The sequence below is a fragment of the Hypomesus nipponensis genome, chromosome 6 (assembly GCF_054491055.1).
Source record: "Hypomesus nipponensis isolate SF chromosome 6, ASM5449105v1, whole genome shotgun sequence".
Lineage (NCBI taxonomy): Eukaryota > Metazoa > Chordata > Actinopteri > Osmeriformes > Osmeridae > Hypomesus > Hypomesus nipponensis.
The window spans coordinates 12503327-12627513 of NC_140366.1; the positions used below are offsets into that span (position 1 = coordinate 12503327).

The following is a 124187-nucleotide window of genomic DNA, read 5'->3' on the forward strand; positions in this document are numbered from 1 at the left end:
TTGTTCAGCAGGACTGGTAAAAACGACACACCACATATCGCATGTCCTCCCATTTGTTTCTATCATGACACTGCATCGAGAGGATTTGTATAACTTCACACTAAAACTAGGAGAGAACCAAGGGTAGAGCTTGAACTATGTGGGATGGGTGGATGTGTAGTGGGCATCAACCCCTCCCCCACTGCTCTGACCCAGGGGGATGGTTCTGTTTGGTACAGTCCTTAGTTCTGCACAGGATCAGCTGCTACCATCCAGTAGCCTGTCTCTAGTTAAGTAGTTAACCTCGAGCTGAACAACACTCAGCAAAAGGACTGAGAACAGGAGGAGAAACATGCTTCTTACAGGCTCTCCAAAATGAATTTGTCAGTAAGAAAACTCAAACCCCCAGTGTTTATTTGTGTTCCTGTTTTTAAGCCTTTCTTCTTTCCTGCCTTTCTTTCCCCTTTCTCTTGGCAAGCCTTTTTCACATGTGCATTAAAATGACAGGTTACCATAAATAGGCGAGATAATTTGGAGCTTGCAGACAAAATAAACCCCAGAGTAAGAGACGCCAGCCACCTCAAGACCAAGAGAACATCGCTGTGTAGAGAGGTGTGTGTGTGTGTGGCTATACATTCATACCGTTCAAATTATAAGGACTTTCTCATTGGATTGAAACAACAGATTGACATTGTATGTCTACACCAATCAGAGGGTCAAGATCCGCTTACTAGCCCCGCCCACACATTTCCCCTGTCTCTCCAACAGTTTGATCCAAAGAAGCTTCCCTGAACAAGATAAGAACAGCACACATCCCAGCCTGTAACAAACTCCAACTGGTCAGGTTAGAAATCTGAAACGTGGGAACCACTGGTCATCATTGGAAAATACTGGCACTGCCAGGTCTGTGTGGTGGGATGTTAACCCCCATGTCGAGTTCACTCAGGGTCATATCAGCATCATTAAAGAACTATAAAACTGCTCTGGATAAACATGTTGGGCCAGTGAGGGACCCTAAACCCTGCAGAGAGTTACCAAATATTAGATCATTTATCTTGTGAGAAACAAAGAGTTTTTGACAAATTCCTTCTGGCATGGATTACTGGATGGATTGACGGTTGAATACACACACACACACGCACACACACACACACACACACAATAGGAACAGGTTCTATTGAGGGCCAGACATCTGAACAGCACAGACCTCAATGAGACCTTTAATTGGTTTAAGCTGCTGTGTCAAATCCTATTGCTTTACAATCAAAGTAAACACACACATAGAGATAAGTTAAATCCTGGTTGTCTGTGCCAAAATGCCAGAAACACACACACACACACACACACTCACAGGAGGGATTAAACCCCTGTCCTCTGTGCCAGGTGCTAACAGTTTTAAGTGTAAGCCTGTAATGTCAGTCCTGAACGCACCCTGCCACCCTGACCATCTGCTGGAGGCTGAGAGAGAAAGGATGAACAGAGATAGGTGAATGTGAGGCTTTGAACTTCAGCAACACACACAAACACACATAGCTTTCCAGTGAGCAGTGTCGGTCTTGGAGGGGGAACTGGATCACACATGGCCGTGTCTGATGTGTGTGTGTGTGTGTGTGAGGTCTACATAGGACAGTGTTTTGTGACTTCTTTGTTAGCCTCACTGGAGAGGCCCTGGAGAGGCCCTGGGGAGGCCCTGGGGAGGCCCTGGGTGAGGCCCTGGGGAGGCCCTGGGCCTCACTCCTCCCAGACCCCAGGTGCCCATGGCCCGTAAGTATGGGGCCCCTCTGTAGAACACTGGCCATGCTTGTCACTGGCCACATTGAATCTCAGTGATTTACCTAGACACTTCCCAGCACTAAACACGATAGGCCTGCAGACAACCTAATCTTTGTGTGTGTCTGTATGTGTGTGAGTCCCAACTCTGTTAACTACAGTACACACAGTTCTATGCTCAAACCCTGTTAGCTAGCAAGTTACACAAACAGTTCTGTATACAGTAACACAAACATTCACACACAAACAATGCCATCAGCCTGTTGGTAACATTACATGTTGAAATAAAAGACACTAAGTTTAAGGTACCGTGGGTCCATGACTGACTGTACGGTTAGTGACAACAACTGTCAACAAACTTGAACTGTCTCCTTTATGTAGACATTTTACACAAGAAAGCCTCCTGTCCCAGGTACTACCCCCGTCCTAGCATAGATGCTTCTCCCAGGTATTAAGATATGATATCCAAGATGTCTCACCCTGTAATGACCTCTGATCTGTCAGTGTTGAGTTTACACGGCCACGACAAACTGGGAGCCATCGCTGTGATGGGAGATGAAGCAAAGACACCCCCCCGTTTTACCCAGCATGCCTGAACTGACACACATTCACACACACACACACACACACTCACAGACACGCAATAGTTTATACATTAAAGAGTGTACATTTTACAGGTGGAAGCACACCTCCCTTCCCAACCCTCCACTTGCTCTACAGGATAAGTGTTTATGTAATAGTGAAGGTATGTATTAAAGCATTCTCAAGGTAACCATCTGAGGCATGAAATCGGGGGGCCAACTTTCCCTCTCCCTCACCAACCGTGTCATTTAGCCAAACATGTTTTTACTGTAGATCCTTCTTAAGTGTCATAAGTGGTAGTTGGTACAGAGCAGAAAACACACTTTCCAGAGTACATCCATACACACATGCGCGTGCACACACACATTTTACACACAAAAAAAAAAAAACACACACACACACACACACAGAGCTAAATATCACTATAAAAGCCCAAACCATGCTTCACACAGTCAGGAGAGTCCTCTCACCACTCCTGTGACCTCAGAGGTGCAGCTCTCAGCCCTTGCCTGGAGCCATAAACACACACCCAAACATCATGTGTGTGAATGTACACTCACAAAAAATCAAATACACATACAAACAGGCATACACACACACCTATTGAACATATATAGCATCATTTAACACATACACACTCAAGCATGTACACTGACAATAGGCTGTGTATCAAGAGTGTGTGTGTGTGTGTGTGTGTGTGTGCGCGCGTGCGTGCGTATGTATATAGAGTTCAGGTCAAGGTTTTCTATGTGGACTATCTGAATATAGGCCTTGAGGTGACAAGATCAATTCATCATCAATCTGGATCCAATTGTTGGATCACTGACCTGTCACAGCTAAAACATCTTCATCACTGAACTACACCCCAGAGGACTCTGAAAGCCATCTGTGGTGCAAGTGAACATTCTTTTAAAGCTGTGGTCAGCTCCAGCTGTCTGTGTGTACTGTGGCTTCATGACAAGGCTGGTCGTGGTTTTCAAACCTTTTTCAGTCATGTCCCACTTTAAAATCGGACGCCATTCAAGCCACCTCTCCAGTTGGAATCCAGTCCTCTTCAAATTGCAAAACATTGGTCAGGATGTTGCATATATTCAGGATATTGCTATCCACCAGCGTGTGTCTCCCATATTGCCAAAACAGAGTGTTTCTCATCCAGGGTGTTTCTCATCCAGGGTGTTTCTCATCCAGGGTGTAGATACAGCTCTGGTCAGCCCACTAGAAGAGAACTGATTTCTGAGTCATCAATATGTTTACTTTATGTTGGAGTGAATTAAAGAACATTAAGCCTCCACTATGTACCTGAGATTCTGCAACCACGACAGGAAACAGAACACCTCCAAACAAATGCTGCAAGGACAAACACACGTCTGAACCATTACCGGAATACATTCTGTACTTAAGCTTTGTGTTCTCCGATGAACAATGATTTGCCCTGACTAGTTGGGACAACATAAACACTTCAGCTATTTACACAAGAGTCATGTCTCCCGGGCACATTCCTCACCACAGCAACCAAAAATCATTTAGGCTCCTAAAGGAAGTGCTGGGATTTTTGTCCTGGATGAGGAGGAGGAGGGGGAGGAGGAGGAGGGGGAGGAGGAGGAGGAGGAGGGGGAGGATCTGCCTGAGGCGCTGCTTCACTTGTACACAACAATCCCAAAATATCAATGTGCGGTTTGGAACAGGTCCATGCCTGCCCCCCTCCAGTTCCAGAGTCTGGGACATGAAAGTAAGGGCTGGACATCCACACTCACTCGTTCATACACATCCACACTTCAGGAAACATATGAGGATGCCTTTCAGTTCACTGTCCTTCAACAAAAATATCGACACACGTGTGGGACACATGACAACGTGTCTGTTTAGTGAACTACAACAGGAAGCATCAGCAGATGTCCTCTAATCAAGGGCTCAGGCTGACATACACACAGAAATCGACCATCATGTCCCAACTGGATGGACCCAACGGCCACTGCATCTTTCCAAAAGGATCCTTGCTTTCTACCTGGTGAGACCAAAGCACCAGGCCGGACCGAGCCCAGCGTGACTGGAACATTGCTTTGCATAATGGGAAAGGCCAGGTTTTGAATGTGGTTCTCCAGTCCCAGGCCCTGGTTTGCATGTTGTAGGAAGGCCAGTCAGAGAGGGGGAGGTTCTCCACGAGACAGTGTGGGAGAGACTGCCTGATTGTGATGCAGGCAGGACATTTTCACTGCAGAGTCTCAATATGCTACAATACTATTTCTCTTACTTTTATTTAGAAGAAAAAAAAAACGATTTAGTACGTCCCAATACATAGCATGTTTAATACAGTATTTTGAAAATACCAGGATAAAGTAACATTTTGCAGTATGCAAGCAGGATGCTTTTCAGTCTTATCCGACCCACAACTTTGTGCAGTGGTAGAGGCTCAACTGCTGAGACGGTAAAATAGTGTTATGTTTGTTGTATGCACACTGCATGCAACAGTGTGTACCGTGTAAGGGCAGCTGCAGTATCGACTCAAAGTAGAAAGGAAAAGTCTGAGTTTCGGACACAGCCAGCGTCTTGCTGTTGGCCCAGATCACTTCCTCTTCGGTAAGCAGGAGAGGTCAAGCAGCTGGACCGGAAAACACCCCGATCAGTCTGACAGGGCTCCAGAAGGAAGGTGTCGGAGGCTTTTCTGAGCTGCAAGGACAAAATGATATGACAGCCATCCATCCTCTCACTAAGAACACATACATCCGCTTCCACACAGACACACACCATTCCCAAAACCCAGCATATCAGCAAACGTTCACATTGTGTTGCTGCCTCAAAGTGACAACCCTGCTGCATCCTCCTTGTTCTTCCTCTCCTTCCCCTTTAATGCCACTCTCCTCACCCCTCATCCATCTCTCTCCTCACCCCTCATCCATCTCTCTCCTCACCCCTCATCCATCTCTCTCCTCACCCCTCATCCATCTCTCTCCTCACCCCTCATCCATCTCTCTCCTCACCCCTCATCCATCTCTCTCCTCACCCCTCATCCATCTCTCTCCTCACCCCTCATCTATCCCTCTCCTCAGCCCTCCACATCCTCTCCTCTGCTGCCTAACTGTCTTGACCTGTCCTCTCCTCCCCTCTCTCCTCTCCTTCATGCCCCAGCTCCCAAACGCAACCTCACAGCAGGCAGGGTCTCCAGTAGCAGGTGAAAGGTCAGGACCCACACACAAGGAGCCCCTCCTCCTGCTGTCCCAGCCTCGGCTTCCACAGGAGCTTAAACCAGCCTCCAAGGGACACTGACATAGGGGGTGAGGGGGTTATCCAATCTTTCAGCAAACTCATTACTACTATTAGTGGCGCCAAAACACACTACAGACTGCCCCACAGGCCCACATACACAATGCACAGCGATCCAGATCGAAACCAAACAGGTTTGATCCTGACTGAACCAGACAGTCGCTGACTTACCACTGGAACATTTATGAGAAGAAATACCACAGAGAAATCCTCAAAAGTGGGTCCCTAATTCATGTTTTGCATCTCCCTTAGCAGGACATCCTACTCCCCCCCCCCTTTGCCATGTAGTTACTCTGTAGCTACATCCAGCAATAACAAGACCCCCCCCTTCCCCCCCCCCCCCCCGCCACACACTCCTCCCACCCAAAGGAAGACATCCCAGCCATGCGCTGCATGTCCTCTATGAAGAAGTGGACTCACAGCTGGATCTCTTCCACTTACAGCAGGTTTGAACTCCACACAATCTTGGAACTGGGACATGTGTGCACATTGGCAGTATGTGCAGTGCATCCCTGCTTCTCTTTGGTGTGCCTCCTTCTTGACAACCACAGACAAAAATGTTCAATTTCAGTCACTTGCCTTCATTATGGGGCTACTTTTGTTACTTTTACTACTACACCTCAGCCTGAGGGGATCCAGTAGCTGGGGCTGTACAGTATGTTACCCACCTCCTCCAGACACAACACACCCTTCCACCTCAGTCACAAATCACAGAAGGTGTAGACTCCCTGACAGCCCTGGCTATTCAAACCAAACCAGCTCCATAACCTCGTTAAAGACCAGTAAATCCCTGGTCTTTAACAAGACTAACTTCTACTGGGAGAGTAATGAGGCATACAGCCTTCACTCCCTGTCCCAGGTCCTGTCTCTAACCCTGGTCCCTTCTCTCCCTGTCTTCTTTGTGTTCCATTTCCCTAGCAGCAGGGTGTAGAGTGTGGGTGTGTTTGTGTGGTGGTGGTGGTGGTGGTGGGGGGGGGTACCGAGGACATGTTTTCTCGGGTTATGTTCTCTGGAGATTTAGACGCCAGTGGAAACACTTGCCATACACCTGGACTGGTGACCCAAGATTGCCATCCCTTGCTCATCTCCTCCTCTCTCCTCATCCTTTTTTATACTCTCCCTTCTTATTTTTGTTCAACATGCTGTTGTAACAATGACTGCTTGCTCAAAAAGTAAAAATAATATTACAAAGCTCATAAATATTAACTGACAGTTCATGTAAAATATAATCAATCTGTACAAAACAAAATCTTTGAGCACTTTCATTATGTAAGCTCCGTCTGGTTATGTAAGCCTGTATCAGACCAGTCAATCTCTGGGTGTTGACTGATCCCAAACATGTTCACTAAGTAGACCATAACTCATCCAACACCGGGGCCTCAAGTTCTCATGACTCCTGTCTCATGACAGGATTTGTCTTTCAATGTTCCTTGCCAAAGGTTACTTAGCCTCCCCTCTCTTGCACAATTATTTTTGTCACAACTCTCCTCCAATCATACAGAAATCATGTCCCTCATGGAAGTGTGATTTCTCGTAGCCTGCAGTAGTGTGTACATGTTCATGATCCGATTTTAAAAAGTATGGGCCGCTACTGCACGTGGGTAGGTTGTTGAATCCATATGCAGCGCTCAGAAGGCAAACTCATGATAACCGGCTTTAAGGGGCACGTGCAACAAGAACGCTCATTGACATTGTCAATTATCATTGCATTAGTCTCTGTTATTGTTGCAAATAGGTTGATGAGACAATGTAATATTAAACACTTACTTGCACTTTTCTTTGACGCTTTTGGTGAACATAATTGCCCCAATCGTCTCAGCCCCACCGACGCAGAGCGCATTGACTTTGGGGAATAATTCTTCATTGAAACAGCCGCTACCAGATAATTTATCTTTCTTCAACGACTCGATGATTTAAAAATAAAGATAATTTGTGCCAGTGGCTACTTTCTTTAATTGTCCAAAAACAGGTATTAAGGTTGATGTCAGCTTAATCCAAACATTCGTGATATTGAATGTCAAACTCAACACGCATGTGTGTTAGACCAATTATCGCAGGTACTATAACCTGTCACGCGTCTGCCAGTGAGTTGGGGCGAGGCGGTCAGTGCTCTGCTGTTCAGCTGATTGGTTTACATACCCTACACCTCTGCTGTGTAAAGTTGCACAAATAAGATGTTTAAGTGAGTTTTTTAAGTTCGTATATCATATCAAATTGAGATATTAAAAGATATTTTGTGTTTCCTGATTTTAACACAGCTCTGCATGGAAAAAACTTGGTCTGCTGAAAAAAACTTGATAACATATTTAGGTCTAAACAGTGACATAATTTCCCACTGATTAGACCCATTACACTTAGTGATTAATCACCTACTAAGTCCAATAACATCTTTTGAAGACACTTGTAATCCAGGTACACAAGTTTGAAGAGAAAAGCTAGAGCATTACACAATGCTTATCTCCTCTTGTTCCCTTGTGTGCTGTTTGTTTTTCAGGCGTGGACAACAGGTAGGATACGCACTGTGGATCAATAATGGGATGACAACAATGCTGCCCTACAACAGATCAAACACATTTTATTTTGGTTTTGCCTCGTCATGATAGACTATACCGTACCATGCACTATAGCCAATGTCCGCTAAAATCATATTGTGATTGGATGTCTTTGAATTGGAAAACCGAGACTAGACACAATCACACAGTTGACACACACATACATACGCCTGCAAAATGTGTCTCAAGTGAATCTCAAATGAACAGATAGGAATAATATACAAACACTGTGAACAAAGAAGACGGAAGGCTGTGGAGTTGGAGTGGGGATATTTTTTTATCACCTTGATTTATAGTAATGACCCTGAGACTGCAGGAAGCAGGGGCTTGTGGGTAAATCACACCGGAGCTGGTTTGGACAGAGATGGTGGGTGATTGGCCCCGAGGGAACAAGCCTTGCCCCAGAACCCTTTCTCCTCGCTGGATCATTTTTCCTGGCGCAGGATGACTTCATCGTCAACTGAGACACAGAGGAACCTAAGTTGTCAACAGCCTCTGTGAGGATGTATCCCCCAGGTAGCAGGCTAACAGACAGACAATCGCTGCCAGGCCAACGACAAGCAATGCTATCCTACAAGAGATGGTAGTGTGGGGCTTCCCGTTCAGCCAGAAAGCAGCTTAGGTAAATGTCTATTGAGACCGTTATAAAGGGAGTGGCTGTCCGTGATGGCAGGTTACATAAAACTGGGTGGTGTAGTGTAGCAGAGAGAATCTACTGTGTGTGAGCTGCTAATGTTTATACAAAGTGATTAATTTATTCCTAAATAGTAGTGTTTTGAGAGAATCCTTGTCAGTCCACATAATTTGTAGCTATCCACCATTGTAGATCCTTTATACTTTCAGTCTAGCTGTCATAGCCAAAAGGCCTTCCATTAGCTAGCAAAACACAAACTAACGGAACCTATAAATAGATCCTTACGTATATGTATGTAAATGTACGTTAAAAATCATTGTTATTCGATCTTAGCAGTGGACCAACTGGTCCAGCAAAATAGGTTAACTATTGTGAAAACACCGCCCTGGTTGCTGGCAGTTGTTTCCTCATGAAACTGTAATCTGATGACATCATTTTCATTAAGCTGAAATTGCCTTCTATTTCATCTGTTTGCTTGAGTGTACTTTTCAAACATAGCTCAATTTGAGCATTATCTAACCATGAGGAAATGAAGCACTGGGTGATGACTCGGGCTGAGGTAGGCTGCTCGATGATGGCTTCCTTGAGTTAAGACAAGCACTTCCTCTGTTTGTCAATGTCTACACCCCTTTTCATGTGCACTGCATTCCTATTCTGAGAATTGTTTGTCTTGCTTTGTCATAACAGTTTATTTCATCCACCATGTCCTTAAATAGACAATGCTGATGTGTTTACCAAATAAAAACAATGTAAAGCATACAGTTACTGTTTTACAGGTTTCCAACCTTGACAGGTGATTAGCAATCCATGGACAATGATTTAGCAAATGTATCAAAGACCACTCTTTACAAGCAATATTCTACACCTTTCATTCCACTGTGTAACAATCCCCATCACCTCAAGAACGTTCTGTAGCCTATTTTACAAAAGTACAGAACACTGTGGCCTGAAATTGGAGGTGCAGCACGCTCTGTGTGTTAAATAGTGTTAAATAAGAGACCAGGTTTGGAGGGAGACCAATGAGGAAGCTTCAAATCAACCTTGTGTCCTCATCACTCTTTATGGAAGTGGAACGAGCTGTCACACAGGTGAAACCTAAGAGCGTCTGTGAAAGTAAAAAACAAAATATAATTAGGAAGAGAAAGAGAACATTTAGTATGTGTTAGAGATAACTAATGTAGGCCTACAAGTATCATTACATAATGTGCACTGGTGCGCAGTCAACACAACTATCCATGGTTGTCTGAGAGATTTGATTTGTTTAAAGATTCTAACGTCACCTAATTGTAAATATGCTCTGCCGTTGCAAGGATGGTATTGTGGTGAGCGTGCTTGTGAAACAACTTAGCAGTTTTTCTGGATGCTTTACCAGAAAACAGTCATTAAGGCTTGGTGGGTAATTGAGGCTTGGGCTGACAAACAGAAACAGAACAGGGTTTACGTTGGCTTGTAGTGTGAGAGTGTGGGGTGTCAGTGGTGTGTCTGATCATTGCTAATGAGGCCATTACAGTTACCCAGATGACGCACCGTCTGAATAGACGGAGGGATGAAGAAAGGAAGATTTATGGGTGAAGTGAAGTGTGACAGTGTTGTGATGAGCTAAACATGCAAACCCTGGAGGGTTTACTTCACATAACGATTACTGACTGAGACTGTCTCCCCATAACTGACTTCTGTAAGTGTGTGAGTGTGTACGCATGTGTGTATATGCACTGAAAACAGAGTGACTGGTGGTTTCTATGTGTGTATGTGTGTCTGTTTACTGGTGCAATTGTGGTTATGCGAAGCAGTGGGAGGTCAGCTGGTTAGCAGGCTAATCATGGGTAGCATGCTGTGGACCCAGGGCAGAGCCAGACCTCTGGCTGAATGGAGTCATGCTGGGAGATAAATCACGTCAGATGATCTTTTATGTCAAAGGGCAGAGGAGCAGATGAGGAGACTGCGAGTTGGCCCCGTGAATAATTCGATTGATGAATGCAGATAAACAGGTCAGCCACACAAACCTTATCCAATACTTTTGCCTTGATATTGTCTTGCATTGGAAAAATACAGAAACTAAAGGCTATCGTACACACACAACTAAGTGTCACCATTAGCTGAGACACACTGGGAACATGTCGCTTTAAAAGTGATCCGTTCTCTGAGAGGAAGAGAGAGGGAGAAACGAAGAGAGAGAAAACCATTGTAAGTTCTGTGTCTGAGACAGAGAACTGTTGGAGGCCGGCAGGGATTAATGGACATTAGCATATGAACTCTGATAGAGAGCAGGAAACGCCACAGGAAATGCCTCGGAGGGTTTGTTATGCCATCTCTGATGGCCAGCCCAAAACTCCCCTCTGATTGGATGGGAACAAAAATACTCAAAACACAACTCATTTAGAAAGCCTTTGGAAACTATTTACATTGAAGTTAAATTAACTACTTTGTAACTACATAACAATACCTAGTAAAAACATTGTAGTTACATAGGACCTGCTTTATAGTTAGTGGATGTTAACATTGATGAACACAATCTTCAACTGTCCCTTTACAGCATCCACTTACCCCTTACACCCCGCTAACACTTGAAACCATTTAAGTACATAGCAATTCCTTTGTACCTACACTGTTTTTAGTACAATGTTATGGTATGTTTAGTAGTACTATATGGCTATGTTGTTACATGGTCGTTAATGTTATCTAGATATTTTGTGTTGCCAAGCCTTTCAAAATAGAAGAAAAGGATCACAATAAAAAAGACTGTAGACAAAACAAATCTGTCTTTAGCTACTTCAGAACTGTTTATCCAGCACTTATCTTGGTGTTGTATACTCTTTTGCCCCCTGCTACTTTACTGCTGCTGTGTGTGACCAGCAGGGCCCCAGCCCAGCCCATCCCAGTTGCCCACCCCATGTGTGTGTTTCATACCCAGCCAAGCACAGCGAGTAGCTCTTATCAGATCACACACAGGAAGCAGCTACCTCACCCTTTCAGCTGCAACAGTATGCCCAAACACAGCTCCTTAAAATGCTGTCCAGCCAGGTTTTTTTTTATTATTGTTGTATCAGCAAATAGCTAAAAATGTCAGTTTTCTTCAGTTCAATGGTTGTGAAAGTGTGGTTAGTTTACCTGTCGGTCATAAAAGCAGCTGGTTTCATTGCTGGAAGGTGAACACTGTCACCTGTGTTCATGGTGATGTGGTGAAGATGGACACACATAAACACACATTCTATTCTTTGTTCTTATTGTTTCTTGTTCTTTTTGTTTTTAAGATTGTATTTTATGGCATTCGTTATGCTTTATTGGATAGCTTGTAAGCAAAGTGTAACAGGAAAGGCAGGGAAAGAGAGAGGAAAAGACAGTCAGAACAGGGCCAAGGCCAGGTTCGTGCTCAGGCCGCTGTGGTAATTACCCAACATGGCACATGCACTCATCCGGTGAGCGACCGAGGCGCCCCCTATTTGTTGTTCTTTTAATGTTACACCTAACAATCACTCATATGTGTTCTTTTAATTTTACACCAAACAATCACTTGTATGTGTTCTTTTAATGTTACACTTACAATCACTCCTATGTTCTCCTCCTACAAGGAAGTTTCAATCAACAACCACGAAGCCTGCAAAAAATGCACATTCTTAAGGAGAACATAGAGGAACATGAAAACGAATGAATCTGGTGCTGAAGAAGGTGTCAGAGAAGTGTCATATTACATACAACGATGGTGAACTGTGTGCTGTGTGAAAAGGTCAAAAGAACACAGACACACCTGAGGGGAACACCTCAGTAATTTGGATTATCTATCAAGACCCAGGAAGACAGAATGTTAGATAATGAAGAGACAGGTTGTTTTCTCCTCTTTACAAATCATTGTTGTTGCCTGGGGATATCCAATACATTCATGTTTATCTCCTACCCCACCTCCTTCCTGAAACATGCTGATACAATAATTCAGTGGTTTTCACATCTGTAAGTCAGTTCCCTGTTTTGAAAATTGAAAAATGTTTCAGCTTCCTAGCTCAATTATAATGGTATTCTTTATCTATAGACATATGGTCATTCAGCACATTGTCTTTCTGCTGTCAGAAGTATCCTTGGTAATCTTCAGGATGTTTGTGATGCCCTTCTCTGATTGGCTCGCTACATCAAATAAGGCCAATGAAAATCAGGCCATGAAGCCGGTATAAAAACAGCTGTTAGTCAGATGTCTTATTCAGAGATGCCTTGTCTCACACTCACAGACCTCAACCTCCCTTCAGCACACCCTCACATCTGAACCAGCTCACTCCAGCTCAGAGACCCACAAGCTGGTTCCCCTGGTGATAGAACCAGCTAGAACATTCTAAAATGAGATTCTGTGTCAGCGTCACCAGGCTAGCTCCCTCTCCCCCACATCCTTTTATAGACAACGGGCAGATGGAAGTAGGCTGGCGCTGTGTTAAAGTTAGCGACGCAATTAGTTCACACACTAATTAGCTGGTAGAGAAGTAGAGGTGGACCAGATTTCCCCGGTGTCACATAAAATGAAATAAAACAAGAGCAAGCGACAGCTACAGCTGGAGAAGCACGAAAATAAAAGTCTAAAACATAGAATCTGTGAGGTAAAGATAACGTAGCTAATTTGAGGAGAGGGATATTGGTGTCACCTGACTGGAACCTGTCCTTTTGGATTTTTTGCAAAAATAATTTTGGAGGGTGAAGACATGTAGCAAAGCCAATTTCCAGGGCTAAATTCAACTGTAGCAATACCCAGTCCCAGTTCTAGACCTACAGTCCAACTGAAAAAAAACAACACTATTTGACACAACACAAAACATTCAGACAAAAGGGAGGTTTTAAAAACTTCCGAACTATTTCTCAGAACCTACTGTGTGAGCACACAGAGCAGTTGGTGACTCCAAGATCATCGTCTTCATTCTGATTTGAGATGAGTTTCTTTCTCATTCCTCCTCCCTCGTCTGAGTTCAATGTGGTTTCACTTTGGGGCCCCGAGGTCCTTCAGAGGCCATGCTCCCATGTGTGCACAGTGTAGCTAGCACCGCCACTCAGGCAGAGCACCTCCCTGGGTAACAAGAGGAAAAAGTACAGGTCCGATGAATGTTCCTCAATCTGTGTATGTGTGTGTCTGTGTGTGCTTGTGTGTCTGTTTGTGTGTGTGTCAGTGTGTGTGTGTGTGCATGTTTGTCTGTGTGTGTGTGTGTGTGTGTGTGTGTATGTGTGTGCGTGCATGTTGAGGTGAAACCACAAGCCCAAGAATGTGTGGAAAGGAAAATACAACAATTCCAGCTCTGTTGGGGGAGTGCAGGTCTGGCAGACATCCCCCTTCAGGTGCAACCTGGACCCAACAAAGGATCGGTCTGGAGGAGAGATCCATGTCACACGGATCGTTTATCATGGCCAGGACCTAACATTTCACTGGACAGACTCGCTTGGAAACCTTGGACATACAGATCAGTCACATGACTCAGGACACCGGAAGGTCAGTCTGTTGCATTCCTCCCAGAAGTGCTTCAAGACAGATCATACCATGGAACAGAATAGCTGTAAGATGCTGGAGTTTTTCCTTAATTATTAAAAAACTTTCATGAAAGTCTTTTATTTTGGAAAAGAGTTTTCCCAGCCTCGCTGATAGGAAAACCTCCTGGCCCTACATCTACCATCAGAGGCTGTTGCTGCATCATTCACTTTTACATTACATTTACATTTAGTCATCTAGCAGACACTCTTATCCAGAGCGACTTACAGCAAGTACAGGGACAGTCCCCCAGAGGCAAGTAGGGTGAAGTACCTTGCCCAAGGACACAACGTCATTGGCACGGCCGGATCGAACCAGCAACCTTTGGATTACTAGCCCCGCACATGACTCACATGACTCTGTAACTGTCACCTAACACAACCTGTGAATCACACCATTATCCCAGAACTCCCAGACTCTTCTCAGGCGTATCAAGTCACGTTTACCCCTAAAAGCCACCAGAGCTACTTTCCTTCTTGATAGATCAGCATCCCCTCCCCCCCCCCCCACACACACACACAGACTACTACATTATTATTACTTCCAGGATTCATCTGAAACACTAACACAGAGGAGAACATTTCCTGGCATCCAATCAAAGCACAAAAGTGCCTCGTCCAACAGCTGTACTTCTCCAGTATTCCCCTGGAGTGCTGGGGCGGTGTTCCTGCCTGTTTACCAGAAACAGGGGTGCGTCCAGGAACAGATCAAGCGTATAGCCTACTGATCTTGACTGACCCGGACAGAGGTCTATGTTGTTGATGTTTGGATGTCGTTGTTGTTGTTTCCTGTGATGTGGCTGGATCAGGGAGCTACGGATGAGACAACAGTAGCAGTCTAGAAGACACCAATTGTACATATATTTAGCGTAGTAGTTATTAAAAGTGTATGTAGTCAAAAACAAAACAAGGGTCAATGAACAGTCAATATATTTCCATGTAAAGTGTTTTTCCATAGTTAGATTCATGTAAGTTAGGGTAGATAATTAACACAGATAGACAGACAGACAGACAGACAGACAGACAGACAGACAGACAGACAGACAGACAGACAGACAGACAGACAGACAGACAGACAGACAGACAGACAGACAGACAGACAGACAGACAGACAGACAGACAGACAGACAGACAGACAGACAGACAGAGACAGACAGACAGACAGATGGACAGACAGACAGATTGATAGATAGATAGACAGATAGATATATTACATTCCCTGACCACCCCTGTCACCCCAGTCTCGCACTAGTGCTGCTGCAACAGGACTCCATCTTGAACTCTTCTTTGATCACACCCACAGCACCAGATGGAGACATATAAATCACTGACCAAAAGTGCGCTAGAAAAGCCCATAAAAGGGCAGTGGGCCGGGGGGAGACAGCTAGGCGAGTCCCTGGTCTCCCCTTAAGGCCCAGAGGGCCTAGGCCAAACAGAGTCTCTGCCCCATAACTCTTCCATTCTTTTGTAGCAGAACTCTATCTAATGTTCTCATTTTGCAGGGAGTAAATCACTCTGGGGAAACTCTCCCTCAACGTCTGTGGCAGACACACACACACACACACACTCACACACTTGCCCCCACCCAGACTAAACAGATGTCAGAACAGGGAGTGCAAAAGAGAGTGAGAAAGTGTGTGGACACACACTGTTAGATTCACAGTTACACGCACAGACAAACACCCACACTATTACACCCACACAGCCTCACCCACAGTTACACTTGTCCTATATGGGAAGCTTCATCCTTTGCCCTGAATAGCCCAGTCCTCCTCCCTTGAACCAGCACTGTAAATATGAGCATGCAACCATCTGAGTTGATATGTTTAACCCCGGGACCGTCATTGCTAGTGTTCAGCAGTGGTCATGGTCTACAGGACTGTTGTCCTGACCGTGTTTCAGTTAAGCTCCTGTGAGTGAATTTATTTTGTGAGGCACCTCTGACACTCATCTGGACCATAACAATACCCCCTTTCTCCTACTCGCCTCACGCTTGGCTTGGCACTCTCAATACAACCCAGAGCAACATAATCCATACCACTGAACCCCTGCTAGGCTCACACACACACACACAACCCCATGAACACATCAAATGAGCACACACACACACTTTAACAATCACAGTAACACACACATGTCTACAAGTGTAGACATGTGTATGCACTTATATAGTCACACACACCAAACCATGCGAAACATCTGCAACACTCCCAAACAGCACATGCACAAAGCACAACCCCACTCCAGTCACAACAGATGTCCTCCCAGCATTGGAAATCACAACACTGCACCCATGTGGTAATCTGGAAAGTTCCTTTCCACGTTCAATGTCATGAAATCATGAAGAACAACATTCAGCACAAAATGCTCACGCACTTTACACTGTTAACACTTCTTCAGGTCTTGCACTAAGTTTAACATGACATCTACCCAGACATCAGTAGAACGTCTAATGGAAGTTAGTGTACCAGTTAGTCAATGAGGCCAGTCGCCATTTTGGGTGAGACTGTGAGCGTTAGCTATGGCTGTACCGGTAGGTTGGGTTGTTTGAGAACTGGGCTCACGTGAGGTCAATTAGACGACAGAAAAGAGTCTCAACATGCTTGAACACCAGGGGTAACAATGCTTTATATAGCAGTCATTCTCGGCATGTTTCGCTGTGTGTGAGTGTGTGTGTGTCAAGCTGCCAGACTGTTGTGGGCTGTATAAAGTGTGAACAGTAGCCATTTGTCTATGGAATGCCTGAGCTTGGTTGTGTTTGTAGAGAAAACGCTCTGCTGCCCAGCAACAGCACAGGCATCAGTCTGCCTCCATCTCCTCTGCCTCCATCTCCTCTGCCTCCATCTCCTCTGCCTCCATCTCCTCTGCCTCCATCTCCTCTGCCTCCATCTCCTCTGCCTCCATCTCCTCTGCCTCCATCTCCTCTGCCTCCATCTCCTCTGCCTCCATCTCCTCTGCTTCTCCTTGTCCCAACAAATAAACACAGCAAACCTACAGAAGACTCTTTGAAAGTTTTTGAAACGGTTTCTAGAGAAAAACACCCAAACTAATCTCTTCTGATTGTGTTTCTACTGTTTCTACTCGCTAATGAACCAGTGCAAGTCTCGAGTTGAATAAAGAATGGAACCTTATAAACTTTATACATAACATGGTCTATCTCTGCCATCGTTTCCCTCATTGTTCTATGTCTGTCTGGAGCCAGAGGCCCCTTTACTTTGACATGTCTGTCTGCTGTGTCTCGGCTGTCCGTCTGCTGTCTGTCTGATGCTGGGCAAGCGTGTACCGGGTGCACGTTTAGCGTGTAAGCATGTTAGCATGTTTGGCTGACAGAGGCATGACGTGCTGACAGTAAGCTGACAGGAAGCCCAGAGACTGATGAACAAGTGGGAACAGAGAGCGAGGGGGGTAGAGAGAGAGACAGAGACAAGAGAAACACAGAGACAGAGAGAAGTATGGCAGAGAAAGAGAGAGAAGGTAGAGAGGGAGAGAAAGAGACAGACGGGGGAAGGAGACTTAGAAAGATAAGAGAAATAATTTGCAAACAATGTGTATGTGTGTGGTATGTTCCTTTGGGTTTACTTTGTACAATGCAGGCATGTGGTCTGTGTTTGCGTGTTGCTCTGTGTATGTCCTACACAGTGTGTGTTAGAGATGACAACATAATTGCCACCCCTACCCCTCCCAGTATGTCTCCTAGTGTTGCCTTACCTCTTCTCCCCTCCCCTTCTCTCTTCCCCTCCCCTCCACTTCTCACCTCACCTCACCTCACCTCACCTAATCTCTCCTCTGCCCTCCTCCTCTCCTCTCCCATCCTCTCTTCTCCCCTCATCCCACCATCTTTTCATGTTCTCTTCTCTCCTCCCTTCTCTTCTCTCCCCCCTCTTCTACTATCCTTTACTCTCCACCTCCCCCCAACCCACCCTATGCAGTCTCCTGAGCAAGATCAAACACATTTTTGGCAGTGTTTGGGTCCAAACAGACTTGAAGGAGACGGAGGTGTGTGATGATGCATGTGATGGTTTGGATTGTCTCTCAGTGTCACTACTCTGGTCTGAGGCCTCAAGGCCCCAAACCCCACCATGTCACCTCTACTTGGATTAGCAGCAACCACAGGATCATATTATCTCAATCTGACCCGGTTGCCTGAACTCAGATTGTTAACATGCATAACTGAGTGATGAGGGGAAACTCTGAGGCTGTGTGACCATCGTCATGTCAACATAGGATATACACCCTCATAACCACGGGTGGCCAGAACCAAAGTCAACAGAAATAGTGTACCAGTACCGACTAAATATGCTGTATATTGAGTATACAAAATAAGTATCCTAAAAGTATACAAATATAAGTATAATATATGAATACCAAATGCATACTGCACTATGAATACTACACAGACAGGGACTATGCTACAAACCATGACTATATAACACACACAAACACTATATACTACACACACAGATCATACAAGATCCCAAAAACGCTGCCCACTTATGAGCATGTCATTATGAGCACACTCAACCCACTTATTACAGTAGCAAAAGTAGTGAGCTGATGCAAGGATGAAGCTAGCAGACACACATTTCACGCATAAACCATGAAACTACTGCCATCTACTAGTAATAGAAGGTACTGTGATGTAGAACAGATGATAGCAATTTCTGCCAATAGAGGGCAGTATAACCTTTCTGTTGGTGAGTCATAGAACGAAGCTACCCCTGGTTTCATCAAACATCATTGTTGAATACATATCTCTTCACACTCAAATGTGTGTTTTTACTACTTTATATGAAATACATTTGCTATTTTGATGCGCAGTGAATGTTGACACATCGCCAGGGAGATCAATAAAGTGATATTCTTCTGAACTCATGCAGGCAGATGCATGTTTCTGACACGTGACAGACAGTTTTTTTGCTGATCAGAAACTTGCTTCAAGCCCCTTTAGAGGCCTTTGTGACATGGTAAACATGGTAAGGGTTAGGATTGATCAATTTATTGATTGCTTGATTGTTGTAGCTATACTGTAAGATTTACTGAGACAGGACAAAATAAGACAACATGCAACAGAAAATGACATATTACAACACACATACACACATACACACGCACACACACAGAGACAAAGAACTTGAATAAGTGTCTTCTCAAGCTGATGGCAAGATCATGGGCACATCCATCAGTCTGTGTCACTGGGGGTCAGATGTTCTTGCCCTTAAGAGATGCCCCCCACCTCCCTGCTCCCCTGGCAGCCCCGGCCCCCTGGGATGAGACCCCCGCTCTGGGGGCACTGAAGTGGCCCCTTCTCTGCCATCCACATCACTCTGCCACAGGGGACACAAGTCAGCCAGCAAAGGTTTCTGACATATGATCCAGCATATGTTATGTCACCAACAGCTGACCTGTCATAAGACTATTGTGGCAGGGGTGGGACATGGGGGGGGGGGGTAACTTTCAATGGTCTTTTAGAAAGAAAGAGAACAAGAGCGAAAGAGAGAGAGAGAGAGAGAGAGAGAGAGAGAGAGAGAGAGAGAGAGAGAGAGAGAGAGAGAGAGAAATAAAGAGAGTTGAGGGGGAGGGTTTTGCATTAAGATGCTGAGATTACAAACTGAATGACTGCTGTAAGAGAGTGATTCTATAATCCATCATAATTCCATAAAACCATGGATTGACAGACTTTGACCCCTCTTGCAGGTGTAAACTAAAGCTCCTTCACTTTGCTGCACATGCTCTGTGTTTGCTTGCATTTGTGTGTGTGTTCGTGCGTGCCTCCCAGACCTGTATGTTTACTCCCTCACCAACAAAGCATCATATTGATGGTGAAGGCATTGAGAGGTGGCTTAGCTTTCCTTCACCTTCAGCCAGGTCATTAATTGACAGCTTAAAGGGTTAGAGTTTTTGCACAACAACTTAAGTCCTAACTAACAGTTTCTTAATATTACCGTGAAGAAGAAAACATTGGCTACTTCATAACATGGGAGGCCGCAGAATACCTGAATACAGGAATAGGGCTGCATGGTGGTGAAGGGCTCAGGATTGGAAAGTATTAGGCCACAACCTTGTAGAAAGTACTGCAACACACACACAAAATAGCCACAGATTTCATCATTTCTTGACAAATTGAATAAAGAAAAAGTAAAATGGCAGAAAAAGGAAGGCAAGGTTTATGATGAAATGTTTAGGATAATATCTATTCCCTACAGATTTTTATGAACCAATAAAGGCTGCCGTTACTGATGAGATATCTCGTTAACTGCTGTTTACCTTTTGCAGGGCCTTTAAAAGTGATACGCATGACATACCTTGATGAATACTATGCTAAATCACTCTGACCATGACACAGAAGACGAAGGGACATGGTTGCCACACTGCACATTGTAGAGTTGACGAGTGTATATTGCAGTGCGCCCAATTCCACTTCCAACTCGGTCCTCCTTTTATCCTCTTACCCCCTAGATCCTTTGTTGTGTCTTTACCAGCTTTAGAGGTGAGTTACCCAACATTTCACACATTACGAAAGTACGTAGAGGCTTATAAGAGTGAAAAATAAGCCTCAAGTCTGTCTTGAGGCTATTGTTCTTTTCTCTTCAAGGTCATGGCTCAGTTTTACAGCTGTTATTCTACCTTTTTACTCAGTTAAAATAAAAGTAAGCAGTGTCAGAAACAATCTGTAATCCAAAGTGACCCAAAGAACTGACGTATTTACCGTTCAAACACGAAGACCACAATCTTACACAAGTTACTGGTTGAATAAAGGTTAGACAACCCAACGCATTAATTAAAGCTTGAGAGGGGAGAGTATAAATCAGTTTCAGGAATCGTATTTTCTATTCAAATAAAAGGTCACTTACTGTGAAATTATTAGAACAGTAAATTCCTCCGAAAGCTCCTTGAAGGTATTAGATCTGTTATAGCAGGGCGTCCAGTTGTGCACAGCAACGTGGGATTGCATCAGTGATGCCCTTAGGTACCCTTCTCTGCAGGTTAAATGCTTACATATTCTTGAAAAGAGAGAAACAAAGACAGGAAGAGGGGGGTGAGTGGGATAAAAAAAAAACACATTTCATAATGGAAGAAATTGTTTGTGGAGGTCAATGTTCTGGAGAGGCAAACGCACACATAAAAGACCAGATGCGTTTTAAACGGCAGGCAAACCTCAGCCTAGCCAAAGGATGTGGCATACAGTATGAATGCTCCAAATTGCAGATCTGATTATACCATTTCATAATAATTACATAAAGCTGCTGAAGGTTCAAAGTCACTTTCCTGATACTCGAGGCGAAAAGTGACGTGGGTCTAAATATTCAAGCCCATATTTCCCCCAGTCAGAATGTAAAGATGTTATGTGCCTTAATGACACGTCACTGAATCCTGAAGTATTTCAGCTTTGCCATCAGTTTTCTCCGTCACGTGGCGGCTTTAGGATCACTTGCATTCTCGTTAACGGCTCAGGAGGCCTCAAGATTTCCATGACTTCGAGCACCGCTTACCGGAGAACCCAGTGTGCCGCAAAAAAAGCCACGAGGCTTAACTGAAATGAAAGCTGTCATTCTCGAGCTCGGGCCATAGCCTTGCACGAGTCGCTCAGTGAGCGAAGGCGCGCGAATGAAAGGCCGTGTTTCAGCTTTTCTCCGGGCGCAACGGGATCATATGATTCGGAATATTAGGGGCTAAAGGTAAGGCTATTAGAACCGGTGTTCTGGCCAGCCGGGATACAATGGCTGTGATCCATAATACCAAAAAGCCAAGGGAGTTAAAACGGATGTGTTGTCGAGATTATTCGGCCCCGCATCTCTATCCCATTTTTAGATTAGCTGCTAATGACAGAGAAACACCGGCCCGTTGCAATCTAACAAAAACGCCATGTAACCGGAAAACAAGAAGCATGTCTGTGTGAAGAAATAGCTCTTTTACTATTGCACCACAGCAGGCCTCTTGAAAATACCGGGGCCCTAGACATGATGACCCCAATGAATAGAGTACAAAGAATAAAAAGAACACAAAACAATTGTAAAGCAATGCGTTGACACATAAAATGTTTTATTAGTTGATATTATGCTCTCTGAATAATTCTGATGGGAAATAAAGACGGTTGAGATTGTAATCTTAACCCCTTTAAAAAGTTTTTTTTTAAAATACATATTCAACGAACACATTAAATTAATCCTCCTGATCAGAACTAATAGTCCATTTGATACTCTTGTTTGATAAGCAGTTTGTCAAAAATGCTTTTTTATGTAAACAGTCACTCTAAAGAGGCTTCAATATGAAAACATATCTTAAATTACGTAATAGGCTACCCATCTAATTACAGTGAATCAAATTCACATTATCAGATGAATATGGAGAATTGGAGACGTTCATAGCAGCCCAGTTAGCAGGCTAATAAAAGCTAGTCGAGTTGGACAAAAAGCGTAATAGCTCCTTGGCAAGGAAAGAAACCCGCACAAGTTTGTGTGCTCTCACCTATAGGCTACATTATTTATTTTCTGTTTTATGTTGTATTTCAGATGTGGCCTTCTCCTCTCCCTCCCTTAACACTGAGGATATGTCACCACTAATGGCCATCAAGTGCTTTCTGTCTGTCCTGACCTGCTTTACAGTGGGCTCACATTAGTGACACAAAACCCATTTCTTCCTTCCTCACAGGAAAAGATAAATAACACACATAATACTTCTACCTCACGTAGCAGCTGGTAGGTGTGTAGTCATCCAAGCCCCAGTATAGTCCAGCATACCTTCTATGGAGAACGGGCCTTATGTTTCGTACGTATTTGACTATGGTGGTTTATGGTGGTGGTGATGGGGGGTAGTGCAGATACGTTTCAGCTTTGCACTTTTAACATTTTCTTTTTAATTTAATTCAATGCATAAAAAAAAACATTTCATATTTTAACACTGATGATCTGGCATTGTCCTGTTTGGACTTCACAGGGTCCTTTTGTGGAGTCCTGCCATTGGTGTCAAGCAGACCACAGTCAAATAAATTACAATTCATTTCAAGAGGTTCCCAGAAGTTTCTCTGGACAAATTGAGTAGGATACCGTTCCTATTCCTCCTCATCCCTTCTCCACTCAGCTGAATTTATCCTGGATGTTCATGAGACTGGTGCTGGACTTTGCCCGTTTGGCTGGAGATGGGACAATGGGAGGAACAGTTGAGAGAAGAGGGAGAAAGGGAAAGAACAAGTGTTAGAGAGGGGGGAGAAAAGTGCTGACTTAGTACCTGATCTACCATGTCAACCAAGAAGTGTCCATACTTTCACCAGTAAAACCTGTGATCCTACCCCCCTGAAAAACTATGACCCAACCCATACCCTAACACTCTCACAGACGCACCCCCCCCACACACACACACACACACACAGTGTAACAATAGGGGATTTAGAAGGTTACTCACGGTGTATGAGCTTGCGTTTCTTTTGTTCAGAGTGAAGGAAGCTGCTCAAGTAGAAGATGATGGGCAGAAAGAGCATGAAGCTGGACACGGCGATGACAGGAACCGTCTCCTCGCGGGGCAGTGAACAATTGAAGTTCTTGCTCCACTGTCTACGGGTCATATTCATCTACCAGACAGACAAGGTTTATCACACACACACCCCGGACACCACAACAGATTAGATTAGATCAGCACACTGGGGACAATGTCTCTCTCTCCATACTCTGAATCTATCTCTCGGTCTCTGTCTCTTCACACTCTGAATCTATCTCTCGGTCTCTCTCTCTCCATACTCTGAATCTATCTCTCGGTCTCTGTCTCTCCACACTCTGAATCTACCTCTGTCTCTTTCTATACACTGAATCTAGCTGTCAGGCTCTGTCTTTCCAAACTCCAAATCTAGCTGCTTGTCACTTTCCTATTCTCGTCAGCCATAGCAGCTCAACTGTGCAAAGCTCCATCTTTTTGACTGATGTCAATCTTATCTAGTTTTCAGACCTTTTTAAAGACAATCTCCAACTTTAGCTGTTTCGTTTAAATTAAGGCTTCATGTACACACACACAAACATAAATGATTGAAAAAAAATAAAACATGTGGTAAATAAGATGCAGTCCTTGAGCTGAGTAACATACCGTGTCCTCGATGTCAATGCACAGAGTGCTGTTCTTCTCCATGCGTCCATAGAGCTCATTCAGTTCCTTATATGTCACCTTGCACTCCTTACACAGCTCTGTGTGGTTTCCCTGCTTTAGTGGAAACACAATACATGTACGAACCGGCTTTACTTTTTGTTGATGACCTTCCAAGCCAACCTAACATGCCTTGGCATTGGTTATTTGCATTTCGGAAACCACAAACTTTTTTTTAATTTTTATTTTTAAGACTTACGCACCTGTTGGTACTTCTCAAAGCAGGAAAGGGTTTGGTTGAGAACAGTCATGAAGTAAAATGTGTCATTGGTCAGCTGGTTAAGTCCTTTGTTGACACAATCTTGGAGACAAAGATTAACCTTTACTGAAATGGCCCACTGTGAAACAATGTACGGACACAATCCGACTGTCTAATTTTGGAAAAATGTATTCGGGAAAATGTTGGCATTCTACATGGTTGTGTCAAATTTAATTGTGGCTAGGGATAAGACTAAAAATGTTCAAAATATGAGAGTACTTGGCTTTTACAGTGTCAGAGATATCAGCTTGTAGATGTAAAATCACAGTAAAAAAAATTAACAAACCATACCATCTTTTTACAACTGGCCTATCCCACATCCTCCAGTTATACCCATGTTGATACATAAGCACAGGAAATCCGTTTAACTCACGGTCACAGCCTGAGGTAGTCCAGATCTCCTCCAGGTTGTCATACAGCAGGTAGATTAGCATTAGCCTGTCAGAGCGCAGGAGACTGTCCCTGCAGCTGACGTTGCCAGGGCCCATCTAAAAAGGCAAGGCAACTTTATTTATATAGCATATTTCATACACAGCGGTAATGCTTTACCTGATGATGCATAATACATTATTTTATGTTTGCATCTTATCAATTAGACATTTGAGATTGCGAATGAAAATTATAACAATAACAATAAGCAGTAGAAAACAAAAACGTTTGAAGACTGAATAGAAAGGCGTTAGTGTATTGGTTTGAGGGTCTGTCATGATTGAGATTGCCGTATTCTGGTTAGAGATAATTAGGTTAACTCTAACTCTAACCATGAAAAAGGAGAAAGTAGGCAATATTTTCCAAAACGGACGATAATCGTTACAATAGTTCGGCTAACATTCGTTACTAGCCACGTAGTGAGACTATGGCAGTATTTTTGGCTTGTTAAAGTCTTGTGATCTGAGCCAAGTTCCTCAAATGTTGTTCCAAACATCCTTTATCACGAGATATTGGACATGTGACCAGTGCCCACCAATTACACTCGCACAACAACAAGGAAGATAAAACAAGAACGAATTAATGGTTATGATCTTATAGTTAGGTTAAATATAAAATCGTCCACCTGGTCCGATGAGATGTTGGTGTAGATTTCAATCAGACTGCTGTAATGGACAAAGCAGTTCTCACACACTTGGACAGGACGCGCATTAGACACCAAGCAATTGACATTCGAAACGTATCGCTGTCCAAAGATACGCAGTAGCTCGACGCAATAATCGCTGCCCTCCAGATCTTCTGTAAAAGCTGACATGAAGTTGAGAGAGAAGTGTGGACCAAAACTAGACTGGGATACGGCCAACTCGGACACAACCGGTCCCAGATCTGCGCCGTCTTGGCTGGAATCTGAATTAGGGATAATGGTGTTTACGCCCTCGGTTGATGCAGTTGCGATACAGTACATTAACAACATAATAAACAAGGCACTTGCGTTAAAGAGAGACATTGTAAATGATATTGGATGCTTCTTCCTCTGACCGACACTCCTCTCCTCTTCATAACAACCCATTATTCACTTCCTGTTTCCAACTTCTACGGTCATGTGATAAAGCAAGGGGGAGCATGCGCTGTCCACGCCAGTGCTTGTCAATCACTGTGACTGAATCCTCAGAATAAGAGAGAATAACGTATTAAAGTTTCACTGGGCGTTAACGCGGTAGTAAAACATCCGAAACAATAAATCATTAGTAAAGCCTCTCTGCAAAGTTTTAAATGCGTAGGTTATAATAGCTTTGCTTTATGTTTATTTAAAAAGCAATAGGCTCCTTCCTGACAGCCATGTAGACCATCTCCGCATGATGAAGTTTATGTGCTAAACTCATCGAGGTAGTCTTAATTGCAGGAAAGTGTCTAAATTGGGCCAATATATGACTTTGAAAAAGGAAATATATTGAAAATTAGGCTATTGCTCTATACGGAGTTCTGCCCACAATACTGTATGACATTTACACAAATTAACAGAAAGGTGGCTTGTAGCCTAATTGCATGGCCCATAGACCGGATACATTAGATACATCAGACATAAATAGGCTACACGTGTGGATGGGAGTGTTTGAGTTTGTTTAGGGGAATGATAAAGCCCAAGAAACATCGTCCAATGGTTTTGAGACATAAATATTTGACTTAAAATGGTATTTCAATAAGCTATTGCTCGTGGGGGGTGTTTGGAAAATGTGTGTGCGCGTGCAAGGTTGTGTGTATGAGATGCAAAACTAGAGGTCAGATAACGAGTGCGAGGAAAAGTGTGAGACCGTGTGTTGGAGAGCTTGGATATGGAGATATGCACCCCTCTGATGCCCCCGTTGCGCGCCCCCTCATTATTTACCTCAGTAAGGATTTGACACCATGCAATTTTCAAATGTGCGCGTGGATTGGCGCAAATAATCACGGAGTCAAGGTAAATGATCTGGGCTCAAATTCTGATTGTGATAATTGTCAAAAACCCTCGAATCAAGCCACTGCAGTCAATGGTCTTTAATGCGAAATTAGTGGCTCTTGATAACTTGCAGTCCGCAGCAATTCCACAGCCATCAGAGCCTAATGAAAATAAGGGAGAGAGAATGCTGGCATTAGGGCCTATTCTGATGCGTCTCACTTGTCTGGCAGTAAATATGCAGTTTTTATGTGGATTCTGGCCTCCGGTGCTCCACTCAAAGCCAACTAATGTCAGCTCATAAACCGTTTTATATGCGCTTGAGACCATTTAATTGTTCAGATGTTCCTTATCCCTTTTGAGAGTTTTCACATGGCGGTACGAGAATGGAAGACATCTTTCTAAACTTAAATCGATATGGGTCATGGTGTTAAACTGTCAAAATATTCGATTGGACGACTATTATTAGGCCTACTATTATGTTAGACTTTTTATTATATGTTTATGAAGTTTATGTTGCAATGCCTTTTATTAGACAAATGCAGAAAATTAATTTGAATAGGCCTACACAGTAGCCTATATATGCTAAACAAGCCTTGTTTGAAGTTATAGAAACACATACCAAAACTAAGGCTTAACAAATGTTTCTTTTTGTTACTCGATGCATTTCCTTTTTCTCATTCGACTATTGATTTGGATAATCAACATTAGACTTTGACTAAAAATCTGCACATCATTATTTGAGATGACCGTTAATTTCCAATGGAAACGACAGAGGAATTCATTAACATCAGATAGAATAGAAACTAGCTCCACGAGGACAAAAATCACTAATTAGGCTCGCGGAGTGTCTCCCATCGCCTCGAGTGCTCTTCAGTAAGGTGATGAGGGCACGAGACTCAACCAAAGAACCGCCTTGCAATTTGGCACGTTAGATGGAAATGACTACAGAAAAATGGGTCATCTCAAACTAAAAGAGACAACACCTTTGGAATATATAGGTTCAAAAAGGTTTCAGGTTTTAGAGCAAAATTATGGATTGTTGAAAATTATAAAACATCAGGATTTATTTATAGTATTGTGCCTTTTGTGATGTTTAATTCTCGATAGTGTAATGGGCTAAGAGTAGTGTATATGAGTAGGCTATGCAGTAGCGTATTTCAAATGGGCTGTTACATATATACCTTAAACGTGTTAATGCTTCCGAAAATCTGTGAAACTGGATGCCTTAAGGGGTTAACTTCAACCGGTTTAGCCGTAAACTTGGCTCTTGAGGACGAGGGGGAAAAATAGCTGTAAAGTTATGCAGAAGTTATTCTTCATCCTTCGGGCCGTCCCTAATCCGCCAAAACCTAATTCTTTCATCGGAGAACTGTGCCTCTTTTCTTGTTTCTCTCTCTCTATACAACATAAAGTCAGTCTGCATTTAATGGTTATGTCGGGATGTGAGAGGGCTTTTGGAAATGCTAGGCCCCTTTCACCGATGCATTGCCCTCTCTTCATCGTGTGAGTCTACCAACCCATCGTGGCCCCATATTCTTCCCTGTGCGTCTGACTCGAATCACAAACTAGCCAGATTTTCACTACATTGCTGGGAATAGCAGGCAGTGATAATAGAGATTTCGCTTTCATTTTTTACGCTTGACTTGGTTATTGTTGCTTTTCTCTTCCCCCGTGATTCTCCTCCTAGGGATTAGCCCTGACTTCGCCTATACTGGCGGCCAAAGTGGCCCGAAACGCGGGATGGTGACAATTGATGCGGATCAAGGCGAGGCCATTCGCTCTAAAGGAGTGATCTGAGCCGGAGAGAGAACCATCAAGTCCGCCTTCAATGAAGGCGTTCAGAGGATTGAAACGCCCTCTCCCATATTGGGGGGATGGGGGGTGAAAAAAACGGATGCTCTCAAACTGCTTCCCAAGACCGCCGGGACTCAACTGCCAACAGATTAATTGCTTTTGCAAAGTTAGAATACATTGTGCCAAACCGATTAAAAGTTGGTACTCAAGGGTTGAAAATAGAGCGCAGGGGAAGGCGCAGTGAATTTTTTTCTTACAAGGTAGCCTATGTCAACTCAGGAACAGTGAAGTAGCTAAAGCCTAACTGCTGCTCATGACGATGATGTAAACGCAGGGACAGTTGGGGAACTCTTTGTAGGAAAAGAAGACACAGTAAGCAATAGTAGGCCTACTATTACTTCGGACATGTAACCTAACTCAACCAGAACATGTGTCTGACATGAGACAATTGCCTACCGTTGCCACTTCACGCAATATGGTTTTAATTAATTAAGAATTTTTTTATTTAGGCTTTTTATTTCATTCATTATGGCAACGTCTTCAATTTGCAGTCAAAGTAGCACTCGGAGCTGCTAATCTTAACGGTGTGTGCTCTTCCGTCCACTGCTTGGTTGGATCTCTCTTGGAGCCCAAGTCTGCACACACAGACGGGATAATTAACAAACACGCAGCCGGCAGAAGAAACACAAAAGCCGCTTTGACTTCCTCACTGCTGGTCGTCTCTTGGGATGGGCTGGAGCAAGCCTGCTCACCCTGCTCGCCTACACCGCTTCTCATGGCTCCTGCAAGCTGGGAGGCAGAGATGTCTTGTTTCATAACAAGACAAGAAACTGACTTCTTTCAGCTCCGCTGAACTGAACATAAACCTCGGCTGACAACCTCCAGTGCCCAAACAGAACTAAGGGGCGGGTGGGCCAGAGATGGCGAGGGGGGACTGGGGAGGAAAAGGGCGCACCATGCAGGAATAAAATTGTTGGTCGGCTTAATGACTGGTTACGTTGTTGATCAAAGTCACTGTGACTGAAGGATTGCCTTTGTATCTAGCTTAAAGTTAGGCTACCATTTGCGAATGGTTGGCTATACGAACTAAGACAGGTTACGCTTTGTATTATTATAGTTATTTACCCATATACACACGGCATTTTAATTGATATGCCTAAACGTTAGGCCAAACATTTCGCCCAGAAGTTTCGTTTGGCCTGAGTCGGGTTTTTGGAAGAAACTCGCTTTTTACACCACCTTGTTAGTGGCTAACTTTTTCTCTCTCTGAAGAGCAGTTTTGTGAGAGTCGCTTCTCATTCACTTCTCGGCCTTTGTGGCCCGTCTCCCCCTCTCAGTGCTCAGTGCGTTACACCAATTAAAGAACGACGTGCTGTAAATGTAATGGACCGAAGGGTGATTGTTTTTGACAAGCAACAAAACACATAGACCCTCCCCTACCATTAGTCCGCGGGAGGGGGTGCAGCATGGGGTTCACGCCGGTTCGATCCCGGGGGACTCAGTGACAAGGGCTATAGGCTATACTTCACAGGGATAGGCTATATGTCATTTGTGTGTGTGTGTGTGTGTGTGTTAGAGAGAGAGAGAGAGAGAGAGAGAGAGAGAGAGAGAGAGAGAGAGAGAGAGAGAGAGAGAGAGGGGGTGTGTGTGGGAGGCGGGTCAGAAAGAAAGAGAACTCAGAACTTGAAATATGTTTAATACTTTTATACGCCATTGTCTTATTTCAGTAACATCATGACATTATTAAACTAGTATTCAACATCATGATCCTTATCATCCTCATAATTGTCATCATTACAGATGCCAGTCGGTTTCCTTATAAGTCCATTCATGTGATACACAGACCTCAGTGGCGCCATAGATCATATATTTCAAAGGGAGGAATTAAAGTGACCATGCAAAACCGTAAAGAAGACAAAGAAAAAGAACACAAAAATGAAACTGTGAATACTGTACATAAAATAATTTCAGCTTTGCACTACTTTTGCACTCAACCAAATGAGTACTCTGTAAAATAAAATAAATGTAAAGCCTTATAATCACCTATTTAAATGCAATTTGAGATCATTAATATATTGATAGAAATTAATAGTAATTAATTCTTTAAAATACTGGCCATGCTTATAATTGCTCTTAAAATCTAAGGAATTATTATTTGGTCAGAAAGGGGAGTTAGTCAGGGAGTTTATTAGTGAAATAGTTAGGCTGCCTGTTTGTTATATAAGGAGAAATCACTGGCTCACCAGGTAGAGCAAGTACCATGTAAGCTACAGCCTCACTATTCCCCTCACTCTTTTCCCTACATTTCTTGTCTCGTCACTCTCACAATAAGGCAGAAATGTCTTTAAAAATATATTGAAAAAAAGTAAGTTAGGGTGATAATATCTCATGTTTTTTTGTCAGTTATTTGTAACTTTTTTTCCTGAATTTTGTGTAGGGCTGGTGGAGAGGTGTGTGGGGCTCAGGAAAGTTTCTCTGTGCTCAGAAGAAAAGGACTTGGCTTGGCCCAGATGCCGGCAGAGATGTTAACTTTGAGTGGCCCCTGTGGCTTGAGCGTGGTGTGCCCCCCCCCCCCCCATCCTCAAACACACCCCTGCCTCCTCCCACCTCCCCCTCTTCCCAAGCCTCCAGGTTGCCTTTGCATGACATCATCTGAAAACTATGCCCCCCATACCCATGTGAATTTGAGCTGTCACAATCGCCGGCTCCCCCCATTAGACTGTACTGCACTGGAAACACATACGTTTCTTTTTCTCTCTCCTTTATCCCCCCCTCTCTCTCCCTCTCTCCCCTCCAACCAACCAATCTCCTCCTTTCACTTCTTCTTCTTTTTTAACCCCCAGAAAAGGCTTTGTTTGAGAAAGGGCTTGATCAAAAAACTGTTGCCCGCCAACCGCGGGGCTTTCTGTAAATTCAATAAGCCCACCTTAAAGATTTTCCTAATTAATGGATGACATCTTTGGCTGGAGGAGAGGCGAGGCATTCTCCTCCGGCTCGCTCTTTGTTAACCTCCTAATTAACTTTGGTAGGTCACTCAGGTCCCAGCAACCTGGGAGTGAAGAGCCCCCATTGAGGGGGGAGTTGTAAACTTACTTTTTTTTGCCTCGGCACTTAAAAGGGGAAAGCAACTATAGGGAACAGAAAATATCCTATTTAAGTCCTTTGTGAGTGAACTGCCTGCACATGTTCTTATAAAGAAAGTCTTCTAAATAAGCTGTCGTGTTGCTACCCTTCTATACCCCCTCTACCCCCCCACCCTCCTCCTCCACCTTCCCACCCCCTTATCCCACCTCTTTTCCCCGGACCTCCACAGAAAGGTTATGAATGATAGTTGTGGGATAGAAGAGGGGGACAGCGGGCCAAAGGACAGCATTTGGGTGTTGTCTGATTGTTTGTATTTGAGACTGAGAGGGAATGTGAAGATGGAAAGACTCTGCTGCTGGGAGACAGGGAGAGGTGAACCAGTGGAGGAGAATGAAGAAGGGGCACAAATGTTTATAACAAAAAAACAAAGAAACCAAGTGGAGTAAAACACCCATACTTATCTCCCTCTTCCAAAAGTAGAGGTCCTAGAAGTCCATGAATGTGCATATTAAAATTAAGATAACTTGGCACTGCATCACAACAGAATGCCAGTAAAAGGGGAAGAGAGAGGACACAGAATACCACAACAACAGGGTTGTTGTTTTTTTCAAACAAAAAAAAAACATGTAATTAACCTCACTATCACTGCTAACCCCTCAATCTCCTGCCCCCTCCCAAGACACTTAAACCTAACAAATAATGACTAGAGTGTGACCTTCCCACAGGGAAGCAAACATCCTTACTTGTAGGCTAACTTTCCTTCTCGTAAAACCTTGAGACTGTCACTGTCCATACTCCCAGATATGTTTTTTAAATTGGACAAAATCAATAATTCAATCAATATATCGATCAATCAATCAGTCAATCATCAATCAATCAACCAACCCCCCAAGAAGGTTTGTAGTGCCTTCAGACTGGGTAACAACACAGACGTTTAGTCTGCTTCTGTATTAAGTCACACTAAGTGACTGTGAGAGACCTGGTGACAGCCGGTGTTACGAGACGTTAATGACAGGGAGAACCATGACCCCAAACTTTGACCGTTGAACCTGGTCCGCCCAGACTGCCCCTCCAATGACCTCGGAGCCAGAACAAGCCTCGACTGCGTCACAACTGCTGCTATTTCAACCATTTCAGGAACCCAGACACAAACAGCCCAGAGCTGGTTGGGTGTCATGAGTCTGCCACGATACCGCAGGTGAACCCAGAGATGAGCGAGACTATCATTGTGGCAGACCTTAACGATGGCCATTGTTGGCTTAATCAGTGTGATGTCCACGACTGAAGTCTCCAGGACAGATTGTCAGCTAGACTGATGCCTTTCAAACACAGAAAATCAACTGATGGCATTCATTCAAGGACTGTTTGTGTGTGTGTGTGTGTGTGTGTGTGTGTGTGTGTGTGTGTGTGTGTGTGTGTGTGTGTGTGTGTGATTGCATGTGTGTAACTGCGTAACTGTCTGGTGATAGGGTCAAGTAACGTAAAAAAACTAAAATGTCATAATCTGAAATGTGTCTGTCGTACAGTGTTGGAAGTATGTACAGTGGACAGTTGCATGTTTACAGTGATGCATTAATCCCCTTAGACACATAAAGTCAAACACAATGAAACAGCTTACATCAGTGGTTCATGGACTCCTGCATGTTTGTCTCTGCAGTGGGAACGGCTTAAGCCTATCTGCTCAGCTGTCATAATTTGTTAACGAGTCTTTTCAAGGGGGAAGAAAAAAAGAAAGAGAGGAAAGAAAGAAAAAAAGAAGGCTCTTCACGAGTGACTGAAAGCAAAGGTCTGTCCTGAGGAGAAGCCAGGGGCGACATCAGACTGATTTCAGAGCGACCCGTGATGGCATCTCTGGATATTAGAATATTAATAGAGGTAGAGGCTGCAAAGCCGGGCCTAAGCCTCTAACAGGTGCCTCAGCCCCCATCCAGAGGCAGAGCCCCGTGCCCTTCACAGGCCAGGGGGTATCAAGCGTCCCCCTACCCAAGAACCCCCCCCCCCTCTAGAATCTCCCCACCCTAAGAAGAGTAAGGAAGACAAGATGGCAGGGGAAGACAGAGTTACCAAGACAGGAAAAAAAGAGATGGAGTCAGATACAAAATAAAAGGACAAGGAGTTAGCGAGTTAGTCATCCTTGACCGATACGTTTTTGAGTCACTTTCCCGAAGACGAAACACGGGTCGATATTTTTTTCCTTCCCCTTGAGAAAGAGATTGACTTTTGTTTGGAGTTTGTGAGAAGTGGGAATCAGGAGCAGGACAATGAGGCTCCCTGGAGTGAGAGGCTGAGAGGAGCCACCTCACATCAGTCAGCCAGGGGACTGACTAATCCAGCCATTGTCCCCCCCCCCCAGTCACCGGCCGCACATCAACACATTCACCCCCCATTGTCCCCCTCTCTCATGCAGCGGGATCTACCCCCCCCCCCCCCCACCTCCCCAACAGCCAGTTTTGTCCCTGGCAGTTCGAGCGGAAGCTTCTCACTGATAATTTGCCCCAAATAGATTTGTCAGAAGGTCCAACCACCACACTGTGGCGATGGACTCACTTGTGGCTGGGTTTAGGTCGCCTAGTCGGGTTTTTCTTCTATCTAGGGTATTTCTTTCTTGGGGAATTTGGGGGAAAATGGATGTGTTGCAATGGGCAGAGAGGGTGCAATGTATGTGATTAAGTGTGTATTAAGTGTGTGCATGTGTGTGCCCATCCATGTTTTGGGATTGTTTTGAGGGTCATTGTCTTCATGTGTTCCTTCCCCAGACTGAGGACCTTGGGTCCAATCTCCTGCAAAGCCTGTCATAGGAAGGAGTGTGGCAGAGGTACTTTTCAACCCAGCAACCATGTTATCTTTGTCTTATGGTATTTCACGATAACAGTACACCATGCAAAGGTGGACAGTACATTGGTGGAAAGGAGAAATTATTTTGTGGATTTCAGCTTGATAGTGTATATATTGATAGGGCTTATATAGCCACTATCAATCATTTTTATTTTAAAGGATATTCTGAATGTCCCTGGAGGTCCTGAAGCAGCAAATACTTTGATATCTTACCAAGATAGTAGCTCTCTTAAACGGAATGTGTGGATTGGAAATTATAGTTTAGTGTCAACAGTAAACAGCCATCAGTCTGAGAGCATTTCTGAATCCCAGAACATGCGGTATGAGGCCATGTACGCTCACACGAAGCCCCGATGTCCACCTAAACGGTCCATTAGGAGCTGGGAAACACCTCACCCTACTGGAGTCCAAGTGCATTCATCAAACGTCATCTTCTTGTCTGGTCCCATCCCACGTTGCCACAATAAATTAAACAAATTGTGTACTGCACAATTACATTGTCCGTCCCTGTAAACGTCTCCACGTGCATTACAGTGTCATCCTGGGATCTGTCCATGGTGCTGAAATGTATATGCTTGAATATACTTGTGAAATAGTGTTGTTTGGCGTATGCCTTATTATATATTAGTTTAACAGATTTATAGATAGATTAATTTATCGATGTTTTGTAGCCATACATTTAGAAATTCCTTTAAAAAAAATGTATGTATAGGTGTTCGATACTTCTTTCTTCCTTTAAACGAAACTGAATACCTATTAAACATTTGAACCAAAAAACAGCACCGTGAGTGGTCCCCGCACGGAATTAAGCTCTCCTGGGTCAGTTTTAAGGGTTGACTGGGCCTTTGGTTGGACTGGAGCGTCTCTTTTATGTTTGCTCTGCGGCGCTTAGTGACTTCTTTACAAAGCCAATGGTTTCTGCTCGGCTAGTTACATGAGCCTTCTTCTTCTTCCAATTTTTGTTAAAATTACAGCCTACGCCATTCCAAGGCAAGGTTGTTTTCATGGCCACAACTGATAGTAAATCCACATTTCAAACCGAAATTGAACCGGTATCTCATAACCTCCGTGTTTGTCACAGTGACTTCCAAAGTGTTGACACTTGCTTCTCTCGAATTTTAAATACTATTTAAGTAGTCGCATACCAATGCCGTCAAGCCAAAAACAGATACACAACCCCCTGTGCCATTGTTAACGATTTTTCATTGACTGCTATAGGGAAGAAGAGAGTCAATAATACAAAAAGTGAAAGCAGGCAACCCGGGCAACCATGATGTTAGTTATGTTTGTGTAAAGGCTATCAGTGAATGACGAGGATTAGAACGAGTTAAGGAGATTATCTCGCACATCGCCCCCCCTCCCTCTCAGAGACACCACACACACACTCACATATACAATTTGTAAAGACAGGCCCATGATATAGTCGAACATAAATTTGTGTGGAAATAATAATAATTTTGAGAAACACTGTTTAATTGAGGAGTGTTATGCTGTGTATGCCGGAGCGAATCAAACTATTTTTACTTATTACTTATAGGCCTACTTATTTTAAGATACTCAAGTTTTTTTTTCTCAAATATTTTGCTATATTTTGTGATGTGCGTAAATAAAAAACATTAGGCTTCATTAATTAATCTGGAATTTTAAAAATATATGTTCTCATTTAATAACCAAAAAGGAAGTAGCCTAGCACACGTGGAATGCTTGATCGTGTTTAATATGGCCCTAATTCTGCAGCTGAAGGTTTTAAGGTTGAAAGACTAATTGCAATCAACTGGCATTGTACTCCGCCCTTGTCCGTTTAAATCGACACTTTCAGCGTCCATATGGTCTTCTGGGTACCGTGGGAATGTACACAATTAAAAAATGGAATATGGATTTCTGGAGTTACCGGACGAGAGCACCTCAAGCTGTCAATATCGGGGTATACCAGTGAATGGTATACGGGTGCGGTCCCCCCCACCTCCGGTCTTCCGTCCTCGTGTGCTCCTCAAATACACGGCGCGCATATTCAACCCCGGCTAGCGAGACTTGGAGAGAGAGACTACAACTGCAGAACCCCTGCCTCGAATGCACTGCTCGGGAATTACTGCCTCTGTCCGTCACACGCAGCCATGAACGTGGAGAGATGTTTAACTAATATGTAACTGTCACGTAGCCTCGTGGGACCACCATAGACTAGACAGATAGTAATTAATAAAAAAGCAACTGCTCCCTTTGCACTTAGTCCACCTCCTGCACGACATCAACATAGACCAGAGAAATCTACACAGAACAGGGGCACAATAAAGTGCGCGTGACATTGCCTATACACACATTTGTAGGGTGTTGAGGAAAGTTTTCTACATTCAACGCCTGTCCTGATTTGAACGTTTAAACGTTTTAAGATGAATATACCTAGACTTAACGCCAAAAGATGACTATATAAAATTGGTTGCTCCGGTCAAACCGCCAAGGATAAAGCGTCCTTTAGCCACAAACGTGTTCATAAATTCATTGAGAGCGGCGTTTATGATGGTTGCTTTTCTTTTTCTCCTCGTTTTCAACCTCTCGATGTCTTTGGAACCATCACTTCATTTGCCTCCTGAGTGCCCCCCCTCTCGCTCCCCTTCCACCGGATGACGTCATACTGGCACAGGAGTTGGGAGTAGAGAGCATGGGGGAGCTAAGTGGCTAAAGGAAGTGGAGTTCTCCACCCTCCGCCCCCTCTCACACTTCTCATAAATATTACTATGCTTTCATCTAACGACTTACATCAGTAAGTCACAACGGCCTCGGGTTTAAACAAGCTGTCTTTGCGCTAGCAGTTGTTTAGTGACACTGGAGAATATATTAGTTATCTTGGATCAGTTGTGTATACCCGCTCCGTCTACTTTGCTGTCTGTTTCTTTTTTTAATTCTGACTTTGTGCGCCAGTTGCGCTCCGAGAAAAGAAGGACCCGATCTCCTTCTCCCCTTGAAACTGTTCTGGCTCCCGGCTACATCGTTTCCCTCATCCAGTCCAACACTTGGACTGACTCTACTAAAACTTGACGGAACCGACCCTACAACTTGACACCTGGATTTGTGCGAATCGTGGAGAATTTGCAAAAAAGTTGAGGAACCGGACAACATTGAAATAAACTGGTTCCAGAGGATACTGAACACAGATGTTATTATTAAACAGCCTTGATCACAAATATACACAGAGCCAGTAACCGTGGATTTTGACTCGTCAGAAGTACTGAAAGTATTCCTGAAAAGAAAGTATCCACGATGAGCAAACCCGCTGGTTCAACAAGTGGCTGTTTAGATATTCTCAATGTTAAATCAAGTAAGTGCGTTATTTTGTCTTTACGCTGGAAGACTTATAGATAATAATAACTTTAATAATCCAATGATAGCCCTATCATATTGAAAATATTCAAATTAGACAGCTATGTTGACATCCGACGTTAAAGAAATATGTTGGGCTACGGTCCGATGCGCTAGGTGGTTGGATGCGTATCTCTGTCTGTATGTAACTAAATGTTACATTTACGACCAGTTCTTGTTTAGTTGTAAATAAGCGTTCAGAATATTCGTGCACTTATAAATAATATGATATAGAACTACAATAAATAAGTAATTGTTCTCATTGTATAATACCGTCACTTAATGTAGGCTATTATATTAGGCTAACTGCATTTCTTTGCTGGTGTATTTTTCATGGGCTAGGCTATTTATTGCCTTAGACATAGGCCTATAGATCTTAACGTGTAGGTTTGAATATTCTTTAATTCCTGTTAACAAAGCCATCTATTGGCTAGTAAAACTACAAAATGCAGAGATAAATGCAATGCTTCTAATCAGACTATGTGTCTGTGGGTTCAAAATAGCTATTTTAAGTGTTTAAAATAATGCATTAACACATGGCACAAATGTGTGTGTGTGCGGGTGTGTTGTGATCAGTTGTAAAGTAACCCATAATGGGCTGCTGTCACTTGGTGAAATTTGATAACCTGGTGAATTCAGCGAGTTTGGAATTATGAATGTTTAATGTGAAGAGCAAAAAGTCATTTTCTCACCAGAAAAAAACACACTTCACACAACTTGGTAACAAGGCCCAAATACATTGAAATATGAATAAGACGCCTATTTTGCAGATCTTTATCTGATAAAGATATTATTTGAAATCATATTTTGCAAATGGATTTACATTACACATATGTTTGAGACTATATATAGCCTACTGAAAGATTTATTAGCTGTTTGCAACGTTAAAAGTAGGCTACAGGACCGTTCACTATAAACGTCTTCAACAACCTTGTAGTTTCATAGCGTTTTGGTCTAAAGTTTCAACACACGCAGTCTTTATTTAAATGTTGCTGCTTCAAGTTCATTCACACATTGTGGGTGGTCACAAAAAAAACTAAATAAAAAAACCTTTTCCCTTAGTCAGTAAAACTCAGTCAGGTCTTTCAGCAGGTTTTCGGTTTGATGGTAATTACGTTAATGGAATATGCCATATATCTTTAAGCAATTACGGAACACAATGGCGACGAATAGGTCCCCCATGGCGAGAAGTTAAAGACGTTTTCTCGTTGCACAACAAACTCGTGGGCAGTTTTATTCCTTCGAAACAACGTTATATAGCCTATATATTTTACCGTAATATATGCTTTATTAATAAATTAGGCGATGTTTAGATAATCTTGATGTGCTCGTGTGCGGCCTGTATATAGGCCTCAAACCTCAGGACACACTATGGCCTGTTGCAGTGTAAACAACTTGTAGGCCGATATTGCATGTTTTCGACATGACGACAAAATAACTACAAAGAGTGTATTTCTTGCAAGATAACAATTGCAAAGCATTTCTAAAACACATTTCTTTACATCGAATATTTGTTTTCAACAACGAAATATAATGTGTGCCTAACTAATTTTAGGTTTAAGTTGTTGTTTTTTTTCAAAAAATCTTTTCCTTTGCTATATTTGACATTGTGGAGAAAAAAAATCAATATTTTTATGTTAACAAAATTGTAATATGCCATTTCAATTTCATTCCGCTATGCATATTTGGGGTAGAAGTCCCAAATCTTCGCCGAAGTCGATTGTTTTTGCTTCCCTGTTGTTATCAGGCGGGCAGAATACGAATTCCCATGCTACCCTTTTTGACGGGTCACTGGTGCAGCAATGAGCAGGTGGCAAAACGTCAGTGTAATTACATAGACGGCTTTCCCCTCCATGAAAAAGACTCCCTCATATACATACAAATATACTTCTTTTAAATAGATTTGAATACAGAATCTTTACAAAAATCACATTTTTTCATCTACTCCGGGTCGATTAACATACACTTCATTTGAGTTCGTGAAACGAGTTGGTGTGTATTATTCTCGGTGCCGTGTCACTCCCTAATCCGCAGGCCTATAGACTAGCAGGATAAAGCAGCTGTCGAGTCCCATTATGAAGGGGAGTTGGCAGCTTGTCGAGATCGGGGCAGTCAGACGAAGTTCAATAGGGAAAATCATTAAGTTAACACTTTCCCTAATGTCTCCATTGTGTTTCCACGGACATTGTCTTAGAGAACCCAGATATGACGCTTCCCACCGGACTCACCAGAAATACGCGCGCTACATTCCCATGGCTGGACTGTAAATTAAGGCGCGGAAACTGTCTATTGTCATGTTGCTCTCTCTCTCTCTCTCTCTTTGGCTGTGTGTGCGTGTGTGTGTGTGTGTGTTGTTTTCCCCTGATGTTATAGTGGCGAGAGGGGCTGCATGATGTTGGGGGACACAAGCCAGAAAGTTTGACCCTTTTGGCCACACTCTTTTAAAGTTTCAAACTTTGTTATTCGTGTTGCTGTTTTAGGAACGGGCTATTACGGATGCCCACAAAGCAAAAGTAATAAATAGGTCCTAACATGTATTTTTTCTCAGGTCGGATATTGGATATCCCTTGTAAAGTGTGCGGCGACCGTAGCTCGGGTAAGCACTACGGCGTGTACGCCTGTGACGGTTGCTCAGGGTTCTTCAAGAGGAGCATTCGAAGAAACAGAACCTACGTCTGTAAATCAGGCTCACAGGTAAGACTTGTTTGTAATTATTTTAATGAAACAATTGGGAATTTAGCCTTTAATAACTTACTTATGTAATTCCCAGTACACCCAGGTGATGCCCCCTATCTACATCTACCGTTTTTTTGTGATTTCATGTGATTTTACGCACGCTTTTAAGGGTGTTAAGTCTCCTTCACTGCGAGGGTCTAGGGGCCTAATCTCAACACCCCAAGGCCCATTAACTGGGGGCTAAACACAGTCCCGCTTTAATGTATTAGGTGTAATCCAATCTAATGTAATGACACTAACGCGAGGATTTAGCCAGCAGTGGGCGGGAGAGATAGAGCCTACTTATCCACATGAAGGGATGGGACTGCTGTTGAAGCCGCAGGGGATCAAGTCAATGACTATGATAATAACACGATCCTTCACCTGTGGATTGGCATCATGTGAAGAAAATGTTTGAGAACCCTTTCACGTTCACTGTGAGAGAGCAATTCACCTAAACTGATCTCTCTCTCTCTCTCTCTCTCTCTCTCTCTCTCTCTCTCTCTCTCTCTCTCTCTCTCTCTCTCTCTCTCTCTCTCTCTCTCTCTCTCTCTCTCTCTCTCTCTCTCTCTCTCTCTCTCTCTCTCTCTCTCTCTCTCTCTCTCTCTCTCTCTCTCTCTCTCTCTCTCTCTCTCTCTCTCTCTCTCTCTCTCTCTCTCTCTCTCTCTCTCTCTCTCTCTCTCTCTCTCTCTCTCTCTCTCTCTCTCTCTCTCTCTCTCTCTCTCTCACGTTTCCATCAAAGGGGGGATGCCCCGTGGACAAAACGCACAGAAACCAATGCCGAGCGTGCCGCTTGAAAAAGTGTCTGGAAGTGAACATGAATAAAGACGGTAAATGGGCTTAATTAAATTATCATGTATTCATAACGTTCTCATGAGAGGCAAACCTATTCACCACTCAGCCCCCACAAAACACACTTTTTAGTAAATAAGGCGTTCACAGACGAGTAGGTTGCTAAAGAGTCTCGTCTTTGCCCCCTGATTACACAGCCGTGCAGCACGAGAGGGGTCCAAGGACATCTACCATACGCAAGCAGGTCGCCCTATATTTCCGGGGGCACAAAGAGGTGAATGGTTCATCGACCCATTTTCCGGGTTCGTCTCTACCGGGGCCACCGTTCTTCACCACGGTCACGCAACTGGAGCCACACAATTTGGAGATGAGCACGGTAGCCAGCACCCCGGAGAGACAGACCATCGTGGGCCTTGCACAACCCACGCCCAAGGTAAAAGGTCCCTTTCGGCCATTCGGTCCTATGCCCAAGCCATGTTTTTTTCACTCTCGCTCTTGTTCTGTTGTAAGAGGTTTGGAAGTAGACATTCTGGTCCAGATTCAATAGCTTCGAGGCACACAAATCTGTCCTTCACATTTTCACCCAAAATCCAGCTCACAGCACGAATATATAATATTAACACGTTTGTCAGCATATGTTTATGCGTGTCTTTTTTACCTGTTAAATCTTATATTCACAGATCTAATGTTGTCACTTTTTACCTTTTACATTAAATGTACAAAATTGTACAAAAACAAACTCTGACTGTTTTGTAACATATTTCCATTACAGTACCCTCATGAGGTCAGCGGCACGCCAATGTACTTGTACGAGGTCGCCACCGAGTCCGTGTGCGAGTCTGCCGCGCGCCTGCTGTTCATGAGCATCAAGTGGGCAAAAAGTGTTCCCGCCTTCTCCACTCTTCCGCTACCTGACCAGGTATGATTGCGTACTAACGAAATTAACCATTACTCTGCATGGTCAGCAGGTCTAATGTCTAATGTGTGCTCAGTTGTGGTCATTTGGGAAACTGAGGTTTAGTGTCCCCTTTTCCAGCTGATCCTCCTTGAGGACGCCTGGAGAGAGCTGTTTGTTCTGGGCATCGCGCAATGGGCCATCCCGGTAGACTCCAACACTCTTCTTGCTGTTTCCGGTACGTAAAAGTAATACGCACGGGCCGTCAGAGCATGATTAAGATACTGTTAACTGTAAAAAAAAAAAAAAAAAAAGTTTTATAATAATCTGACGTTATAATAGGCACATTTTTATAAAATACCCCTCCTACGAAAAAGGCAATAGGCTATGACAGTGTGGCACTAAAATTGATCAATTTGCATAGTAGCCTATAGGCCTAAGTTAACACGTGATTTATTTTATAACGCAATTAAATATTTACTAAAACATGTTTAATTCCCTCTCAAGGCATGAACACAGACAATACAGAGTCCCAACGATTGAATAAGATCGTCACAGAAATACAGGCACTGCAAGAGGTCGTTACCCGTTTCAGGCAGATGCGTCTAGACGCCACCGAATTCGCCTGTCTGAAGTGCATCGTGACATTCAAAGCCGGTAAGTTGAGGAGGTGGTTCAGTCTAGTCATGGTAAATGCAGTAATTAGGATACAGCACTACATCAAAACAAGGATTGATTTAACGCTAAGAACGCCAAACAAAAAAGAGAAGGTAAGAAAAACGTAATCATTGTATTTTTCTCTTTGTCCATATGCAGTACCAACACACAGTGGCGCTGAGTTGAGAAGTTTCCGCAATGCCAGTGCCATCGCCGCTTTACAAGATGAGGCCCAGCTCACTCTCAACAGTTACATACACACTAGGTAGGTCAAACAGGAACCTACATGCATTGTTACAAACAATGCAAATGTTTATTCCATATATCAAAGTAGACTCAGGTAAAGAATGGTTTGTTGCCAAAATGAACAGTTTTAGCATACACCTGCTCAATGTGTGTGTGTGTGTGTACTAGACTGGTCTAAAAACACAAGTGCCTCCTTAACTATTGATTGAAGAAAATAGGTACTTGTAGGCCACCGTTTGAAGAAACGTAAAACAATAGCCTCCAATCTCAGAAAATAACTGGACAGAATCTCACGCAATAAAATATGATTTATTTCAGATATCCAACTCAGCCCTGTCGCTTTGGGAAGCTGTTACTGCTGTTGCCCGCCCTCAGGTCTGTCAGTCCGTCCACCATCGAGGAGGTCTTCTTCAAAAAGACCATCGGAAACGTCCCCATAACAAGGCTGCTCTCCGACATGTACAAATCAAGTGACATATGAATTTTGGAAGAATCAGAGTCACACATTTGGAGAGGAGTGTCCACGACTGTGCACACAGACAGAGACATAGAAAGGAGCACTGAGGTTGTAGAATTCGATTTCTGAAGGACGCAAAATCTCACGGTATCTTTGTTTATTTTGATACAGTTCAGCATTATTACAGCATGTTGACACGATTGTAAAACAGCTTGATTTCACCAAGTAGGCTAGAGAATAACCGTTACCTTAAAGCCAAGGTTGCAAATTCTCTTATAGAATTGGATGTAGCATATTGAAAATATTCAGAAGGCACTGCCAGCTTTGGTTTACATACATAGGCCTACTAAATCTATATAGTTGTAAAGAATCACTCGGGGATGAAAACCTGCTTATAACAAAAGGACTTTGAATCTTTCCTCATGTTTTTGAGTGTGTGCAAGACCAATGAGCTTCACAACCAATGCATTTTCAATCCTTTATTGCAATGTTCAATCCGAGCGACTGGAAGAAACCAAAAAGACGACGCCGGGTCTACGGCAACAGGATTTGTCCACACTATCTGTCCCTTGACCCAGGGCAGAAACCAAACACGGTGGCGCGTCAGAACTGCGCGACAAGGCGCACGCAATGGATAGGGGGAGAATTTAGCTCAGGTTGGGAGCTCTTAACTATTCCCCACGAGCCCCGCTGACCTGACCTGCAACAGCTCACTCATGGACTTAAATAAAGCCGCCTCAAATTGTCTGTTGGACTCTTGATACAAGTTTAATTTGAGCGTTCAGGTGTTCTGTGGTCATCGTGTGTGTGTTGTTGTGTTGGTGTGAGGCGCAGCATTAAAAACTTTAGCCTTTGTGATTTTTCACACTAACATTGGAAAACAAATGTTCAGCACTTGGATTTTTTGCTTGCTGTAAATATTTTTTTCTGTTGTACAGAGTGGGAGTTTTAACTTGTGAGAGGTGTACTGAAATATAATAGAATAAAACAAAAATAACTATTTGTGCATTCTGTCTTCTGTCATACACAAGCAAAACATCACTTATTTTTTATTGCTGGTGTTCAGTTATGGTAAAAGTCAATATCCCTACATGTTTAAAAGTCTAAATGAGTAAAATGTGCTCTTCATACTGAAAATTGAGGAGGTGCAATTGGTTGAACCTTGACAGTAACATTTTCTACAACACTCCTTGGTAGAAGTTTGCAATAACAGAATGTCAAGTAGTCTCTTCATGGCGAAAGAACATTTCCAAATCAAGGGTGCTACTTTAATTCCTGTTTAGATTTCTATGAGAATTTCCCTGCGTGAAAAAGCAACAGTCCAAGGGACAGTGCCACACAAATGAAAGACCATCGTCGTTTTGATGAATTCAGTTGCCCACAGTACAATACTATTAACTTTTCCCAGAGACTGTAGCAACAAAACCACCTGCAATAACTGTAATAACTAACCCTGTACCTGGTCTGTAAACACTGCCCTTATACAGACTCTGTAGCCCGTCTTAAACTTGGACCCAGAGTCTGTAACCATTGCCCCTAACCAGCCTGTGCGCCTTACTCTGTGCCCAGAGACTGCTGCCCTAAGTACCTATGTACCCAGCCTGTAAACTGAACCTCAAGCCTGCACCCAGAGGATGGGGTCAAGTACTAACTGGGTGTTAATTCTACTTCACATGCCTGCCAGCTCCTGGCTGAACGGTGAGGGAATCGGGCTAGGGAAGGTCGCCAGATCGATTCGCCACCGAGGCAAATTACATTGTGTCCTTGGGCAAGGCACTTCACCCTACTAGCCTCGGGGGGAATGTCCCTGTACTTACTGTAGGTCGCTCTGGATAAGAGCGTCTGCTAAATGACTAAATGTAAATACTTATATAGAATACTTAGAATATTGAAACAAGAATCACAACCCAACACAATCACCTTGTGCATATGAGTGCGTTTCACCTGTTTTATTGGAAAATTTTCAAAATAAACAAAATGGCACAGCAGTATACAAATCTCGAAACGCACATGGCCAGTAGAAATGCTTCAGGTTCCCTCTGTGCATCTGTTTTTGCTCATTAGAAAATCATTTACAGAAGAACTGTTGGCTGGTGTACACACACATGCTTCTGTTCACTGTGGAAGGGACCATCTACAAGTGTGATTTTCAGAGGCAGGGACCGTCTAAAAAGTCACAGTTATGGTGCGGACATTCCAATTGTACAACGGTGAGGAGACAACTATCAAGCATGAGGCTTGTGCACATGGAATAGTGGACATTCTGCGTTTCTTTTTAAAAATGACTATATATCCAGGACATACCATACTGATAAATACAGGTAACATAAAATACCCAAGTTAGTGGCATCTCCAGACAAATAAAATAGAAAGACGATTATACAAATTATATTCAACCACTGTTATAAAGAGTAGACCATTCTTAGTAGGATCTCCAATAGAGAGTTGAAAACAAGCCAAAGACGAGATAACAAATCAAACAAGACTAAAAGACAGCGTGTGACTGCAAAACAAAGAGTGAAGATCATACAAGTGTTTGTGGACTAAGTAGGACTCCGTTAGCGATTGAGAGGGCTTTGGGTATTGGGCTGGGCTGGACCATGCTCTTAGGCTTGCCGTATTTTGGAAGGGGTGTAGGTCTTGTCCACAGACTCATCCTGTAGAAACATGTGCAGGCAGCGCTCATTTTGAGCTAGGGGGTGACCGGCCACTCTGAAACACACCACAGAGGACAGGTTCAGTACAGGGCAGGGCAGGGGCACCCGACACACAGGAAGTCAAAACACACACAGCATCAGATACAATCAGCAAATCACAGAGAGCATCAGATACAGTCAGCAAATCACACACAGCATCAGATACAGTCAGCAAATCACACACAGCATCAGATACAATCAGCAGATCACAGAGAGCATCAGATACAGTCAGCAAATCACACACAGCATCAGATACAGTCAGCAAATCACAGACAGCATCAGATACAGTCAGCAAATCACAGACCGCATCAGATACAGTCAGCAAATCACAGACCGCATCAGATACAGTCAGCAAATCACAGACAGCATCAGATACAGTCAGCAAATCACAGACAGAATCAGATACAGTCAGCAAATCACAGACCGCATCAGATACAATCAGCAAATCACAGACAGCATCAGATACAGTCAGCAAATCACAGACAGCATCAGACACAGTCAGGAACAGTATCAGACACACAGAAAGCAACAGATGCAAAGAAAGCAACACAGACAGACACACAGAGACACACAGGGCAACATATATACTGCAAGGAGGTTACACAGTTAAGCAAAATTCTGCTTACATATGGATAGTCACACACCAAAAAAAAGTCCCCAATTGTAAGGTCATGATGCCTCTCTTGCTAAACAGACTGCACACCATGCTCGACCTTCGTCAGTACAAATGGAATATCAATACTATATTAGTTGAGATATACTTCTCAACTAATATAGGATTATGAGAGAAAGAGAGAGTGAGCGAGAGAGACGGAGTAAAGAGAGAGGAATTTGCAGGACATTTTCAAATGTTCTGTCTTAAATCTCTGTGAGACATATGCTGCAGAAGATGGGGAGACTGATTAGGACCACTCCGCTCTTAGAACCTTCTAAAAACCAATCAGGTCACTTGGAGGACACATCATCAAGATATGCTGAGGGAAACGTAGGAAAGAGAGTTAGGACAGAGAAGTGTGGGCTGGGGAGGAGGAGGGGGGGGGGTCACTTTGGGATCAGAGAAATGATGTCCCTCCCCAGTGCTACCAGTCATGATTACAGTGCATCCCTGCACTGCAGCTCAACTCTGCCTACGCAAATGAGAAATACCTCAAAGGGACACAAACATACTAACCCTGGGGGTCATCTGTTAATTACCAACATCATTTTCATTTTATTCTTTTTTTAATCTGCCAAATTACAAACCCACCCACATCAGGAATTAAAAGACCAAGACCCAGAAGAAGCAGGACCTTGTCACCCAGACCCCGCAGGTCGAGACCAGGACCAGCTGGGTCACACAACCAGGCCACGCCCAAACAAGCAGGCCAACTCATTTCCCAGCATCCAATCGAGATCCATCTCCATCCATTACTAGATTACAGAGGAATTTCCTGGGTCATGCTTCATCATACTAAAGACATTCCTCACCCTCAGCCCTGCCCACAACCAGCCAATTAACGCTGGGGGGGGGGGGGGGGGGGGGTTCTCTCCAACTCTCCCTCACCCTTCTTGACTTTATCTTGAGTCTTAATTTCAGCTGATAAAGTACATGTCCATCTCCTTCAGAGTTGAGCTGATCTGTCATCTGTGTCTCCAGTGGTGCTCATGTTCACCAGCAGGCAGAGTCAGAGGGAACAATGCTCTCAATCACAGATTAAGCAGCGCTGCTAAGCAGCTCTACAGATATTAAGTCTGAACAAAGACATGATCAAGATCTGTGTTTAATTCCAGAGAAGAAACACACGCACACACACAAAAAAAAAAATTACTGCAACATTCTCAATTCAAACCAATTTATGGACACTTTTTCTCACCCCCATCTTATACATATTTAATATTCAAACACGTACAAACTAGATGTATTTGCACATGAAACAGAGATAATAGCCAAGTGTGCAATCAAAGCAACTAATTACAACCCCACTAACTTTTATTGTTCTGGCGTGGGGTTGAAGACACGCAGGATCAAAAATAAGCAGAGGTACACATACACCGTCCCTTTAAGGAGGCGCTGTGCTGTAATTTCAGATGCAATTATCATAAATTACACTTCTCAACAAAAAAAGTGAAAAGAAAAAAGTATTGAGGTGGTGGAGATCGGGGGGGGGGGGGGGGGAATTTGCCGCCTCTGTTGTTCTCGTTTACAAGGCAATTATAAGACAGCTAAGGAGGAACATGTGTATGTGTGAAAGATGGGCTAAGGAAGGGATTATTTTAGTAATTGTATTTGGATGTTGAACAATGCTGACAAAGTGTTGCGAAAGAGAGAGATCCATAACTAAACCAATCAATACTGCCTAAAAAGGACACACGGATGTGGACCTACTTGTTAAGGAACTGCTCCAGTCCCTGTCTCCGCTCCTCGATGAAAGAGTCATCAAATATCCCATCATCCCCTCGAAACGGAAGTTGCCGGAAAAGAGCTTTCCCTGGGAGAGGGGGGACCACCACCTGTGGAACACGCACACAAGAACATGTATAACAATTTATATACAATTGCAAAAATGACTCCCTATTAAATGTACCAAACCTATAACCAGGTTTGCATAAGCACCAATCAACCAGAATCTGCTCTCTAGATCAACACTGTAACATGCGCTCGATACCTAATCAACAAACATAGCAACCGGCAAACACAAAAAAACACCAATTACTCAGATACCAGCACTCTGTCCAATACAACACACACCCTGTGTGCTAGCAGTCATAACACAGCCCAAGTACTGGGGCTGCTTTTCAGGAGTCGTTGAGGTTGAAGCAGTTATTACCAGTAGACGTAAGGCTTATCATGCTACAGTTTTAGATCTTGTGTGTGTATGTGTGTGTGTCTGTGCACGCATACACACTGTGCAGATGGGCTCGGTTAATGTTGACTTACACTAACTTTCTGGGGAAAAGTTGTCAACTCTAATGAGCCGTTTACAGTTTGATTTGTGTCTGTTTGGGCTCAGTGGCAGACAGACAGACAGAGAGACAGACAGAGAGACAGACAGACAGAGAGACAGCTTAATCAGTGTGTGTGTGTCTGCCTCCAGCTCATCTCACCTTGCTCTCTCTCTCAAGTTCCCCTCTGAGCCACTCAAAGTCGCTGTAGCGCCGACGCACACGGGACTCCTTCAGCTTGAAGATAGGGAGGTTGGTCTGGGGAAAAGATACTCTGTTAGACTGCTGAAGACGGGATCAAACACATACACACCTATTTTGATGTCTGAACATGTGCTGGTCATGCTTCAGAAAGCAGCACCAACATGGGCTACACCGTCACTGTGATGAGTCTCAGAGACACTGCACCTCTCCCCCAGGACTCAGGGTCTGGTCGGCCATTAGAGAATGAGTGAAATGCTGGGGCGTAATGGCTGTGGTATGAGTATTGAACCGACCCAGGATTGCTCAGTTTGATGTTAGTTACTAGCCTTGTGGTAGCCCACTCTGACTTTATGAAGAGCCGTACAAATCAAATTGGAAAATGAAATGGGGGGGAAAAAAGTTTCCACTTAAGTGGCTCATCAAGGTCTGATGTGTGTGTGTGTGTGTGTGTGTGTAAGAGAGAGAGAGAGAGAGAGAGAGAGAGAAAGAGAGAGAGAGAGAGTGCCTGTGTGAGAGCAAGAAAGAGGGTCTGTATTTTGAATACCAAAATGTGAATGAGCACTGTGTGTCCATGAGTATGTAAATCTAAGTTAGTGTTTAGAGCTACTTGAGAGGGCTTTTTCTTATTTGCGGCGGAAAAATTGGAAGAAATGTTGGCCCTTGAACAAAACAGTGAAGCATGCAGCAAACTGGCAGCACAATGCCAAAGCTCTTCAGATGGGCCAGCACTGCTCAGCTTGTCCAGGACAATGCACAGACAGACGGAACATTTAGCATGGAAGGAATACAATCGCAGAAGGTCAGAACTCACACACACACAGAGAGGGAGAGAGAGAGATAGAGAGAGAGTACGCATGAGAGCGGAGATATTTGGTGAGGAAGGCTGGCATTCAGGCATCGTGAGCCGCAGGAAACATGATCGATTGGACTGAGCGGACGGGTGTGTGTGTGTGTATATGCCTGTGTGTGACAGTGTGTGTATTGGTGTGAGTTAATGTGTGTGTGTGTGTGAGGATGAGGGAAAAGGTAAGTGACGAGCTAAGTAAATGGCTGAATAAAATCGAGGGACAAGGAAGGGGGGAGGGGGTGCGGCTTGAGTACTAAGAGAAAGCAGGAGAAGAAAAAGAAGGATGGGAGGGCAGGGAGGGGTCAGTCTGGTCAGAACAGAAGTAACAGCAGAGGGAAATTCAGACATGGCCTTTCCATTCTCATTGCCTCCCTCTCCTTTTCATATCCCCCCTCTCTCCTATAATAAGTCGGTGTTTTGCCCTTGAGATCTCCTCTGAGTCTTTTCACTAGGAAACAGAGGCCTTTCTCTCCTCTATCCCCCTTCATCCCCTCTTCAAAATTATGGATTTTTTTGTTCCCCCCTCTACAATAATGAGCAGAGAGAGGGGCAGAACGAAAGAGAGACAGACAGAGAAAGAGGCAGAGAGAGAGAAAAAAAATCTACTGACAGGATTTGATAATGACAAAGAGCATCTATAAGCATCAAGATAGGTTTTATTTTCTGACTGGAAATTAATAATGATAAAGTCAGGCCATGCTGAAAGCAAGATGTAAAATACAACTCTGAAACTGGAATGATCAGTTAGCTGTTCTGAATCAACCTGTCTCTCTGTCTCTCTCTGTCTCTCTCTGTCTCTCTCTGTCTCTCTCTGTCTGTCTGTCTCTCTCTGTCTGTCTGTCTCTGTCTGTCTGTCTGTCTGTCTGTCTGTCTGTCTGTCTGTCTGTCTGTCTGTCTGTCTGTCTGTCTGTCTGTCTGTCTGTCTGTCTGTCTGTCTGTCTGTCTGTCTGTCTGTCTCTGTCTGTCTGTCTCTCTGTGTCTGTCTCTCTGTGTCTGTCTCTCTGTGTCTGTCTCTCTGTGTCTGTCTCTCTGTGTCTGTCTCTCTGTGTCTGTCTCTCTCTCTCTCTCTCTCTCTGCTACTCACTCCCTCCATCTCTCATTGTTTTCCACTTCCAGCCCCTCAGCAGGTGAAGTTGTCAACCCCCCCCCCCCCACCACCCAGAACAAGAGGATTATGGGAGTTTTCACAGGTCAACGTTCCTAGCTTCTGCTCTCTCTCCTCGCCGCAGGTCTCCCAGAACACTCCGGAATGCTGAGAAGTTAATCCCCACGACAACAGATCATGGTTACAGGTAATCTGCCACCGCTGCGACGCTAATCCCATCAGTTGAAGAACAGAGTGATCTTAGAAACACAATGAATTAACAATGAACACGCATGGGTGTCAGTGCCCGATGCACACATTCACAACCTTGCACCTAACACACATACCCACACACCTACATTACAAAGGAGCCAAAGTGTGAGAATATGGAGCTAGGAAAGTCACCTGCACCTCCCGCCCTGCCTCCCTTCTGCACCCTGTGATTAAGAGATTGGCATGATTAACAGGTGGGTGGAGGGAGTGAGGGAGAGAGCAGGCTGGGAGGAGGGGAGGGGGGGGGGTTCAAAAGTGAATAGTTAGCAGCCTTTCTTTCTGAAACACACGATAGGAAATGGTGTTTGGGAGCGCCACAAGTCAAAGATCTGGTTTCTTTCCCCTGTGTTATCCTCACACCTGACTGAAGGGGGTGGGGTGGAGGACCTCAGGTTTCCATGGTTTCACCGTGACAGGGACAAGGAGACCAACCCCAAACTCTTCTGCTTTAAGCTTACTTTCTTCACATTAAAGGCACATTCGGCCTCTCCCACTGTGTGTGTGTGTGTGTGTGTGTGTGGGTGTGTGTGGGTGGGGGCTAGAGAGAGGCACCATTAAAAAGAAGAGAAGAGAGATAGAGAAAGCTGAAGGGTTTCAGGGCTAATGGAGTGAACCTACAGCCCAGCCCAGCAGAGAACATAGTTTGTACACCATTACACACCATTACAGTCTGTTGGTTGATAGTATTTCATACTGGTAGTCCAGCCCTTGATATTCTATTACAGTTAAACCTCAACCCGACCACATAAAACAAAATGTCATGGGTCACCACTACGGGTTTTTAATATTCAAGTACTTGCATTGAATTATGATGGAGTAGGCCTACTCAAAAAAAAAAATATATATATATAAAATATATATATATTTTTTCTTTTTGTAAGAATAGGGTCCAAAATTAACACCACATGCTGGTAGGGTTTGCCTTCCTTTCTGCACTTCACACACTACAGAGTAGCCAAAATAAGAAAGAAAAAAAATCTGCTAACATATCCACAAAGATTGAGATGTTGCAATGAAATCAATAAGGCAGCTGGTATTCAAAAAAAAAAAAAAAAAAAAAAAACTGTGGCTGGTTTACTTTTCCATTTGCAGCCGCCTTGGCCCATCAAGCTGCTAAACGTTTGTTTGGTAGGCTACAGGTCTGTATTACCATCTAGGCCTAATGCATTTATGTAGATGTGAATTCAATTGAGGTGCAATTGAGCAAATTAAGTGATGCGCGATTCCCTGTCATCTATCCCCTCTGTTTCCTCCTTGTGCTTAAAGCACAAATATATTTATTAGGCCATAATACATTTCTTTTTTACAAATCAAGTAGCCTACTCATGCCCATCCCTAGTCACGATACACCTGTAGGATGCCCTTAGTCACATAAATCTGCAGAAATCACAACAGCAATGCGTGTTATTCTGAATAACTGAAGGGAAACCTGTAAGCCCTGATTAGAGAGCATTTTATCCATAAAAAGTTAATAGTCAAAGACTGTGTGAAACGTGTGCTTTGTAAGCTGTAACAAAATGAGTGTTTGCTAATAAACCTTGAAGAGTGAAAGAGAGAGAGGAGTGAGGAAAAGTAAGGATATGAACAAAGGGTGGAAACTGAGATCAGATACAAGCTAAGTACTGACAGAGTACTGTAGTCAACCATTTCATAAATATCACAGAAACTCTCTTGTACCCTCTCTGCTCCTCACTGAGTAGACTCCTGTTAAAAGCCTCAACACAGCAGCAGTCTGGGCCTGCTCCAGAAACACATGGATGGAGCAGGTAGAACAGACAAAAGCACTCCCGCTCATTAAAGACTGGAGGTGAGGAGAGCCTAAAGAGAGAGGAGAGAGAGAGAGAGAGAAGAAGCCAGAGAGAGACGGGTCACCCTTCTCCTGAGAGAATGGTTTCAGACTGGCTATACATTAGCTTTTAGCAGGATGGATTAAGTCAAGTTTAGTGAGCATCACAACCCCCCCCCCCCCCCCCTTCAATCTCTGCTTTCAGAATGAAAGTATTAAAAATGGCAGCACAATGCCACCTCATCGCATCATATTCCAGAAAGGGTGAGAGGAAGACGGAACAATACCGTAAGGGCAGAGGGTCCCTCTCTTTCTCTCCCTCCGAGTGCTCTTTCTTTCTTTCACTCACTCACTCACTCAGGCCCCGCAAGCCTGACAGCCTTAGCCCCCCCCCCACCCCCCCCTCCAACTCGCCTGGCAGGCAGAAAGCTGCTTTGTTGCCATAGTATCAACTCCCACTTTTGATACTGTCATTTCAAGTAGGATATGGTAGCCCTGATACAATATGTACCCCATTTCCATTAAAATAGTTGTCGGAGCGGATGCTGTAGAGTTTGGATTACACTTGACTGTGCCTGACAAGCCCCCCCCCCCCCCCCCCCCCCCCCCCCCCCCCACAACCAACCAAACCTACCCTTCGCATTTTTATTAATGACCAAAAGGTTTTTCCTTTTTTTCCCCCAAATGGAAAGAAAGAAAGGAAGAGAGGGGAAAGCTACGGGAGTGAAGAGGAGGGGTGGGGGATGCAGCGAAAGAGCGAGAGGGAGAAAGAGCGAGCGGTAAGAGGCCTTTCTTCACATGCTGCTGTCCATAAACAGAGTAGGATCCCAAAGTCCACTCACCTACGCGAGCTGCTGCTCTTACGCAGACGGCAGAGCCGAGCAGAGGCAAGGTCTAATGTTGCCGCTGTGCTTTTTACCCACACTCTCTCTCTCACTCCACCCCCCCTCTCCCTTTCTGTTTATCAAGTTCAAAAACAAATTTCCCAGGCGTCTAATCTGAGAAAGAAAGAGAGGGAGCGAGAGAGGGAGCGAGAGAGCAAGAGAGAGGACAAGAGGGGACGCTATTCAGGAGACATTAGGACGGCACCAAACCCTTTCAAAGACATGGCCCAGAGGGCTACAAAACACATATTTCAATTGCATAGAAACAAAGTAGAAATAGTTTTACACCAGAGGAAGGAGACAGGCCTCTTCAGTTAACCACACCTCACGTTGTCCCCTTCCATTTGCATATTCAACCTGTTGCGTTCTTTACTAAACATTCTTAATACCACATCATCATGGTCGCATGATATGCATGTCAAATGACAGGATATAGACCATGTTCCAAATGAAACCACAAATGGTGGCCTGACCGTTTACAATGAGTTTATCACATGATCACAGGATAACCAATTGACTGTTCGACAACTAGTCTATCATGTGACAGTGACCACAGAACGCTCATTAAACACAAAGCTCCTCATATGACCTGAAACTTTTATGGTGGGAATAAACCACACAAGCTAGGCCTTAACAAGACCACACAGTACTATACAACACAGCAACTCGCCTATTCCCAAGTGAAGTGGACATAAAGATCTGGCAAGATCTGGATGGAGATGAAGATTAACAGAGAGATTTAAAAGCAGGCAGTCTGACAAGGCCAGTACAAAGAGGAATCCCAGGGGGCTTCTGAAGCGGACACAGACAACTGTCCGGGCCTAGCTCCCCCTTCACTGGACTGCCGGACCCCAGGCTACACACGCAGGAACAACACAGACATTAGAGACTGTAGATCCGCAAGACCAGAGAGAGAGACTAGAAGGACACAGACAGATCAGGGGTGAGAGAGAAAGTCCGGAGATGGGGGATGTTGAAGGATAGAGAGAGAGAGAGAGAGAGAGAGAGAGAGAGAGTCCAGAGAGACAACACAGAAAACAGGGACAGCAGCGAGACCAGAGACCCAGATGGAGTCAAGTGAGACCAGAGGGAGTGAAGAAAATCAAGATGAACTAGAGATACCAGAGAATACAAAGCCCAGGCCACGGTGAGAACAGAGAGACCAGTAGGGCTACAGCAAAGCTGAGGGGGGTGCCTTTGTGCCCTCCTATGGGTGGGGGGTGCAGGCGATTGGGTCCAAAACTCCCCCCACCCCTCACTCCACCCCCCAGCCCGACTCATTCTTCTGCCCTCTCAATGAGAGGATTAGGAAGAGTCTCTCAGTGCTGCGTTGTGGGATCTCACTCGATCTGGGACTGAAGGGGGCAGGGACGAAGAGGGGGAGACACCGATATACAAAGATTTCATGGCATCGTTTTCAAAAATTGTGTTCCAAAATATCTCAAGCGACGGGGCACCGAAACACATGCACCCACCTCCGCCAGGCACCCCAGACCGAGAACACCCGGGCCTGGCCCAGCGCTCACACAACGCCTCAGAGTAGGAGTGAAACACTTGCAAAGAAAGGGAGAAGAAAAGAAGGAGGAGAGAAGTGAAGCAAAGTTGACACCACGTTTGTTGAGAAGTGAGGGAAGCTCCTCTTCTCCTGCGCTCTCATGCAAATCAGGGTCACCAGGGTCTACACGGAGGACAATAATACTGATTACACGCATATGCTAATTATTACACGCTAATCAAGTACAGTAGCCATAGATTTGTCGCTAATGCCTGGAGACAGGGCTTCTCTTCTCTCAAGCTTCTTTAGGTATGGGGAAGCTATAAATACCACGGGGCCACTAAACGCGCTAAACACGCCAGGCCGCTAACTACGGAGGACGTCCTTTAAGACAAACGACAACCAAGAAAGAACCAAGACAATCAGCTGGGCGGGAGGAACGAGGAAGGAATGGAGAAAGGAGGGAAGGAGGTAGGAGAGGCAGGAAAGAGGGAGGGAGAGAGAGATAACCATCTAACATCTTTGTGCTGTTGTGAGCTTTTCACAGATAAACTAAACAATAGGATCAACTCTCATCTAAAATCATACTTGATTACAACACAACACGTGTCTGTTCTCATACTGAACCGGAGCACTAGGTGTCGTCACGTGGTAAGATCAAGAGGAATAAAACTACAAGGTCAGGGATTCAAGCCTGACCTTGTATGATTCTATGCTTGCTGATTCTATGCTTGATTGTGCTTTCACGAGATTTAAGAAGTTTTATTGTTCTGTGAATATCTTTTTATGCATTGTTCTTCAACTGAAACGCCAAATGATATCAATAAAATAAACATTTCTAAAGCCACAGGAAAGAGAAAACTAAGGTAGAATGGTAAGCATGAATGGATCAAACATAGGACAACTTTCTGTTAGGCTTCTACTCTATACTGAGAATTGTAAAAGCAGGTTCCTGAGACTGTCAGACAGCTTCATACAAACAAATACACACACTTCCATGTCTTGCTTCCCTTTATGGCACAGGAAGGAAATACATCTCATGGGTGGTTGGATGGTTGCTGATCCAGCTCCACAGGCTCACATCCTGTCGCACATTTCCAAAGTAGCTGACTGCTAAATGTCTGAGAATGAAAATAGGCTTCATACACAAATGATCATACTAAAGATGTGACTGAGCAGGGGGGGAAGCCAAAAATCTTGCTGTGATTGCTGACATTAGTATTTCACAATGTGTTAGTGTGAACGGGTAAGAATGATGTTGCATGTAAATGCAAAATGTGACTAGGCGCTCAAATGTTGGGGAAAGTTAGATTAGTGATGTGTAAAACAAGCCCCCTTCACCTAGTTTAAATATGCCCCTTGTCAGAACACGTCATGCGATGCGTGTGACGAATACCATTTATCTTGTATTTACACAGGGGTGTGGCTGGAACTTTTTCTTTAACGGTTCAGTATGACAGTTGTCTGGGCTGGACTATTAAATAACGATTTTTTTTTACTGAGCATTTTATTTGTACCAGGGCCTGGTGAAAAAGCACAACAATATATGCTAACTGTATTTAATGGTTTGATTGTCAGAAGAGTCATCTGGTGCACAAGACCCACTGACAGTCCTTAATGAAACAGCAGGACAAGTGTAACAAATTGATGGCATTCCTTGACATTTGGCTAACTTTACCTAGCAGAACTAGCCAACTAGCTACAGTCCAACACCATCTTCCTTTATTTAACTAACTAGGGTACTTATCGTACAGTGTATGACCTAACATACAATTAACTGATCAAACAGGCTAATGGAATAGTTCAGAATATGACTAATTGCTCAATCCATATTTGATGAAGCCATATTGTTTATACAGCACGCTAACCCTGACTTAGCTATTGCTAGCATTAACACTAGCTACAAACACAAGCTAAGTGTCGACAACTTACCAACCCGATGTAAACTAGTACCTTCAGAAAGAAACAGCTAACTATTTTGGGGAACTCTAATAGCAGCCAATATAACTTTAAGTAGCCTGATTGCCCTTGATTTGTGGTGAGTTCATTGCCTGGTTCATAATGTAGCTAGCCTAGTTAGCTAAGATGAACTAGCATTTAGTCTGTACACTCACCTTCAGTCTGATTTCATACGTGGTAAATCGTCCCCTTCCAACACCAATCGTCTCAGGATTGCTTACATCAATCTCTAGAAAATTACTTGGGGGTCCATAAGCATCATTCAAATTTTGAGGCTTGGTGAATAGCCTCCTTGTATCAGCTATGGTATCGGCCATGTCTCCCCCCACTCTAGCAAGCTAGCCAAGTTAGCCTCAATCGCCCTGACCAAGTCGTCCAGGCTGCGCTCAACACTTCCGATCAGCTGAGACGCAGCTGACGCTTGGCACTTTGTGCTTGTTTTGTTCGCAACCGATGTCAAAGCGCATTGGACTTGGATTGGGCCGAAATAACACACGAGCGAAATATAGGCGAATCAAAATAGAATGCGCCTACTCATCGATGTCAGCTTCATTTATTTATTTTTACAGCAAATTATTGGAATGTGTTGTCTTTACTTCTTGACACTAACAAGTCAGATTGGGTAAATAGTCCATTTACGTTCCATCAACTCAGTCAAATTGTTGCATTATGATCAGTGTCAATAAATGAGGATATTACTATTATAACACTGTTAGTACTGTTCACTGATATTAATAAAGTTTTTCTCCATTGAATCAAAATGGCGGCGTACACGTTGCCTTTGGCTACCAGATGTTTAAGTAGATATTTACTGAAAAACACTTCTTTGAATTATCATACAATCTATTATCCTTCTCTCTACAATGCCAAAGGTAAGAGCTTCTTTGGGATGTGTTGATTATATGTTTTAGTGAAACAACACGTGCTTTGTAAGCTTGTCTGTGTTAGGTAACTCACAAACTGAAACCTTGTATACTGATCTCCAAAATCCCCAGCTAGTATGGACTACACACTGTAAAGTTGAGCCTTATTCAGTCACATTCAGAAGGTCTATGTGTAAAATGGTCTCAGCTGTGTTTACGTTTGTTGTTTTGAGTAACAACATTTACACTTCTAGGGTTTTCTTTGTTTTACACCGCCAGGTTACACTACAACAACCGGAGGTCCTTCAACATCACCAACCACCTTAAAGTCAGCTCCCTCAGAAACGTCCTTCAAAACGATTTTGCACTATGAAGATCTGGTCCGTGTTGGTTCTCTGAAGGAAGACACACAGCAAAGAGATGCTCTGCATAAGCTCGGCCAGCTGCAGACAGTCCTCCAGGGGTATTCTAACAGTGTCTACCTGATACCGCCAAAGTCAAAGGGTAAAGAGGGAGAACGTAAGCAAACAAAGGGAAAGGACCCCAAACTGAGCAGAACTCACAGTGAAGGAGATGCCGCAGCAGAGGAGGTGGGTGATATGAATAGAGTTGAGGATAGGCCTAGCTTATCTGAATAATTGCATAGTGAGGTAGCTCCTCAGTAACAAATTAATAGTTTTTTTTATAAGTTATGGTATCAAAGAATACCTATAGAGGAATATGTTTCAACTATGAAGTAGTTTAAAGAACGTTAGACCATAAACTTTGCTTCCCTGGTGTGCTTTGTGAACTAAATCAACAAGTCTAGTTGCCTCTTTTCCAGTGTTGGCAAGGCTTCTCAGTTTTTTTTTCCAAAACGTTGTCCCAGTTAGCAGAGGCAATTAGTCACTTGATTGTAATGTCCCTGATGTATCTTGCCTTCACAAAGCCTTCTGGCTCAGTGGTTTTGAGTTCAACCCTTTTAGCAGGCATGGGGATGATGCTCCTGTCCAACGGAGATGGGCCCAAATTGTGGAACCTTGGCCACATCGCAAGTCTTTTATCTAACGCATCTAAAGCAATTCTTCATTCGTGACTGTGTAATAACTGGTTGTGGGTCTTGTTTACACGGATAGTCCAAGTCACATAGGAATCCAATAGGATTTTTTTGGACTGATCTAGATTCATGATATGGGGCCTACTCTGATCAGAGCAAGGACAGCCATCTAGGAAGTTTGTGTGTATTTGTACAGTCCACATTCTGTGTTGGCAAAAGCGCAAGTGCATTCATGTCTACTTACAGTATGTGCGTGAGCATGTGTTTGTGTGTGTGTTCAGGCACAATATGGTAGTGCATTTGGGTTGTTTTTTAGGTCAGGCTAGCTAGCTGTCTATGTGGTGGGAGTTAGGGGGCTGTTTGGACCAGACATGGGGCCAGGGAGGTATTTGGGATAGCTACAGGGTGGACCTCCTGCTGGGTTAGTCCCATTTTCTCTCTCCCTCTCATCATCCCCAGCCAGTAATGAGGGGATCTCTATTGTCTGGAGGAATTTTTGTCTATTTCGCTTTTGATTCCACTCTCTGGAAAATATGGTGACGGTGGTGTTAGAGCCATCACCATTACCTTCTTCCTATTTTGTCTGTCTGTCTGTCTGTCTGTCTCTCTCTCTCTCTCTCTCTCTCTCTCTCTCTCTCTCTCTCTCTCTCTGTCTGTCTCTCTCTCTCTCTCTCTCTCTCTCTCTCTCTCTCTCTCTCTCACACCATACAATGTGACTTACGCAATAACACTGATTTGAATTAGGTCATATTGCTCTCAGTGTGTGCCCCTTTTCTGAAAGTGCCGCCATTGTCCTTGGCTGACTGGCCGAGTCTATTAGGAGACTACACTTGACTTAATATTGACCCAATGTAGCGTGTTGTTGTAGCCATGAACAATGGTACATTGTCTAGGAAGGATTCCCCCTATTCAAGTCCGATAGGCCCTCATGGATGAGTCCTGTATGGGCGTGCTGTTGTGTGCTCTTACCCATGGCTCTAAAGACAGACAACCTCCGCCAACCTTTACGACAGCTTGTTATGTAAACTACGTTTGCAGGAACCAATAGTGAGATGCCGGCTTCAGCTCCCTGGTTAAGGTGTTGACATGTGAACTTTTTTCTGTTCTACGAGTATTGGGTCCAGGGCATTTAATAGTGGGTGGACGGAGGTGAAAATAGGCGGGCTCACTCAGATCACTGGTCCAAGTGGGATGTGGGGGCTGAAGTGAGAGAAGGCCTTGTCCTTCTCCACTCTGCCGGAGATGGCCGCCAGCCACCGGAGACAATTACCCACGGTGCCAGAGAGCAGCAAGGGAAGTCAGCGAGAAGTCACACTCTGACTGAAGAGACTTGTGGCTCTTCCAGCATTTCAGCCCACCTCAGGACTAGACAGAAAAACAGGTCAGAGCAGGGCAGGGCAGGGCAGGTATGGATATGACATAGGACTATACGGGACATGAGAGAGATAGGGACAGGGAACAGAGTATGTGTACGGGTGTGAGGTAGGAAGGGTGAATGTTTTTTTCAGCTGTGAATCTACCATTGTGCTGAGATATGCCAGCCGGATGCCCAGTGAAGAGCAGTGAACACTGACTAATGCTTCCCTGAATCTGCTCTCTAAATGAAAGGTTTCTGTTTTGTGACCATTATGACTCCCACTGCTGACAACAAGTAAGGATCAACAACCAAATCCAGCCTGGTGCTGTCCTAACAGAGGGGGCCTGTATTGGCACTGTAGTGCAGAGTCTTCCCATGGCTCGTAGAGCAGACGACCTCCCGGTGACCTGCGGTGCTGTGGCCCAGTCTCACACAGGGGCCCTGAGGAGGCGTGTCTGGGCCGCTCAGTGTCCACGGAGAAAGAAGTGGGTTTACAGACACATACACACCACCGCTCTCTATGCGCCTCGGTAAGTGTTGATAGGCTGAAGTCAACAGGAGAATAACCTCCGCCACCACATCTTTACAGCCACGCTATCACAATTAGCCAGGACTAAAGAAGGGCTGTGTGCTGAAGTCCACTCCAGCTCGTATGAAGCCTCCCACCAGCCTCCCCGCTTAGTCAGACAAATCCCCCTATTGTCCGTGCCCTGATGCCTGTCTTCGTGGGAACCCCGGCTTGTCTTGTTGATTACGTGTCCTTTGTCTTGTGAGCGCACCAGTTGAGTCGTCTGGGGAGTGAGAGCCCATCCTGACGACATGGCTTCATGCCCTGGGAGATGCTATCAAATCAGACAATGGTTTCATGCAATATGGCCCATGAATAATGTTGTATATATTAATTTGTTTTCCATAGTGTCATTTACATTAAGGATAATGAATTCATTCCTGGTAACCTCTTGATTGGTAAATGCTCTATGGGATTGTCTTGGCCCCAGGAAGGCAGCTCAGGGTAAAGGATGGGAGGACTGTTTTGGATGTGGGAGGGAGAAATAATTGTGCATATTCATTTTCTGATAGCTTTTTTCTTTTATTTATGTTTTCCTCCACAGGAAGAGCCCCCTCCTCCTCCCCCCCCACCCAGGGGATTCTATATCCATGGAGATGTCGGTGAGAGAAATGACAATATATACAATTATCCTAATAAAAGCCTTTTAACACATGCAACCACAGACAGTTGTTAGTTACACAAATGTACAATTGCACATATTTTAACCATTATAAGTTGGGCACGACCCAGACCACCATTCAGTAGTTCAGTAGTTGACAGATAGTGGATGCAGTGGGGCAGGGGACCAGTGATTCGAGGCTGAGGTATTGGACAGTGTTGGGATCCAGACTATGTGTTGTTGGTTCCAGGCACAGGGAAGACCATGCTGATGGACATGTTTTACGCTAACATGGAACACAGTCGTAAGAAGAGGGTCCACTTCCATAGCTTCATGCTGGACATCCACAAAAGTCAGTGCTGTTCTCTGTTGAGGTTTCGCATGAGTTGTGTACACACACCCCCATACACGCGCACACATGTACAAGTAAACCCACACACATGCAAAACCGCACATACAAACACATACACACACACACACGTGTGAACTCACACACATCCACACATGACACACACGTTGTAACCACTACCAGACATTGTTTGGATTGACTCTGAAGAAGTTTTGAAGTCTCTCATAAATAGTGAAAAAAACAAACACTTCCCTCCCTCTGTGTGCTCTTGAACTCCTCAGTTAATTGTCCACAATTGTCCATGTGTGAAATGAATACTGTTCTGTGCATCGTTGTGAGCTGTGGTCCTCAGATGCAGGTGTGCTGAGGAATGGGCCTGACGTTTGTGTTTCATGCTTAAAAGGGATCCATCGCAGCAAACAAAGCCTGCCTAAACGGAGGCTGGGGAAAATGTTCACCTATGACCCCATCTCACCGGTTGCCATGGAGATCAGCAGTGAAACTTGCATCTTGTGTTTTGATGAGTTTCAGGTGAGTGGGTGTGCAGGGGTTGTATTTGCGTGTGTGCGTCTGTATGTGTGTGTGTGTGTGTGTGTGTGTGTGTGTGTACGTGTGTGTGATAGTCTACTGAGATACTATGAGGTGTGAAACATTCAAGACAAAAGAACATTGTGTAATTAATCTATGAGGCACACAGTATAAAATGTTCAACAACACAAATCAAGAGTAGAAAGAATCTGAGAACAATGTCGTTCTCACACCCTCAAGTCCCTGGTTATGTTCCTCCTCAAATTTCACAGATTGTTTAATTTTTCCCACATGCCACATTTTATCCCAGTATAAATGCATATAAAGCAGGTTTTCCGTGCACTGCTGTTGCTCAAAGACCAAACCACCTGTAGGTTTACAGTTCACTTGTTGCTTTGCTTTCCACTCCCAGCACTCACAGACACAAGACTGCAGCCACCTAGTGGCCAGATGCAAAATAACATCACTTTCACGTTATGTTCTGTGGCTCAGAGTGGAATTCACTTCCTTCTGGTCCGGGCAGAAATATCCGATGGATGGATTCTGCTTTCAGCTTTATGGTGCTCTGTTTAGTTTTGAAGTCTCAAAGAGTAGGATTCCAACCCAACTGTTACTTGATGGTAATGGAACACACTTTCCAACCATATTCCTGGAAAGCTTCCATCCTGTTGGTTTTTACTTAAATCCAGTCCACCAATCTGAACAATGAGATGGTTGTTTAGATGAATCAGGGGTTTTGAGCTGAGCACCTCCAGGTGTTTGGGGCAGAGGATTACGCATTTATTGCATGAACGTCATTAGAAGTGATCTTCTAGGCCCATCTGCGTTTGAATGGCTGACTCTGTCATTGCTCTTAAGTATTGTTTGAAGGATACTGCTATATTGTCCTGACCCAGCTCTTAGACAGGCATGCAGGGACACCTCGTTTATTGTGGTATTGTTAGGAGGTATTATAGAAGGTGATTCAGTCCATGCTATATTCCCTCACTGAGACTCATTCTTAATAGACGGTCAAAGGTCATCACTGTCTGTTTTTCCACCCCCCGACCTCTCTCTCTCTGTGTCTCTGTCTCTGTCTCTGTGTCTCGCTCTCTCTCTCTCTCTCTCTCTCTCTCTCTCTCTCTCTCACTCTCTCTCTCTCTCTTTCAGTGAGCCCGGGAGGATCAAGAGGCTCATCTTTCATCGCTCTCTTTTACATTTGAAACTCGCCCCGTTCTCATTGATTTGTTTTGTTTGCGCTCGCCCCACTTTTGTCTTTTTATCCAGCTCGTCAACGGTCACCGCTGACGAGCTCACGCGCACACGTGTGCCTGTGTACGTGTTGTTCGGGGGGGGGGGGGGGGGATGCGTAAACAAGAGGTTGGGGGAGGGGAGCCGGAAGGGTCTATACCAATCAGCCTTCTGGTCCTCTCAGCCATGCAGATGAGTGTGTGCGTATCAGCGGTCGTCTCCTGCCTCCTTAAGTGAGTGGCGCTGCAAAGCGACTGGCGCTCAGACAGCGGGTCAGATGGATCTTATCCTCTTAAATGCTAATTACATTTCCCCATTCTCTTCATTAGCATCGCACTATGATCAGTAATTTGTGGCCTCCCTCCCTCCTTTTACCCCCCCCACCCGCTTCCCTCCATCCCTTCTACCTCCTCCTTCTATCCATCCTTCCCTGCTCTCCTAATGAATTCGGGCCATTGAGAACGATGAGGTAGAGAATAGGGAGTTATAGAGATGGGAGGGATGGAGGGAGGGAGGGATGGAGGGAGGGAGTATGGAAGCAAGCGAGATGGGAGAGTGGGAAGAAAGTGCTCTGCTGTTATTGTCTTGGACCCCTGGTCGCAATCCGCCCTGTGAAATTACCCCCCCCCCCCCCCCAGGTTGTGGAGGTGAAGAGATGTAACATCAAAAGACGCTTCGTTTGGCACCCGTGTGACTGACTCCTTTAGACGGTGTAATTGGATGCTCATTTGAATATCGCCAACAGCCCCACCGTTGTTTTTGTGCACCCCTCATCCCCTACCTACATGCACACACACACACACTCTCACCCCTCCCCCCAAACCCTTATACCATTTTCTAGGAATCCTTTCTCTTCCCTGCGCCAATCACTCTTTCCTAGGGCATTCACAATCAATATGGCCTCTCTTCGTATGGCCCTAGTTGAGGGGCACATGAATAAACAAATATAGGTTGGATAAAAGGTCATAATTAAATGATTCTTTTGAAATGAAAATAAAAAAACGACTGTCGGAGGAAATGGGACCCCATTCAGAGACAGACGCCCTGGCTTCATGCTCATCCTGAATAGACACACACACACACACAAGTTAATTTGGTGTATGAAGGGTTCCCCTCATGTCCCCTCCTTAGCAAAATCAAGGCTTTAGCGCTGATGCTAATGGAGTACTTTACCGGGGCAACGGTGGTTAGTATGCAAGAAAACAGAGGACACTCCATGTTAAGATAAGCAACATATGGTTGGGGTATGGCTGTCATGAGTGTCTGTTTCACTCTGGGGAAGTAGCTAAGAGGACGTTTGAGAGGAGGGAGGCACAAGAACAGGGCAGAACACTGCACCTCTTCCTACCCATGACAACCCTGGGCCTTTCTGACGGCCAGTAACCCCGATGAGCTGCGCGCTACGCTTCGGATCCTCACAAGATACTTCCTGAATGGAGGAAGTTCTTGTTAGCTTTTGACAAGATGGCTGCAGCTCAGCGTGCGTGCTCGGTCTCCATCTGAATCACCACTGAATATTCACTGGATCACCACTGAATATCCACTGAATCACCACTGAATCACCACTGAATATCCACTGAATCACCACTGAATATCCATTGAATCACCACTGAATATCCACTGAATCACCACTGAATATCCAGTGAATCACCACTCAATCACCACTGAATAGCCACCAAATCACCACTATATCACCACTGAGTTCAAGGATCAAGATGTATCTTAGAGCCTAGGGAAAGAGCAATGGAGAGAGACAGAGAGAAGGAGAGAGTATGTGAGAGGGCGAGACAAAGATCACAAATGGAGGGGTCACTTTTTCTCGTCAGTTACCCATCATTGTCGTGGTGATGGTGTCCTAGGTGATGTTCCAGAAGCTACTGTAGCGCCTGTGTACACAGTGAAAAGAGAGGGGGCTCATGCACAGTACACTCACACATGCAAGTACACACACATGCTGGCTCTGGTCATACACACACATACACACACACAGACGGACATGCAAGCAGACACACACACACCTGTGCATGGCCATCTGGCGAGACTCTTTGTCTCTTATTGTGGCCCCCCTGTTTGGACTCATATTGCTCATTTTTGTATTATTCTTTTCTTTCTATTGCTCCCTCGCTCTGTCATTGTGGCCGTCTGGCCAGCTGATTAGCTCAGCCTCGCTGTATCGCCTCGGCTACTTGTCCTCGACAGAAAGCCGCTTCGTGACTATTTGCAGTCAGGTGGAGTGCTTGATTGTGTGTGTGTGTGTGTGTGTGTGTATGTGTGTGTATGACCAGAGCCAGCATGTTGAGATGAAGTGCACCTGAATGCAACTAATCAGCTCAGAAAATTGAATGCTCATTCTCAGCTGCCATGTGTTGACCTCAAACACACAAACACACACATTTAGTCATACAGATGCTCTTAATGGTACATACATGTGCACGTGCACACATATACATACACACACAGACACACAAATATATTGTAATGTGTGATGTCAGTCAGTAGAAGCTTTATTAGTAACAAATTAATATATCTGTCTGTCTGTCTCTCTCTCTCTCTCTCTCTCTCTCTCTCTCTCTCTCTCTCTCTCTCTCTCTCTCTCTCTCTATCTCTATCTCTCTCTCAGGTGACTGACATTGCTGATGCAATGATTCTGAAGCAGCTGTTTGAGATCTTGTTCAGGACTGGAGTAGTGGTGGTGGCTACCTCCAACAGACATCCTGAGGGTGAGGCTGTGTGTGTGTGTGTGTGTGTGTGTGTGTCCTACTGCCCTTCTCCATCGTCAGCTGGCTTGCTTCTCAGAGGGTATTGTGGTGCAAATAAAAGTAACCTACACAGTTTTAACTCAACAATGGCTCACAAACGACCTTCATGTCCACATCGTTTCCAGTCCGACATGTTAGCTCTGTGAGCCGATCTCATCGTCGCTTTCTTTAAACCCTTACTTTGGTGCTTGTAATGACTATAGGCCCTTTAATCCTCCAGACACTGTGGGTGTGTGACACCACTCTCAAGGATCCCTCCACTTCATTAAGACCCATTCGCAAGGAAGGGAGTCAGATGGCTGAGCGGTTAGGGAATCGGACTAGTAATCTGAAGGTTGCCAGTTCGATTCCCGGCTGTACAAATGACATTGTGTCCTTGGGCAAGGCACTTCACCCTATTTGCCACGGGGGGAATGTCCCCATACTAACTGTATGTCGCTCTGGTTAAGAGCGTCTGCTAAATGACTAAATGTACGGACGGATGGTTCAATCCCTGTCTGATTCACTAGAAATACAACGTTTCTCCCTTCCTTCAGGTAATCATGGACCTGAACTGATTTGATAAGTGTGAGCAGAACAGCTCTTTATATTTGCTCTGATTAGATCAATGATTTTTCTCACCATCTAAAGCATGTGGTGATACCAGGCCTGTTATACTATAGATTTTTCAGTCGCACCACCTGAAGGTAATCCTCCGTCGCCCTTCCCCCCTTCCCCCCAGCCTGTATCAAAGCAAGGCTGTTTAAAAGCTTTCAATTAAGAGAGAGAGTGAGTGATCTCATACACAATCTGTAAAAACGAGGCCTGTAACTCTTTAATCTCTCCCCCTCCCTCTCTCTATCTCTCCATCTCATCCTTACTTTGTCGGCTCGACCGCCATCGCTTTGTCAGGTCTGTGATGTTGCGTTTAGTGCAAAGTGAGAGAGGTGGGAGAAAGAGAGAAGGAGCAAAGCAATGACGTGAGAGAGAGAGAGAGAGAGAGAGAGAGAGAGAGAGAGAGAGAGAGAACGAGCAAAGCGATGGCGTGAGAGAGAGAGAGAAGGAGCAAAGCGATGGCGTGAGAGAGAGAGAGAGAAGGAGCAAAGCGATGGCGTGAGAGAGAGAGAGAAGGAGCAAAGCGATGGCGTGAGAGAGAGAGAGAAGGAGCAAAGCGATGGCGTGAGAGAGGGAGAGCGACATGTCGTTTTTCTCCATCCTCTCTTTCCGGGATTGAGTGTGAACGCGGCCTCGCCCGCTGGAGTGGCGTGACGGCGGAGGAGACGGTCCTCTCAGACAAAGACACGCTTCTCTGACATTTAGCCGCCATTAAGAACAAAGCGCCAAACCACGCCAACTTGATAGAGCGCCTCTTTGGTTTTAATTAGACGGCTTAATGGAGCCATGAAGGCCTTTAAGAGACAACCTAACATGAAAGGAAGACATGTCTCTCGCTTCTCTCTGTTGATGTTGAGCCGCCAGTATCAAAAGCCCCTGAGTGGATCATGTGACTGAAGTAGGGGCTCCAAGATGGGCCACACGTCCACATCTTTGTTGTTTTGTCGTTGCTGTGTTGCTCAGCTTAAGCCGTTGTTGTCCTCGTTTCAGCAATGTTGTTAATGGATGTACTGGGGGTAGAGGAGGAGGAAGACAGGAATGAATGTTTAATTTTAGGCCCTTGATGGTTGGGCCTCCTCTTTTGTGGCTCACCAGTGCCCCCGGTGGCTAGGGCTGGAGGGGCTTTCAATGACAATTGCTCTTCCATCTGTAAGATGACTCTTAAGGATTTAGTTTCTTAATAACAGTACAGCCGAGGCAGGACCCACCCCACAGCACCCAATAACACCCCACAGCACCCCATGACACCCCACAGCACCCCATAACACCCCACAGCACCCCATGACACCCCACAGCACCCCACAGCACCCCATAACACCCCACAGCACCCCATAACACCCCACAGCACCCCACAGCACCCCATAACACCCCACAGCACCCCATGACACCCCACAGCACCCCATGACACCCCACAGCACCCCACAGCACCCCATAACACCCCACAGCACCCCATGACACCCCACAGCACCCCATAACACCCCACAGCACCCCATAACACCCCACAGCACCCCACAGCACCCCATGACACCCCACAGCACCCCACAGCACCCCATGACACCCCACAGCACCCCACAGCACCCCATAACACCCCACAGCACCCCATGACACCCCATAACACCCCACAGCACCCCACAGCACCCCATAACACCCCACAGCACCCCATGACACCCCACAGTACCCCATAACACTCCACGACACTCCACAACTCCCCATTGTACACCCAATAACATAGCACATAAAACCACTACCACCACAACTACTCGTTTGCATCAGTTTCACTCAGCAGCTTATGCAAGCTTTTGTGTGTGTGCGTATGTGTGTTTGACTGTATTTGTTTGACTCTGTGCGTGTGTGTGTGTGTTTGTTTGTTTGACTATTTGTTTGACTTTGTATGTATGCATGTGTGTGTGTGTGTCTTTGTCTGTCTTTTTAATGTTTATGGGGTACGCTACTTCAGATGTAATTTGCTCCAGACGAGCTAATTGAAAGCTCTATTCAGCATCACTGTGTGGACATTGTCAGCTGCTGAAAAAGAGACAGTTCTGTCTCCCGACACCATTGTTTGGGAATGTAATGAATTTTATTTTGCTGCCGCCTCGGCCCGGTAGAGAAATCCATTTTTCTCCCTTGGCCTCCTTTGTGCTCCCATCCCATCCTTCTGTTGATCAATGGCCACTTGATCAGCCAGTGTGAGTGTGGAGAATGACGTTATTAGAAGGCTAAACAGCACTGCTAATACAGGCCCGCCTCTCTCCATTCAGATCTGTACCGAAACGGACTTCACAGAGACGCCTTCCTGCCTTTCATCCACGTGTTGAAGGTAGAGACAGTCATCCCCCTCTCTTTCTCTTCATGTGTCCCTCTGTCTCTCTCTCTCTGTCTCTCTCCCTCTGTCTCTCTCCCTCTGTCTCTCTCTCTCTGTCTCTCTCTCTCTGTCTCTCTCTCTCTGTCTCTCTCCCTCTGTCTCTCTCTCTCTGTCTCTCCATCTCTTTATCCCCCATTCGTCTCTAGCTTTTTCTCTTGATCTCCACTGTCTTGTCTAATTAATTTGTTAATTTTTAACCCAGCCACGCACACAGAGGCATTAAAATGCATGCATGTACGCAACACCCCACACACACACACACACACACACGTACACAAACATGCAACAGCACCCACAAACACCTCCGTCTCTGTTTATCTGTCTCTGTTTTACTTTGCTCCCGTGTGTTTTGATGTGGTTTCTATCTGGTCACCACCACACACACCATCACAAAGCTGTCTTTGATCATCCCTTACCATGGTGACACAAACACACACAGGGTGACACAGTGAGATGGATGGGTAGAGAGAAATATTGGAGAGAGAGAGGGATGAGAAGAGAAAGATGAAGAAAGAAAAAAAAAGAGAGAGAGAGATGGGGATGGGGGAGAGAGGGATGGAGATAGGGGAAACAAACACAAACAGGCAAGCGAGGGAGCGGAACAGCCTGCTTGCATTTCAAAGGGAGGAGAGAAAAAGTGAGGTGAGGAAGGGAGGGAGGAGAGGGAGCATGGTGGAGCCTAGCCACGCTGCGATGAAACTGCTTTGCAATTTAAAAGCATTATTGTAAGCAGGTAGGAACATGATGTTTCTACACAGAGGTAATTACTGAGGTGTTTGTAGTGACTGTGATCATAAATAATTGGTGAATAATTTTTCATGGATTTGACAGAAGAGGGGGGAGGGCATTCTTCTGCCTTTTAAAGGTATTTAAATCCTAAATAGGGAGGCCAAAGAGTGGGAAATTGATCCATTTTATCAGAACATTGGGCTATGCACACTGGGGAAGTACATATACTGGTACACAAACTTCCTTGTACACACATATACACACAAACACGTATACACACACACACAAACACACCTGTAAGCATGCATAAACAGGCGTAGAGAAACAGATACAGAGAGTGCCCTGAATCACTGTAATGTGTTAGCAATACACACACGTGTACCAACACACACCCAGCAGCTACGCAAACCCTCCCTCTGTGGACAGGGGCTTCAGGAATCGGAAACACCACACACCATGCATCTTTTATCAACCGACTAAAACCGTAGAGGCCTTAAAGTCATTTCAACAAGAATGCCCCACTCCACACCCCCTCGCCCCTACCACCCTATCAAATCCCCCCTGGGGAGGGGTGGAAGGGGTGACAGGGGTGAGGGGGCCCAGGGGTGAAGTGTGGGGGGGGGTAGCTGAATGCCCTACGTCCCTGTTTGGACCTCCCAACCTCATGCCTTTCAGGGTCCATGTTCCTCTTTGTGAGGCCATCTGGTTTTGGGGTGGTTTGGGATGGGGTGGTTTGGGGGTGACCTCCCCCCCCCCCACTACCACCCTGTCTTGAGGGGATGACCTGTGACGTTATTCAGGGGAGCTCTTTGGGGGGCGGGGAAGGTTCAGGTTTTACCCTAATAGAGTGAATTAAAGCTGGAGGAGAACAATGATCCAACGCTCTCTGACTTTTTAGGTATTGACTGCGTGTGGGGGTCAGTGAGCATGAACTAGTGAGTGAGCGAGTGAGCGAGTGAGCGAGTGAGCGAGTGAGCGAGTGAGCGAGTGAGTGAGTGAGGGTACACTTGAATGTACAGGCTTGTGTTTTTACATGTGCGCTGTCATCTGATATGTGTTTAGTTGTAGTTTTAGGAGGCGGGGATGACAACAGGTCTGACCTCTGCTCCTTCCACCTGAAGCAGAGAGGAGCAGCTTAATCCATGACTGACGTCTTTATACTATTGACTTCTGATAAGAGTGACCCCGGAGGACCCCCGCCACGCCCCTACCACCACTTTTCCAGGCCCTGAACCCCTCCAGTCACAGATCAACCCCCAGCTTAACTCCCATCTTTACTTGTTGTCTGGGTCTGAGTTTTAGTGACATGGTAGATATTCTGCTTGAATGGATGATTGAGAGAGAGTGGAAGAGACAGGCAGGCAGGCAGGCAGACAGACTCACAGACAAATAGAGACAGACACACAGGCCAACAGACAAACAGGGCTGTTTTCTTTACGAGAGCTTCACTCACTTTCACTCACTATCACAACAATCCACTCATTTCTAAAGAAGCCTGTGTTTGCCTCCCAATATGTTTCACCCCTCTCCAGCCGTCTAATAACTAGCTTTGCTTCAATAACTAGTTATTTTTGTGATGACTAATTGCCGTGTGTGGTATTTTTGTTAATAAAAATAATGAATTCATAAATAAATAAACAAACGGATGGCTGAAAAAGTCCAGTTGTGGAAAGCGTTTTCATCTGAAGAGAGAATGGAAGAGGAGGAGGGGGGTGGGGGGGGCGAGAGTGGTTGTGCCTCTCCTCCACTGAAGGTCTCTCCCTGGAGGAGGGAGCAGAGAGAGGCTCTGAAGAGGCCCCAGCCCACGGACTCCCTCCAAATGAAAATTGATGTTTGATGACTGGCATTGTCCTATTGGCATTTAGCATTGCAACAATGACGTACTGTTTGCCCCCTGGCATTCCTTTGTAATTGTTTTAGCCCTATTTCAAAAGGAAAGGATGAGGAGGGACAGGGTTATGCAGCAGAAGCAGCCTCGTATGAGATGTCTGCATGGAGCATAGCTTGGTCAAGGGAAATAGCGTTCTCCAAGTTCTGCTCCTTCAGTTTTGGCATTTATATTTTTTGCTTTTATCAACATAACCTTGAGGTTGTTGGCAAACCTTTGTGGGTTTGCTGTGTGTTTGTGTGTGTGTGTGTGTGTGCGCGTGTGTGCGTGTATAAATGAGAGTGTGAGATAGTGTTCTGTACAACAGGGCTAGTGTTACTGTGTGTGTTGTGCGTAGGTGTCGTGGGCCACCTTGAAGCTCCTGTAAGAGACTGTCTAATCCAATAATGGCTCACTTAGATCATGAAAGAAAGCCAGCAGTTGAGGCAGAAAGCCCTTGTCATACTTTATATCACCTCATCCTTTCTTTTTATAAATACAGTATGAACCAATCCATGCCTCGTTGTATATTACTATAAGGCTTTTAGAAATGGAAATATCTTGCTACCACTTTCTTTCGTTCTTTCTTTCTTCCTCTCTTTCTTTCTTCCTCTCTTTGTTCTGCTCTTCTCTATCTTTTCAGTCTCACTCTATCCTGTTCAGCTGTGTTTTTCCTCACACTTTTAATCTGGTTTTCTTTTTCTACATGTTCTTTCACTCACACTGACCCTACTCTCTCCGTAACAGTGCGATCTCATGTAGTTAGTCTTGTAGCACCTCTAGTGGCCAGGTATAGCTACAACACCTGCCTCCAGCTCAGCAAGGGGATGTCAGAGAGGGGCGGGGTCTGTCGGAGAGGTTGGCGTCTGTCATCCGGGGGTGGTCTGTCAACGAGGGGCGTGGTCTGTGAATGAAGGGCATGGTCTGTGAGGGGGTGGGGTGTCTGTCAGAGAGAGGGCTGGAGGGTATATGGGGGGTCCAGTAGGGCTCTGTATCACAGAAGGCGGGCCCCACATTGAAAAGATGTTTCCCCAAGAGGAGCAGTCCAAACTGGGGGAGGTTGTGAGAACGACCCTTCGGAACTAACCCCCCCTGGTCCTGGGCAGTCAGACTTAAAGGGAATAGATCATTAGGTGTAATTAGGGTGTTCACATTGTTACGTCCCCCACGGTATGCCTGGACTGAATAAAATCACCACACACACACATACACTGAAACACACAAAAACACACACTCTGAAACACACCCTCTGAAACACACACACGTACTCCCCAGTTAGTGAAAGCACTTTGATGTCAGAAGAGTGGTCCAGGACGGCCAGCATAAAGGCACAGTTTTAAGCTTTCTCTTTCTCCCTCTCACCCCCCCCCCCCCCCACTCCCGACCCTTCTGCCCCCCCCTCCCTCCCCTTTCTTCTCTCCCTTCACACACAGGCTGTAAGACACACACAGATGAATGGATGACAACCTTTCCCCCCCAACACCCCCCATCCACCTCCCCTGCTTCCCTCCATCTCTTTTTCAGCCTTCCCACCCTGCCTTCTTTGAGGCCTGGTCAATTCTCCGAGGGCCAAACAAAAAAAAAAGCATCAAATGTTTTCTGGTGTAGATAATGAGGGAGTGAACCTCATCAGAACCCGCCAGCCAGCTATCCTTGGCTTTTGTTGCTTCTCAATGGCACCGCGCTCTTTGAAAAACTCAAAAGCAACTTTTTGAGGAGCTGAGGACAGAGAAAGATATTGGGGAGAGGGAGAGGAAGAGGGAGTGAGGAAAAGAAAAAGCCAGTCTGTTTTTATGCTAAACGTCTGTCCAGAGGGAGAAGGCTGGACAGCTCAAACAATGACATGATTGGAGCTACATGTGTTAGCATGACTTTCTCTATAGACATGCTGATTCTCATGTCTGTCATTGCTGTGTGTGTGTGTGTGTGTTCACTAAGCCAGAGAGGAAAGGTGATAAAGTGATTATTGTATTTTTTTTTTAAAGATTTCCGTTTATGAATACTCAATCATTTTGTCCAGCATGATGAATATTGTGTGATAGGAGACATAGCAGGCTGTGTGTGTGTGTATGCGTGGGTATGTCTGGGTTTGTGTGTGTGTGGTTGGGTGTATGCGTGCATGTGTGGATGTGTCGTGCGTGTCGGGGGGGGGAGGGGGGGCGAGACGGCTGAAGAAGAGTCAGAGTATATGGGAAGGAGAAGAGATGAGTGGAGTATGTAGGTGGAGGAAGTGTGTGAGGAGTGAGATCTTTAATAAGGCCTTCAAGATGGTAACAGTAATCAAGTAATAATGACCCATAAGGCCTAATCCTGTCTGATTATAAATAACCAATGGTACCATCATCTTTGATTGTGATCCCTTCCATCTCTCCCTCCCTATCTTCCATCCCTCCAGTGCCCTCTCTTTCTCTGTCTCCTGCTCTCTATATTTCTTCCTTGAAGAAATATTCAGAGTGACCCATCACACATCTATACAGGTATGGACAAACTAGAGTGAGAAAGAGAGGGGGGAAAAAAGGTAGAAGAAAAGACGAGTGCGGTCTTGTGATGCGTGGCGACGCAGCGATAACGATGTGGTGTTATTGCTCAAGAACTAGGCTATTTACCCGTCCATGGTGGTGGTTAGGTCACAGAGGGTTGATGAAATGACATCTCCCTTTTGTGCGCCGGGGACAGCGAGTTTGTCAGGTTGTTATTAAGGCTGATTCAACCAATTGGCTCGGAGTGGGAACCCTGTTCATGCGACGGGCGCGGAGATAAAAAGTTGACAGCGGAGAAGAATGGAGTATTTCCGTCCCCTTGCTTTTGTGGTGATTGCTAATTATCTCGCAGCTCAAGGAGGCCGGTGGCAGAAATTCACTGATTTCATAATTTGCCAGAGCTGTCATTGAATACTGATTTGCCCGGCGGCGGTTTGAATGTGATGATATACGATTCTTGTCTCCTTTCTTCTAGAACAGGCAAGATGATGATTATAGTTTGTGCTGCTCTCGCTGACATATATCCTGTTGACGTTTTACACTAAACTGGAAAAGTTTGAACTCTGTCTCTGAACTATCCAGTAAGCACTCAAGTTGGGAACAATAAACTCAAAGAATTTTTTAAGGAAAAAAAAAGACACAAAACACTTTACACAAAAACACACCAAAGTTCCCCAAGCCCAAAAGGTGATTGTGTGAAAGGTTGTTGAAGCCTCAGTGGCTCCTGCTGCCCACAGAGCCCCAACAGACAGGAAGCCATGACCAGTCTTCTAGACACACAGAAACACCTTGAGCGTGGGCTCATGATTGACTTTACCTGTTCCTTTTTTGTCATTTTATTTTTCTTCCAATTTATCCGAATTCACTTTAGTTCTTGTGTGTGTATATGCAGGACTCCTGCCAGTCCATCTGTCTGGACTCTGGTATTGACTACAGGAGAATGGACCGGCCTGCAGCCCATAAACTCTACTTCCTGTGAGTGTGTGTGCGTGTGTGGGTGAGAGAGAGAGAAAGAGAGAAAGAGAGAGAGAGAGAGGGAACCTCTTGTATTCAAAGTGAGACTCCTTCACTAAAAGAGGGTCTCTCTCGTTCTCTTTCTCACACTTTATCTCCTTATATCTTTTCATTCCCTCTCGTTCTCTTTCTCACTCTAATACTCTGACTTCTTCTCCCTCAAACACTCTCTCTCTTGCAAACACTTGTTCTCTCTTTCTCGCGCTCTCTAAATATATATGCCTTGGCATACAGAGAGAAACCGAGAGAAACTAATAGACACCACGAGAGATAGAAGGAACGGTTGATTTTGAAAAGGCAATCTCATATTCTATTTATTGGCAGGACACACAAACAAACAAACACATGCACACACACACACACACACACAGATTGCTCATTGCAGAGCGGGAGATTTCAAGTACCTCCGTCTTTTCAGTGTATGCAAATAAAACACATTGCACCTCTGTACACATGGATACAAACACACACACACACACAGTCTCATCGGGAGGTGCATTCAGAAGCTAATGTTTGTGTTTAGAGCCTAACATCCTGTTCTTTACAGCGAGAGCGAAAAAGCTAAGTACCCCACCTCCCTCGCTCTCCTCTCCTGTTTAATAAGACCACTCCAGCCTTATTAATTTCATATTCTATTATCATCTCTAATTCTCACTTTCTGTGTCTGTCTGTCTTTATGCCTGTCTTTGTGTGTGCTGGTGTGTGTGTGTGCATGTGTATTTGTGTGCATACGTTTGTGTGTGCTTGTCCTGTGTGTCTGTGTGTATGTGTGTGTGTGTGTGTGTGTGTCCCACAGCACAAGAGAGCCTGATGCAGAGGCCTTCATGGATGTGCTGTTTGATGATCTGGCCCTGATGCAAAACAATGGTGGGGAGCTCTATTCATTCCTGTCCTCTACTCCACACAGAGACAGGGAGAGGGGTGGAAAGCAAGGGAGGGAGTGGAAAGAAGAAGGGGAGGGAGTGTGGGATGAGAGGGCTCAAAGCAGAGGACAGGATGTTCATATTTCTGAAAGGATTTACTGTATTGGTTTTTCACCACACGTAAAGCAAACACAAGTCTAGGCATTAATAAACATAAACAGGATGTCAATATGTGTGTGTGTGTGTTTTCCCAGTGAAAGGACCTAAGGTACTGACCATGCAGGGCCGGTATCTGACGTTGGAGAAGACTTGTGGCACCATTGCTGACTGCACCTTCCAGGAACTGTGTGATAGAGTGAGTAACACACTGTTTTTGTCTCAAACTTTAGTCAGTTGAGTCTAATGCTTCCCCTGCCTCCTCTTCGGCTGTCATCTGGTATCCTTCTCTTTGTCTCTTTCTTTTTCCTTCTACTTTTTTTCTTTCTTTGTCACTCAGCCCTCACCTTTGACCCCTCTGGACGTTCTCCAGATACAAATTATTGTCTGGAGGGACAGCTTAAAAATGCATCAATGTATGAATGGAAACATTGAAGGACCTGAATAAGCTGCTGAATCAAGTGTGGGCAACATTACACGTAACACATATAGTTTATCTGTGTGTCAGTCGAGCACAGTACCACATCCATCCCCTGTGTCTCTATGTCCTCCAGCCTGTTGGTGCTAGTGACTACCTGGAGATGGCTCGGCTGTTTGACACGGTCTTCATCCGTCATGTGCCCCGGCTGACCCTGACGCTGAAGGACCAGACCAGGCGCTTCATCACTCTCATAGACACCTTCTACGACAACAAGGTGCCCTTACTCAGCGCACCTGCACTTCACAACAGTCTACAACATGGGCTCAGCTCCCTTTCAATTCCATCAACCTGAAGTTTAATTCAAACTGTTTATTCTTGATTGATTTTATGATTAGGAATAAGAATGCACTGTGCTCCCTCCCTCTACACACTCTGCCCCCCCCCACACACACACACACACACCCTGTGTCCTCCTCTCTCTAACCCTCATTGTCTCTTCTTCTTTTTCTCCCCCGCTCCTTTCTCTCTCTTCCTCCACCCATCGTTGTCCCCCTTGGTCCTCCCCTCTCCCCCATTCTCTCCTTCCCTCTCTCCTCCACCCGGTCCACCCTCTCTGCCCCCTCCCGTCCTGCCCTCCTCCTCCAGGTGAGGGTGGTGTTGCTGGCTGACGCTCCTCTCGGCCAGCTGTTTGTCCACTCAGGGGGGAGGATGAGCGTGACCGTCTGCTCCTGGACGACCTGGGCCTCAGTGGGGTGAGACCGCAGTCTAACTACGACCGCAACTCCTTCTGACCTCATTCTCATGGTCATTTTATCCACCCTAGTATTTGTGAGTGTGTGTTACTGTTTGGTTGTGTTTTTTTTTTACCCTAGTTTGTGGTCATGGTCAGATCATGTAAACGGGAATGTGTTTGTGGTCAGGTAAGGTCACCTCTTCTGTGTTGGAGGTCAGGTCAGGTAAATCCTTCTGTGTTTGTGGTGTTTTCCAGGACGCAGGGGAGCGTCTGTCTCTGTTCACAGAAGAGGAAGAGATCTTTGCTTTCCAGAGGACCGTCTCCAGACTGATTGAGATGCAAACAGAGATGTATTGGAGCCAGGGGAACCGCGACAATACTTAGGCATGCCTCTAGAACTACAATACCCACTGTCTCTGGTTACAGGGACCGCATTGATGATCCATACCCTTTGACAAACTAAGAACTACAGTAACTAAGATCCACACATATTGTCATTGTAGGACTACGGCAACTAAGATCCATAGCTTCTTTACATGGAGTACAAAAACCATGATCCATAGGGTTTTTACAAACACATGGACTGTATAACCTTCAAGGGTTTGAAGCAGCTGCCTTTAACCTGTCTGTCAATTATCATCCCATCATCTGATGCAGTAAAACTTGAATACCTCACAGAACACAGGTAGTATAAATGCCACTGGAAAAACACTCCCTTATAAACTATAGGTCAGGGCATGCATGAAACAAGACGTGCATCAACAGAAAGATCCTCATCAATAATGGGTATGAGTACAGAGAGACATAAAGTCCCATATCATCCTAAATGTGAGGTACAGACTTTTGCTAAACAGACTAGAGGGAGAACATCAGCACTGAACAAGTGTCCCATTCACTGTGGATAACTACCACCACCTAGTGGTGTACCAAGGAATAACATGCATTTTTTCTAACCTGATTTTTTTGTTTTTTTTCTGACAAGGGAAAAACAGGGCCTTATAGCCTGCTATGTAAAATATTTTCAAAAATAAGTTATAACACTGTTTGTTTTGGGTTTGCCTATCTGAACTAGCATTATTAGATGGCTGTGCAATGAACGCTGATGAGGTTTCCGTAATTTTCCGAATGCAAATTGTAATGCATTGTAATGGTATGCGACGCTACCTTGTTGTGTGTTCTTAAACCTAAGTAACTAAGTAAATATTATCAAAGGGACCCATAAGTATCTTGCTTGGAAGTCTAATAAATTATTTTGCGTGCTGAAAGGGTTCTGTGGATTCATTCTGAAGACTACCACAAGATGGCGCCAGACGTTAAGCGATGATGGCGTTGTTTATAATTGCTCCTATCCATGGATGAGGTCATTGTGGCGCATCTCCTCACTGCTGGCTCTCTTGCTGTGACTAAACAGAACCATCCTCAGACCCAGAACGTGTGTGTGGTGCCAGTACACCTGCTGAACTGCTTGATTAAATCATCTTACTACCTTGTCTTGAGGCCTTGTGTAGGGCTAGTTTTATTTCCTTAACAGAAAGTAAACATTGGACTTTGTGTGTGATGCTACATGCAGTAGTGTGTTATTAGCCTACAGTAGGCTACATCATATGAGTGTTTATCATAATATAGCATGTAGTGTAGTATTGTATCAGGGTTGATAGTGCGTTCACCGGGACAGGCCTAAGATGACAAAAAGCAGGAAGTATGAGGAAGATTAGATAACGTGTTATCTGGTGCCTGATACACATTTAAAGGCCACTGAATGTGTTTGTGTGTGTCTTAGTTCTGTGCGTTCGTCTGTTGACTGCTCGGCTCTGTCTATCCCACCATAGCTCTCAATTAAGGGAAAATCAATCACCGTCTATTCCGAGGGCTTTAATCCAATCACAGCATTACGCTGTTTGGGAAAACATCAGACACAAACATAGATGGCCGACCTCCTTTGTGTGTTTCTTAATTGGATGATAGACGCTGCCGAGCGTGGTGTGTGTGTGTGTAGGGGGGGGGGGGGGGGGGCTCTGTTCTTGCGGAGCAAGATGCGTTGGAGAGGTGTGTGCGTGCAAGCAGAGTGAACATTTATGTTTGTTCATGTAAGGGAGGGAGGGAGGGTGGGTGGGTAAAGGTTGATTAGCAACAGAGGAAGGGAGGTTTAGGGTTGGATAGGGAGGGAGAGGGTTTGAGGCGGAGGAAATGAGGGTGAGCGTGGTGGAGGGAGGGAGAGAGGGAGGGAAACGAGGAAGTAAAGAAAGGCATGGTGCCCGGAGAAAGATGGTCAATTGTATAATCCCAAGGTAGAGTTATCCAGTCAGGGTCACAGTGGGCTGAATGTAATACTACAAAAGTCCCTCTAGTCCACATCTGCCTTTCTAAGGTAATGAAGTGTGAAGTTTGCTCTCTAGGCTGTGTGTGTGTGTGTGTGTGTGTGTGTGTGTTTGTTTGTGTGTACTACCTCCTTGCCTGACTGTAAGAATCTGATCTTTGTGTAATGGGCATTCTTTGATAAAGGTGTGTATGTGTGAGTTTAGTTGTGTGTGTAGTGAGAAGGAAAATCAGGTAAAGTAGAATAGGATAGTCTAGACTACATAACTGTCATACACAGAATGCCCCAAAATGTTGCTTATCAGACCATTCAGCAGGAAAACTCAATGTTGATTTCTACCTGTATTTCTCTCTATACCCTCCTCTCTCTGTTCCAGTCCATCTCTCTTCTTGGGGTGTTGAGGGCTCCATGTGCTTCACCTTTGACTGACATCAAATATCATCGAGGGGTGGATTGTTGCCCATGCACCTGTCTACCTGTCCAACCATCCATCCATCTATCTCTTTATCCATCAATCCATTCATCCCTCCATCTCTCCTCAGTTAGCTTTTTACTATGGTATGGCTAAAGTGCTGTATCAGGCAGGCAGAGGGGAACAAAGAGAAGCATGTGTGTCTGTCTATGCCTGTGTGTGCGCGCGCACGCCTGCTTGTGTGTGCGCTTGTCTATGTGTGTGCAGTGCTATTAAGCATGGTTATCGAATCACCTTTACTTTAATAGAATACATTTGAACAGAAATACTCTTGCGTCTAGTTTATCGTTCTTTGTTGTTGTTGAGATCTTAGTCACAGCGAGTGCTTTTCTCGCGTCTATTGATGACTCTTGCACACAGGTGGGGTGCGCGCATTCCTCTACAGAGAGAGATCGGGTGCACGACGAGGACGCGGACCTCGCAAAACATCTCCTTGGGAACAAAGACGTGATCGGCTGCTGCTGGTGTTTTGGTAGGTAGGCTAGGTGGGGGTGTGGGAGGAGCATCACTGACAGGAGGACAGGGGCACGTATAGGATTTCTTCCCTTTTCGCTCTTTAAAATGACATGACGTCATCGGCTCGAGGAGGTCTGGTCAGTTTGAAAGGGGGTGTGACCTGGGCGCGCTAACAAGGTTGAATGACATGCACGTTTATGTATTAAAGGTACAAGCTATCAAAACGTTCAGATGGGGTGTCAAGACAAATAAACATTGGAGGAACACCGGTCAAAGATTCACATAACAAGGCTATGCTTGTGAGACGTGCCTGTCTTCTGTTGATCGATACACTCTGTTCCCAAACGGCTGTTACACATGGAGGGCATAGGACACCTGTTACAACTATATCATGATTGTGTAAACATGTAAGAATGCCACATGTAGGCCTAACTGTCTTAATAATAATTGATCCACCCCTATCTAATCATATGCACAGCATTTGTCCCTATGACACGATCCTACTATCTTTTAAATCAATGTGCTTCCACCTAACAAGTCGATATAGCATATTATCTGTTCAAATATTATCTATATCTGCATATGGTTGTTTTGTATTAAACGTTCTATGTCTGTGCCTGTCCCTCAACATGTCAAGACGTGCGTTCCTCACACACATTTACAAGCCCCAACATGTCTAGGTTGGTGTACTGTACTGTAGCCTACTGTAGAATCTAGGCCCTTGTCGCTTTAAAAGGCGATCCCATTCACGGGTTTGAGGGGGCCGGTCTGTTACGCGGCGGTTGCAACGTAATCCCTGCTATTACTGCTGTATAACTTTGAGCTTGTTGAAGACAGCCACTAGACGGAATGTGCAAAGTAGATACATTTGTGTGTTTGTGTACTAAGCCTGAGATAGTGCACTCTTATTTTACACAGCGTTCGATAATTTCACAATTCCTTCGGTAATGGTTATACGGTAGACTGACCACATAATTCTCGGATACCTTCGTTTTTTTCTATTGACAGTGACAACAAACGAATCTTTTTTTCTTTTACTCAGTCTATTATAAGAAGGATTTGGGAGAGAAAGGAAAATTGTAACCGTGATGGCAAAGACAAGAGGTATGGAGCGATGCAGGAATTAGTCGCTCGTTGTTCGGTATACAGCGCGCAGTGACCGTGCAGAGCAGGGTTTTTTTCCGCGGCACCTCGCGCACCAGAGGGGCTGGATTGTTCCCAGAGAGTGCTCCATCCAGTGTGATGACGTTTTGCCACTTTCTCAGTGGCCATTGACGAAGGTATTTCAAGTAGGTGTATTCGATTACGTTACTTTGGTGCTTGATTAGAGCTTGAACGCAGAGGTGCTATTCTCTAACTGAACAGCAAGCTTAGTGATACATTGTGGCGTACATGACTAATGTAGCGTAGCCTAGGCCAATTGATGCAAGTTAGGCTCATTACTGGAAACGACTTGTATATTGCAATTACTTTATTATGTCTAAAGTATCCCTCATCTAGTGTGGGAATTGTCTACCCACGTGAATGCTTTATCTATAGCATTCTCTATCGATAGCAATATTTCAGACCGTGGTTTAAAGTCCTAATCTTTGTGTTTGGTGCTTGTTCTGGTTTTTCATCAGGGACTTAAATTTCAACCAGCGTTCAATTCTCAGCTTTTCAGTGGTCTTTCGCCGCTGCTTGTCTTGAACAGTAACAAAGAGCGGGGACGCGCATTCATGGAATGCGACTTTGACAGCTCTCCACTTCTTATCTATTGACTTTATCAACGGGCAAGCGGGAACGTGCAAGTGAGTGAAGGAGATGGCCGAGGTTCCAGACCCTGAGCCTTTATCTGACCTGGACGTGGCGATAGATCCAGACTTCGAACCACAGAAACGGCCGAGATCATGTACCTGGCCATTGCCAAGACCCGAGTCAAACGCGGGTAAACCGGAGAGCCATGACACGGACATCATACCGGAGGAAGAGGACGATGAAGATGACAATGCCACTTCTATGTGCATCAATGTCAATGGCTCCAATGTGACTGCGGAGGACCAGAGCAGCAGCAGTCCCGTAGCAGAAGGACTGCTCGCCTCCCTCAACCAGGAAAACGGAGGCTCCCCGCTTTCCTCTCACTCCCCCACGGCTACCTCGGGCGCTCTGAACACCAACGGTCCGGGAGCGCAGCAGACTCCTCGGAAGTCCTCGTCGCGCCGGAATGCGTGGGGGAATCTGTCTTACGCCGACCTGATCACCAAAGCCATAGAGAGCACGCCAGACAAGAGACTCACCCTGTCACAGATCTACGACTGGATGGTGAGATGTGTGCCGTACTTCAAAGACAAAGGCGACAGCAACAGCTCGGCTGGGTGGAAGGTATGTTACAAACGCCGCCCCCTCCTTCTCCCCGTGTTAGCTAAACAACAACAATAATAAGAAACACATGTGGATAGCGATTAGTGCTCTCGCGCATTCACACCCTCACAGTCTTTCACTCACTTTCTTTCTCACATTTTGTTTCTCTGTCCTCTGTCCCCACACACGCATATTGGACATTTTTGGAAGTGGGTGAACTGTTCGCATGACAATTTAATGTGCGATACTGCCACATGGCAAATCAAACGGAAATGTCAACGTTCTAACCACCCTGACAGAACAAAAGGTATAACCGCTGCCTACAAGTAGGCTATTTGGATTGACGCAATTGGTTTAGGATGCAATTATATAAGGCAATGTACTGTACTGCAAATTATCCACTCTGCAACAACCGCCAGGTAAACAATACTTGAATATTAAGTTTGAACGAATGATGAAACAGTTAGGCTATTAATATCATATGGCTAAACCGATCAGAAAATACATTTAACCTTTCTGTAGTCGGGAACCTGTCAGTGACCAGAATCTCGTCCTATAGGCCTATTTGTTATGTAAACGTTGGCAAGGCCAGGGCCAGGTACGGCCAAGGTTGTTGATCCTGCAGGGAATTACATAAGCACTCTATCGTGAGGTTGGGTTAGGCCGAATAGGCTAGAAGAAACACTACCTTCAAAAAGAATGTTCTGGTCGCCAGGGCCGAGGCGGCAGTAGTGGGCTAGACACATGGACACCAGCCAGAGAGAGAGGGGGGGGAGGTGTCCTGGGGAACAAGTTCTGGTCACCGTAGAAGCTTTAGCATGAGTTATGGCTGAGCTCTGGCAGGGAGAGGTCTGTAGGGTCATGCGCTCCAAAAGGATTGAACTACACCAAGGCCACGTTCATTGTCACCCCGCTGGCCTGACGCTTGGGAATTTTGGGCATGAAGGCCAGAAGGGTTAAGGGCTCGAGTTTCAGACGAGGGCTGTTATTAAACCCAGAGCGGGGTAATGTAGAGATGTCCTTACTATACCTCCCTCCCCACAGGTTTAGTTTACAGTTCTGCCATTACACAATTGGATCACACACTCCAGCTGTTGCTTTTGAACTATCGTCTAAATTCATGTCAGGCTTAAATTTCTCCGATCATATTTGCGCAATGATCGGAGGCGCTTGAGCACAACCATGCACGCTCTCCAAGCAGGTATAGCCTCGTGTGCGTAGGTGCGCGCGCCCAATAAAGCGCCACCAAACCGCATATGCTTATTAGCTGTTCCTATAGAAGCGCAAGATTGTCTTTGTCGTGACAAGGCTACAGTTCAGAAGGCTAAGACAACCATTGTCACTACATTGTAGTTCCGTCTGGCATTAGTACCACCACGTATGAAACTAGTGAGCAGATCATGCCAGGTGCACAATTGTGCACTACTGTGCGTTTTGTTTTCCCTCAGAGCCTGTGTTTCTTATCTCTTTCTCAGAAACTCTTAAGGTTCCTCAGCTCAGGGAGCTTAGAGGGACACATGAGGTTCAGGCCAGACACCTCTGTCAAAGAAATCTGCTCTGAAAAAGCAGTTAAGCTTGTTGTCATCCATCTTAAACAGTGTCTCTAAACATGTCACCTCTTTGAATCAGTCACCAACTCATTCTCAACCTCTTCCCACAGACATCCATTATTTCAAAGTTGTAAACAATATTCCATTTTGTTGGCCTATGCCATACTAAAATATGTGTGTGCAAGACAGTTCACAATTAATACAAGCATATTGCCATTCATTATATTAATGAATGCCAAAACAGAAAGTAGTAGGTGATTGTCTGAAGTTTCTGGCTCCAGACAGACAGTAAAGCCAGGTTTTCTCAGGGAGGCAGCTGTAGCCTGGAGGGCCGGGACTAGCTGGGAGCTGCTGAAATGTGTACTAGAGTGTTAGTGGTGTGTGGCTGTGCTGAGCGAGGCTGGGAGCCCAAAATAGAGCCTGTAAACCTGCCTGAAATGCAATGTCAAGTGTGTGTCTTTGTGTGTGCTTCTATATTTTTGTGTATGTGGTCTGGGAAATTGTCTATGCGTGTGTGTGTGTGTGTGTTCCTGGCTGTGCTCCAATGAACTTTGTGCCTGGGTGTTATTAACCCTGATGCAATGCCGCCCCGCTCGTCGTCCGGACGATTCAACAGCTGTGGGACTCAGGCGTGGACTCAGTTATGTAACACACGCTACACTCACACGCTACACTCACCTAGAAGTACATACCAGCACACACACACACTGTTCGTAAATAAACAAACATGCAGAGAAACACACCCAATGTAAGATATGTATGTTGTGGTCTGTCATGTGTACTGCATACATTCCTGAATGGACATGATCAGATCCATAATACACTAAGTTTGTTTGCACACTTAGACTGTGTATGTATCTATTCATGTGTGTGTTAAAATGTACATTGTGTGTGTGTGTGTGCTTACATATTGTTTGTTTGTGTGTGACTCTGGACTGACAAGACATGAAGACAATTTATTCCTAATTAATCATTTCAAAATGAATACACGTATGAGTCATGTTTCATCATTTCATTCAGCATGGTGTTAATGGGCCGTATGTGAGCTTATGGTCCATCTCTAAGACAGGAACAGCTAATGATCATCGGCGTATTGTCTTTGTTTAATCGAACCTTTACACCTCTGATTCTGCCAGCAATACCCCCTCATGCTCACACACACACACACACACACACACACACACATACATAGACACATACACACACAACCTGCAACCTGAACCTGCCCTCCATCACCCCCCTGCCCCCCCCCCCCCCCCTTCATTGTCTGGCGCAACACTGAAAGCAAACCCCTATAAAATATTAGCGGAGGTGATTATCATTTTAATGGGCCTCTCTACCATTCATTCTCAATGTCTGCAGGGGTCCAGACTCAGCCCCAGAGTGATCAGGCTACCTATGAGAAGGGGAGGGGTGTGTAGGTGTGTGTGTGTGTGAGGGGGGGGTAATATAACAGAAAGCCATTAGGGTTTGTAATGTTCAATGTTGTCCCTCCCAGTGTCTCTTAGAGACGAGTGACATTGTAGGGGAACTTGTAGGAACAGCAGTGGATGCCAGTGTTAGAGTCACAGAAATCCCCCCCACACACACCCCAAAAAATTTCAGTCGCCCATGGCTAGTTTTAAACATACAGAATCCGGTTACATAGATAATAAGAAACGTTCTGGTATGGTGTGTTTGTGTGTGTGAGCATGATTGAGCAAGCCCGCCTCCCCATTTCAAAGATAGGGGTTTAAGGAGGGGTTGAAGAGAAAAGGGCAAGGAACGAGGACAAGAGTGTGAGAGAGGAAAGAGAGATAGAGAGAATGAAGAGAGAGAAAGGGGGTTAGGGTTACTTATGGGGAGGTGAGTGGGGGAAGTAAATTAAGCTTTGTATTACAGCGAACCCCTGGCAACAATTTCCCAATAGAGTGATGTGGAGGGAGTAAGGGGGGGGGGGGGGGGTTCTAAGAATTTGTTGGGGGGGTTGTGGGTTGTGAGGTTATCGGAACCGATTCACTATAACATTTATCTAAATAGTGTCACCAGTCAGGGCTTGTATCCCACAGGGCTCACTTCTAGCCCCTCGTCCAGTCAATTGACAATTTTAATAAGAATGCCCGAGGGCCGAAGCCTTTCAGTTTGACTTCACATGCTGAAGTATGTCTGTCTGTCTATCTGTCTATCTGTCTATCTGTCTATCTGTCTATCTGTCTATCTGTCTATCTGTCTGGTGAAGACGCACATGAGGCAGGAGAAGGCCAGGGAGAGATTGGTCATTGTCTGATGAGGTCATGTTTGTAGTTCAGATATGGTGGGAGAGGCTGACATTTACCCAGCTGACAAATCTGTGTGATGGCACACAACACCTTCCTGTGTAACTTTGTGTGTCTTTATGTGTGTGTGTGTGTGTCTATGTCTATAGTGTGTGTCCACTCTACATGACCAAACTGATGTAAAAACAACCAAGAAAATTGCATTTTCTTTTTTGGAGCTGTCCCGGAGTTGCTTCTGGTCGTGTCACCCCGTCTATTCTGCGGCGCTCTCTACAAGAGGTGCTTCTCAATTATTCAATGCACTTTGGATTAATTCACATCACTGTATTAATTTTTAAGAGCTTGTTCTTGGCTGTAGGCTTACACTGTCTCCTTTCTTCTCTCACTCTCTTTATTTTCTCTCCTTCCTCATCTTTCTCTCCTTCTCTCTCTCCCCCTCTCTCTCCCTCCCTTGGGTGGTTCCTTTCCTGATCTCTGTATGCTTGTGCTTTTGTATGTGAGTGTGTATGCGTATGCCTGTGTGGCTGCTTGTGTGTGCATGCTTGTGTTTGCGTGTTTGTCTGTGTGCGTTTGTCCTCGGCATGTCATGTGGAGGAGCCAAGCCTTAGATAGAATCTCAGACACAATCACTCCCATGTCTCACATGCTGATTACACACCGCAAGGACTGGCTTTATTAACGCGTGCTGCCAAACTACGTCAGTGTGTGTGTGTGTGTGTGTGCACTAGATCTCCCTCTTTAAAGAAGGCATATTTAGGTTAAACATGAACTCTGTGGCTGGTCCGAGTGTGACATATCATGCTCAGTATAATAGTTTATCATACTTTATTTTTAGCTGATTCAGATGTTTTGTTTACATCAAACAGGAAGTGGCTAACACAAGGCAGGAAGTGTTTCTGGGCAGGACCTGAGCAGAGTTGTGAGGGGCTGCACAAGCCTCCCTAATGACCTGTTAATGACAGCTTAGCACTCTCTTATTTTCTGTGTGTGCGCATGGGTTTGTGTCTTTGTCTCATTCTATCCATCCATCCCTGTGTCTGTGTGAGTCATTATCTGTGGTGCCATGAAGATGAGCTGAATAATGTGTCATTCATACACACCCTTACATACTAACATACCCTTTTACACACACACACTCATACACACGCCACTCAACCCCCACCCGCAAACACGTTAATATACCCTTCACCCCTACACACCGTAAAACACTACCACCCTCCGATACATATACATCTATACACACATTCCCCCCTCCCCATCCGCACACACTGTGCTCTGGGGATGATGGAACACACTATAAAAGGAGTCACGCGACGCTGAGGTCGCTTCTGCTCCACTCTTCGACTGGTACTTTCTGACTGGGGAGTGTGTGTGTTTCTGTGTTCTGGGAGGGGAGGGAGGGGGGGGGGGTTGTTGGTGGTCACTGTGGCAACAGTAGGTTTGCAGTCAAAACAGGCTAGCGACTGGGAACAACCTTTAGTTTGGGTGACAGCTGATAAAAAAGTCACCCTCTGGTAAAGGATATACATGCAGACACTCACGCACAGTGGAACTGCATATACCTTCCCAACTGCCGAGCTTCTTGGTGTCTCTGATAACCACATTGCTGAAGTGGCCCCATGTATGATAAGCCCTTCCTCTCTCTCTCTCTCTCTCTCTCTCTCTCTCTCTCTCTCTCTCTCTCTCTCTCTCTCTCTCTCTCTCTCTCTCTCTCTCTCCTGTCTGCTCTTCTGCTTCTCCACTCTATCCTCCTCTTTTCTCTTCTTCTTCCTTACTCTCCTCTTTTCCTTTTCTCCTATATCCTACCTTTTTTCTTCCTTTCCTCCCCCCTCCTCAGTTTCCCTCCTCCTGTCCTCCCCCACTGTAATCTATCTCATCTAATGGCTCTCTCCCACACCCCACCTCCCCCAGAGCCCAGACATGTTCATATTTGATTAATCACACACACACCAGTGGGGGACAGGGGTTAAAAGAGGGAGAGGGGTGGTTGGGTGATGGAATCATGTGTGTGTGTGTGTGTGTGTGGAGGGGTGGGGGCAAAGCTGTGTCTGTGCAGATACTCAATCAGGCAGTTACGATGCCCCCACCCCCATGTGGTCTGTCAACCATCCGCCATAACCCGTGAGTGAGTGAATTAAAGTTATCATTTCTGAATTTCTCTTGACCCAGGGTTTTAAAACTTTAATTTGTTTTTCTTGCGAGCCTGTCTCCTTCAATTACCCCACTCTACACAGTGGCCACGCCTGGCCCCCTGATGGGTGGCAGGAGGGGGGTTCAATTGTTCCTGATTACGATTTAATTGACTACAACAAAGCTAGCTTTTTGTGTCGGCGTGAATAAGAGAGAGAGAGAGAGACTGATGAGGAGAGATTAATGAAATATGACTGTTTTGTGTACCAGAGAGAGAGAGAGAGAGAGAGAGAGAGAGAGAAAGAGAGAGAGAGAGAGATAGAGAGAGAGAGAGAGAGAGAGAGAGAGAGAGAGAGAGAGAGAAAGAGAAACTGATATTTCACTCTCTGTCTCGATCTTCCTTTCATAGTGGTATAGGCTCAATATGATCTGATATGTGGTACCTGCCACTCACACACACTCGTGCTGATGGGTTTCAGGTGGTACTGGTGGATGTGTACGGCCACCCTCACTCCCTGTGTTGAGGTGTGAATCAACATGACAGGGGCAGTCCATACCTAGTGTGTGAAGTGTGTGTGTGTCATGTATAGGACAGGGGGGGGGGGGCAGAGGGGCTTGTCCCAGACAGTCTACTGTATACACTGGAATCATGGAGGGCCATATGCCTCACACTGAACCTTCAACTTGATGAAGTCAGATCTACAGCGTTGCAGGACTTTAGGAATGAGGCTGAGAAGGGTGTGTGTGTGTGCGTGTGTGTCTGGGTGGATCAGGGGATGAAGGAGGGCCATTGTAAAGGCACTGAACACTAGAGAACAGAGAGTCCAGGCTTATGGTAATAACTTCCATCAAAGGTATGTTTGTTTGTGTGTGTGTGAGGTGCACCCATGTGTGCATGCCGGCATCTGTAAGACAAAGCAATGTGGTGGGAAGCCAGGGCAAAGGCTCTTGTATTCAAGGGGTCATTTGCATGTGTTTAACATGTGTTGATATTCTGAAATCTACCATCATGTTACACAACATCAAGGTCATCATCAAGCAGAAGGCAAAACAAAAAAACTCTGTCACAAACTCACTGTTGTCCACTTTAACCACTCCCAATATTTAACTCAATCTGTAGTATTTTTGAAGCTTTGGAATCATAATAACATAATCTGACTTTGAATCAGCCCCTTGTTCTACCTTCTCTCTTTAACCATCCTGAGACGGTTCTTAATCATGAATTCTCCTATGAGGAACCTCCTATGAGGGCTCTCCTCTTCCTCCTCATCATTGTCCTCCCCTCTTCCACTTTTCTATCCATCTATCCTTCTTTTCTGCTTCCCTTCCCTCCTCCCTCACTTCCTCATTCTGCCCTCCTCCTGCCTGTCTGCCCTCTTTTACAGGGCCTCATGCACCTGTGTGTTTGCACACCTGTGGTTCTTTATGAGGTGAGATATGGGTCAGCAGATCTGGGACAACCATAATTGCTCCCTGTGTTTGCTCACATTGCATAAGCCCATGGATTGGTTTTGGTTTGACCTTCAGCCCAGTAGCTATAGACATATCTGTCCTGAATGGAGATATGGAGGACAGGCTGGACTTCCCCCTCGTTCAGTAGAAGACCTTACACAGTAAAACAATTAATGAAAGACCTTATTGTAGCCTTTTACTTTGTATAATTTAACCTTTATGAAATTGACTCTTTAATGTTTAACTTGTATTGACCTTTGACCCAGTAACTCAGATGGAAGGACTTGGGTTTTTCTATTCCATGAACCCATGGTATTGTTTTGGTTTTCCGACTGCCCCCCCCCCCCTTACCTATTCATGGATGAAGCGTATGCCTCTCCCTCCTCTGTGTGTGTTCGTTGCACTTGAGATTGCATTCCGACACAGAGGGAACCCAGATTACATGGCTCTAGTAAGGCTCCCTCTACTTCTCTTTGTTCTCTCTCTCTCTCTCTCTCTCTCTCTCTCTCTCTCTCTCTCTCTCTCTCTCTCTCTCTCTCTCTCTCTCTCGCTCCCTTTCTCACGTGCTACTCTGTTTTCCTGACTTGGTTAGCTGGACAGAGAGAAGTGTGTGTGTGTGTGAGAGAGAGAGTGTTTGGGGTGGTGGGGGACATTGGGTCATTGCTTATGGGGGCATGAAATCGCTCCAGAGCCCCAGGGCACAGAGGGTGCTTCTCTGCTCAGATATTGAGTCTGTTTTACACCTATCTCTCTCTCTCTATCTGTCTTCTTTCTCTTTCTCTGTCTTTCTCTCTCTGTTACTCTTTTGATATATTTTCCTCTATTGATTCTTTCATTTTGTGTATTCCAGCCCAAACTCTTTTTGTCTGCTCATCTCCCCTAACTGTTCATCCATCCCTTCCCCCATCCCTCCCTTCAGTCCCTACACCCCAACACCAGGGTGAAGGCCATCTGTCAATCAATACTCTAGTCTCCGAATGCATCAGTACAGAGAACATGAGAGAGCCATGGACACTGACCTTTAACCTCTATGTACTCAAAATGTCTAAGGTACTGGAGGACTGTTTGGTACGCAAGCACACACACACACTCAGGCAAATGTGTTAAGCAGAGGTGATCTGGAGCCAGGTGAGTCATTAGAATTGTGTTGCAAACACACATCTCAATTTCATCATCTGAGACTGTACAAACATATACACATCCATATAGGGCCCTGGCCTCAAAATGAACACACTAACATAGCCTCACACATAATCCTCCACACACACGCACACACAATCCTTTCTGGGTGCAGGGTTTCCACACTCTGCTCCCTGGCATTGAGGGGCCCCAATGTTGAAGGCTTTATGTTCTCCATGAATGTACTGTGTGTGTGTGTGTGTGTGTGTGTCGACAGTGTAGGGGACGGTTGGGAGCGGGAAACCATGGCTTCAGCTGTTGCACATTGTAACCCAAAGACATCCACACTTCTCCATCCCTCCCTCCCTCTTACACCCCCTCTTTCATTTTCTTGAGGCGCGCAGATCTTGGTGACATAGGGTGACTTCTGAGGGCCCCTCGCCTACGTACTCACTCTTTTCTCTCTGCCTTCTCTCCTTTCCCCTCTACCCTGCCCTCCCTCCCTGCCCTCCCTCCATTCTTCATACCTCTTCAACGATCACCCTTTTTTTCTTTCCCTCACACTGTCTTTTTCTTCAAGCTCTTTCTCATGTCCTGTTCTTTCAAATGGTGCTTTCTGCTCCCTCACTCTCTCCCCCTTCCTCTTCATTGTTTCCAACCCCTCCTCCCGTCAACTTCTCCATCTCTCTCTTCAAGCCATGGGGGGGGGGGAGGGGCTGTGTATATTTTACAGTGAATGAGTGCTCATGTAACCAACCCTTGTAATTTCCATGGGGACCAGTCTCCTCTCTCCAACAAACATACACTTGAACACGTACATGCATTGCGCACACACACACACACAAAAACACACACACAAAAACACACACACACACACACACACACACATACACACACACACTGGGTTCTAAGTCTGTTATAATGGATTCTCGTCCTGCTGGTCCTATTGGTCAGAAAGGAGCAGATGTTTCCCCAGGGATTCCATGTTGTCCTCACAGTGCAGCTGTAGTGCAGCAGGCCTCATGTGATGCTGGCTTACATCTGGCTCTCTGCAGCCTGTTAGTGCCAGGGACCAGCCAGCCCTTGCCTTCACCTGCTCCAAGCAGGCAATGGCTTACTGCTGTCTGCTTTAGTGACCAGAGAGAAGCAGATGGAGAGAGAGGGAGAAGAAGAGAGAAAGACAGAGAGGGATGGATGGATGAATCCAGTAGGCAGAGCTTTGCACAGATTTTTCAGGGCGGTCTTTGTTTGGGTGGTCTCCAGATGTTTACGGTTCTCCACCAAGAACACTTCACCTGTGCCACAGCACCACACACACCCTCTCCCTCTCTGTAACAGTACCACGATAGTGATCTAAACACAGTAGAGCTTGGCAGTTGGAGAGCTGCGTGTGTTTTCATGTTGACGGGTCAATACCGGTCAGGAATCCATTTTCATGTGAGCACTCCAGTCCAGCTCTGCATTATTCATGGAGCCCACACCGATATGTTGAGCTATTGAGTGATATGCCTGCGAGTGGAGAGAGAGAGAGAGACAGACAGAGAGAGAGAGAGAGAGAGAGAGGGGAGGAAGGGAGAAATAGAAAGAGAGAGCGAGAGAGAGAGAGAGAGAGATATAGAAACAGTGTGAGAAGTAGGGAGAAAGTGAAGAAAAAGGAGAGAGGTAGAGAGAGAGTGAGTGAAGGAGAGAGAATATGTGATTATCATAGTGCAATGACATCACGGCTTCTCTGAAAGGCTTTTAGTCTGATTAATTTACACTGAGCCTCCATGTGTGTGTGTGTGGTCTACGAGAGAACGTCATGTTTGTGTTTGTAGGTGAGAAGGAACCAGTGTGATTATATGTGTATGGTGTGTGTATATTTTAGAGGGTGAAAGATTAGTTCTGTTTTTGTGTGTGAGAGAGTATATGAGTGTGTATTGCTGCATGTGCATGTGTGTTTGTGCGTTTAATTGATACAAATCCATCTTTTCTCTCCGTATGGAGGGCAATATGTGTGTGTGTGTGTGCGTGTCTTCTCTCTCTCACCCATAATCCATCATTCCCAGCCCAGTCTCAGCTGTGTGAGAACAGTATAGGTGTCCATCTCTTTAAATATGGGTTAGTGTGCCTCATACTCCCTCCCTCCCTCCCCCTCCCTGAGGCTGTCCCCTCCCCCTCTTTCATTCCCACACCATCCTGCTCCTTCTGTTTTTCGTTCCCTTTTCTACTCTGACTTCTGTTCCTCTTTTCCTTCCTGTCTCTTGTGGTTAGAGAAAGTATTAGTACTTGAGAATAGAACACAATAGAAACAAATGAAATAGAACTTTAGAATGGACTGGATGAGACAGAGAAACAGGTTTCATTATAGCTGTTAGGTGTGTACATGTGTGTGTGTGTTTGTGTTAGCCAGCCTCTGTTTGAACTCTCTTTGCCCTCTTGTATCAAGAATGCCCTTAATACCAGCATAGTCTTTGTAGTGGTTTAACATTGGAAGTGGTAGGTGTGGGGGTGGAGTGTGTCAGTATGCAGAACAGCTGTCTGTTCGTTTAAATTCACAAGTTTCTGTTTCTAGTCTATAGTTAAGTTTGCACATCTCTAACTGTAAGTGAGGGTTATGTACCAGTGAGGGGTATGGCCCAGTGAGGATTATGTACCAGTGAGGATTATGTACCAGTGAGGGTTATGGCTCAGTGAGGGGTATGGACCAGTGAGGGTTATGTACCAGTGAGGGGTATGGACCAGTGAGGGTTATGTACCAGTGAGGATTATGTACCAGTGAGGGGTATGTACCAGTGAGGGTTATGTACCAGTGAGGGGTATGGACCAGTGAGGGGTATGGACCAGTGAGGGTTATGGCTCAGTGAGGGGTATGGACCAGTGAGGGTTATGGCTCAGTGAGGGTTATGGCTCAGTGAGGGGTATGGACCAGTGAGGGTTATGTACCAGTTAGGGCTGTAACTATAAGGGTTGTGAATACATGAAGCCTTAAGTGTTCCCATGAGGGCTAATGCCATGGCTACAAGTTAAGCTCTCTCTTTAGGATGTTTATAGTTGGTATATTTGGTTGTTGGTCTTTAAGCTCCATGTGGATGATGAGTGCTGGTACACAGCTTGTACTGGCCCAGGAAAGGACTCCCGTCTTGGGCCTCAGCCAAGCAGAGGAACAGGGACAGATATGGAGCACTAATCCAGTCTCTATTAGTATTAGCTAGCATTAGCTGTAGTCTGTCTGCAGTAGCGTTGGCTGTGAAAGAAGGAGAGAGAGGGGGAAAGAGAGAGGAAAGATAAAGTGAGCAATATCCGTTTATTTGTGTCTGTCTGGGCTTCTTAAAGCTCCCACACTCTTCCACACTCTCTCTCTGTCCTCCAGACTCTTTATTCATCCACCTCAGGCCCCTCTATCTTCCCTCTCCTTTCTCATTCTGTCTTTTATCTCCCTGTTTCTTTTCCACCTCTCTCTCTCTCTCTCTCTCTCTCTCTCTCTCTCTCTCTCTCTCTCTCTCTCTCTCTCTCTCTCTCTCTCTCTCTCTCTGTGTGTGATTACTGAAAACTGTACGGAGACAGTGAGAGAGCACCGCAAAGGGAGGCTGTTGCCATTGGCTGGCTGGCACTCCACCCCCACCCATGATTGGCCGGAGGCCTTAGTGTAAGACTCAATCAGCTGGGTGGAAGCGTATGTAGGTCAGTGTGTAGCAATGTGAGCTCTGTTGCTGTCTCTGTCTCTCTATCTCTCTCACTTTTTTTCACACTCGCCTTTTCTTTCTGTACTCACCCTCTCTCTCTTTCTCTTTTTCTCGCCCTCTCTCTTCCCCTCCTCCACACGTTCGCTCTGTGCTGGGCTGTCGTGTTAATTGGCTTGGTTCCAGCTCTGCCTTGCAAACAGAGAGCAGAGAGACTGAGGCAAGAGAGGGAGCGAGGGGGGGGGGGAGAGGTAAGGCGTTGAAAGGAGAGAGGAACAAGAAAGGAGGAGACGAGGAGGGTGAGGTAGAAGTGAAGATGGGGGGGATCACTCAGTGGTGTGCCCTGTTGCACTGTTTGGTGCAATAGTACAGTGTGTCAGTTTGTCTCAGTCACACACATCCATAGACACACACACACACACCATGGTGAACAGAAGAACAGGATGAAAGCCGAGCTGTGGATTCTCAGAGTGTAGGGGGTTACCACGGAATTATAAGAGGAGGGATGGCAGCCTATGAAACTGAGGAAACACGGGAAAGGAGAAGAAAAGAAAGGGGGAGGAGGAGGGAGAGGAGATTGTTTTTACTGGAAACCCCTTTTTCCCCGACTCAGTCAACAGTAGCACCCTCATGTCCCCATCCTACCACCCCTACAATACGTGCGTGTGTTTGTGTCTGTGCACATTCTAGATGTGTGTCTGGCCCAAGGAGAAGCCTGTTCATAGTTGCTTTACTCAGTTCAAAGAGTGAATAATTCACGTTAACCCAAATTCTCCTTCCTTTGGGAGACTCTCTCACACACACACACACACACACACACATACACACACATACACAAACAGGGCATACTGTACTGCACATATGCACTCGTGCATGCAGACACACACACATTCGCCTCCCCAGTCCCGGTCCTACGGCAGTCCCTATGGTCGTCTAACCCAGACAACCAGACTGTAAAAAGCAGACAAAATAAAGTCTAGTACCCTCCAGTTGACTCTGCAACAACTCCTTCCACTCATGTCTGGCTGCGTCTTTCACATTAAAAGTTTCCCTGCAGCAGTGCTATTTCAAGTTAAAAGACCCACATTCTGTGTAGTCAGCATATTAGACTTGCTGCAATGTTAGACTGCCCTCCTTCCACCCCCACCATCTGTACTGTACATTCCTGCCTGTCTGTGTTCCTTACATTAGGGCTTTCACACACACCTACACACACCTACACACACACACACACACAAACACACACACACACACACTACCCCCACAGTATGTTGCCAGCCGTCTCGGAGGCGTTGTATTATTCAGCAGGCTGGTAGACACACATACACACAATACACAAACTACACAACTTCATACACACTTAGCGCTGACTTTATCCTGCCTTTACCCAGTCCACCCAGCCAGCCAGTGACCTACTTAGTACAGAGCACAAGAGAGATCCAGACAGGCCATCTGACTGCAGGCCACGGAGGGACAACTAACAACTAACATGAGCATTACAGTAGAAAAGCAGGGGACAACCAGAAGCTTGCCCTGGGTTGGTTGTCATGGCCTCTCCCTCCTACTTCAGTTCTGTGTGATGATGAGGTGTGATGTGGAGGATGTTAAGAGGTGTTAGTGATGTTGTCATGTACAGGCAATGCATACACACACACACACACACACACACAACCACACATACACACAGCTTGAAACTCACACACAGACAGCTGAGCAAACACACGGATCAAGTACTGCAAGATACTTCACGGAATCACAAACAGCTCTCTGATACACCTTGGAACTCATACATCTTACAAAGCAGCCTTGAAATTGTTAGTGATGTCATGTGACTCCAAGTGACCTGAACATGTGACCACTTCCTCTTTCCTGCAGCCATCCCTGCTGGTGGGTGTCTAACTACACGTGCACTGTTCAGAGCTTCTTGCCATGTGTGTGTGTTTGTGTGTATGTCTGCATGTGGTGTGTGTGTGTGTGTGTGTGAGAGAGAGAGAGAGAGAGAGAGAGAGAGAGAGAGAGAGAGAGAGAGAGAGAGAGAGAGAGAGAGAGAGAGAGAGAGAGAGAGAGAGAGAGAGAGAAAAAAAAGTGCTGAATGGTCACAGTTCTGCTGATGGGGACAATCAGAATGAGGATGTGAGATTTTAAAGCTCTGACCCTGGTTGTATGCTTTACCAGAAGTGAATCCCTCACTATCCTCAGGACATGCAAACCAGTGTGTTTTTAAAGACCTCCAACCGTTTTGCGACTGAACCTTTTATTAGAATGTGTGTGTGCGTTGGTGTGTCTGTGTTAGAGAGTTACTTGTCATGCTGGTTTTTCTGGTTGTCTGGGAGTGGTCTACAGACTGCTCAACTGAAAAGCTTGTCAGCACTTTCTTTTCTTTATATCTCCACACTGAGCTCTACTGCTTACTCTTGCCCCCACCCTTCTCCCTTTATACACACACACACACACACATACACACTCTGTCTTTCTTTCACTCTTTAGCTCTTTCTTTAGAGACTGAGGGAGGGTAGAGGAATTGGCATCATGCCAGTTAGTGCCCCCACAGATCTTTTGTGAGATCTGACTTAGAAAAGAGCTTTTCAGAATGAGAGAGAGGGAGAGAGAGAACAGGGAAGGGAGGGAAGGGGGAGGGTCAGAGAAAAAGCCAAGTTCAGAGATATAGAGGGAAAGGACAGTAAGGAAAAGAAAGAAAGAAATGAAGGCAGAGAGAAGAGAGAGAGAGAGAGAGAGAGAGAGAGAGAGAGAGAGAGAGAGAGAGAGAGAGAGAGTGGAGCCTTATTCATTAGATTCTAGATTAAAGGGATTAGGAAACAAACAACTAGCCTTCCCCTAACTCAGTTTAGCCGGGAATCTACTTTTCCTTCATTCGCTTTCTGTTTCTCTGTCCCTGCCTCTCTCTCTCTCACAAACATTCTCACAGGCTGTAGTTTTAATATGATAATTGTCTAATCGGGATGAGGTCATTGGAAGATGAATGATGTCACTGTGTCAGGAGCAGGTAATTCTGGGTAATTCTGCTGTGAGCTCTTTATCTCACATCACACACACACAGATAAATACAGATTGTCATAGACCCTCTCTCTCTCTATCTCTTTCTCTCTCAAACACACACACTCAGTTGTTAGGTGAATTATTCAGGATTATTATTTTTATTTAATTTCTTATTCATACTGTACAGCATACTGTATTTTGTCTCTTGATATAGTAGCTCATATAAATGAGGAATTATTATTACTACAGGTTTAGATTATGTATTAGATGTTTAGAAAGGCCGCCAAGGATTAACTAATCAATCTGGACCAAATAATTCAAATGTACCTGTCCCTGTACTTGTTACAAATGGTTATAAACTTAAAACTTGAACAGATAAATACACAGATTCACACTGATATTCTCTCTCTCTTTCCCTCTCCCTCTCTCTCTCTCTCTCTCTCTCTCTCTCAGCACCATAGGCTCTATTAATAGCAAACTAATATAAACATAGACTGCTGTGTGTAGGGGAAAGAGCTTCACCTCAGCAAATCAATGAAGGCCACTGTCCACCTGTATGTGTGTGTGTCTGTGTGTATGGGAGGAGGGGATGGGTGGATGTGAAACCTTCAATGGAAATATGCATGTATTTACCCGATGCCCTTGAGCCTTTGTGTAGGTAGGCGTGTGTGTGTGTGTGCGTGTGTGTGTGTGTGTCCACATGTGTGTTTTGTCACGTATGAGGCAGTGTTACTACTAAGCTGTGATCGCCTGACAGAGCAGGGACAAAGAGAGGGATGGAGGAGAAGGGAGGAGAAGGAGGAGGAGGAGGAGGAGGAGGAGAGGGCCTCTCATGTCCTCGATGACCCCCACACCACACCGGGTGTATGGAGACATGCACCCTCAAACAACCAGCAGGGCAGCATTTTGATTCACCATGCCTGGGATCAGGATAAACGCTGGAATCGAAGGCCAATCCAGTTCACTTGTTCCTTAATATAATTCAATTACAAACTCCATGACAAAACCTATCATTACTTGATCACTTCACACCCTCTATAACATGAGATAGTCTTCCATGGATAGACAGAGGGACAAAGTAGTGTATGCGTGTGTGTCACAACACACGTCCACCTATCATGTGACGTCCGGATTATTTTCTATGTTTAGAGTGCTCCTGTCAGCACTGCATAGAGCACATACGCACACAAACACACGCACGCACACATTTCCACACCACACTCGTTAAATCAACCGATAAACAGACTTCACAACATTCAGATTGATATGGATTGATGGCAGTGAGAGTGGGATGGAGATGGAGAGATGGAGAGGCGTGTGGAGAGAGGAGCCATCTCAGCAGAGCTGTGTGTGAGGCCTGGGACACTTCACCTCACCTGGCCCCAGGTGGCTGGGATTCATAAACCTAAAACACTTCCACAAACTGTACGTGCACATACACACACACATGAACATGATACATATGGATAACACCCAGGTAATGGCCTGAGTCTGGTCATGCGGGACAGGGAAGCAAGCTTCTCTGCGCCGCAGAGCTAGCAGACACTGCTGTCACAGAGGAGACCGGGGAGAAGATAGGGGACGGAGGTGAACAGTGATCAAGACAGATTCAAGAACACAGAGGGAGAAGGAGAGTGAGAATGTTAGGGATTGAGAATACTCTTGTCACATGAAACCAGGAAGTCATGTGACCCGACCGACAGGCAAGAGTCTGTGTGTTGTGCGTGCGCGCTTGCGCACACAATGTGAACTCAGCAAAGGTCTCACCCAATGTTAAAACACAGCTACACACAAATACACAATACCAGCCACCTTGTGTTTGTGTGTGTTTGTGTATGCACACAATGTTAACTCAGCAAAGGTTGGAGTCTCCCCCAGAGTTGAAACACAGCTACACACTAACACACAATGCCAGCCACATGGTGTGTGTGTGTTTCTGTCACTGATAAGTAAGTCCCCCCTCCCATGTGTATAACTCAGCTGTGGAGTGGGAGGAAGAGAGCTGACAGCCTGGAGGTGCTGAGCTCAGCAGAGAGGGAGCCAGACACACACACGCACGCACAAAGGATGGATGCACACACAACTCCCCCCACCCCCCCCCCCCCACACACACACACACATATACAAAGATAGAGACGCATACACCTACACACAGTTGAATCAGTTGAAGTCAGGTCAGGCATGTTTGTGGTACACTGAAACATGGACCTCCAGAGCTGTTCCTCTCCAAATGCACACACACCAAACACACACACACTAAACACACACACCAAACACACACACACACACACACTAAACACACACACCAAACACACAGAGACCTATTTGTGTGACCCCATCTTCTTTTACTGTTCCCCAGGTTGGTGTGATGGAGGGAAAGGTTTATGTTTAGATATGGTTATAAAAGTATTCTCTTGTTGTTCTTATTTTGGGGTTACTAAGTAGCTGTGCTTTGTGTTTGATTGTTTTGCAATGTGTTTGTACTATTTTATTTTAGTGTGTCTGTGTGTGTGTGTGTGTGTGTGTGTGTGTGTGTTTTTGTGAGTGAGAGTGTATGTGTGTACAGTATGAAAGGGTTTGTAGAGTATAGTATATGATTGGGGTGTGGTCCATGGTGTGTTTGCTTATAAAGTTGCAGTGTGTGTTATTGAGCCTTGTTTTGAGCTATATCCAGTCCAAAGTAAAATTCACCAGGGCCCCATCTCTAATTACTCCCAGATGTGGGCAGGGCTACAGTACAGCATAGGAGCCCCAAAGCACACACACACACATCCACACACTTCAAATACATACTCTATACTACACACTACACTACACCCTATACTACCTCCATTACACCAAACCCCCCCACCCTATTGTTAGATTTCACCATCAAACTGAACACCATCCTTTCTCCTTCTCCAATGTCTGGTATGTGAGTGTGTGTGTATGTTTTTTAGCACTTGTAGGAGGCTAAATCTAGGAGGGCATTTGTAGGAAGAAGGGGGGCAGGGAAGGGGGAGGTTTAGGAGGTGGGGTGGGTTGGGTTGAGTGAAAGGGAGGCATGGAGAGGTCATTTTCGGGAAACAGTTGGGAAATCAAGGAATTCCCTCCCCCCCCACACACACACACAAAGAAACACACACACATGTTTACTGGGGTAGTGAACCTCAGCCAACCCCTTTCCCAGGCGTAAAACATATACACCCCTATGTGCCTTCCTCAGTCGCTCCTAACCTAGCTCCCTCCCTTTCCCTTCCTCTCTCCTTGCATACATGCTGTTCTGACCTACACAGCGACCCCTCCCTTCCTCCCTCTACAGCCTGCCTCTTTCCCTCAGCTCTCCATCTCTCTCCTTCTTCCACCTATCCATCTTCTTCCATCATTGTCCCTCTCTTTGTCCTGAACAGTGAAGCTAGAACTCCTCTGCCCAACCCCCCCACCTCACGGCCCTCCCCCCACCTCACTGCCCCCCCTCCCCCATTGAATGGGACTGTAATTTATCATGTAGGCATCATGGCTCTTTAAATCCCCAGAGCTCACGCGTACATGCACACACATGCTTACACACACGCACACACACACACTCACTCACTCTCTCTGTTCTGGTCTCATTAATCATGTATCCATGTGGAAAAGCCCCTTCATGTGTACCTCTGTCCATTTGAGTCTGTACGTATGTGTGTTGGTGTGTATTTGTGTGTAGTTGTTCAGTATAACTCCAGTATTCCAACAGTCTCCACTGTGTTTACCTTAGTACGCCTGCATAGTACCACTTGGGGTTCCAGATAATAGCGTGTGTGTATGTGTGTGAGTCTGTGTTCTCTCTCTCTGCTGTGTGTGTGTGTTTTCACTATGTGTGATCCATACACCCACACTTCGACACCACAACCTCACGTGACTGTCACCAGGAGCGTTATTTTTAGACAGGATGTGGAAACAGAGAAGGTTCTTCAAAAGGACATGGTGTGGGGCCTCGGCAGGGCCATGTAACACACACTTGTCACACACACTCACACGTGCGCACACACAAACTCATCTACAACTCTCACCTTCACCTAGATATTAGAAGACAATTCCCAGGCAGTGGACAACAAACAGTAATTTCATCTGGTATTGAATTGAGAATGGGAATTGTAGTTTCACTAGGTACTGCATTTCTCTCTAAGGATCAGTGGGGTGAGAGAGAGAGAGACAAGTTCAAATGGAGAGAACATCTCTGAGAGAGAGAGAGAGAGAGAGAGAGAGAGAGAGAGAGAGAGAGGGAGAGAGAGACAGGTTCAGAGAGAGACATCTTTGCTTGACTTTCTTTGGATCCTAACGTTTTGTTCCATGCCTGTCTCGCTCCCTCGTTCTTGCAAACCTCTCTATCTCTCTCCCTCTGTTGCGGTGATCTGGGCGTGTGTGTGTTCTTGGCAGGAGTACTCGGGCAGGAGACTTCAGGACGTTCTGTGCTGGAGCTGTGTTGATAGAGCACAGAGGGGCCGTCCTGTCCTGCCCCTAACTGAACCGCGCTAAACTGGAGAACACATCCCTTCCACACTGGAATACACACACTTCTGAAACACATATTGGCGAATGCAGCCCTACCATGACCAATACCATTATACAAACAAAGATGCTATTCAATGAAGCTAAGCTAAGTCAGGTGCATGGTGTGTCTACGTGTGTGTATGCGCAGTGTGTGTGTGTGTGTGTCTTTCCATGTTTGTTTATGTTATGAATGCTTTATCAGTCGGCACATATATGTAGTGTGTGTATGTGTGTGTGTATATACATGTGTGTTTTTGTTGAAGCCCCTTGTCTAAACCAAGGTGAATGCCCTCTTAAAAACACAGTGACCCACTGACGGGTCACTATGACAGCACAAGAGACCATGTCTCTTTCTGTGATTGGTTCTACCATGTGGGCTGGGTTGGCCAACACCCTCATTCTGGCCATCTGGATTGGAGGAGACGGAAAAGTAAACAAGCAGCTCTTTTAACATGTGGTGTTACACGACAGGCGGCTCCCGAAATGTATGGATTGCACGTGCCGGTGTGTGTGTGTGGTAGCTGGGCCTCTTTAATGAATGACAGAAGCAAGCTGTCTGTAACTTCAAGGGGTCCGAACCTAATGAAAATGAGGCCTACCTGTGTGTGTTTGCATGTGAGTGTGTAGTTGTGTCTGTACTGTAACTGGCATCTACTATGTGACATTAATGGTAGCCACTCAGAGACAGAAACATTGTGAAAAGGAGAGATAATAGAGGAAGGAATGGAGTTCTGGAGCCACCTTCCTTATTCTGACCTCCAGACCCCATTCAGTGGACGCACAGCCACTTACACACCCACACACGTACACACACACTCACACACATAAACAGAGAGCCCAACCCTGTCCGGAAAGAGCAGATTTGATTGAACAGAATGGAATGTTCTCTCTTCTTTCCAGCACTCAGGGCAGCTGGAATTGTGTGTGTTATACGTGTGTGTGAATGTGTTGACACGCCTGTGTGTGTGTGTGTCTGTGTGCGTGCGTGAGTGGGAAGGGTTACAGTATAAATAACTATGTTCTAACTGTGCTCTCCTCCCTGCTCTGTATCAACTACTACCCTACAGAATATTTTTAAATCACCTCATGCAAGTCAAAAATGAGTTTGTCCATTCTCTCTCTCTCTCCATGTCCTCTTTTGATCTATCTGTATCTCTTCACTTTCTTCCTCTCTTTCTCCTCATTATTTCTTTATTTTGCCCTACTCTCTATCCCTAACTCTATCGAAGAGATGTATTTGCACACACACACACACACACACACAGAACACAGACATGCACACACAGATCTTTACCTGTTGCTCAGTGAATCTCTCTAATCTGGTCTTTGTAGGGAGTCCCCAGATGTGGGAGGCAGGACTGATGAAGCGAAGCTTCACCATGACTACATAGTTACATAAGCATTGTTTGACTACTCTGGACACTGTTGACTTTAGACTCAGATTATCCTGGGTTTACATAACGTCAGGTACTGGGTTTGACCACACACACTCTTGAGTGACATTGTCATGATAAGTACACGAGAAGTGTGAAACTCATGTCACTGGAGGCAGCCAATCAGCAGTGGCTTAGCTGTATCGAGGGAGGAGCTGTGGTTAAGAGCCTTGTTGGACACTTTGACCCCTTTCTCCCTTCCTTCATCCCTGCTGATACTGTCACTTTCTGGCCCTGAGATATCCTCCAACACAGTGGGGTACCCAGCTGGCAGGGTGTCTGTCTGTGTGTGTCTGTCTGTCTGTGTGTGTGTCTGTGTGGGTGTGTCTGTGTCTGTCTGTGTCTGTCTGTGTCTGTCTGTGAGTGTGCAAACGTGTGCGCTAAAACGAGAAGTATCAGGTCCAGGGCCATGTTAATACCACCCTGCTCCTGCCACACAAAGCTGGTTGTGGTCGTAGTTAGCTTGTGTTGGGGTTAGTTAGCTTGTGTTGTGTTGGTGTTAGTTAGCTTGTGTTGTGTAGGGGTTAGTTAGCTTGTGTTGTGTAGGCTTAGGGTGTCTCCGGTGTTCGTGCAGGGTTAGTGGTTTTGTGGTTTGTCTTCTGGTGTGAAGGGGTAGTGGTAGTTAGTTAGGATGTGTCTGCAGTAGAGCGCAATCTTTGGAATCAAAAGCTTGAAATTCAAGGTAAACTCACAAATTATACAAACAACCAAATATAGTGATGAGAAGGAGAGAGAGAGTACAAGAGAGTAAAAGAGAGTGTGTGAGAGAGAGAGAGAGAGTAAGAGAGAGAGAGAGAGAGAGAGAGGGAGAGGGAGAGAGAGGGGAGAGGGAGAGAGAGAAAGAGAGATTCCTAGCGTGGTTGCTGACAGTGATGAATTGTTCCCACATGTTGCTGACGGACAAAAAGGCCTCTGTGCTCCAAAGCTCTGGCTGCAGCTGGTGTGTCCACGTACACACACACACGCACGCACACGCACACAGACACACACACATGCACCCCCCCCCCACACACACACAGCTGGTGTGTTCATTTAAGAGAGCAAGGTAAAAAGGCAAGGGGAGGTTTCATGCTCACACAGTGAGGCGGAGAGGCCTCCAGTGATGGAGGGAAAAACAGAAGAGAAAAAATAGAAGAAAAAAGTGCAAGAATCTGTCAGTTACACATTAGCTTTGGAGCAGGCGAGAAGCACAGGAATAACCATGTGGTTTTCCCTGGTGAGTGTGTGTGAGTATGTTCGAGCTGTAGGCTTCACAGGGCTATTCATGAATCACAGCCACTGTCTCAGTGAGACAGTTTTCTTAATGGGCTTTAGGAATAACCCATAGGAGCATGTGTAGTAGATGTAAACACACACACACCCACAAACACTCTCTCAATCTGTCTCTCTCACACACACACACACACTCTCTAGCTCCTCAGTGGTATAGTCCTTCCTGATGAAGGATATGAGCTGCGTCTTGGAAAGAAGTGGGAGACGAAGAGAGGAAGCATTAAACAAGACCCCCTGTTGGCAGTGAGGGGGAAGAAGGGAGGGAGGATTTATGTAGTGTCAGGGATTGGCAGCTATATGTTAACAGAAACTTTGAGATTCAATGTTATTTTCTCTCTCTCTCTCTCTCTCTCTCTCTCTCTCCTCTCTCTCCCTCTCCCTCTCTCTCTTTCTCTCTGTGTCCCACTCTCCATCCTCCTTTTCTCTACATCCCTTTTTTTTAGCATTTTTTTCACAAAACTTTATTGACTTGTTCCTTTATTTACATGGCCATAGCAGCTGGAAGTGCTTAGCGTCTGTGTGCATTTGTGTGTGTGTGCTCGTGTGTATGTGTGTGTTCGTGCTAGCGTGTGTGTGCTTTCTCGTGCTGTTTGTCAAAAAGGCGTCTAATAAAACAGCCTTACGTCAGCTCTCAGGAGAGACTTGCTCCAGATAAACATTGGTCTCTGTAGTCATCTTACCTCCGATACACGTAAGTACACACTCATGTACACACACATTCACACACACATACTAAATTTTGTGTACAGTAAACACACACACACATTTATTGGAACACACGTGTTACACACTGTTATTTACATTTACGTTTTCATGCGCCGTAAAGCGAGTGTGAGTAAAGATTACATATGTATAACCACACACACATATTCAAGATTACAAGTCAGTCAAGCAAGAGACAGAAAGAAGGGCCTTAACAGAGTAATACCATGGTAACACCAGAGTAGTAACAGAGTCACGTCTTCTCTCAGTGCACTCTCACCCTGGACCTGAGCGAGAGGTCGTCTGGAATAACAAGATCTGGATTCCCACAAAACCTCTAAATAGCTGTTGGCTGCTCATGGACTTGAACTGAGGTCTGTTGTGGGAGAGAAAGACAGGCAGAGGGGCAGCGGGACAGAGAGAGAAGAAGAGAGACGGAAAAAAAGAAAGAAAGAAAGAAAGAAAGAAAGGAAGCGAGGAGGAAGAAGGTTGTTTTCCTTGGAGGCCGGGCTGTGTTATACGCTGTGCCCCTGTGGGGCCATTCTGAGCCATGTGTTTGAGAAACAACAGAACGGCAACAGCACAAGAAGGAGGGGAAGAGCGAGGGAGAAAGGAGAAAACAAGAAGACAGATATGGGTGGATATGGCCAATACAGAAATATGGTGTAGAACAGTATTCTTTGCGGCTGCCCATGTAAACACTGTTTTGGACTGTAAGAGTGTGTTTTCATATCTGTATGAAGAACCAACACACAGTGTGGGACACATACACAACACATAACACACATACTGTGTCTTAAACCTGCTAACAGAAGGGACAAACTACTATGGGAGACAGTCTCTCCTTGTCCCTTTATGTGCGAGAGGATAACCCATAAAATGTGAATACTTTCTTTATCTCTCTCTCTCTCTCTTTCTTTCCCTCTCTCTCTCTCTCTCTCTCTCTCTGTCTCTCTCTCTCTCTCTCTCTCTCTCTCTCTCTCTCTCTCTCTCTCTCCCCCCTCTCTCTCTATCTCTCTCTCTCTGTGCTGACATTTGAGAATGTCTCTGTGTGGGTGTGTTGTGTTTTTATCGTTATCCTTTCATAAATGGGCCATAGTATGTTAGCTCAAGCCACCAGATGGCTGTGTGTGTCCAGATGGACATGTGTAGATGTTTGTGGTTCACTAGTGGGGGAGTTCAGATCATGTGGTCGTGTTGTTATGAAAGACCTTCTCAGCGTAACCACTGCAGGATCCTCTCTATCCCCATGTCCAGGTCTGCCCCCCCATCAGAACCCAGTTACCCAGTCCTGGAATACAGGACCTCGTATGTGTGGTCCTCCAGTCCAGGGTCAGCCTGTGAGACAGAGTGGGCATCCACAGTGTTGTCAGTCACCGAGACGTTAAATCAAGTCTCTGTTGACTATCACACTCACACACAGCGGACCTTACAGTGCATACCTTCCTCTGTCCCCTCTGGCCTCGCTCCCTTCTCTCACATCGACCTCCTTCATCCCTCTCTCTCTTCCTACCTTCCCCCCTCATTCCCGCCCTCCTAATCACTCTCCCTTGTGTCATCCCTACTTCCACAAATGCTCCTCAGATGATTTGTACATCAATACATATGAACTAGATAAACAAACAATGACATCACAGTGACATCAGGAGGAAGTGAAGACTTCACATATCTGCTTTATAAACTAGTGCATGTGGTCATGAGGAGTGAGGTGTGTGTGTCTGCTGGTGTGTGTGTGTAGCGAGCCTGTGTTCTCCCTGTAACAACATGAAAGGAGCTTCTCACTGATCAATACACATCTGTGACATCTCACACACCCATCCCAACACACACACACACACACACACAGACACAGACAAACACCCACACATTCCCACCGCTGACACATTTGACACACACTTCAAGAGCTTGCTCATTACACAACCCCTAGACTGGGGTCTCTTTGTGTGTGTGATTAATAATGGAGCCTGCAGCAGCCCCACACAGACACAGCAACACCAGCCGCACACGGAACAGTAGCAATATTCATGCTAACTGTTGCTATGTACTCTTGCAGTCTGTCTGCTTCAGACTAACAGCCCAGTAGCTGCCTTTCCAATCAATACTGCTGGGCTGGATGAGAGCCAGTGAGTCAGTGAATGCTGAATCCACACCTGAAAAGAAATAGAACGGATCAATCATAATGACATGCATGTCATTGGGGGGTCAGATGGCTGAGCGGTTAGGGAATCAGGCTATTAATCAGAAGGTTGCCGGTTCGATTCTTGGCCGAGCAAAAATGACGTTGTGTCCTTGGGCAAGGCACTTCACCCTACTTGCCTTGGGGGAATGTCCCTGTACTTAGTGTCAGTCGCTCTGGATAAGAGCGAAAATGTTAAATGTAAATGCATGACTTGCCCAATTGCTTCCAAATATTTATTTGTAACTGGACTCTAACGAAATCTCTCTCCTTCTCTCCTTCCTCCCTTCCTTCCTTCTTTCCTTCCACCTTGCAGAACTCCATCCGCCACAACCTATCCCTCCACAGTCGTTTCATCCGGGTCCAGAATGAGGGAACAGGGAAGAGTTCCTGGTGGATGATCAACCCGGAGGGGGGGAAGGGAGGGAAGGCCCCTCGCCGCCGCGCTGTCTCTATGGACAACAGCAACAAGTACACCAAGTCCGCCCGCGGCCGGGCAGCCAAGAAGAAGGCCGCTCTGCAGGCGGCGGCAGCGGCAGCCGGCGAGGGGGGCGGGGACAGCCCCTCGGGCCTGTCCAAGTGGCCCGGCAGCCCCACGTCGCGCAGCAGCGAGGAGCTGGACGCCTGGACCGACTTCCGCTCACGCACCAACTCCAACGCCAGCACAGTGAGCGGGCGCCTGTCCCCCATCATCGCTAACCAGGAGCTGGACGAGGTGCCCGACGACGAGCCGCCACTCTCACCCATGCTCTACTCCAGCCCCGGCAACGCCGCCGGCGCTCTGTCGCCTGGCAACGCCGGCGCCACGCCCAACAGCAAGGCCCTGCCCGCCGAGCTGCCCAGGTTGGCGGACCTGGCAGGCACCATGAACCTGAACGACGGGCTGACCGACGACCTGATGGAGGAGCTGCTGGACAACATCACCCTGGTGGCTCCGCCCCCTGCGGCCGGCGTCCAGCGAGGCTCCGCAGGCTTCGTGTTCAGCGGCAAGCCCTCCTCCATGGGTCCGCCCTCGCCTGCCTCCCCCGCCTCCTCCACCTCCCCCGCCAACGGCGCCAACGGCGGCTACACCAACTCCATCTTCGGGCCGCACGCGGCAGGCTCGGCGCTCCGGCCCGCCCCCATGCAGACCATCCAGGAGAACAAGCAGACATCCTTCTCCTCCATCTCCCGCTTTGGCAGCCAGACCCTGCAGGACCTGCTCAACGCGGACGGACACGTCCACAGCGACGTCATGATGACCCAGTCGGACCCGCTCATGTCGCAGGCCAGCTCCGCCGCCGTCATCTCCCAGAATTCTCGGCGAGGCCTGATGCTGCGCAGTGACCCCATGATGTCGTTTGGCAGCGCAGTGGGTGGCCAGGGCGGGCTCCTGAACCAGATCAACCACAACCAGGGGCCCAGAAGGTCCCTGAACGGGGTGCTGAACAACGAGGCCAGCAGTCAGGCCAACAGCAAGCAGCAGCTGCTCCACTCCCCACTGGGAGGGAACGGCTCGTCCTCCACCATGATGATAGACTCCTCCCTCTTCCTGAACGGCACAGGGGGCGGGGGCATCTGCCTGGGCCAGGATCGCTTCCCCACGGACCTGGACCTGGACATGTTCAACGGGAGCCTGGAGTGTGACATGGACTCCATCATCAAGAACGAGCTGATGGAAGCCGACGGGCTGGACTTTAACTTTGACTCTCTCATCAACATGAACAGCTTCGGCAGCACCAAGCACGGCTCCCAGAGCTGGGTCCCTGGCTGAGGTTCACACACTGGAGCGGGCAGATCAGGTATGCGTGGGTTATGTGTGTGCGTGTGCGTGCGTGAGCTTTGTGTTTGTGTTGTGTGTGTGGCCTCTGTGTATGGGTGGGTGTGCTTTGTGTGTGTGCAGCTGTATCTATTTTCTTTGTCTATTCATGTTCAGTAAGTCCACGTGTTGATTTCCCTCATAAACCCCCTGACATCCTTTTGTTATCTTGTTATCTCTCCCATCTTGTCCAGGTATCCAAACTGTAGCAAAGAGAACATCAGACACCAAACGTCCTATCTGCCAAACCTGCCATTAGCACAACATAGAGGAATACGACCCTGCCTGTTTACAAATGAGAACACTACTCCTCACTCCCTTCTCTGACGGCCCGTCGGCCCTGTCCCAGACAAACACTCATGCCGTGTGTCGGCTCACCTCGGGCTTCCTCGGCTCCAGCAAAACAACACGATAAACAAACTAGCAAGCAGGATGTGAAACCATCGCAAGAAACTCATCTCAGAATTATGCAATCTTCCTTTGAGACAAAAACAATAACCACCACAAGACAAATATCCATGGATTTCAGAAATAGACTGCTTTCTGGATGCATGGGTTCCGGGTAGGGTGAAAAGACTCGTGGCTATCATGGTTGGTTGTAGTGTACAGTGCACTTGTTCCTGTTGAAGAAAAAAGATAAAAGTTAAAAAAAAAAAAAAAGTGATGTGGTGTAAATCGAATAACAGTGGTTCTCTGGGGTGTGTTATGTTTAAAATCTTCCCTTTGTTTTCACTCAGTGATTTGAAATGTTTCATGTTTGTTTTTGGACTTCCTGTTTAGCATCACTGTTTCCTCGGCAGCATACATGTCTATGTGTTCAAAGTATTGATGAAATGATGATGAAGACGAAGAGTGAGGGAAACTATCTGCACTCAAACATACAAACCACACACACACACACACACACACACTCACCTCGCCCCAAATGACAAGACTCCAAAGCTCTTAGGGAGTGGATCTCACAACACAATGCACTTCAACTCTTTAATTGTTTGGTTATAAATTTTTTAATAGTTTGATTAGTTCATTTTTAAACAACTTACCATATATTGAAAACCACATATTAATGATACAATTATCCTAGTATCCTATCGAATACTATATAGAGAGAGATTGTTATCTTTTGTGTGTATCTAACTGTAAACAAAAAAAAAGAGAAAAAAGAGAAACAGATAGCAGGATGTAGCCATTCACCTCTTTGGCGCAGCATGGTCATGAAGGAGGGCAGGGGTTCAGTAGGAGGGGCTTAGGCTTTCCGAGCTATTGGCGGGGTACCGCCAAGTTTGTTTGACACAGCATACTATGTAGCCAAAATATAAAACCTACGTGCTAGCGTAGCGAACATTTCCACGCCATAACGGGTGCTATGTTGACAGTGTTGAGTCCAGGCCATGGAGAACAAGACCTGCGTTTTACCTGCAGGACTGCAGAACCTGGGACTGCAGCCGTAGCATGGCAGGGGGCGGAGTCTATAGATGGAGGGGGGAGGTTGTACTTTTAGATCCTCCCCCCTCTGGCGGCCACTCTTTCCTCTTGAACTAAAAACTATAAGCTATCTGTGTATAATTGCCAAATTACTTGAAACATGTACGTACAGTAGGAGATGCTGGCAGCCAAAAACACAACATAACAACACATGAAAACACACTTACACACACGCACACACACAGTTATGCAGACACATAGCTAGAATAAAGAGCAGGGATGTGTGTTTAACTCTGCTGTGTTTTTGTGGTGAGCAGGTGGGTCTTGTTATTATGCATATGTCCATCACTCAGGGGATAGGAGGAGACAGACCATCATTTGAACAGCAGGTTCCATCTCCATGGTATCTAAGAACATTTGTTGGCGGAAAAAAAATACAATTAAATGCTTGTGTTGTGAACTTCAAACCTGTGAACTTAGACTGCCTCCAGGAAGAGGGGTTAAATCAAAAGAGCTAATCAGGTTGAAGACCAGCTTTCTCACTGGGTTCTGTTGGTTTGGTCTTATAAGTCTTTCTCCTCACCTTGGTCACATGTCACACCCCATCACACACACCTTACAGGCACGCTTGGGGATTTTTCAAGCCCCTGTATCTCATAAGTGTGTGTTTAAGTGTGTACGTGAGTGTATGTGTGTGTGCAACCATGAAGTTTATTGTTTCCTGTTCATTTTTGTCTCACGAGGATATGTTATCCTTGGTTAGCCCCCATGTCATGCAGCCTCTGTGCGCATGACTGTACGCATCATGAACTGTATGAAATGCATGTATATATATATATTCATATATATATATATATACTCCCTCGATGTCCTACTATACTGAGGTAGTACTTGACCCTTTGGTTTCTGTGATTCCTTGGAAGGTAGAGATGAAGAACTAGAAAGTGAGCCACCATGACTTGGGGGGTGGGGGGGGGCGGGGTACAACTGAGTTAGGGTTAGGGGATGGGCTGGGGAGGGGGGGGTAAAATGACAGGGTCGAAAAGGAAAACAGAAAAATGACAGCCAGTCACCATTTATGTAGCATCTCTGGCAGCCCTCTGTGTCCAGGTAGCTCCACGGAGGGCTGCCCTGTTGTGTAAAATAATGTACAGATGTGTATGTTCCGCCTCAAAGCTGAGCTGATGGAGTGTGTGCATGGCTCGGTATGATCATCCACTGTAGCAATGCTACCTGAGGTTTAGTGCATGACCCCTTGACACCTGATCCTCCTACCCACCCCTGCCTGTGCCCCGTCCCAAACAGCACCCCATCCTTACCCTTGCCTATGTAGGCCTATGGTGCCCAGTGCTTTGGGAAACACAAGCAGACACAAACACATAACAGTGTAAACACTCTAATATCAGATTGAACATAGCGCACATTACACAACCACACAGGCACACACCAACCTTCCAGATAGCCTACAGTATATGTGTGTGTATCAATTACTAGTGTGTCTACTGTGAATATACTGTTGCTGATGCAAAGGTCAACTTGGTGTTCCTAACTTCCATGGCCGACACAGAAAGGCCTCCACTCACTCTGCACACAGTAGCAAGTTCTACAAAGATCTAAAAGCGTTATTCTCCGAAAATAACCTTCATGACCATACCTCTGACATCTGTAACCAACAACATTTCTAGAACCTTCTACAACCTTGACAGCATGTGTGTCTGTGCTAGGGCTGGGTGGTGCTTCGGGTGCTTTATGGGTGGCACATCCCAGACACACACACACACAGTACCCCATGAGCAGAAGAAAAGCTAAGTCAAACAGGAGATGTACCACTTGCTTACTTAGTCAGAAGACGCTCCCTCCTCCCATGTTCCCATGTTCAAAGATCCTCACTTCAGCCCTGCCATCTTTGTAAGCCAACCCTACCCCCCCCCCCCAACCTTTTTTCCCATGTCACACATTGACCCCTGACGTCTGACCCTGTAGTAATCTGGCTTCTAGTTGTTAGTGGGTATTTTTTCCTGTGTATTCCATTTTGAATTGTAATCTAGTTTGTATAAGAAATGGTGCGCATGTAAATAAAGGCTGGTGCAGACCCACTCTCCTTCCTGTTCCCAGGCTCATCTCTTAAATGTATTACATGTTCTTCTCTCCTGTAGACTCACTGTTGCGACACCTGTAACACGATTCTCTTCTTGTCCAACTACAAGGGTAGGGGTCAGGACAACTAAAGGTCACCAGAGGTCACAGGGGGGTCAAGACAATTTAGGGAACCTCCTACCTCTTTGCGCTCTCTCTCAGAGGGTTTCTCCATCTCTGTTACCTTCTTACTTTAGTTAACAAAATTTTTTAAATACAATTTCAACGTGCTGTCTTTTCTTCCCTCCTTCTTTTCTCTGTCTCCTTTTCTCTCTCTCCCTCCTTCTTTGTCTGTGCCACACTACCTCACACTGTCCCTTCTTCATTTCATCCCCATCTCCATTTTATCCTCATTTCTTCTGCTTGTCTTTTTCCTGGTTCAGAGGTTCCATGTCAGTGAGCTCAGTAAATGTCAGCCTGGCTTTACTGTAATGCAGGAGGCAATTAACCCAGCAGTCCCAGAGTTCTCCTGAGTATCGCTCACCAACCCAAGGACATGGATGACTCAGGTTCTGTACGTCGGATGAGTGTGTGTCTGGTTGCATGGATGTGAGTGTTTGTGTGGGTGGGTGTTTCCATGGATGTGTGTGTTTACATGGATGAATGTGCATGTGTATTTGTTTGCATCGATGTGTGTGTGTTTATGTGGATGTCTGTATGTGTATGTTGACGGATAGGTGTGCTTACTTGTGTGTTTGTGTGTGTGCAAATGTGTGTGTGAAGTATCATGGTAAAAGAGTAGATGTTTTTGGAGACCGAGATTTAATTACTATCGTGTTTACTGTTTGATTGGCGTGTAATTCTACCCAGTAGATACTGAGGGAGCATGAGCTGAAGATTGTGTGTGTGCGTACATTTAAGTGTGTTTGTGTGTATGTGTGAGACTAAGTGTCTGTTATTGTAATGTCATCTTTCCTCCCATCTCCTACTCACCCACACCCGCATGGGGTGTAGCCCAAGGATAGCTCCTGCAGATTGAGGCAGGGGATGGAGGCTGGAGAGAAAGGCAGGGGATGGAGGCTGGAGAGAAAGGCAGGGGGTGGAGGCTGGAGAGAAAGGCAGGGGATGGAGGCTGGAGAGAAAGGCAGGGGATGGAGGCTGGAGAGAAAGGCAGGGGATGGAGGCTGGAGAGAAAGGCAGGGGATGGAGGCTGGAGAGAAAGGCAGGGGGTGGAGGCTGGAGAGAAAGGCAGGGGATGGAGGCTGGAGAGAAAGGCAGGGGATGGAGGCTGGAGAGAAAGGCAGGGGATGGAGGCTGGAGAGAAAGGCAGGGGATGGAGGCTGGAGAGAAAGGCAGGGGATAGAGGCTGGAGAGAAAGGCAGGGGATGGAGGCTGGAGAGAAAGGCAGGGGATGGAGGCTGGAGAGAAAGGCAGGGGATGGAGGCTGGAGAGAAAGGCAGGGGATGGAGGCTGGAGGGGGGCTGGAGATAGAGGCTGGAGGGGGGCTGGAGATAGAGGCTGATGGGGGAGGACATACATAGTTAAGCCTGCCTCTGAGCTGCACTAATTGCTGTTGGCCTCATGAGGAGGGATTCGTGACAGCGAGAGACCCGAGAAGTGAGCTATCGTAAATGATACCTCTGTTTGAATGGGTGTGTGTCTGTGTGTGTGTGAGAGATACCTGTGTGTGTCTACGTGAGAGTGTGTGTGTGTCTGTAGATGAGGGTGTGTGTGTGTGTGCGAGTGCTGCAGTGAGATGATGTCATCTCTGTAATGGAACACTGGCACAGAGTGCTTGAGAGATCTCCTGCGGCATTTCAACTCCATTCACTCACTTTGATCAACATCATTAAGGCTGATTTCAGGCCAGACCCCAGTCACTCACAGCACCCTTCACTACACACATACTGTCCATGCTCAATAAGGCTTTTATATATCTATCTGTCTCACACACAATCGTTTTCTCTATATTTCTGTCTCAATGTCTCTCTCTGACAAGGACTGGAAAAAGCAGGAGATGGTTGAGTGGGAAGGACAAAACAAAGATAGAGAGATAGAGGGAAGAGAGGATCACTGGGATGAGATAGAATGTCCGGCTGCAGGTTCAGCCAGAAGAACACACACGCGAACTCATACACACACTCATACACCCACACACACTCAGACACACAGTCATACACGCACACACACTCAGACACACACTCATACACGCACACTCACTCAGACACACACCCCCTGGCTCATGTCGTGAGAGTGTGGAGCTGTGACAGATTCCCTACCTGGGTGCTATGCCGGATGTACACAGGTGAGGATGACAGCAAGGTCAGGGGGCATGAAAGGGAGATGAAAATAGAGAGAGAGATGGAGGTGTGAAAGACACAGAGAGAGAGAGTGAGTGAAGGAGGGAGGGAGGGAGGGAGGGAGGGAGGGAGGGAGGGAGGGAGGGAGGGAGGGAGGGAGGGAGGGAGGGAGGGAGGGAGGGAGGGAGGGAGGGAGGGAGGGAGGGAGGGAGGGAGGGAGGGAGGGAGGGAGGGAGGGAGGGAGGGAGGGAGGGAGGGAGGGAGGGAGGGAGGGAGGCCCCATCGTCCTGGATCCAAGCCTAAGAGGTGATGGAGGGAAGGAGGACAGAGATAAATGAAGGAGACAATGCTGCTTGAGTCTTCCATACTTTCTGTATGTGTCAGCCCAATGAACCACACATCACCTTCTATCACACACTCTCTCATATTATCTTTCACACACATGCATGCTAAACACACCCACACAAAATACCTAAACACATACACACACACATATGTTTCAGACTTTGTAAAGGCTTCTAACCTTGTTCTTTTGTTGCTCTACCATCTTCCCTCCCCCATTCCATACTCCCCCCTCACCGCAATCTACCTCACGATGCAGCTTGTGTGTGTGTGTGGTTTATTACTCTATTGCAGTGACTAACCCTGGTGTGACCCGAGGATACGCAGTCGTGTTGATGGGAGTCATCTACCAAACTGGACCACCCCCTAATTTGTCAGAGTCCCCCCAGCAGACAGAGATAGTGTTATACCCCTCTGCAATGTGACTTACTGGCCCCCAGAGAGGGGGGGTGGGGATTTGAAAGAATGACATGAGAGACAGATAAAGAGCGAGAGAGAGAGAGAGAGAGAGAGAGAGAGAGAGAGAGAGAGAGAGAGAGAGAGAGAGAGAGAGAGAGAGAGAGAGAGAGAGAGAGAGAGAGAGAGCGAGAGAGAGAGAGAGAGAGAGAGACAGAGAGAGAGAGAGAGAGAGAGAGAGAGAGAGAGAGAGAGAGAGAGAGAGAGAGAGAGAGAGAGAGAAAGAAAGAGTAAGATTAGAAAACAAGGAAATGAAAAGGGTGACAACATTGGGGTGGAGGAACTGGGGGAAGGGAGGGAAGAACAATTCAGAGATGGAGGTGATATCAAGGATACAGTGTCCTGCTGCACAGTCAGCAGAGGGAGGACACACACATGCACACACACATGCACACATACATACACACACGCACACACTCACTCACACACACACTGTCACACACACACTCTGAATGTCAAGGTCACTGCTCTCTGCACGTCCATATATCTCTTCATCGCTGGCCCCAATGGTGGGTCAGGACAAGCACAAAGACACAAAGGCACTAAAGCATCGCTCTGGGGCTGTGTGTGTATGTGTGTGTCTGTGTGCATGTGTGTGTCTGAGTGTGTGTGACTGAGAGAGAGAGAGAGAGAGAGAGAGAGAGAGAGAGAGAGAGAGAGAGAGAGAGAGAGAGAGAGAGAGAGAGAGAGAGAGTTATGACCCGCATTCACCATTAAAACCACTAGGGAAAGCACAAGCAGCTTTATTATCATCTTTCTCCTCCCACTCTCATCTCTGTATTATTTCTCCTAGCAGATTTCCACCTCTTTCACTCTTCTCATTCTCTTCCTTCTCTATTTCCCTCTCCACCCGTCCTCTCATGGCTGCTGAAACAGATAGGAGAGCTCAACAGTTTTCTGGAGACAGGTGTTGTCAAACCTGGAGGATGAGAAGAGGAAAGAAAAAGAGGAGGAGAAGCAGCAGGAGGAGAAAGATGACAATATGGCTTGAGAAAAGATCTCTTCTGGGTTTGATGTGTGTGCTACATCTCCATACCACATAATAGCTACACACATACAAACTGTACATAATCTATATGTACACACACACATACACACACACACACACACACACACACACACACACACTGTGTGGTATAAACATACAAAGACATATGCAGATGCTGTATAAACAGGCATACACACACACACACACACACACGTGTGTGAATGTGTGTGTAAACCCATGAGGGGATAGAAAAACCCATCACCATTAATCACAAGTAGATCATGGCAGGATTAGAGAGAAAGGAGGGAGAGAAAGAGAATCCATTGTTCAAGGGGAAGCAGAAGGCTAGTTATGACAGTGGTCACAGGAGATCTCCTGTTCTCAACATAACACTGCCTGGGTGGGGGTTGACCACACACACAAAAGAAGTCAAGACCTGGAGGAAGGGTGTAAGAAAATCAGGATTCTAACTGAAGATGCTGTGAACTGACACGTACTGTATGTGTGTGTGTGAGTATTCCCTTCAGTAATAGCCATACAATCAGTTATCATGGAAAGCATCACCTACATTGTGCTGGCCTTAGCAGTGTAAGGTCATTTGCAGACATATTGAGCGCTCCATTGCTAATTTCATTTTTTCATTTGAGCTTTTTAACGATCCAAAGTTAAGCAGTTTTGAGAATGTATATTGTGGAGCCAGAAGTCTTTTCAGAAGTGTGGCGAAGTGCGTCAGAGACACAGTATTTGTTCTCCATGCTGTTGGCTTGTTGTTGCCAGAGCAGATTGTGAGTGTAGGCAAATCGCATTGTGTAGGAGTGAGTCAGTGTATGCATGTCGTCACTGGGCCTTGGTGAAAAAGGCCATGCTGGCTGTCGTATAAAAGATGAGCCCAGGTAACAGACAGCCAGAATCGCACCAACACACTCGCACAAACACACACACACAGATGCACACATGCATACACACAGCTGTTTATTAATAGACAGTAATTAAGTTAGTTCAGGATAGGACGGGGGTCTGTGCACATGTGATTAACATTATAGATGAGATAGACATGCCTCTCTGGGGAGGCCTAGTTTGTGGAAGTAAGAGACACAGATAATAACTACAGTGTCGCCTGTATTTGCCTTTAAGTGTGTGTGTGTGTGTGTGTGTGTGTGGGTGTGTGCATGAGCGTGTTTATATTTTAAACGGCTACTGCGCATCATATCTATTACTGGTATCATGTTTGTTTTGCCTCTGTGTACGGAGCAACTGGAATAACCATATGTCTAGATGAAAGTGTGTGTGCGTGTGTGTTGAAAGTGTGTGTGTGTTTCTGAGGGTGTTTAAGAGTGTGTTAAAATACCTGTGTGTGTGTAATATGAGTGTAAGGGTATAAGGGATGGGTATTTTCCATACAGACAGACAGACAGAGATGACAGCTATGATAGAGTGTCTGCTCTATTTGAATGTCTGTCTACTGTGTAAATTATGGTTGTACATACATACTTCTCCAAATCCAGAATAGGCATATCTGCTTCTGCTAGTTACCTGACTCGTGAATAAAAGTCAACAATTCAGCAATAAGTTAAGAATTGCATGACATCATTAGTTTATCTCTTTCTTTTTTACTCTCCCTTCCAAAAAAGGTTGCGTATGAACAAAGTTTGATTAAGAAGGGCTTCAATGTCTAACTTCTGAGTGAGCAGAAAAAGCTGTATTTTATCTATCTTTTATCACCAGAAGAAATAAGCAAACCACATTGTTCTGTTCTGTTCAGTGCTCCCCGTCTGTTTCAGAAGGCCATCCTTAAAAAAACGTATTTGAACTCGGTAGTGTCAGGGTTTTCTAACTTTGCATAGCTCCAAATCTGACATCTTGAAAGGCTATAAATGTCATCGTATCAGTACAGCAGTAAGCTTTTATGTTGTAGCGAAGGCCTCACTGGGCAAGCTGTGGTTTCTGACCCTTCGCAATGACATGGACTGCTCTCCACCGCTAATCTCTCTCACATTACAACATGAGCTCGCTGACAAACGCCTGCTTTGCCTGACTAAGGGCTTCCTTATCTTCCTCTTAGAGGTGGTGACTGGGGGGGGGCACCTTATAGGGAAGTTAGAGATAGACAGAGAGAAAGAAGAAACAAAAGAATAAAAAAAGAGATTATGGAAGGAAGAGAAAGAAACAGGCCAAAGGCATATTGTCCAAGAGTATCCTGTTGGCCAGACTGCTGGGGTGGCACATAAGACTTGTGTTTATATTTTAGTCAGACAGACAAGAATCAGCAGTCCTCTGAAGCATCAGTCATGCGATCCGTGCATGATTTACATTGAATAATTGACAATTATTCAAGCCATTTTAAAGAAATTGTTTCAGAAGGAGGGGACATTTGACAACAAGGAACTGGACAAGGGGGATAGATGATGATTTTGCAGGGAGAGAGGAAAAGCAAGAGAGAAAGGGGGATGGGGCTGTGGGTTAGCTGGAGGAAAGAGAGGAGCAAACACTGTCGAAAGATAGGGAAAGAGAGAGAGAGACAGAGACAAAGAGGGAGAGAAATAAAGAGAGAAAGATAAGGAGTGAGAGGAAGGAGGGAGAGAGACCCCTTCATCATAGTGCCCAGTTCTAAGAGGTGATGGAGTGATGGAAGAGAGTGGCGCCTCCCCTCTACCCTCCATGTCTGCTGTGTGCTCTCTGTCATACTGAGCTTGTGGCCAGAGACGTAGTTGGTTGCCAGGGAGACGCATCGTCTTCAAGGAGGCCGACAGCACTCACAGATCAACCCATTCATTCCTGTGACGTGTGTGGTGCTGATAACAGAGACGCGTGTGCATGTGTGTGTGAATCAATGTGTATTCATGAGTGTGTGTGGGAGTCTGCGTGTATATTTAATGGTGTGTGTGTGTGTGTGTGTGTGGGAGGGGGGAGGAGTTGTTGCACTGGTGAGAGCTGCCCCATCTTAATGCTTTCTCCCGCTTGCCTTTCGCTTCCTGTATTCATGTAGCAGCTGGCAGTCTGTATCATAGGTATAATGTCTGAGTGTAACAGCCTGTGATGCCTCACCACGTTAATGCCAACTGTCCTGCCACTGCATCCCCCTCCCCTAGTGACAAGGAACTCACAGAGACATCCTCCTCCTCCCATTGGCTGGGAAGCAATACTCTGATGCCCTCTGATTGGGCCTGCCCTGCATGCAATCTCGACCAATCAGCTTTACTGTATCCAGGAGACTGAAGCATGTAGGGCTATTTAAATCCAAACAGGGAGACATAAGAGTGCTCTGATGTACATATCACTTTGTAAAAAATAAAAAGGGGTGGGTTGGCAGGGGGCGAATAGGTTTCCGAGTGGACGAATGTGCAAAACCAGACCGACCTGATCCTTGGTGAGCACTCGACCCATCTCCATGGGTTAAACTGACCCAGCACGAAGCGTGAGTTGACTCAGAGTACGGTTGCTGTACTCACCGTGTCTATGAGTCTATCCTGAGTTAGTTTATCAATATTGATAGAAGTCTACTAGTCTACCTGCTTATTGCTTTCACATTTATGTATGCTTTCTACTACGAGAGGAAGCTGTTAATGGGAACGAAGACTTTACGGAGAAATTAAGTGGACAGATGAACTAAAGCAGGAGGTCTTTCCTCCAGTACGGCTGTGTTGAGGGGCAGGGGGCGACTGGGTATTGGTTTAACATGGAGAAGCAGGAATGCAGTGTGGAAGCCCTGCATCCTCCTACGGAGCAGTGTTTCAAAGCGAAACTTTGGGTGAAGAAGACAATGTCGTAAGTCCCCCCACCATTTTGTGCCTCCTCTTGTTTATATTAAACAACGTCACGAACCACAAAATGGCAGACAATCTTTTCCCGCTAGATCAGCCATTACAGTTGTTGAAAGGTTCGTTTTTTTGCTGATTAAAAAATCTGACCAATTCACTTCTAAAAGGGTCCACAATGGTGGCACATATGTTTTTACAGGCTTTGAATTCTAATATGAAGGACTTTTTCACAATTTTGCAAAGTCACATTCAAGCTATTCTGTTACTGTTTAGAATATTTGTTAATTGTAATTATTTAGCATCATTTCCCAAGTGTATCCCAAGCATGCCATTTAACTGCATGCATCTATAAATCCTAATAAAGAACCCCACTGTATATGCCCTTTGTCGTCATTGCTGCTCACTGCTTAAATACTGCACAGGTACCAAATCTTTGATGATACAGCATTCGTATTTTCCATGACGTCACAATACTGTGATACGTTTTTTTTTTTTTGTAAACTAAAAAAGAACTACTGATTGAACTGCACAGAGCATGTGCTCTAATGTGTACCTTTAAAAAGACTGAAGGGGGAGAGGTGGAGATTTAGAAACAGCATCATTTTAACCTGACCCTAACCATGACAACCTACAATGGAAAAACAACAAATAGCTCATGAAAGTATGTCCTCCACTCACTGGGGTGCACTGCACACTACAAACCTGGAGGGCTCATATAGGATTGTAAATAAATGTAAATAATCAAAATCTGTGCTCGGCCTGTGTCTTTGATAAATGATAACCGTGTTTGTGTGTATTGTGTGAGTGTCTGTCTGGGGGAATATACAGTTTCCTATCTTTTCTGTCTCCAGTTGAGTCAAGCACAGTACCAGTGTTTTAGTGCTTAATTATGAGCTTAATGTCAGAGGTGGCTTTATGTAGCTGGGAGAACAGATAAAGAGAGAGAGAGATTTATGGTGTCTGACACATTAATGCTGATTTTTCATTTAGCCAGGGGTATAAATCAGGATTTTGAGCACTAACGGCTGATCAACTGAAGGACAGAGTGCAGTCTCAGCTAAATAAATAAATAGCTGTTTATATTATTGTTAACCATGCTCAAATATTTTATTAAATTAAAACATTTGTGACCAGATATAACTGGGCTGGGATTTGAAAGACATGAACCGAGTCCAGAAGTGAGATTGGTCATGGTCAGGCACATGGGTTAAATAGTACAAAAAATAACATACAACTGCTAATTTTACAAATATGATGTATGCATTAAGATCCCGTTAATCCTACATGATCAAAACAAGGAGATTCTGCAGAAAGATTAAAGCAGAAAGATACCCGCCCTTATAATGACCCGTATTTTCCCTGTCATGGCCCATGAAGAGACAGGACTGATGCATGAAGTGCGCGTGAATACATGCATTGCTCGTGCCTGTAGGCTCGTGCCCCAATCATTCATTTTCTGCAACAGGCTAACGAGGCTATGCTAACTCAAAAAGTCACTGGCAACCACAACCTTACCTGTGTCTACAAGGGTTTTGGATTTCTACTCTTAGTGACTGACTCCTGGAATAACGGTCACCAAGCAGTGGTAAGTTTACTTTCAGAATAAATTATTCGGCATTCTGTTTGTTCAGTAGTAGGAATAGCTAATCATCTCGTTCAATAAGGTATTTACTAAGCTAAGAACATA

At 45.5% G+C, this 124187-nt stretch overlaps 6 protein-coding genes and 1 long non-coding RNA gene across 12 annotated transcripts in view; 5 read left to right on the top strand and 2 right to left on the bottom strand.

The window, feature by feature from the left end:
• Nucleotides 1-23098: 23098 nt before the first annotated feature.
• Nucleotides 23099-26172, bottom strand: ostm1 (osteoclastogenesis associated transmembrane protein 1). Of its 3 annotated transcripts, none has more exons than XM_084700915.1 (6): nt 25710-26172; nt 25029-25143; nt 24600-24697; nt 24340-24450; nt 23668-23833; nt 23099-23398 (listed from the first exon to the last, which is right to left on the bottom strand). In XM_084700915.1, exons 1-6 carry the CDS (start codon nt 26151-26153, stop codon nt 23343-23345), a joined length of 990 nt encoding a protein of 329 aa, XP_084557041.1. In that variant the 5' UTR covers nt 26154-26172; the 3' UTR covers nt 23099-23342. The 3 variants fall into 3 exon arrangements, with proteins under 3 accessions (XP_084557041.1, XP_084557040.1, XP_084557042.1); XM_084700914.1 differs by having other exon boundaries at nt 24340-24453; XM_084700916.1 differs by lacking the exon at nt 25710-26172 and adding an exon at nt 25417-25587 and having other exon boundaries at nt 24340-24453.
• An 11816-nt stretch (nt 26173-37988) lies between these two features.
• On the top strand, nt 37989-43968 carry nr2e1 (nuclear receptor subfamily 2, group E, member 1). Of its 2 annotated transcripts, none has more exons than XM_084700140.1 (9): nt 37989-38046; nt 40636-40781; nt 41545-41632; nt 41792-42027; nt 42367-42513; nt 42631-42727; nt 42997-43146; nt 43306-43411; nt 43711-43968. In XM_084700140.1, exons 1-9 carry the CDS (start codon nt 37989-37991, stop codon nt 43871-43873), a joined length of 1191 nt encoding a protein of 396 aa, XP_084556266.1. In that variant the 3' UTR covers nt 43874-43968. The 2 variants fall into 2 exon arrangements, with proteins under 2 accessions (XP_084556266.1, XP_084556267.1); XM_084700141.1 differs by having other exon boundaries at nt 37989-38013.
• A 1800-nt stretch (nt 43969-45768) lies between these two features.
• snx3 (sorting nexin 3) lies at nt 45769-58441 on the bottom strand. Its single transcript, XM_084700754.1, has 4 exons — nt 58155-58441; nt 49630-49725; nt 48911-49035; nt 45769-46561 (listed from the first exon to the last, which is right to left on the bottom strand). The coding sequence occupies exons 1-4, from the start codon at nt 58314-58316 to the stop codon at nt 46456-46458; spliced, it is 489 nt and encodes a 162-aa protein (XP_084556880.1). The 5' UTR covers nt 58317-58441; the 3' UTR covers nt 45769-46455.
• Nucleotides 58442-58754: 313 nt separating this feature from the next.
• On the top strand, nt 58755-80008 carry afg1lb (AFG1 like ATPase b). The gene is given in 14 exon segments (XM_084700506.1): nt 58755-58871; nt 59142-59452; nt 62368-62425; nt 62675-62776; nt 63177-63304; nt 67152-67251; nt 70146-70204; nt 76218-76300; nt 77136-77206; nt 77457-77557; nt 77913-78053; nt 78425-78467; nt 78470-78531; nt 78768-80008. Coding segments are annotated over 14 exon segments (1500 nt in total). The 5' UTR covers nt 58755-58759; the 3' UTR covers nt 78897-80008.
• Nucleotides 80009-80867: 859 nt separating this feature from the next.
• Nucleotides 80868-82291, top strand: LOC146287135 (uncharacterized). Its single transcript, XR_014758543.1, has 3 exons — nt 80868-81387; nt 81662-81773; nt 81966-82291. It is a non-coding gene; the product is annotated as an uncharacterized LOC146287135 (long non-coding RNA).
• A 276-nt stretch (nt 82292-82567) lies between these two features.
• foxo3b (forkhead box O3b) lies at nt 82568-114681 on the top strand. 2 transcript variants are annotated; one of them, XM_084699272.1, is made up of 4 exons: nt 82568-83046; nt 83380-84118; nt 109674-111138; nt 111350-114681. In XM_084699272.1, the coding sequence occupies exons 2-3, from the start codon at nt 83561-83563 to the stop codon at nt 111108-111110; spliced, it is 1995 nt and encodes a 664-aa protein (XP_084555398.1). In that variant the 5' UTR covers nt 82568-83046; nt 83380-83560; the 3' UTR covers nt 111111-111138; nt 111350-114681. The 2 variants fall into 2 exon arrangements, with proteins under 2 accessions (XP_084555398.1, XP_084555399.1); XM_084699273.1 differs by having other exon boundaries at nt 82568-83037.
• Nucleotides 114682-123767: 9086 nt separating this feature from the next.
• Nucleotides 123768-124187, top strand: part of armc2 (armadillo repeat containing 2) — a 16005-nt gene continuing 15585 nt past the window's right edge. Inside the window, exon 1 of one of the 2 annotated variants that reach the window (XM_084699225.1) lies at nt 123768-124085. The gene's annotated coding sequence lies outside the window, so the exon portion shown is untranslated. The remainder of the gene's footprint in view (nt 124086-124187) is intronic. The other variant, XM_084699224.1, reaches the window with a different exon arrangement.

Coding starts and splice junctions, on each gene's coding strand:
- ostm1 (XM_084700914.1), bottom strand. CDS start 26,153: ATGGGTTGTTATGAAGAGGAGAGGAGTGTCGGTCAGAGGAAGAAGCAT. Junction 24,698..25,028: donor GACTACCTCAGGCTGTGACC/GTGAGTTAAACG, acceptor TTTGTCTCCAAG/ATTGTGTCAACAAAGGACTT. Junction 23,399..23,667: donor GAAACGCAAGCTCATACACC/GTGAGTAACCTT, acceptor TCCCATCTCCAG/CCAAACGGGCAAAGTCCAGC.
- nr2e1 (XM_084700140.1), top strand. CDS start 37,989: ATGAGCAAACCCGCTGGTTCAACAAGTGGCTGTTTAGATATTCTCAAT. Junction 43,147..43,305: donor CATCGTGACATTCAAAGCCG/GTAAGTTGAGGA, acceptor GTCCATATGCAG/TACCAACACACAGTGGCGCT. Junction 43,412..43,710: donor AACAGTTACATACACACTAG/GTAGGTCAAACA, acceptor GATTTATTTCAG/ATATCCAACTCAGCCCTGTC.
- snx3 (XM_084700754.1), bottom strand. CDS start 58,316: ATGGCCGATACCATAGCTGATACAAGGAGGCTATTCACCAAGCCTCAA. Junction 49,726..58,154: donor CGTATGAAATCAGACTGAAG/GTGAGTGTACAG, acceptor TCTTTTCCCCAG/ACCAACCTCCCTATCTTCAA. Junction 46,562..48,910: donor CTGGAGCAGTTCCTTAACAA/GTAGGTCCACAT, acceptor GGTGTGTTTCAG/AGTGGCCGGTCACCCCCTAG.
- foxo3b (XM_084699272.1), top strand. CDS start 83,561: ATGGCCGAGGTTCCAGACCCTGAGCCTTTATCTGACCTGGACGTGGCG. Junction 84,119..109,673: donor ACAGCTCGGCTGGGTGGAAG/GTATGTTACAAA, acceptor TCCACCTTGCAG/AACTCCATCCGCCACAACCT.